General features: G+C 43.1%; 1 protein-coding gene across 1 annotated transcript; it reads right to left on the bottom strand.

Annotated features, from left to right (window-relative positions):
• Positions 1-46,715: 46,715 nt before the first annotated feature.
• Positions 46,716-117,985, bottom strand: ngfrb (nerve growth factor receptor b). Its single transcript, XM_046369310.1, has 6 exons — positions 117,580-117,985; positions 110,244-110,385; positions 98,216-98,578; positions 54,290-54,530; positions 49,919-50,085; positions 46,716-47,115 (listed from the first exon to the last, which is right to left on the bottom strand). The coding sequence occupies exons 1-6, from the start codon at positions 117,613-117,615 to the stop codon at positions 46,772-46,774; spliced, it is 1,293 nt and encodes a 430-aa protein (XP_046225266.1). The 5' UTR covers positions 117,616-117,985; the 3' UTR covers positions 46,716-46,771.
• Positions 117,986-144,179: the final 26,194 nt, after the last annotated feature.

The following is a 144,179-nucleotide window of genomic DNA, read 5'->3' as shown; positions in this document are numbered from 1 at the left end:
ACTGACAACAACAGACGACTGTCTACGAAACGACAGACCAACACAACTACTGACTACAACCACGTATCTACTAACCACAGCCTCTGACCAAAAGGGCTGACCACAAAAACGGACAACCCAGAGAACAATAATGAGTCGTTAGGACATCCCCGGGATGTCATGAAATGGTCGCCTAAAGTCATCAGGATATTGTGTATTGGTCCCCTGGAGGTTTGTCTCCTAAACGTCCCCTGAACGTTCTTGGGACGTTGTGTCATTGCCCCCTGTATCATGTAAACATCCTCCCAGCGTGAAATAGTTCCCAATCGTTCTGATTGTGTTGTGATTGTGACGTCATGTAAACTTCCTCACAGCGTGAAAATGTTCCCAGTTCAATAACCCTCGTCTCTTTGGGGATGGCTGAGCTCGTGCGGATGTGCATTGATAAATCTAACTGAACTGTTAAGGCATTACCCTTGGAATATGGGTAATATGGGTCCCTGCTATCAATCAATCAGCATCCAGGTTCCAAACAACTTGTTTTATAACTTTGCTATTATAAATGACATTGAAAGAGTGTTTGCGTTTGTTATATCTAACGTACTATGTTTTCACATTCTCTAAGGTTGAGTGCAGTGTGTCAACTATATTATAACATGAAAACGCGGGCCCCTGTGATGCATCCTATCGAAGTTAGACGGGCATGGTCTAGCCTGGGCATTGATCTCATAGGCCCTTTTGAAAAGAGAACCACGGCTGGAAACCAGTATGCCCTAACCTAACCACCTCTTCAGCAAATGGGTAATTGCTGAACCCTTGAAGGGCTAATCTTTTCAATGGTCACCAACATAATTCTTGATTTGGGACTTTTGGACAGCATCACTGACCTGGGGAGTGTGGTATATTAACCCTTTACACTCGTGGGAATTGACCTATACGGATAGGGATAAATTGAAATGTTTCTTACAGAAGAAATATGAAAATCCATAACCATGGTAGCAATTGAAAGGACAGTTTGTAGATTATGGGGAAATTATTAGACCAAACGTGAGGACACAACAATAGCAGAAGCAGAAATATTAAGGAAATCTGAAAATACTCTGAATACAATCCGTAACAAAAGAATGTTCCTGGAAAATATGGGGTAGGTGCGACATAATACAACAGAATTACAAGGGTTAGAGTGAGAGAACTAACTGCTTTCTCCGAGTGGCCACACCTCTACAAAGTGTGCACGGTTGCTAAGTCATTTCAATACACTTTCATGACTCAAAGAAGAGTCTTCAACTATAAGGTTGTTGTTGTTTTTTGCTCTCCTAGCTGTGCCGTTGAGGAACTAGAGCAATCACACTTGTAGTTGTTTTTGTTTGGAACACAACTCTGCGTCCTCGCCAATACACAATTACTGCTGTTGTTTACGCTGTTGAGAAACAGTCCATTGTAAAATCACAATCTGGGTCAGGTGGGCATCATTTGAAAGCTTGTTTTATTATCAACATGACTAGTGAAGTTATACAATATGATGTTCGTGTTAGGCTTTCACAATGCAATTCAGGGTAGCAGATCGTCATTTTGGTGCGCATAGACAGGAGTCTTCATGAGTGCATTCAGGTGTGTTCCACTGTGGATTTTCTTCCCAACAGACAAATAGGCTCATTATGTTCAGAATAATCCAGAGTATGGCGCCATGTCATCTTGTAACTGTACATACAACAGAGTGATCATACATGTTGACACTGTGTATGACATAAGTTTTATGATGTAGAAATGTGCACATTTGGACTCGTGGGTGTTTTTGTTTGCTTGCATGACATCAAAGTGGTATTTATTGTAATCCTCAACGTCTCACCTTTCGAAATACATCGTCCTCTTAAATTTACAGCATTTCCCTCTCGGACTACAAAACATTTTTCAAAAGTTGTCGGGTACGAATGTAAAAAGCGATATTACAAAATATATTTTTATTTATTGCAGCAATGGCTTCAGGAACGTTTGGGATTTGAGTGAATGGACCGTCGTGTACCCATCACAATGGCGCCAGGCTCAGACGGATTCTGACAACTGGAGTTTTTGTTTGCTCTGTAAGTCGTTGCCTCACTTAAATACGCAACATGTGTGTTCCAGGTCCTCAACCAAGGGTCTGAATGAAGATGCTCAACTCAATCATATTGTTGCTTACGTATTACAGATGGCAGAACTCGAGGTTCACGGCCTTGTGGCGGAGACACAGGAACTCGATGAGTTATAGCGTCGATGAGTGTGCCGCTTCTCCGGCAGAGTATGTGGTTCCGATGATGACATGTGAATTGGAGTCCAACTCATAGTTGAGGCATAATTTTGCAATTGGAATAGAACGTTTGATCAATAAAAAAACAACTTTATTTCTTGGAATTGCTCTCCACCAACACCTCGGAGTTCATGCCCTCACTGACAAGACAGAGGTCATTTTCTTGTCTGAAGAAATGATGATTGTCTTGATGTGTCTCTCAACTACAATTTGCTTACAATTCACAAGACTAACAGTACCCTTCCACTTAACTATACCCGAGAGCTTTCCGACGGATGTGCTTTGTGTTTAATTGTAATCGTCCTCAGTGTCGTTAGGTAGGCTCAACCTAAAATGTATTGTCACTGTATCATATCGAAGCCCCTGTATCTAGATATGTATCAAATCATCTTGAAAGGGAAAGATGCACATCCCTATTAACATGTATGCTTTTTATTTTGTATGTGTGCAGTGCCACCATCATATTGTAACACCAGCACACCGTTCTTACAGTATGTCTCGCTCAGCATGTCAAGTAAATCTCATCCATGTGTTATACAGTGGAAAGAAAAAGTATGTGAACCCTTTTGGAATGACCTAGATTTCTGCATAAATTGGTCATCAAATTTGATCTGATCGTCATCTAAGTCACAACAATAGACAAACAATAGTGTGCTTAAACTAATAACACACAAATTATTGTATTTTTCTTGTCTATATTTAAACATTCACAGTGTAGGTTGGAAAACGTAGGTGAACCCCTAGGCTAATGACTTCTCCAAAAGCTAATTGGAGTCAGGAGTCAGCTAACCTGGAATCCAATCAATGAGACGAAATTAGAGATGTTGGTTAGAGCTGCCTTGCCCTATAAAAAACACTTGCAAAATGAGAGTTTGCTATTTTCAAGAAGCATTGCCTGATGTGAACCGTGCCTCAAACAAAAGAGATCTCAGCTGGAAAGGGTTACAAAAGTATCTCTAAAAGCCTTGATGTCCATCAGTCCACAGTAAGACAAATTGTCTATAAATGGAGAAAGTTCAGCACTTTTGCTAAAAAAAAGGCATAGCACACCAACATCAACCTCATCCCAACTGTAAAGTATGATGGAGGGAGCATCATGGTTTGGGGCTGCTTTGCTGCCTCAGGGCCTGGACAGCTTGCTATTATCGACGGAAAAATGATGTCCCAAGTTTATCAAGACATTTTTGCAGAAGAATGTCCGCCAATTGAAGCTCAAAAGAAGTTGGGTGATGCAACAGGACAACGACCCAAAACACAAAGTGAATCAACAACAGAAGAAAATATGCCTTCTGGAGTGACCCAGTCAGAGTCCTGACCTCAACCTGATTGAGATGCTGTGGCATGACCTCAAGAGAGCAGTTCACACCGGACTTCCCAAGAATATTGCTGAACTGAAACAGTTTTGTAAAGAGGAATGGTCCAAAATTCCTCCTGACCATTGTGTAGGTCTGATCCGTAACTACAGAAAACGTTTGGTTGAGGTTATTGCTGCCAAGGAGGGTCAACCAGTTATTCAATCCAATGGTTCACACACTTTTCCCACCCTGTACTCTGAATCTTTACACTGTGTGTTCAATAAAGACATGAAAATGTACAATTGTTTGCATGTAATTAGTTTAAGAAGACTGTGTTTGTTTATTGTTGTGACCTAGATTAAGATCAGATCAAATTTTATGACCAATTTATGCAGAAATCCAGGTATTTCCAAAGGGTTCACATACTTTGTCTTGCCACTGTAGTTGCACACAGGATTTCTTAACTGTTTTATCTTAAATAGCCTATTTCTTATTGTCCTTTTAATGTTTATGGGTCTGCTTCTTGTTACTTTGTTAGCACTTACTCTTACCTCATAGTAGCCTATGACTTTGTTTACTTATATAATAAAGTCAGACACGCGCTGTATACGGGTGTCAAACTCATTCCATGCAGGGCTAAGTGTCTGCGTGTTTTAGGCCTAACCCCTTGCCGAGCATCTGAGTTTTCTTCCTTTTAATTAAGACCTAGACAACCAGGTGAGGGGGGTATTTACTAATTAGTGACCTTAATTCAACAATCAAGTACAAGGGCGGAGTGAAAACCCACAGACACTCGGCCCTCCGCGGAATGAGCTTGACACCCTTGATTTAATGAAAACAAACTACATTTGACCACCTTTTTCAGGGAGGGTTGAGGAACCCACATAGGCTGTGTTTACACAGGCAGCCCATTTCTGTCTCGCCCAATTGTTTATGCCAATAGTTCAGAATTGTGCTGCCTGTGTAAAGACAGCCATAGTTCATTCTATTACCCTAAATGGTTGGAAGTATACAGAAATGTATGACTTTGTTTTTGTTGGTCAGCATCTCAATTTGGTGGTGGGGGGGGGGGGGGGGGTCATATCTAATCATTTGATGTTTGGGGTTTTAGGCTGGGTTTCTATACAGCACTTTGAGATATCAGCTGATGTACGAAGGGCTATAGAAATACATTTGATTTGATTTGATCCAGAGTAACTAGTGGCGATGTGAAACAGTTTTTTATACTTTGGCTTAAACCTAGCTTTTATATTTGTTTATTTAGCTATACAAATAAGCTACAACTGCACACCCCTGAGAATGAAGCTATCTCGACCAACTGACAGCTAATCATTAGCTAGCTAGCTAAATCAAGGGCGAGGGAGGGTGTGCGAGACCCGTATGAACTCAGCCATCCACACAAAGAGACGCACGTGCAATGATTAAACTGGGAACATTTCCCCGCTGTGAACAATTTTACAACATGACGTCACAATCAAAACACAATCAGAATGATTGGGAACTATTTCATGTTGGGAAGATTCTTACATGACACTCTAGAGGTTTTCGTCTAGTTCCCGGTGACGTCACCTAATGGTGACAAAGAAACGTTCCCACCCATACAATTGAATTACTTTACGAATAATGGTTTGGGACACCTGGTAGCATCAAGAACATCCAGGGGACCAAGACTCAAGGTCCCAATTATGTTTAAGGGACCTTCTGGGGACTATGACACAATGTCCCAAGAATGTCTTAAGATCTTCCTCAGGGACGTCCCCGGGACAAACAGGGAACTAGACAAAACCTTCACGGTACCATGACACAACACCCAAAGAACATCCTAAAAATGTAATTGCGTACGTCCCCACGGTACAATATTTATATTAGTATTCATTCATATTTTGTTCGGATATTTTCAATGAATCATTTCCCACATTGCACCTGCCACTCAGAAGAAGAAGAAAGAAAAAAAGGCACATACACTACATGACCAAAAGTATGTGGACACCTGCTCATTCTCGTCTCATTCTACAATGATTGGCATTAATATGGAGTTCGTCCCCCCTTTGCTGCTATAATTAATATGGAGTTCGTCCCCCCCTTTGCTGCTATGTCCGTCGGACTGCCAAATGGTGAAGTGTGATTCATCAATCCAGGCGACGTGTTTCCACTGCTCCATAGTCAAATGGTGGCGAGCTTTGGTGGCCAGCCGACGCTTGGCATTGCACATGGTGATCTTAGGTTTATGTGAGGCTGCTCGGCCATGGAAACCCATTTCATGACGCTCCCGACGAACAGTTATTGTGCTGACGTTGCTTCCAGAGGCAGTTAGGAACTCTGTAGTGAGTGTTGCAACCGAGGACAGACAAATTATTTACGAGCTAATGCGGTCCCGTTATGTGAGCTTGTGTGGCCTACCACTTTGCGGCTGAGCCGTAGTTGCTCCTAGACGTTTCCACTTCATAATAACAACACTTACAGTTGACTGGGGCAGCTCTACCAGGGCAGACATTTTACGAACTGATTTGTTGGAAAGGTGGTATCCTATGACGGTGCCACATTGAAAGTCACTGAGCTCTTCAGTAAGGCCTTTCTGCTGCCAATGTGTGTCATTGGAGATTGCATGGCTATGTGCTCGATTTTATACACCTGTCAGCAACGGGTGTGGCTGAAATAGCCAAATCCACAAATTTGAAGGGGTGTCCACATACTTTTGTATAAATAGTGTAACTACAAAGCATTGATAATTTTGATCACATTATAAAGTTTGAGCAATAATAAATGAAATATATACAGAAAAAAAAAGATTAGTGGGCCTACAACCCCAACCTCCCAAACGGCCTTTTGCACACACTGTATATAGACTTTTTCTACTGTGTCATTGACTTGTTTATTGTGTTATTGGCTTTTGTATTGTTTACTCCACGTGTAACTCTGTGTTGTTGTCTGTGTCACACTGCTTTGCTTTATCTTGGCCAGGTCGCAGTTGCAAATGAGAACTTGTTCTCAACGAGCCTACCTGGTTAAATAAAGGTGAAAAAAAAAAATAGCTGACCTAATTTGTAAATATAGAACAAAATAGTTGCCTGGTATGTTCAAATCTTGGAATGTTCTCAAACCATTACTGTCCGTGATATCGGCAGGGGTATGAATTCCACATTTGGACCATTGGTGGGACCATTGGTGGGATGTAAAAGGCCGCTCTCCAGATCGCAAGGAGTATGTGCATGCCATTTTAATTCCTAGTTACATTGTTTTAACATTTTGCGCCAAATAGAATTTGTGTGAGCAATAATAGGACGAAAGCATAGTTTACATTGTTTAAAGGATATATCAGTGAAGACCACCTCTTCTAGGGCAATAGGAGACACCATATTTCTCTCAATATTCAGCAAGGTGGCAGAAGAATCATGTCTTAATCAATTTCCGACGGAGCGAAATGCTAGCGCCTGGAAATGCAATTTAAAGTTTGGTACAGAAAGTTCCTACGTCTTTCCCTCTTTGTAAATTAGTTCATTTAATCTGGGATCGCTTACCTTTCCATATACATTTTGAAACCGCACTATGAATTTGATCCCAATAGCCAGAAGGGGGTGCTATGGGAAACATTGAACTACAGAAATTCAGCCATGGTTGTATATTCATTTTGACAATAATATCTGAACTCAGGATAAGACCCAGATGCAGACAGCTAGAATTACAGATGTTTATTGACCAAACAGGGGACAGGCAAAAGGCAGGCCAAGGTATGTAATCCAGGGCAAAGTCATTTAGGTAGAGAATTGCAGGCAGGCTCGGTGTCAGGGCAGGCAGAATGGTCAAAACCAGGTAAACTAGGAAACAGAATCTTGAGATAACAGGAAGACAGGAAAGCACACTGGTAAGACCTGACAACAGAGAACATAGTTGCACAGGGATGATGGTAGACACCTGGAGGGGGGTGAAGATAAGCAGAAAGACAGGTGAACCCAATCAGGGTGTGACAAATAGATATTCTGCCAGTTTTTATTTATTTATCCATTATTTTTCCAGGTAAGTTGACTGAGAACACATTCTCATTTGCAGCAGCAACCTGGGGAATAGTTACAGGGGAGAGGAGGGGGATGAATGAGCCAATTGTAAACTGGGGATTATTAGGTGACCATGATGATTTGAGGGCCAGACTGGCAGTTTAGCCAGGGTTAACACACCTACTCTTACAGTAAGTGCCATGGGATCTCAGAGAGTCAGTACACCCATTTAACATCCCCCTACACAGGGCAGTGTCCCCAGTCATTGACCTGGGGCATTGGGGTATTTTATTTATTTTAGACCAGAGGAAAGGGTGCCTCCTACTGGCCCTCCAAAACCACTTCCAGCTGCATCTGGTCTCCCATCCAGGAACAAACCTGCTTAGCTTCAGAAGTAAGCCAGCAGTGGTATGCAGGGTGGTATGTTGCTGGTTAAAGCAACAGGGATGTTATTGCAACTAATGAGGTTGGATTGAATTGATTTGAGCATTCTGTTAAAGTTTCTAGCAATGGTTTGATCGAAGGAAGTATTTATAAATATTTAAAATGGGAGATCAGTAGATTTTAGGGAGATTGGTGTTATTTCCTTCGATTGACAAATTGCCTGGGCCAGGGGTTCCATGGATAATAAAAATAGCAAATATTGTCCAGAATTTCAAACTTTGCACACACACTGCTGCTATCTAGTGGCCAACATCAAAATTGCGCCTAAACTGCAATATTATATTATGGCTTTTTTTATATTTTTTTAGAAAAAGCATTTATTTTTGTTTTTATGATCTTTTACCAGATCTAATGTGTTATATTCTCAGGCATTAATTTCACATTACCATACACTAAATTTCACTACCATACACAAGTGTTTCCTTTCAAACGGTATCAAGAATATGCATATCCTTGGTATGTCATTTTAGGCATTTAAAAAAAATTGGTCCGATCCTGTTAATCATATTAATTGGAGCAAATTCCCATATGTTCTAAGACAGATCAGAGATATGTGACCCGTTTCAAGAAACTAGGTGTATGTTGCACCTCACTACTTCACAGGAGGCTTTAAGTTTTAAAAAATTAAATCAGTTTTTTTTGCAGAAATTCCTTCTCAAACATGTGAACTTTCATGTGCCTTAATAACAAACTTGTGTGCCATCTGTAAATACAAATACCCATTTTTTATTACGTGCCTAGTTGGTTTAGCCAAAAATAAAGGAACCTTCCCGCTAGCTATGTTTGGCTGAGATAATGGATGGGCTGGACATGCCGAGAGATGAGTTCAGATTGGTCTACCATGTAGCATGCTTCCGTCTATAACATAAGCTGCTCACTATGTGTGTATAATCATGTCTAGAGCGGCTTAACAAAAATACAACAATGTGATATCATAAAGAGCTGAAAAAGTGTTGCTACTGTTCTCAACATTACTGCCCTGTAGTTAATAGTGCTATCGACAAAGCTCAGTTGGAAAATGTTGTGAGGGACTACTTTCTGGAGGATGCTCATGCCATGCTGATTCGCTCTGAAAATTAATCAGACAGTGAGAAAATCCCTGATTTAGGGTTAAAACATTTTTAAAACCAGATTGTAGTCTTCTGGTGACAATGGTGGGGAAGAAACGGTGTCATTGTCACTGAATACGTTTTTTTGAAATCAGTGGAATGGCCAAGGAAAGCAGAGAGATGATTGACAAATGCGTAGAGTCCAAAAAGAGAACACAGAAAGAATGCTGTTGTATAAAGCAGCTGTCTCCGGATTACATCTTCAAATTAAGGTCAACCATGGCATTCATGAGAGAGGGAGAAGTGTTTATCCATGTACATGGTTAAAAGTATTTTCAGATATATGTTTCTCATTTTGTCAGAAATTAGTCAGAAATTGTCAGAAATTCATTGCAAGTTAATTAAAGCGTCCTGTTAGCTAGCTAACGTTAGCTGGCTGGCTTGCTAGCTTACATTACGTGTTTGATCTGTATAGTAATATTATGGCTCATTGTTTTGCTAGCTAGCTAGCTACATGCCTTAATAAAATACTCCACTATGCAAGTAAACATTTTACTGTACCGTTTACACCTTCTGTATCCTGTGCATGTGACAAATAAACCCCAATTTTATTTGATATAGTGTGTTTACCAGAGACAGTAATGTGAAGAACAACATAACCTGCACCAAAGTCAGATTAAGATATAGGCCAAGGACTAGATAAAGTTTATTTTTATTACTACTTTTGATACTACTTTCACCATTTTTAGTTTTGGAATCTTTGGTTGTGTACTACACTGAGAATCCTTAACCTTTTCCCCATGTCAGTTCCAAATATCTATAAATGTCCACCCCAGTGTGAATTGTTTCAACTTGTAAATGTCAAGGTGTGAGGTGTGATCCACCTCCTCATTAATTTCACATAGAAGTAGCCCATTTCACTATCGTGAACAATTTATGTTTGACGCTTTACTAACCCGGACAATTCATTGCAAGTTAAAACTTCTCTTTTCAAGGAGAGCACAAGTACTTTCCCAGTATTTCCACAGATCAAGAATGCAGAAATTTGCGCAGTCTTGCACAAACATTTTTCCCCTGGCCAATTCTCTGGCTTGCGCACACATTGCCTTCATTGTTGTTTTCCTTACAAATAATAACTTTGGACATATCAAAGTAAGTGTCTTATTTTCTGTATATCATCTTTCTACTGTAGCATACAGTAAGTATGTATGGCACATAATGTATTTACAGTTATATTCACATGTTTTCAAGTACTGGTGACAAATCATGCATTCCGATTATTGCATTATTGCATTTGTCATCTATGTGTAGTGCCATGTTTGTTGACAATATACTATTCTGGGTATTACGGCCGACAAAATGTCATGAGTACCACAGCCCTAACCAAAACAACCAGAAACAGGATGTTAGCAAACCTTGAATGCTTTGTTAAATGTTGGTCTCCACTGTATGTGGAGTGGTGAATACATGTGGACATTTAATATGCGTTTTTAATGAGGGGATCCCTTGTATGTTGCTTTAACAAAATGCATTTTCTGGTAGATGGACAGTTTGCTCAACCAATGAGAAGTCACAAGATACGCTGTAACAGCTTTCGGTCCCAAACCACTGCAGTGTAAGAACTGTAAAGTATTTGACCGATTCAAGTGTGTGCAATTGGCCCCAGTATAATGAAGAATGGTGTATATGCAACAGATTGCTTCCGTCCCTCTCCTCGCTGGGCTCGAACCAAGGACCCTCGTTACCATCGCTCCACAAAAGCTGCGGCCCTTGCAGAGCAAGGGGAACAACTACTTCAAGATCTCAGAGCGAGTGACGTCACCAATTGAAACGTTATTAGCACGCACCCCGATATCTAGCTAGCCATTTCACATCGGTTACACTCACCCCCTTTTGACCTCCTCATTTTCCGTAGCAACCAGTGATCCGGGTCACGGGGGTCTGGTTGAAGTTATTTATTGCAAAGCTGATCTGACTTATTTGGATCCTAACAGGACAGTCATGACACCCCTTAAGCCTGTGTAGGGATCAGATCTGATCAGATCAGTTTATTTTATAACAGTAGTTGTTTGATTTATTTAATTTTTGGTAGTTTAGTCGATTTTTTGGTAGTGTGTTACGTTTTTGGGGGAAATCGTGTTTTCATCCTGCACAGTAGGTGGTGGGATGCATATTAAATTGTGCAATCGCCAATATACCATAGAAGAAGAAGAAATTAGAAAAATGTATTACAATGTGAGTTACAGAGTCAAAAACACAATTTTGAACCTATGAAAGATAGAAAATAAAATGAAAAGAGATGCTTATGAGTGTTTTAATGCAGTTTATGCTGGTCAACTTCACCTTGCAAAAGTGGTAGTGTAGTCAGCTAGCCATCGGGATCAACAGGCTGCTCCAGTGCTATGCACATGAAGAGGGAATGAGACAGCTGAGCTGCATTTGCGTTAATGAGAAACTTTGCAGCCGGCCGCGACTGGAAGGTCAGTGGGGCGATGCACAATTGGCCCAGCGTCGTCCGGGTTAAGGGGGTTTGGCCGGTAGGGATATCCTTGTCCTATTGAGCACCAGCGACTCCTGTGGCAGGGCCAGGCGCAGTGCGCGCTAACCAAGGTCGCCAGGTGCATGGTGTTTCCTCCGACACATTGGTGCGGTCTGGCTCCTGGGTTGGATGCGCGCTGTGTTAAGAAGCAGTGCGGCTTGGTTGGGTTGTGTTTCGGAGGACGCAAGACTTTCGACCTTCGTCTCTCCCGAGCCCGTACAGGAGTTGTAGCGATGACATTACTACTAATAATTGGACACCACGAAATTGGGGAGAAAAAGGTGGTAAATTCAACAAACAAAAAACAAAAATACATAATATAAAATAAAAAAGAGAAACTTTGCCAGTCAAAAGGAGAGGAGGGATACGGGAAAATGAATAGGACTTCGCCAGTCAGGAGGAGAGGGGCTGCATTCTCCGCCTGTCAAAAGGGAATAGGAGAGAGAGAGAGAGACCAGTGGTGCAGTCGGAATGCGCTACCGATCTTCTGACCAGTTCTACTACAGCCATCGCCATCTTGGGGGAGGCCTATGCAGCATTGAGTATAGGTAAGTTTAGAACTGCCAACTAGTGACAATTCTCCAATGTTCCAGGTTGCTGACTAAGTAAAGAGACAAAGGAAATACAGTGTCATTTACATAGTTTATTAGTGATGGAACATTACTGAAATAAGTGGTTTGAGTTAAAAGAAAACACTGATGAATGTGACATTCTGGTGTAACTGTTATGTACATGTTGATCGCTAAGTTTAAAGGGTGATGTTAGGCTATTTGTGCTGAAAGGGAAGTCATTGATAATGTATTCAGGTGACCAGAAAGTCTATTTTTCGTATTGAGAGAAAAGTGAAAAGACTATTCAGAAACAAAACGAACATTGATGCTTATATTTATACCAAGCATTTTCTTTATTGTGGAAAACTTGATAATCGAAAGTAAATATAAACAGAGGGTTCATAAGTACCATTGAGTCGATGTACAATACTTGCCCTGGACTAGGGGAGTCTCAAATATTCTGTAAGGTCTAGTGAAGGAGGGGGCACTAATTAGGTTGGAGGGGTTACTAGGTAGGTTTCTCAATCTTGTTGGTATACACACTATCTCACTTTAGGTTGTCACCTTGATAGCTAGAAATCCTGAAGCCTTCCTCACTACATCTAGTCACGCTATACAAAATAGGCACGGAGGCGAGTTGTGTTGGGGGCAGGGACCAAGATCCCTTTGCTGTCTCAGCCGTCCAGGGCAACAGAGATTGAGAAGGACCCCTACAAGGTGAACTAGCTTACCGCCCGCTTACGAATAGTACATACAACTATAGTCCTGTTACACTGTAAGTCCAATAAAACCTATTTTGTGTGTGTTTCCACAAAGTCAGAGCTGTCGTTACCACTGAACTGGTAGTGACACAGCAAAAACTACAATCTGGCCCAATTAGTGTGCAGAGTCCATAGATCCAACCCACTGGCTCATTGTCTCCCACCTTGTTGACTACAAGATCCTCCTTCTGATATGCAAAGCTCGTCATCGCCTTGACTTAGTTGACTTATTCCTTTTCAGATCTACTGACACTTTCAAGTTTAATGTGGTGATTCTTTAGAGATTGTCCAAGTTAGTGGCATTAATGTCCTTGTCTTTCTCCCGCAGGGGGACATCTTTCTCCGTCCTGATTATGGCGCTGCCCTGTAAAGGCGAGAGAGGTTAGAGCAACAACTAAAATAATATTGTCTCGTCAAATCAACATGATCTCCAGTAACAATTGTCTTTTATGTTTGTCTTGTTACCTACTTTAATAATGATCAATAAATGACAAGTTTGTCATTAAATAAATTGTCATTATTTCTTTATCCCAGGGTACATTGTTGAACAGAATTGTCATATACTACAGCATATCCTCTTGGAAAACACATGAATATTCAAATCTGAACATGAAAATAGATATTGCAATTTACATTAAATTGATATTACTGCAATTTCGAGCTTAAGATTGAATTAAATGTATTATCAATATGTCACCATAGTTGACACATACTCACCAACCGTAACATCAATGTCCTCTCCACCACCAGCAGTGGTCCCTTGAAATGCGTCTAGAACCTTAATATCTTATATTCAGAGGACAGTGCAACCATGTTCTGTGTACGTTTGGTGGGACATTGATGGAATAACCCATAGAACCCATAGAAAACTCATAGAAAACTGGTCACAAATGTTGTTGTTAATGTTCTCATTTAACGTTACTGGAATATTAAAGACATAGCTAGCTAGCTAGAGACAGCTCGCTAAGTTATAGTAGCTAGCTAACTACTTCTAAATTGGCTTATTTCATCAGTGAAAAAGATTTTGGAGGACTATAGGGAACATCAGGTATTGAATTTAAAGTGTTATTTTGACAACATTTGCAGAATTAATCTTACAAAGGGAGTTGCCTGTTAATATAAAACTGGTTTCTGGGTTGCTAGTTAATTACGTTTAGTTTTGAAACACCATGTTAACTGATGGGAGTTTTTGGAGCCTGTAATCAAAAAAATCCGGACGCTCCAGATACTCAACTAGTCTAAAGAAGGCCAGTGTTATTGCTTCTTTAATCAGAACAACAGTTTTCAGCTGTGCTAACATACTTGCGAAAGGGTTTTCTAATGATCAATTAGCCTTTTAAAATGATAAACTTGGATTAGCTTACACAACGTGTCATTGGAACACAGGAGTGGTAGTTGCTGATAATGGGCCTCTGTACACCTATGTAGATATTTCATAAAATATCAGCTGTTTCCAGCTACAATAGTCATTTACAACATTAACAATGTCTACACTGTATTTCTGAACAATTTTATGTTATTTTAATGGACAAAAAATGTGCTTTTCTTTCAAAAACAAGGACATTTCTAAGTGACCCCAAACTTTTGAACGGTAGTGTATATCCATATAAATTATGCTTATTCATGATTTTGACTGGCTGAGGAAAGCTGCCTGCATGTCCGTCTCATCCCGACTCCCGACACGTTCTTTACTATGGGACAACTGGAGATGGAAGATGGAACAGAGTAAATGGGCATTTTAACATCATAGATTTAGCCGGTGGTAACTTGTGGAATAGACACCGGCTGGAATGGGGTTTTAACCAATCATCATTCAGGATTAGACCCACCGGTTGAATACATTCTGTTATAAACTGAGTGGTTCAAGCCCTGAATGCTGATTGGCTGACAGCCGTGGTATATTCTGTTAACATCTGACTACAAAGTGATCTGTTCTTGCAATTTGTTATCTATGACATTTCAGACTTATATATGATCATGTCTCACAAAGTTGTTTGGATGTAGAACTAATTTTTCAAAGTAACTTTAGTTAAGTAAACTATATATTTAGTTTTATTTAGTTTTCGTATAGGTTATCTTCTTCCAGTGTGAAGTAATTGGTAGCTTGGTAAACCATATTTTCAGAGTAGCTTCTGATAACTTGGGCCTGTTCAGGATGTAGTGTCACAGAACATTCAGATAGAAATGTATCTCGTAGAACAGAAATGGTTGCACGTCCGGTTAAAATATGGAATTGTGTCAGGTCTATTCATGACATGTTTATCTGCAACATTCCCGTCCCTGAATACACCCCTGGACTGTATGACATTGCTCTCTTGAACTACGCCCTACATCCTCTTTACTTTACTTTTCTCCCCCTTTCCTCTTACCTCTTTTCTTTGAGAATGTATGTCCTGCTGTGTTGCCTTACACAACCATCTTCAAAGTCAAAAGCTAAAACACTTTACCAACCTCGAAGGTGAAAGGTATGACATGCACTTACAAGGTATCTAAAACACACAAAGGAGGTTATTTGATGTGCGGGGGGGACGGACAGGTGTCTTGTGTCATGGGGCAGAGGGGGGGTAGGGGTACACACTGCACACTGTCTGAGTCAATTTGTTCCCTCTGTTGATTGTAAATCACGTCGCTGCTAAGGGAGCACTGCAATGATGTGAGAAAGACATTGATTTTAACCTCCGTGTCGCATAAGAGTAGGAGTTCACACACACATACACACAAATGTGCATACACATGCACACACACAGACACACACTAGACTACACGGGTCATTGACATTACACACATACTGACCTTTCCATTAGGCTTACTTTTCACCTCATTTCTCTCTGGTGTCCTCTCTATTACATATTTGTAGTACTAAGCATGATGACAGAATACCGAAACCCCCTGGTCAAGACTAGTAAGACAAACAACCTTCAACTCAATCTCTCACCCTTAGAGAATATTATTCCCAGAACTGATCATAACAGTCTAACTTCATGGGAAGAGAACCGAACACAAAAACGGATTTAATTGCTGAGGAAAACTATTGTCCATTTGCAGTTATCACTATAGTAAAGGCTAATATTTTTGCAGCACTAAAATGGGGAAATAAGTGAAAATGATGCCTTCTCCTAAATTTGTGTTTTCTTGTACAACAAAACCCTGCTGTCAAAACAATTACCAAAGAAAAACTGACCCATTTTGACCTTTGACGGGTAATAGTTTGAATGCAGATATGTTGTTCGTTGGCACCCTTTGCATTCTTTTTTAGCCACAGGCGTCGTCCCAAATGGCACCCTATTCCCTTCATAGTGCACTACTTTTGACAAGAGCACAATGGGGACTGGTCAAAAGTAGTGCACTAAATGCAGAATAGGGTGCCATTTGGGACAGTACCATATAGATGCCTCCCCAGTCATATAGACACGAGAAGTCTGTTTTCAAAGAAAACTTTATTAAGAGATGTATGTTTGATGTATGTATTACACCTTCACAAAAAAACATAAAGACATAAAGACTTCAGACTGTTATTGTAATTTTTTTTAAACAACCTGCCCAGGGACTGCGGTTGAATATAGCCAGCCGGCTAAAACCAGCACTTTTACTGAAACGTTGTATTAATGTGCACTGTCAGTGAAAAAATCTACTCAAACTCAAACAATGACGGTGCAATTACGTGGATGGCTCAGTGTGGATTAGGGAACTTCTTACATTTCTTGCTTCGCTAATAGAAAATCCTGGGAATGTTTTCAACCACTCTTATCCTTCCTTGTAAACAAAGCTTTAGATCTTGATAAGCATTTCTTGATAAATGGGCTAAATACTATACTCCTGAGAAGATATAGGCCTGGCAGTGAACTGTAGCCACGAATGGAAAGCCAATGAAGCCATGCAACAGTTGTGAAAGGACGTTTTTTAGATGTCTTTTCGTAAACCAGAAAATTATGTCTTTAACTGGTTGCAGTCTAGTTTTCGGACCAGATCACAACCAAAATGTGATGTGCACTGAATCGGGAATTGTCAAAAAACATTGTACTAACATCTAGGACAACTTCTTCATGACATAGACCAGTAATCAATAGAGGAATATTCTAGCACATTAAAACACTCACATGTACTCAGGTATTTCATGGACCCAGTGGACAGAACCGGTTGCATTGACATCATGATGACGACATCTGTGTCATTATGGTCAGGTTTTAAACTGATTGTAAAAAGGAGGCTTTTTAGCAACCAAAATATTACGACTTTAAACTGGTTGTAATGGTTTTAGTATGTGGCCAGATAACAACCAAAATACGACATATTTTCCTGATGTCTTCATTACATCATGGAAAAAAGCATTTGCTTGTTATCTGGATATCTGATGTATCTACAATCATAAAAAATCTTTATAACCAGTACAAGACCTGAAATGATGTCCCATACCAAATATCAACCAAAGCAACAAACACCGGGTTTATTTTTATTTATTTAAATCAAATAACAAATACAGATATCTGGTTCCATTCGAAATTGGATTGCAGTTTGATCATAAAATCTTTCTGTCCTAGACAGGGTGGATACTGAGGAATAATGGTGTCTCTTGCTTTTTCCATCAGGCCACTGTTTGAAATATTAGATCACAGGGCACCAGAGGGCTTTCTCTTTCTCCATCTGGTTTTAGCAGTTAACCCATGAAGGTACACAATACATCCAATATGTTATGGGATCCTTCACTGGCTGCTCTTCCTGACATGACCTCCTTTCCGCACTGCTTTGAATATAGGAAAAAGGCTGTGGACACAGCTATTCTCCACAGACTATGGAAGGGATTCAATCCAAAGTCAATTATAGAACAGCATACTATACCAGAGTTTTAAAGATTGTTGAAGCATGATTCCACGTGCACAGCATTTTGTCTTGAATGTGATTTCCCGGATCATATATATTATAAATTATATATATATTTTTTCTGATGCTTTATTTCTTATTTAAAGTCATCACCAATAATCCTAGGCTGTGGCACTAATGGTCTGAGTGTTTCCCAAATGGCACCCTATTCCCTATATAGTGCACTACTTTTGACCAGAGCCCCATATACCACTATAGGGAATACAGTGTCATTTAGGCACAACCAGGGTCTGAAATGAGATCTGTGTTGGTGAGGATTTGAGATCAATTTTGCAGCTGATTGGTCCTACCTCCATTATTGGCTCTCTTTTTTTTCTGAGTGGGATAGAATAGAGTGGTAGCGTCTTCCTGTAGCATGACGTAGCAGACTGATCACTGTGGAGTGAAGTGAAGACAAGAGTGGGGTGAAATCAGTGAATGTGGGTCAGGAATTGGTGAAGGCGGTGAGAATGGTGGGAGAAACATGGATTTGTGGCTGGTCAAAGTGTTTAAATGTACTGTAAATACGAAGCAATACATGTTGAGCAAGCATACTAAGCCCAACACCTGGTATAGTTTACTATTAAACTACTTTAGCTGCGCTTTTATGTTTCTGGCCACCTCTCTACTTTGGCCCAATGCATATAAAGACCACAAATCTGTGAGCGGCATTGAAAGCTGGGTTCAAATAGTATTCTTTCAAATACTTTTAGGGTTTGATTGAGTGCCAGGTGGGTGGAGTTTGAACTTATGGGAGTGTTCCGTTGGTCCCATTGCGGCAGGCAAATTCAATCAAGCACAGCTGAAGTACTTCATAGAAAACACTATCTGAACCCAGGTTTGTTGAGAGGGCTCCAACAAGTCTATTCTGGCACCCTTATCTGGCCCAACTCCTCACTTTACTCACTCTTCATTTCCCTAGACCATTGGTATGTCCCAAATGACACCATATCTCCTACATAGGGTACTTTTGACCAGAGCCCTATGGCCTGACTTCCCCTGTGGACCACAGCCTAACACCCACAGCAGCACTGGCTCCACTGGGCTGGCCCATGGCCCTGGTCCACGGGGTTGTCACTCTCATTACAACCCCCAGAGGGCATTCACAGGGCCGCTTTGTATGGAGATGAGCCAGGGTGTGGATCTCCCTTCTTTTCACCGTTCCCCTTTGATCCGAATCCAATCCCTGCTAGCTGATATTGTAGCAGAACCCAACACTGCATTCTGCCTCAGTATAATTACAGAATGGGAAGAAGGGAATGGGATAGGGCTGGGTGTTGGGAGTCGACCTTCCCTGTGTTGTTAGTGGACAATCTGCAGTTGCTACATTCCACAGCTTCAGAAGCTAGCCAGCAAAGCAGGATGGTCCTGGTCAGTCCCTGGACTGGAGATCAGATGCTGCTGGAAGTGGTGTTGGAGGCCAAGTAGGATGCACTCTTTCCTGTGGTCTAAAATAAAATATCCCAATAACCCAGTGCAGTGATTGGGGACATTTCCCTGTGTAGAGTGCCGTCTTTCATATGGGACGTTAATTAAAGATCCCGTGGCAATGTTTGTCCTGGCTCAATTCCCAATCTGGCCCTCATACCATCACAGTTACCTAATCATCCCCAGTTTACAAGATGGCCCCCACTCAAACATCCGAAGCATCAACTTCCACCACAAATTGACATGATGGATGAGGATGGGAGCTGTTGTGAACCGATGCTTCACGTCCACAAAGGCTTTGTCGACAGATGGAGACCATTTGAACGGTACCTTGGGAGAGGGGAGTGCCAAGAGGGGGTCCGACTGGGTGCTGTAATCCCGAATGAAACGACAGTAGAAGTTAGCAAAACCAAGAAACTGTTGCAACTGCATCTGGGACGTTGGTTGATCCACCACTGCTTTCACCTTTTCAGGATCCATCTGAACATTGCCCTCATCAATGACATATCCCAGAAAGGTGATTAAGCGGTGGAACTCACTTCTTGGCTGCCACAAACAATTGGTTCTCCAGGAGGTGATGAAGAACCTGTCTTGACATGAAGCACATGTTCTTGGGCAGATCTGAAGAAAAAAAAACAGGATGTCGTCAAAGTAAACGAAAACAAAACGGTTTAGCGTGTCTCCGGAGCACATCGTTGACCAAAGCCTGGAAAACAGCAGGGGCGTTGGTGAGTCCAAATGGCATGACCTGGTACTCATAATGTCCACTGGCTGTGTTGAAGGCTGTCTTCCACTCATCCCCCTCGTGTATCCGAACCAGGTGGTAGGCATTCCGAAGTTCCAACTTGAAAAACACGGTGGTTCACTGGATAGGTTCAAACACCAAGGAGAGGTAGGGGATATCCGGTGTCCTTTGTGAATTTAAGTATGCTCTCTCTAATTCTCTCTTTCTCTCTTCCTTCTTTCTGAGCCCTAGGACCATGCCTCAGGACTACCTGGCATGATGACTCCTTGCTGTCCCCAATCCACCTGGCCGTGCTGCTGCTCCAAGTTCAACTGTTGTGCCTGCGGCTCTGGAATCCTGACCTGTTCACCGGACGTGCTACCTGTCCCAGACCTGCTGTTTTCAACTCTCTAGAGACATCAGGAGTGGTAGAGATACTCTTAATGATCAGCTATGAAAAGCCAACTGACATTTACTCCTGAGGTGCTGACTTGCTGCACCCTAGACAACTACTGTGATTATTATTATTTGACCATGCTGGTCATTTATGAACATTTGAACATCTTGGCCATGTTCTGTTATAATCTCCACCCGGCACAGCCAGAAGAGGACTGGCCACCCCTCATAGCCTAGTTCCTCTCTAGGTTTCTTCCTAGGTTTTTGCCTTTCTAGGGAGTTTTTCCTAGCCACCGTGCATTGCTTGCTGTTTGGGGTTTTAGGCTGGGTTTCTGTACAGCACTTTGAGATATCAGCTGATGTATGAAGGGCTTTATAAATACATTTGATTTGATAACGATTTTTTACCGAAATGTCGTTAAGTCAATGCACGTATGCAATGTCTTATCCTTTTCCACAAAGAAAAACCCTGCGCCGGCAGGAGACGCAGACGGACAAACGGCCCCAGTGGCCAGAGACTCCTATGTACTCATCCATAGCTTTGGTCTCTGGTCCGGACAGAGAATAAATCCGACCCAGAAACAGGTTTCCCTCAAAAATCTCCCTGCATTTAACGCCATCCATCACTCCTTCAATTCTGACCAGTTTCCCAGTCCCTGCCGATGTCGGCCAGCGAGACATAATCTCAATTTAATCAATGTTAAATTCAGTCTGTAACAACAAAATGTGGAAAAAAGTGAAGGGGTGTGAATACTCTCTGAAAGCATTGTAAGTATGATTATGAAATATGAAGCGCTACAGAGTCATCTAACCACATCCGACAGTCAACTGGTGTGTGAGTGTTTATTGATGCTGGCAGCCTACAGTACAGTGATATGTAAATTCAAATCCTGATTCTCAAGCCAATCAAACCTACTTTTTGAGTTCTGACATGACATGGCAGGTTTTAATGATTCAATGTCAACTTGCTGACAAATATCAATAGAGCATAAATAGGAGGGGGGAGAAAAATAACCTGAATTGACTGTCTAACTGTAATGACAATATAGACACAAATACATTATCAATGTTTTAAGGGGTATTCCAGCATTGAAACATTCTTACAACATGCTGTGTTGTTATAATTACAAATATGGATTTGCACTCATTGAACAATTTCCCTGGATGGGCGGTTTTACAGTGCCTTGGGAAAGTATTCAGACCCCTTGACTTTTTCACATTTTGTTACGTTACAGCCTTATTCTAAAATATTTTTTTCAAATACTCAGCCTTCTACACACAATAACCCAAAATGACAATGCGAAAAACAGATTATTAGAATTTTTGCCAAATGTATGAAAAATAAAAAACAGAAATACCTTATTTACATTAGTATTCAGATCCTTTGCTGGGAGGCTCGAAATTGAGCTCAGGTGCATCCTATTTCCATTGATCACCCTTGAAATGTTCCTACAACTTGATTGGAGTCCACCTGTGGGAAATTCAATTGATTGGACATGATTTGGGGCGGCAGGTAGCCTAGTGCTTAGAGTGTTGGGCCAGAAACCGAAAGTTAGCTGGATCGAATCCCTGAGATGACAAGGTAAAAATCTGTCAGCTCAGAACAAGGCAGCTGACCCACTGTTCCACAGTAGGCCGTCATTGTAAATAAGAATGTGTTCTTAAATGACTTGCCTAGTTAAATAAAGGTAAAACATGTGGAAAGGCTCACACCTGTCTACATAAGGTCCCACAGTTGACAATGCATGTCAGAACAAAAACTAAGCCTTGAGGTTGAAGGAAATGTCCGTACAGCCCTGTGACAGGATTGTGTCGAGGCACAGATCTGGGGAAGGGTACCAAAATTGTCTGCAGCATTGAAGGTCCCCAAGAACAGAGTGGCCTCCATAATTTTTAAATGGAAGGTTGGAACCACCAAGACTCTTCCTAGAGCTGGCCGCCCGGCCAGAACCTTCCAGAAGGACAACCATCTCCAGCAATCAGGCCATTATGGTAGAGTGGCCAGAAGAAGCCACTCCTCAGTAAAAGGCACATGATAGCCCGCTTGGAGTTTGCCCAAAGGCACCTAAAGACTCAAGATTCTTGAGAAACAAGATTCTTTGGTTTGATGAAACCAAGATTGAACACTTTGGCCTAAATGCCAAGCGTCACATCTGGAGGACACCTGGCACCATCCCTACAGTGAAGTATGGTGGTGGCAGTATCATGCTGTGGGGATGTTTTTCTGTGGCAGGGACTGGGAGACTATTCAGGATCGAGGGAAGATGAACATGGCAAAGTATATAGAACGTTGGTGAAAACCTGCACCAGAGCTCTCAGAACCTCAGACTGGGGCAAAGGTTCACCTTCCAACAGAACAACGACCCTAAGCACAAGAAAAGACAGGAGTGTCTTCGGGACAAGTCTCTGAATGTCCTTGAGCCAGAGCCCAGAATTAAACCTGACTGAACATCAAATAAAAAATATGAATACAGTGAAATGCTTACTTACAATGCAGTTTTAAGAAGAGAAAAATAAGTATTAAAGTATTTACTTAAATAAATTGAAGTAAAAATACATAAATATAAATAAATAAATAAGAAAAATAACAAATAATTTAGGAGCAACAAAAAAATTGTGGTGCCTTGCGGTCAAAGGCTGAGCAGTTGCCATACATGATGCAACTTGAAGCTCTTGATGGTGCAGCTGTAGAACGTCTTGAGGATCTGGGGACCCATGACAAATCTTTTCAGTCTCCTGAGGGGGAAAAGGCATTATCGTACTCTCTTCACAAGTCTTGGTGTATTTGGACCATGATAGTTTGTGGTGATGTGGACACCAAGGAACTTGAAGCTTTCAACCTGCTCCAATAAAGCCCCATCGATGAGAATGATGGCGTGCTAGGTCCTCCTTTCCCTGTAGTCCACAATCATCTCCTTTATCTTGATCATGTTGAGGGAAAGGTTGTTATCCTGGCACCACACTGCCAGGTCTCTGAACTTCTCCCTATAGGCTTTCTCATCCTTGTCGGTGATCAGGCCTACCACTGTTGTGTAGTCAACAAACTTAATGATGGTGTTGGAGTCGTGCTTGGCCATGCAGTCATGGGTGAACGGCGAGTACCGTATGGGACTGAGAATGCACCCCTGAGGGGACCCTGTGTTGAGGATCAACGTGGCAGGTGTGTTGTTACCTACCCTTACCACCTGTGGAGCGGCCTGTCAGGAAGTCCAGGATCCAGTTGCAGCTGGAGGTGTTTAGTCCCAGGGTCCTTAGCTTAGTGATGAGTTTTGAGGGCACTATGTTGTTGAACGCTGAGCTGTAGTCAATGAGTCACATTCTCACATAGGTGATCATTTTGTCCAGGTGTGAAAGGGCAGTGTGGAGTGCAATAGAGATTGCATTATCTGTGGATCTGTTGGGGCGGGATGCAAATTGAAGTGGGTGTAGAGTTTCTGGGAAAATGGTGTTGATGTGATACATGACCAGCCTTTCGAAGCACTTCATGGCTAAAGATATGAGTGCTATGAGTCGGTAGTCATTTAGGCAGGTTACCTTGGTGTTCTTAGACACAGGTACTATGGTGGTCTGCTTGAAACATGTTGGTATTACAGACTCGGTCAGGGACAGGTTGAAAATGTCAGTGAAGACACTTGCCAGTTGGTTAGTACATGCTCAGAGTACAAGTCCTGGTAATTAGTCTGAATGTTGACCTGTTTAAAGGTCTTACTCACATCGGCTGCGGAGAGATTGATCACACAGTCGTCCGGAACAGCTGATGCTCTCATGCATGCTTCAGTTTTGCTTGCCTTGAAGCGAGCATATAAGTTATTTAGCTCGTCTCATAGGCTTGTGTCACTGGGCAGCTCGTGGCTTTGTTTCACTTGGTAGTCTGTAACAGTAAGCAATCAACGCCACATCCGACGAGCTTCGGAGCTGGTGGAGTACGATTCTATCTTAGTCCTGTATTGATGCTTTGCCTGTTTGATGGTTCGTAGGAGGGCATTGCGGGATTTCTTATAAGAATCCAGGTTAGAGTTGAGCTCCTTGAATGCCGTAGCTCTTCCCTTTAGCTCAGTGAGGATGTTGCCTGTAATCCATAGCTTCTGGTTGGGGTATGTACATACGGTTACTGTAGGGACGACATCATCGATGCACTTATTGATAATGCCACAGTGACTGATGTGGTGTAGTCCTCAATGCCATCGGAAGGATCCCAGAACATTTTCCAGTCTGTGCTAGCAAAACAGTCCTGTATCTGTTTTGCATCTGCGTCATATTGACCACTTCCTTATTGAGCGAGTCACTGGTACTCCTTGCTTTAATTTTTGCTTGTAAGCAGGAATCAGGAGGATGGAGTTATAGTCAGATTTGCCAAATGGAGGACGAAGGGAGAGCTTTGTACGTGTGGAGTAAAGGTGGTCTAGAGTTGTTTCCTCTGGTTGCACATTTAACATGCTGGTAAGAAATGAGGTAAAACGGATTTAAGTTTCCCTGCATGAAAGTCGCCGGCCACTAGGAGCGCCTTCTCTGGATGAGCATTTTCTTGTTTGCTTATGGCCTTATACAGCTCGTTGAGTGCGGCCTTAGAGCCAGCATTGGTTTGTGGTGGTAAATAGACAGCTACGAAAAATATAGATGAAAACTCTCTTGGTAAATAGTGTGGTCTACAGCTTATCATGAGATACTCTACCTCAGATGAGCAAAACCTTAACACTTCCTTAATATTAGATTTAGTGCACCAGCTGTTATTTACAAATAGACACAGACCGCCACCCCTTGTCTAACCGGAGGCAGGTATTCTATCTTGCCGATGGACTGAAAACCCAGCCAGCTGTATGTTATCCATGTCGTCGTGCATTCATGACTCGGTGAAACTTGAGATATTACAGTTTTTATTGTCCCATTGGTAGAATAGTCTTGATTGGAGCTCATCCATTTTGTTATCCAATGGTTACACATTGGCTAATAGGACTGATGGTAGAGAGGGATTCCTCACTCGCCGTTGGATCCTATATGGGGCACCCCAACCTACGTCTCCGATATCTTCGTCTCTTCTTCATGCGAATGACGGGGATTTGGGCCTTGACCGGTGTCTGAAGTAAATCCTCCGTGTCAGACTTGTTAAAGAAGAAATCTTCGTCCAGTATGAGGTGAGTAATCGCTGTCCTGATATCCAGAAGCTCTTTTCAGTCATAAATGACGGTGGCAGAAACATTATGTACAAAATAAGTTACAAATAAAATAAAAGAAACAAACACAATAACAACATTTGGTTAGGAGCCCATAAAATGTCAGCCATGTCCTCTGGCCATCTCCTATGGCGCCATTATGTCTAGAGATTTGAAAATAGCTCTGCAGCAACGCTCCCCATCCAACCTGACAGGAGCTTGAGAGGATCTGCAGAGAAGAATGAGAGAAAATCCCCAAATACAGGTGTGCCAAGCTTGTAACATCATCCCCAAGAAGACTCGATGCTGTAATGGCTGCCAAAGGTGCTTCAACAAAGTACTAAGTAAAGGGTCTGAATACTTTTGTAAATGTGACATTTCCCTTTTTATTTATTTTTAAAATTAACTAGCAAAAATGTCATTATGGGGTATTGTGTTTAGATTGATGAGGATTTTGTTTTGTGTGTAATCAATTTTAGAATAGTGACGTAACAAAATGTGAAGGAAGTCAAGGGGTCTGAATACTTTCCAAAGGCAATGTATGTAATACTCTTGTATAATAACTACACTTGAAGAGTAAACTGATATAATAGGCTACTGTAAACAATAGGCTGTCTGTCATTGGGTGGAAGGTTTTGGCCTATTATCTATTACATTCCCAACCCAACACCATTGGATTAATATCAGTATAGTATGTTTTGTTACAATACTTTAATCATGGACATGTGACTGTTACAGCTTCAACATATCACCATCAAAGTGAAATTGCAATGAAACACAATGCTCCTTGTTAGAAGATAGAGAGACTTTAACGAAGGCATATGCATGCCTAATGTGAAATGTGGCCAGTTAAATTATCCAAATAATGTTTTATTGGTGTTTCTTCCAAATAACAAATGGTTGTAAGAAAACAAATGCAAATTAACCACAACACGGGCAACCGGACATCCTCCTAGTTATTGCTTTCCAAGACAGGAAAACTTTTGCGACTTTGCTACATTTTCGCTTCAATGCACTATAAGATGAATGATCATGATTGAAAATTAAATCAATGTGGACGATAAAAGCATGCAGTGCTTCCCTGAAGCAGATCAACATCATTAACTTTTAATCACCTGCTTTCAGACCACAAATGGTTTATTACTGTTCAGTCAATGATGATGTGGCTTATATAATTAACATTACTAGAGTTGATTTGATATCAAAGGAAATAGAAAGTCAAATGGTTATCAAGTGCCCAGTAAAACATTGAGCGTTTGAGTGATGGGACCCACCACATTTGGGGTGGAAACCACTAAAGAGCCCTTAGATAAGTAGCCTAAGTCATTCACTACCTTTTTCTTAGCCTCCCTTTGCTATTTCATTTATCCTTTTCTCTATCGCTCTCTCAATCTCACTCTCTATCCCTCTCTCTCACTCTCACTCTCTATCCCTCTCTCTCACTCTCACTCTCTATCCCTCTCTCTCACTCTCACTTTCTATCCCTCTCTCTCACTCTCACTCTCTATCCCTCTCTCTCACTCTCACTCTCTATCCCTCTCTCTCACTCTTTCTCTCTCTCTCTCTCTCTCGCTCTCTCTCGCTCTCTTTCCGTAGCTTTTACTTTAATCAGACCATATGGCACAGGAGGACAGAGGAATGGAGGGAAGAGATGGGGGAGAGAAAGAAAGGAAGGGAATCAGAGAGACAGAAATATATGTTTTTTTTTTACTACGGATGTAAGTGAGAGAGAGAGAGGCAGACAGCCAGAGATAGCTTCTCCAAAAGGGAGGAAGAGAGGAGGGAGGGACAGATAGACAGACATGGAGGGAGGGAGGGAGGGAGTGGAGGAGAGAGGTGACAAATGGCCTTATTATCGGGCCTAATAGAATTTCCCCTGATCCCAGAGGGAAGTAGAATGGACTCTCCCCTCCTCCTCCTCCCTCCATCTGTTAGGGTTGGAGATATAATTTCATCACTCTGCAGATAATTGTGTGCATCACTCCCAGAGCCTCTGTCTGTCTGCCTGTCTGCCACAGAACAACAGCAGCAAAGCATGATGGGGGCGGCAGCAGGTGGCGGTATGGATGTAGAGCAGGAGTAGAGCTGTTCCTGACAACCACATAATTTCATTGACCTTAAGTGACAGCTTTCAAAAGCACATGAACTTTCCCGGCCCGAGGTCAAACATTATGGTCATTGTGTGTAAGAAGGAGTTCATGAAAATGGTTTGAATTAACAGTACTATTATCCTGCTAATTCAAATCTCACATTGAAGGTTACCATGAACAGGATAATTGATAAGCAAATACATCAACGTTAATTCATCAATATCCATTTAGTAGTTGTATATAATATATCACTAGAGATCCAATCAATCCAATGTATTTATTAAACCCTTTCGACATCAACAGTTGTCACAAACTGAAACCAGAGAAACAGAAACACAATAGTCTTGGTATCATAAACCTTCATTTCAACATGCAACCAGATTCCCACCAGTGGAGAGAGTAAAAGGTGAACAAACACTTTTCTCTGTGTGTGCGCTTGTGTGCGTGCCTGTGTGTGTGTGTGTGTGTGTGTGTGTGTGTGTGTGTGTGTGTGTGTGTGTGTGTGTGTGTGTGTGTGTGTGTGTGTGTGTGTGTGTGTGTGTGTGTGTGTGTGTGTGTGTGTGTGTGTGTGTGTGTGTGTGTGTGTGTGTGTGTGTGTGTGTGTGTGTGTGTGTGTGTGTGTGCGAGAGGAGGGCAGAAAGACCAGAGGAGCACATTTTAAATGATGGGGTTTACCAACATCTACTTTGATTTGACCAATACATAATCTAAGCTATGCTATCATAATGAGTATGATATCATCATTATTATATTAAAGCAATAGAAACGGTCATTTCTATAAAATACCTTCTCCTTTCCCCTTTCTTCCTTTCCCCCCCTCACACTAGTTACTCATTTCTTCTTCCCAAAGCTGCTGTTGCCGTTTGATCTGTTGTTACAGTCAACCATGACAAAGCAGAATACGTGTGGAATTATCTGGCAAGGTACCCACAGGGTGCATCCCAACTGGGGCTCCGGTCAAAAGTAACACATTATATAGAGAATAGGATGCCTTTTGGGATACAGGCACAATGTCATGAATCATCATTGGAGTCAGGTCTGTTCTGTTTCATAGAGTGGAAGTCACCTCGTTGCAGTGAATCTGGAACGACTTTTGACCTCTGACTCATTTGGAATCTATATTCTGTTGGATGGAGCACTCACTGTTGTAACATTTACAGTATGTGGAACAGTCAAAATGTATAGTACCAGTCAAAAGTTTGGACACACCTAAAGGGTTTTTCTTTATTTTTACTATTTTTGACGTTGTAGAATAATAATAATAATAATAATAATAAGTAATAATATACATCACAACTATGAGATAACACATATGGAATCATGTGGTAACCAAAAATAGTGTTAAACAAATCCAAATATATTTTATATTCTTCAAAGTAGCTACCCTTTGCCCTGATAACAGCTTTGCACACTCTTGGTATTCTCTAAACCAGCTTCATGGAAAGCATTTAAATTAACAGGTGTGCCTTGTCAAAAGTTCATTTGTGGAATTCGTTACTTCTTAAATGCATTTGAGCCAATCAGTTCTGTTGTGACAAGGCAGGGATGGTATACAGAAGATCGCCCTATTTGGTAAAAAAACAAGTCCATATTATGGCAAGAAAAGCTTGTGATAAAAAAAGTATGTATTTACCTGATCTATTTAATATTAATGGTTAACAATTAACATTGAACTAATAGTAAGACATGTCTGTCCTACCAGTGTCTGTGTTTTTATCACCTCCACTCTAGTTCCTTGCAGCTAATCTGAGTTTAAAAAATGCATTACATAGACAAGAATATGTTTTACTAGCTTAGAAGTAGAACAATCCCTCATTGTCTCAAAATCATCCTTGGAACTGGGAAACTCATTTTTAGTGTCAGCTATATGTAGTACTTTGCATTTGTGTAAAGGTTAGGTTATTCGGTCCAACACTCAAGGGTGTGGGGTCGACCAGCCTCATTATTGCAATAATGAATCGATATTAATAAATAAAGATTGTTTGAATAAATGACAAAGTCTCTCTCAGTTTCTTATTAAAAAGATGAACACTAACCATGCTGCGCTTTGGTCCTCTCATTCTTCCACCGATGACAACCTTTACATTCTGAGTTGGGGCTTGCCTTATACAGCCCAACCTTGTTACATTTCCTTAATCCACCACAACTGTCTCAATGTGTCAAACTAACTGATATCTACTGGATGAGGGGGCCAAATATTCTGAGTCCTCTGTGTTCACCTGCGAGTACTAAGAACTTAGTTCGGAACAGAGATACCTCGTTCTGCACGTGTAAGTTTCAGAGTACAGAGGGTGGGGGTAAGAACATGAGATGTGCACAGCCATTGCAGATTAGGTACAGAGTTAGGTGGAAACAGCAATTTACACAACCAGAGTAACAGGATTGTACATACCTATCATTTAAAACCTGTTTGGGAAAGGCATGCCGCTAGCGGGACACCTCGACAACATCGGTGAAATTGCAGGGCGCGAAATTCAAAATACAGGATAAATACTTAACATTCATAAAATAACAAGTGGTATACAACAAAATAAAGTTTATTTCTTGTTAATCCAGCCTCCGTGTCAAATTTCAAAAAGGCTTTACGGCGAAAGCATACCATGCGTTTATCTGAGGACAGCGCCCCACATAGAAAAGCATAATATACATTTTCCATCCAAGGACAGGAGTCACGAAAGTCAGAAATAGCAATAAAATAATCACTTACCTTTGAAGACCTTCTTTTGGTAATACAAAAGGTCCAATCTAATCTAATACGAAACATTTTGTAAACGGCTTGTGTCATGAATTCCGTCTCCTTCAACTTTCGACGAAACATTCAATGTCATTACTTATGTTTTTCCACTCATGGTTGGTTTCATTGCAATCCTCTGTTTGTTAGTAACACAACCAGACTTCATGGTTATTCTCGCAGGACGTATTGACCGAAAGAACTGATTTGAACACACCAAACAGTAACCTCATTGCGCACCAACGATATGACCAGTGCTTCGTTGATTGACTGTATTTCGGTCCTATTTCGGGCCTGATCATCTTGAAATCTAGCTTGGTAGATAGCCAATGAGCTGAGGTAAACGGCAATATGTAACGGTTATATTCGGAAAGACTAGCCCTTGCTTGAAACTCGAGCGGAAAGTCACTCATTTGCCATTCAAAATTTTACTTGAAGCAGCCACGCTGGTTACGCATAGCAGTATTGTTTCTAGAGCATTTTCCCCAGTTTTATCTGAAGAATTATGTCGACTAAATCTGGAAAATCAAAGGCAAACTCTAGGTATACAGATCTACATGATATTTTCGCTGAAATTGATAGGGAAAGTGAGACGGAGTTACTACAAGATGAGTCAAATAGTAAACAGTTTTGATTCGCAAACCGAGGAGATGTTTTTGTACGGAGAAGATGCGGTGTTGGACTGGTAAGTACGTCTCATGCCGTTTTTGAAACGAGAAGAAGAGGGTCGTTGGCACTCTGTGCTGGAGGAGGATGTCGAGCCACTTCCTCCAACATTCAGACAGAAAAGGCCACCAGGACCTCATCTGGACATGACCTCGAAGTACAGCCCCATTCAACTTTGTCAGCTGTTTTTCACCTTGTCAGTTGTTGATTCCCTGGTGTTGAACACTAATACGTATGGTGCTAAGAAGCAGGCAGGCAAGAAAGAGGCATGGAAGCCCATTTCCATGTCAGATCATTTTTGTTACCTGTCAATGGTCATTTACATGGGTCATGTGAAGCTAAAGACTACTGGAAAACTGTTCCCCTCTATCAACTGCCTTTCCCCCTCCACTGTCATGTCATGCAAAAGGTTTCTGACAATCTCATGGTCACTTCATATCAGTGACCCAGAAGTTGATGAGGACAACGAAAAGAAGCGAGGCACGGCAAGGTTTGATAGGCTCTGCAAAATAAAACCTCTCTACCAGTGTGGTTGAGGCCTGCAAGACCTATTTTCAGCCCGCCCAGAACTTTTCCATCGATGAGAGGATGGTGGCCTCATAGGCCAGAATTGGCCTAAAACAATACATGCGTAACAAACCAACTAAATGGGGTCACAAACTGTTTGTTGTGGTTGATTCTGCGTGTGCAATTTTTTTGTTTATCAGGGGACGAGCAGTTGTGCGACCGGTGAGGGACTTAGCTATGATTCCGTCATGGAGTTATTAGATTTTCAATGAATGGGGAAGGGAAACAAACTTTTTGTGGACAACTTCTACACAATCCCTACCCTGTTCACAGACCTGAGGAAGCAGGATGTGTGGGCTTGTGGCACCATTCGGACCATCAGTGAGCTTTCTGAAAACCAAGGTGAATGACATGCCTAAGCGGGCTGATTGGGGTACCATGAGATGGGATCTCCAAGATGGCCTGCTCTTTGTGAAGTGGATGGATACCAGAGAGGTGGTCATGTGCACAACTATCCACAAGTCCTTCAGTGGCGATCACGTTGTCAGGCGTGTGAAGGACGCTACTGGGGCATGGACCACCAAAAATGTCCCCATTTCTGCAGCTATAAAGGATTTACAACAAGGGCATGGGAGGTGTGGACCTGTCAGACGCGCTGATAGGTCACTACAATGTTCTCCACAAGACAATGTAATGGTACAAGACATTGTTTTATCCTTTCATCGACATTGCTGTGGTGAATGCCTTCATCCTCCAGAAGGAAATGGCTAAGAGCTGTGGACAGCCCCCCATCTCACAGCTAGCCTTCAGGGAGCTGCTCATCCAGGAGCTTGCTAGCTACAGCAAGTCTGCAGCACCTCTGTCCCCTATACCTCTGTACCTTCTGCTGCTTCAACCAGTGGTGCTCGCATGCCAAAGTTCATCTCTGCAGACATGAATGTGCCTCAGGGCAAAAAGGGCACAGTAGGGAGGCGTCGTTGTGCTCTCTGCCACATGAAATGCCCCGTCACCTGCACCACTTCTTCGGTGACCCTCTGTTTTACACCAGAAAGAGACTGCTATGGGCTATGGCATCAGCAGTCTTTACAATATTGTACATTATACATTGAATGTGTGTAAATTGTTACCCTTGTAATTTGTAATTCTTTTCAAATTTTCAATATTTTCTTTTTTTGGGGGGGGGGGGGTATTTTTATATAGTTATTTGCATCGAAATGTATCACTGTACCAATTTGGCCACTTGGGTACATTTGAGGCTGAAGCACTAGTCAGGGGCAAACTTGGTGTGGAATGTGACCAGGAAGTCCAAGGTCCAGACTGTGGTGGAGCTTGTGCATGGTCTGCCAGGCACAATACCAGAGTACAAACTTGTCCTTGTTTGGCCACTGCAGTTTTCAGAATTCAGGTACACACGTGTTTCCCCAACTCCGTAGTTGGTGAATAAATTATGCATGTCGTTGATGACTGTGCTGCTGCCTTTGCCGGATGACATGCCTTCATCAATCAAGTGATGACATGCCTTCATCAATCAAGTGATGACATGCCTTCATCAATCAAGTGATGACATGCTAATTGACTTGTGGTATTCCTTCACAGCAGACACCAAACAAGCCCCACTTGCGAGGAGTTAAAAAGTAGATGGGACCTGTCTGCATAGGGTCAGAATGATGCACCTGCAAACAACAAAATGTAAATTAATTACACAGCTCAGTGAAATGCTCTCTCTCTCACTCTCTGTTTCTCTCTCTCCTTAATCAGTATAAAGAAGGAAATGTTGCTTACTTGTTGAGAAAAAAATCTAAGCTGTAATGCATCCCGATGTCTTTGCTTGCTGGTTCAGTAGGGGCCCCCAGAGACAACTGCATGTCTTGACAGGTGGTCTTGCAGTCAGCAAATATCTTCCGGTAGACAGACCGCACACTCTGAACAAGCAGGAGATGCAGCTCTTAATTCTTCAGCTTGGCTGACTTAACGGCTTCTGGCAGATCTGAAGACCTGATAGTTGTTCCTCTGGCACTGCCAGCACAGGTCTGTCCTGGGCTTAGTGCTTGAGATGTGGGGCAGCAGTTTGGTCTACAGATTCCTGAAGGAAGACAGCCCTCTGGAAAATACAAAAATAATGTGAGAGCAATAAAGGTAGTGCCAATCATGTTGGTCAATTAAATCATCAAAACGTGTTGCTTATGCTTTACATACCGAGTGCTGTCATCGATTCCTTGTAGAGAGGCCACACTGCTGCTTTTGTCACATGGCATGGCAGCAGCTTTCCACCAAGGTGTTTGTGTCCTGGGTGGAGTCCTGGTAATACTATTGCATTATCCTCTGCGTCATTGTTAATGAAGTTCACCACTCGCTGCAAGTCCTTATGCTTCAGGTGTAACCTGTGCTTGCTTGGACCAGCTCTCTTTTTGATGTGGGGCGTTAGATTAGACCATTCTCCTTGTATGACTGGTAGAGGAGAGTTATGCTTGTTCTACTGATGCTGAAAGACAAATTCCAATAGATAGCCATAATCACCCTCAGACATGCCTGGGTAACTTGATGGGTCATCAGCTAGCTAGCTAACAGTAAGCTTTCACTTGGGTTCTTTAGTTTAGATTTGTAGCTAGCTAGCTAAACAATGAAGCATAATCCCAATCCATAGAGTACTAGCAATACAAAATGATTGTCATAGCTATCTAAAGTTAATCAAACAGGTTCAACGTTAGCTAGTTAGCTAGTTAACGTTAGGCTATACCTAGCAATGCGGAATGGCATTCTGGGATCTCACGTGCTGGTGAAATGTCTGTGTGTCAAGGAAGCGTGAGATAAGGGGAACTGGCAGTTTCTGCGTTAGGCGAAGGTGTTTCCTGTTTTTGCAGGAGCGCATGTAAGGATCAATGTCAGTGAAATAGTTTGGCACTCTAAGCTCGTTAGTGTTGCAGGATGTTCTTTGTGGTTTGCAGGGGAGTATATTTTGAGTGATGGCAGCCATGTGTCCTTCCCTTGAGCTGTTTTGTGCAAGGATAATTATGTTATTGCACGTAGGCTCTAAACTTGACTGAGGACACTGGGCCCAGAGTTATCTGAGGACATCCGGTCTAACCAGAGCGATGGCCAGCTAGTAATGCTTGATATATGAATATTTATATAACAGGAGTCAATTCCAAAATTCTGAATTGAGCCGAACCCTGGTTTGAGCAGGTCCCTGAACAGAGCAACATCAGGAGACCCAACCTCGGTCACCTCGAAAAATACCTTTTCACATGGTCCCAAAATAGTCCATAACATTGGGAAAGAGCAACATCAGTCATCTTTCCTCAGGTTCCAGAACAGTGAAATAGAAAAGGATTTCCGTAAATAATAATCAAATTAAAAACTTGAAAGTGAGAAAAAATTCACATGGTTTTCAAACACACATATGAGCACACGTTTGAAAACTTCATGTGAAAGAATAGAAGAAAAATGTCATACAAATTCCAAATTCCACGAGTCAGACGCGTGGTTTTCAGACATGTGATGTTTCACATGGATTTTCACATGTTGATTTTTCACACACCTCAATATCAATTTATTTTGACATCACATTTTGTTCGTATAGATTATGTATTTGGACTTTTTTCAGTGTATTTTGAACGCTTTCAGACAACTAAATAAAAAAGTTTAGCCTAAAATGACTTTCCAAATCTAACTGTCTGTAGCTCATGACATGAAGCAAGGATATGCATATTCTTGGTACCATTTGAAAGGAAACACTTTGACAATTGTGGAAATCTGAAAGGAATATAGAAGAATAAAACACATTTGATTTGGTAAAAGATAATACAAAGAAAAAACCAAACGTTTTTTTTGTATTTTTTTGTACCATCATTTTTTAAATGCAAGAGAAATGCCATAATGTATTATTCCAGCCCAGGTACAATTTAGATTTTGTCCACTAGATGACAGCAGTGTATGTGCACATTTTTAGACTGATCCAATGAACCATTGCATTTCTGTTCAAACTTTTGTGTCAAGACTTCCCAAATGTGCCTAAATGGTTTATTAATAACTTTTGAAGTTCAAAACTGTGCACTATCCTCAAACAATAGCATGGTATTATTTCAATCTAATAGCTACTGTAAATTGGACAGTGCAGTTAGATTACCAATAATATAAGCTTTCTGCCAATATCAAATATGTATATGTCCTGGGAAATGTTCTTGTTACTTTTTTTTTTTTTTTTTTTTTAACCTTTATTTAACCAGGCAAGTCAGTTAAGAACATATTCTTATTTTCAATGACGGCCTGGGAACAGTGGGTTAACTGCCTGTTCAGGGGCAGAACGACAGATTTGTACCTTGTCAGCTCGGGGGGTTTGAACTCGCAACCTTCCGGTTACTAGTCCAACGCTCTAACCACTAGGCTACGCTGCCGCCCCAGCGTAGCCTAGTGCTAATCACATTAGCCGACCGATCCCGTAGAAGTTATGTAGTGATTTCTTTGCAGCAATTCGACCATGAAGGCCTGATTCTCCTCTGAACAGTTGATGTTGAGATGTGTCTGTTAATTGATCTCTGTGAAGCATTTATTTGGGCTGAAATTTCTGAGGCTGGTAACTCTAATGAACTTATCCTTTGCAGCAGAGGTACCGACTGCACTTGAAGAAACTTTCAAAGTTCTTTAAAGTTTCTACATTTTCTTGTAGTAATATTAATGATTAACTGATTAACTGATTAATGATTGCTTATAGTAATGATTAACTGTCATTTCTCTTTGCTTATTTGAGCTGTTCTTGCCATATTATGGTCTAGGTCTTTTTCCAAATAGGGCTATCTTCTGCATACCACTCCTACCTTGTCACAACACAACTGACTGGCTCAAATGCATTAAGAAGGAAATAAATTATCTGAAATGCATTCCTGGTAACTACCTCATGGAGCTGTTTGAGAGAATGCCAAGAGTGTGTAAAGCTGTCATAAAGGCAAATGGTGGCCACTGAATAATATCATATATATCATTTATTTTAATTTGTTTAACACTTTTATGGTAACTACATGATTCCATATGAGTTATTTCATAGTTTGTATGTCTTCACTATTATTCTACAATGTAGAAAATAGTAAAAATAAAGAAAAACTCTTGAATGAGTAGGTGTGTCCAAACGTTTGACTGGTACTATATATACAGTGCGTACTCAGACCCCTTGACTTTTTCAACATTTTGTTCCATTACAGCCTTATTTCCCCCTGATAAATCAAAACAGAATACCACATAATGAAAATGCAAATACAGGTTTTTAGAAATTTTTGCTGGTTTAATTAAAAATAAAAATAAATGAAATATCTCATTTACATAAACCCTTTTACTCAGTACTTTGTTGAAGTACCTTTGGAAGTGATTACAGCCTTGATTCTTCTTGAGTATGACGCCACAAGCTTGGCTACCTGTATTTGGGGAGTATGTCCCATTCTTCTCTACAGATCCTCTCAAGCTCTGTCAAGTTGGATGGGAGTATCGCAGGACAGCTATTTTCAGGTATCTCCAGAGATGTTAGATCGGGTTCAAGTCCATGCTCTGCCTGGGCCACTCAAGGACTTTCAGAGACTTGTCCCAAAGCCACTCCTGTGTCGTCTTGGCTGTTTGCTTAGGGCCGTTGTCCTGTTGGAAGGTGAACCTTCACCCCAGTCTGAGGTCCTGTGTGCTCTGGAGCAGGTTTTCATCAAGGATCTCTGTGTATTTTGTTCCGTTCAACTTTCCCTCAATCCTAACTAGTCTCCCAGTCCCTGCCGCAGAAAAACATCCCCACAGCATGATACTGCCACCACCATGCTTCAATGTAGGGATGGTGCAAGGTTTCCTCCAGATGTGATGCTTGGCATTCAGGCAAATGAGTTCAATCCCTATTCTTTGAATCTTGTTTCTCATGGTCTGAGAGTCTTAGGTGCCCTTTAGCAAGCTCCAAGCGGGCTGTCATGTGCCTTCTACTGAAGAGTGGCTTCCATCTGGCCACTCTACCATATAGGCCTGAGTGGTGGAGTGCTGCAGAGATGGTTGTCCTTCTGGATGGTTCTCCAATCTCCACAAAGGAACTCTGGAGCTCTGTCAGAGTGACCATCGGGTTCTTGGTCACCTTAATGACCAAGGCCCTTCTACCTCGATTGCTCAGTCTGGCCGGGCGGCCAGCTCTAGGAATAGTCTTGGTGGTTCCAATCTTCCTCCATTTAAGAATGATGTAGGCCACTATTTTCTTGGGGACCTTCAATGGTGCAGAAAGTTTTTCGTACCCATCCCCAGATATGTGCCTTGACACAAACCTGTCTCGGAGCTCTACGGATAATTCCTTTGACCTCATGGCATGGTTTTTGTTCTAACATACACTCTCAACTGTGAGACCTTTTATAGAAAGGTGTGTGCCTTTCCATATCAAGTCTAATCAATTGAATTTACCAAAGGTGTCTCTCCCTCACAGGGAGTATGGCTACGCCAGGTAGGAGACCTACGCCAGGTAGGCACCGTGTTATGCTGTGGTGCGCACGGTGTCTCCAGTGCGGGTACATAGCCCGGTGCGGTACATACCAGCTCTGCGTATCGGCTGCGCTAGAGTAAGCATCGAGCCAAGTGTCATGAAGCCGGCTCTACGCATCTGGTCTACAGTGCGTCTCCTTGGGCCGGCGTACATGGCACCAGCCTTGCGCTCGGTGTCTCCGGTTCGCCTGCATAGCCCAGTGCGGGCTATTCCACCTCGCCGCACTGGCAGGGCGACCGGGAGTATTCAACCAGGTAAGGTTGGGCAGGCTCGGTGCTCAAGAGCTCCAGTGCGCCTGCACGGTCCGGTCTATCCAGTACCACCTCCACGCATCAGCCCACCAGCACCAGCACCACGCACCAGGCCTTCAGTGTGCTTCGCCTGTTCAGCGCAGCCAGCGCTTTTCTCCTCTCCTGCCTCTGCCGGAGTCTCCCGCCTGTTTAGTGCAGCCAGAGCCTTTCTCCTCTCCTGCGCTGCCGGAGTCTCCTGTCTGTCCAGCGCCGCCAGTGCCGCCAGTCTGCCCAGCGCCGCCAGTGCTCCCAGTCTGCCCAGTGCTCCCAGTCTGCCCAGCGCCGCCAGCTCCGCCAGTCTGCCCAGTGCTGCCAGTCTGCCCAGCGCCGCCAGTCTGCCCAGCACCGCCAGTCGGCCCAGCGCCGCCAGTCTGCCAGGATCCGCCAGAAGTGCCAGTCTGCCAAGATCCGCCAGAAGTGCCAGTCTGCCAAGATCTTCTAGATCGGCCAGACAACCTGAATCATCCAGTTCCACCAGCCAGCCAGGATTTACCGGAGCCTACTACCTGCCTGAGCTTCCTCTCAGTACTGGGCTTCCTCTCAGTACTGGGCTTTCTCTCAGTACCGGGCTTCCCCTCAGTACCGGGCTTCCCCTCAGTACCGGGCTTCCCCTCAGTACCGGGCTTCCCCTCAGTACCGGGCTGCTTCTGTCCCGAGCTGCCCCTCAGTCCCGGGCTGCCCCTCTGTCCCGGGCTGCACCTCTGTCCTGAGATGCCCCTCTGTCCTGAGATGCCCCTCTGTCCTGAGATGCCCCTCTGTCCCGAGCTGCCCCTCTGTCCAGAGATGCCCATCTGTCCCGAGCTGCCCCTCTGTCCTGAGATGCCCCTCTGTCCTGAGATGCCCCTCTGTCCTGAGATGCCCCTCTGTCCCGAGCTGCCCCTCTGTCCCGAGCTGACCCTCTGTCCCGAGCTGACCCTCTGTCATGAGCTGCTCCTCAGTTATGTGGGGATCTGGGTGAGGACTATTAGGCCATGGTCGGCGGAGGAGGTGGATTATCCCAGGACGCGAAGGGGAGGAAATAGGACATTTATGGAGTGGGGTCCACGTCCCGAGCCAGAACCGCCACCATGGACAGACGCCCACCCGGACCCTCCGTATGCTCTTGAGGTGCGTCCGGGAGTCCGCACCTTAGGGGGGGGGGGTTTCTGTCACGCCTTGGTCATTGTATTTTGTGTTTTTGTTATATGTTTGGGTAGGCCAGGGTGTGACATGGGTTTATATGTTGTGTTTCGTATTGGGGTTTGTAGTATTTGGGATCGCGGCTAATTAGGGGTGTTGTATAGGCTTGGCTGCCTGAGGCGATTCTCAATTGGAGTCAGGTGCTTCGCGTTGTCTCTGATTGGGAACCGTATTTAGGCAGCCTGACTTTCGCTTTGTATTTTGTGGGTGTTTGTTCCTGTCTCTGTGTTGTAGTCACCAGATAGGCTGTAATTAGTTTCACGTTCCGTTCTGTTGTTTTTGTATTTCAGTTATTTCATGCACCGCTATTCTGTTCATTAAAGTCATGAGTAACCTACACGCTGCATTTCGGTCTGACTTTCTTCATTCAACAGAGGAACGTCGTTACAATGTGACAGGGAATTGTCAGATAGTTCACGTTTAATTGAATTGTTATACATATGCTGACGTAATTTATTCCATTAACAATGCTTACATTATTAGTAACTGCTATGAGAACTATATAACACTTGGTATAATAGTTCCTGACCGAATGTCAACAGTCATGATATCTACTACATCTAATATTAAGTGGCACAACTGTTGCGAAAGTGAAACGGTGAAATGTTCAAGCACGTGTCATTTTCCGCTTCATTACCGAGCTATGTCACTCGCCAACTTGAGGTTAGTTGTTTTGACAAGCTATATGCCATTGTTATTATAGCATTATGTTACCCTCATGACAGCAACCCCCATGTCAAAGGCCAACAATAACTCATACAGCCATACAGCAGCCATACCACTCTGAAGCTATGCATGGCTTGGTCGACCTTTGGACAGGAGACCAGATGCTGCTGGAAGTGGTGTTTCAGGGCTAATAGGGGACACTCATCCCTCTGGTCTAAGGTGACCCTATGCCCCAGGGCAGTAGTGATTGGTGCCACTGCCCTATGTAGAGGTTGCTGTGGTTCAAATTGGACATTAAACGTTTGTGAACATATTTACGGTCATGTTATGGTCAATTGACACAGGCCTCAACATCATGTGGGTCTCACAGTAGCATGAGTTGCAATGCATGTTTTTTTTCACACAGCAAATGACCTACGGTTGACGCTTCCCCAGCATGTTGATGTGAATGCGTTCTCAACCAACTTAGCTGGTGTTAGGGATTTCAGTATTTTACAACTTGATGCTTCTTCACCCTAAAAGTTGTCAGAAACTGTAATCCATGGTTGAGTTTTCTTTAATAAACAGCCACCAAAAACCTCAGCTAACTAATCAACCATGCAATGTTTTTTTTAAAATGGTCAAATGATTTTTAACTAAGGTCAAACTAATTTCAGTTGATTTAGCCATAACATTTAGAAAATGACACAAAGTTTCCTTTACACTCATTGTAAAGCAGCCAATAAGGAGGGACAAGTAATACATAACTCTTCCTCACCTCCTTCCTCCTCCTCTATGTGTGTTCTTTATGTTTGAAGCCCCCCAGTAATCAATCTGTCTCATTTGCCTCGAGTTACATGTCAGGAGGATGTTGAAGTGGCTTTGCGGGAAAATGCCCAGAGTCCTGCAGCCTAAGGAGATAATGTGTGAATCCATGGAAGTTACACAAGCTAGCCACATTGTTAATGGGGGTAGTGTGTGTGTGTGTGTGTGTGTGTGTGTGTGTGTGTGTGTGTGTGTGTGTGTGTGTGTGTGTGTGTGTGTGTGTGTGTGTGTGTGTGTGTGTGTGTGTGTGTGTGTGTGTGTGTGTGTGTGTGTGTGTGTGTGTGTGTGTGTGTGTGTGTGTGTGTGTGTGTGTGTGTGAGAGCGATAGAGACACAATAATTACTTTTATGACCATATTTGAAAACATTGCTTTTTGACAAGACCATATTATGTTGATTGAAGGACTTTATTATTTTGTGGATTGTACTGTTTATATAGCAAATTCACATTTGTATAATACAGTGTACATATTAGTAAATACAAGGAACATTCAGTATTTCTCACTTCTGTACATCTTAGCGCATTAAGAATCCGTCTTATTTCACTATGGACCACATCATCAGGGCTTGGTGACACATCTCCATCAATTTATTTTCATATATTTTCAACAATCCCTTCACTGTCAAACTCCCACCTCTTCCTCTGACCAAACAGTATGCGGCCAAGTGCGAGGTTAAGTTGAATATAAGCCTTCATTGGTATTTTATTGTACTTACTAGGTGTGCTGCTTCACAACTACACAAAACGTATGGCCTGCAACTGTCCTCTAATAAAAATAAAGAAATTAAGTGAATACTGTTTGGGGGGAAACAATTCTGTCCTCAGTTCAGTTTTCATATCATATTTGCACATTCCTCGTCAGTGTCTGTAGGGGAAACCAACTTTGTTGTTACAGTCACGGCTATACACTGGGTGTACAAAACATTAGACGCCTGACTCAACCTTGTCTGACATATGTTCTCCCTACGCAAACTGGCCCGTCTCCTGAGAACCACTGCAGTGAGAGAAAGCGAGAGTAAAAATATGTCAGGAAATGTCATAGACAGAGTTTAATTGGAGTTGAATAGCTTTTACATCGTAGTGTTGCCTTCAAGGTAACAGTCCATTTAAAGACTGCTGCTGTATCAAAAGAGGCAACTATGGATAATAATTTAGTCAAATAAGTGATAACATGTGGGACTGAGCCGAGCTGTACCAATCCATGCCACTCGTCAGTCATTATGGCTCAGTATTGAATGGCCTGCTGTCATTTCATGCCCAACCCTCGTAGTGGAGAGCTATCATCCTATAGGTTTTCCTTTCATCCCTTACCTAACCTACTTGTAACACATTCAGTACATACACTGAGAATACAAAACATAAAAAATACCTGCTCTTTCCATGACATTGATGTCACTTGTTATAGCCACTTCAATCAGTGTAGATGAAGGGGAGGAGACAGGTTAAAGAATGATTTTTAAGCCTTGAGACAACTGAGACATGGATTGTGTATGTGTGCCACTCTAAGGGGGAATGGGCAAGACAAAAGATTTAAGTGTCTTTGAACGGGGTATGGTAGTAGGTGCCAGGCGGACCAGTTTGAGTGTGTCAAGAACTGCCACGCTGCTGGGTTTTTTACGTTCAACAGTTTCCCGTGTGTATCAAGAATGGTCCACCACCCAAAGGACATCCAGACAACTTGACAACTGTGGGAATCATTGCGAGTCAACATTGGCCAGCATCCCTGTGGAACGCTTTTGACACCTTGTAGAGTCCATACCCTCATGAATTGTGGCTGTTCTGAGCGCAAAAGGTGGTGCAACTCAATATTAGGCGGGTGTTCCTAATGTTCTGTTCCCTCAGTATGTATATATATATAAATACACACACACACACACACACACACACACACACACACACACACACACACACACACACACACACACACACACACACACACACACACACACACACACACACACACACACACACACACACACACACACACACACACACACACACACACACACACACACACACACACACACACACACCCACACACATACATACCCTATACAGGGATATACCACATTTAGTCCCAGCAGTGTTTACCATGCAATACCGTTGATCCAGACATCTGGGGTTGGTTTCCTAGACAAAAAATGAATTATAGTCCTGGACTAAAAAGCATCAACAGAGGATCTCCTTTGAAATAGCTTTTTAGTTCAGGACTATGCTTAATTTGTGTCCTACTGACTGTGGCTAAGGCATACCGAGAAACCATTTTGGCCAAATATTCTATTTCTTTAGAGTCAGGTCATTGAGGTAAAGTAGGATTGAGTCACTGTCAATAGACTCTAGAGACTGCATCTGAGTCAGAAGTCCTGTCGAACCATGATATTTTACGATAAGCCTCGAGGGCTCAAAAACACAAACTTCAAATGAACACTTATCAAAACCAAATAAAAATACATACAAAACAAACACAACATCATCATCAGGGACCTGAAACATTTCCCAGGTCACTTGTGATGTCGAATACATACGGGTGCTCTACAATCTAACATATAATACCGTTTATTACTGCTAGTAACACATGAAAACCCTTGAGAATACCTTTGTTCATAATTTAGCCACTGAACTAAGATCAGTAAACTATTGGTGAAACGTTCTGTACAGTACTTACAATAGGCACGTGTGCCTATAGACTCAGGCCAGACTCTTGCAGTAGCAAGCTAAACCAGGCGTGGATCAATTCTGTGACATAGACTGGTTCAAGGTCCAACAAAGCATGAATATTGTCTTCGCTCTCTTTGAACCTACCTATATGTCAGTAATGCCAGAATTGAACAAGACAGCCCTAACAGATCTCTTTGTATTAAATGATGGACAGAAAGCAAGCGACCACTGTTACTTCCTCCGAACTCCTGTCATTCAACCCCAGTCCCCCACCCCAAAATGTTTTTTTCCCAATGTGAAATTGAAAAAGAAAATATATATAAAAAAAAATCAAGTTGACAATGAGAATAAATGGGGATATGCTTCACTTTAGGCTGTATTATGCTGCAATTACATTTGTTATAAGCATGCATTGGCATTTTAACCCTCAAATAAACTAAGAAATATGACCCCCACAAAGCACAACAAAAATAAGGGAACATCCCCCTCAGTTCTTAATTCATAGCTGCCTGTAATGGTTATGCATGCCTACGACACATTTTGAAGCATTTACGAAGGCTTTATGAATGCACCGATGTGCTAACATTTTCACTTTGAGCTAACACGTATAGTGCTTTATTACTTGTCATAAGCATACAATGAGGCTTATGAGGCTTATAATATGTAGGTACCATGGCATGACAATAAGACATTATAAGTGGGTCATAAATGCCTATAACAATTTTTACAATGCATTATAACCACATCTTAATGCATTGTACCTGTCAGCTTTAAGTAACCTGTTACCAAAAGGTCTAATTGGCATGCTTCTTTTCATCTTTTCAACTCTCAGTGGTTGGAAGTCCTCCCGTATTGCTCGTCTCCAATCTCTAAGGACTAGCCTTTCATTCGAAGGTTGTTGTCGTGAACAATGGGGAAACTAGACACCCCTGTTTTTCCTCTGATCTGCGTCCATCCCTATTCTTTTGTCTGAAGGATTGTCAGTCACAATGGCCACCGGGTCGTCTCTTTGGCAGTCCCCTACTAGATATCATATGAATATGGTCCCTGCTACTTTAGACATTTAAACACTTTTCCAGGCAATGTGAGACCTGATCCTCCGAGCAGCGCGACTGCATAGAAAGACAACCTGGAACGCCACTGATATCATTGCCTGAGTAAGTTTTACAAAGGGTCTTTCCTGAAACACTAGCTAGTGTTGAATCCCACCACAAGGCCTCCCTCACCTTCCTCAACCTATACACAGCTAATCCAGAATGTCTGAGCGTTGATTAGGAAAAGGAAACAACATTAGACAAACATCCAGCTAATCACTAAAGCCACACAAAAGACCCTGAGAAACTAAACAGAAATAGATAACCCTGGACTTGTATATCTTAGCCTGAAATAATGGCTAGTTGTTCAGTCGTTAAGTTATTTTATGTACAGTACTTGTATGTGTATTTTGAATATGATGTGTATCGGTTATATGACTCGCTAGTGTGTACATGCGGTTCCTCTTGCTAACACAGCAGTGGATGACCTCACGGGACAGGATTACATGATTTATACAGATTCCAAGCAAGATGTTTTGAAAGACAGTTGTGGTGTGAATGACTGCAATATTTTGGACTGCAAAGTTGGCCTACGTCCATCATGTCCAATAAGGTGTCCTGCATGTGGCCCCTGAAAGGGTGTAGGTTCATGTCCAATGACCTTGGTCCTGTTGTCCCTTATCATTGACACAACACTTGATTGACACAGCACAGTCTTTTTTGTTTGTTTGTTCTCTTATACAGTATGTGTATGCATACATGTGTCTGGATACTGGCATGCATGCATCTGTGTGTTTGTGTACGTGTGCATGTAAGTGTGTGTAGATATACATTTGTGTGTGTGTGTGTGCGTGCGTGCGTGCGCGCGCGCGCGTGTGTGCGTGCGTGCGTGTGTGTGTGTGTGTGTGTGTGTGTGTGTGCGTGCATTCATGGATGTTTGTGTGTGTAGATAGGCCTATATGTGTGAGTGAGTTTTAAATTCCTAGTCCTTTTCTATCTAGGTCAGAGTATAGGCCTAGTGTGAGAGCCCCAGTGTTATGCAGATGGGCCTGGCCAGATAGAAGCTGGAGTCAGGTTGCCTGCTCCACAGACTACCATGTTAGCCAGCACAGGCCAGCCAGTCCACTACTCCGACTTTGTTCCAGTAGATATATAGATACTGGGAACTGTTCCTATGTCAGGTCTAAAGAAATAATAATAATGCATACGATAACTTAAGTTTGAAAGGGGATATTTCTCCTTCATATTTCATTTCACAAAATTCATTTCTCCATATCAATGTGTTGAAAATAATAGAGGCAACGATGCAGGTTGATATGTCATTAGCTTTTTTTCACGTAAGAATTGGTTTGGATTTAGTGCTAACCTTTTGTAGTCTAGCTCGTTATATCTTTCCAGTCCTTGATCTCTGCTGAAAATGAACCACCATTCAGCTGTGACCGAGAGTCATTGATTGACTAGCAAATGGTCACAAATAATGGAAGATTTTGCGAATAAATTACAAACAATTTCATGTTCAGATGTTATATTAGGTATAGGTATGGTTGATAAGCTAGGCTTTGGTAGTACAGAACAACAAAAATGAAATGAAAGAATTGCAAGTGAGGAATGGATGAAAATCATTTGTTCAGTCAAAAGAGAAGCACAGAAAATGACAATTAAGCACAATCCCCAGAGTCTTGTAGCCTTTTGCTACTTCCGGGTTAGTGAGAGAGCAGAGCAAAATGGTGCCTGACTGTTTTGGGCACACTGAAGACACAGTGGAACATCCAGTAGTGTGGTTACAAGGCCACAGTTGACCATAATGGGTTTGTGTATCTTGAAAAGTGCACCAGCCACAGAGTTTGACATAGGTTCACAAGTGGAATTGGAAGCGAAAGGTTTCACACGATGCGGCACGCTTAGGAAGGACCATCAAGGCGGTAAGGGATGCAGTGGCTGCCGAAGTCTCGCAGAAATGTTCGATTTAGGTCTGGGGCCGAGTCTTGGTGGATCGATAGCAGTAGTTTTGGCATCAGGTGTGGATGATCAGACTTTGGTTTGCCGATCTGAATGGTTCGCATTGGTGTAATTGCTCAGATGGTTGGTGTAGTCGGTTAAATAGTCACAGTATGGATGGACTGTGGCGGGGGGGCGGGGGGGGGGGGGGGGGTTGGGTGTGATGTTGCAGTGAGATTTTCGTAGCATTGGCGGTAATGGTTAAATGGTCACACTGCAGATGTGGCAGTGGGTTTGACGGTGTTGGGGCTGAGCACGAGGCTCTGTGCGATGTCTTCGCGGTTGATCTTGCACAGCGCCGTGCAGAGCGTGTCCAGGCTGGCGCAATCCTGGCTCGCCCAATCAGAGAGCAGTGCACGGACTGGATGTTCCTGCTGCCGGAATGTGGCGATGCGCTCTTCCTGGTATCCCAGCAGCCCTGCCAGGCTGCACCAATCTCTGTCCTCTGTGTGGTCGTAGCCCTCCCCTTCTCCGCCCCTGTAGAGGAGTTTCTCAACCTCCTCTCGCGTGTGGAGGGGAAGGAGCAGACAAGGCTCCTCATCCACAGTGACCACTGCAGGGAGAAAGACGTTACATGAGCGTTAGTCTGAGGTTACATTTGCGTTCATATCTGTTGAAGTAATGTTTAATCACACTGGTCAGTGAGCTCCAAATCCTTACTCAGGATCTGTGTGGACCTTTTGTCAATCATACATGAATGTCAATGGATCATCGTTACATCATAGCTTTGACTTTGAATTTGGCTTTGTTTCCAGAAGGAATCACTAAACAGAAATGCACATCAGCAAATAATATTGATTCACTACACTTATAGACAGTATATTGTAGGACTTTGTTCAGGCCAGCTGGAGTGCTCTTTCCTGACTGACTATTTCCTCTGCTCCAGTTGCTTATAGTTCTTTGGAACTAGTTCTAGTTCTCGGAAGGTTTTCTAAGGAACCTGTTAATCTCAAGAGAATCACGCGACTCCACAGAAAAACCAGCCATCTGGTCTAGTCTCAGCCAAGTGTGTGTTTTGAAAGGTCTACATTCTTCCAAACGGGTTCTTCAGGGCTTGACTCCAAACCGCCAGGAGCGCATGCCGCTGGTGAACTGACTGTGGCCCCTAACAGAGGTTTGTTTTTATTGTTGTTGATTTGCTACAGTAGGTTTGAGAGGTTGTGTTCAAAGGGAAATTCCTATCCTCTTGTCTTACTGAGTGAAGTCCCTCGGGGTGTTAACAAACATGTCATCTAGAAAAGCTATTCCATGCCAGCTTACTGTCCATCAAACCTATTTGTGGTAGTGTTCTGTTGAGTGGTATCACGGTTCAACCTAAATAGCTTAATTATGCACTTTGCTCCATTTCGAAAAACTGCCCTCAAAGTGCAAGCAGCCATCAAACGCATGGTACCTCTATGGAGTTGCTTTGTTGTGTGGCACATGGTATAATTGACCTGAATGCTGACTTAAATGTGAATTCATGAATGGATCTTTTCATTATATTTTTTTTGGGGGGCTTGTCTAGGTGTGCTATGTGGATGTGGTACATTAATCTATATTTTGTGTTACAGTACATTAGGTGTCGGGTGCACAGACATGTAGTAAAGTTCCCGTCTGTACCTGTCTGTCCCTGGGTTGACTTGTCTCTACATACAGGTGTGTGTGTGTGTTAAAGTATGTGTGTATGTGCATACTGTATGCCGTGCGTGAGCTTCAAGTAAAGGGAAGCTAAAAAAAATCTACAATTTTTTTGACCTTTATGATAAATTATTGCATGCATATATTATGGCATTTGCAGGCAAATGTAAGCTAGCCTACTATTCCTAATGTGAGGAGTAGATTGGATAGTCACAAGGCTAATAATATAACTGACTCACTGTTCGCAAAATAATTGTCTTTTATAAACACATTTTGTGCAATTCTAAGACACTTTACTCTCTATGACTGGAGACAAGAGCAGAATATTTAATACAACAAAAATGACAGGGTAGGCTACTCTGCTGACAAACTGAGCTAAATAAAAACAACCTTGTCTTGAATACAACCATCTAATTAAAGCCTATGAAAAGGGGAGACACATATTGTAGGCTATGACGTCCATATATCCTGGGGGAGGAAAATGTTATCCTAAAAAACCTTTCCGGGAGCACGGACTCACCCAATGATAAAGACAGTGATTGTGCGCACTCACCGGGGATATGGCCGATGCGCTCCGCTATAGTACCAATTAGCCCAAAGGCTGGCAGATGGCGATATTGAGTCGTTTCATCTTACCGTTGATAGGGAATGTATACAGCCGGCTATACAATCGTATCCCCCGTGGACCGGTTCGTAAATAAAACATTCCCTATTCAGGCTGCAAAATCATCAATTTCCACCCTAAATCTATTTAATCGCAAGAAGGCAGACAGAAAACTGGAAAAATATGCATACTTTCTCCATTTTCCACCGCCATGCTAGAGTAGCTAAAGCTAGTCCAGGATGTTGCGTATTGTGTTCAGCCAATCAGGTTGTGGCAGTCTTTTGTTTTGAATCAATTAGACCCTGGGTGAAAAAACAGACTGCAGCAACCTGATTGGCTGAACGTGATACACAACTTCTGGGACTAGCATGGTGGTGGAAAATGTTTTTTCATAAAGAAAGTATGTATATTTTCCATTTTTTTCTGCCTTCTCGAGATTATATAGAGTTAAGGAGGAAATTGGTGCCTTTGCAGCCTTCAATGGAGAATGTTTTGTCCACGACGGACACAAGTTTGTAGTGGCTAAGTAAGACAATAAGAGGAAATGACTCAATATCGGTATATGTCCACCTTTGGGCTAAGTGTTGTTTGCTCAATAGCCTATTGGGAGTTGAACATTTTGATATCTTAACTAAAGACAGGTTAGAGAATAGGCCTAGGCCTATTTTAGATGCTTTTCCCTGACTGCCGCAAATCAACAATCAGCTAATGGACATGCTGCGCGCTGCCCAAATTGCACGCTTCCCGACTGTAGGTTATGCCCTGGCCTTGTGATTGAAAACAATCCACGCTTTAAAAAAAGAGAAGCTCGTGTTTTGAAGGATTTCATTTATTTTTGTATAGGCAGTGGTAATTATATAATTTGGGCAAGTTTAATTCAATTTACTTCAGAGGAAGCTTAGCTTTGCTTATTGGACACGCCACCTGTGTGTGTGTGTGTGTGTGTGTGTGTGTGTGTGTGTGTGTGTGTGTGTGTGTGTGTGTGTGTGTGTGTGTGTGTGTGTGTGTGTGTGTGTGTGTGTGTGTGTGTGTGTGTGTGTGTGTGTGTGTGAGTGGTGTGTGTGTGGTGTGTGTGTGTGCGTGCTCATACATCTGTGCTCGCCTGTGTGTGAGTATCTCTGTGCAGGCCTACCTGTCTGTGCCTGAGTCTGCCCCTGGCCTTGCTGCTCCTGTAGGCTTTGGCTATCCACCGATATGCCACTGTCGCTGTGCAGCTTCTCCCCCTCCGGCGAAGGAGTCTGGTTCTGATTTGCTGTGCAGTTGTTGGCGCCCTGCTTGTTCTGCTTACAGCTGTTCCACCTGGACAGATATTTTTTTAAAGTACTCATTATATAAAAATGGATTAATAAGTGCCTTAATAAATGGACTTGGCGCTGATGAAGGTCAGGGCCCGTACTCGTAAAGCGTATCAGAGTATATATACCGTATCAGCACTCCTACTCTGAATACCGGCCATGATCCTTGCAGCTTCACAGAGCCAAAGGTCTAATGAAATGAAACGTTAGTTAAAGAAACATTTGTTAAATTCAAGAATACCAGTGTTCAGTTACCTTGTATGGTGTTGTAAAGTTCAGTTTATCCAGATACCCCATTGGTACATCAAGACTAATCATACAACTATGCAATAGTACTTTTTTTTTTACAAAAGTAATAGTGGGTTATTTTAAAACATGCAGAGGAAATTTGGAGAGCCAAGAGAGACTCCATTGGGTTAAATGACTAATTGATCATGATAATCCCACCCACCATTAGTGTCCGCCTGGAGACACGCTCACCCCATCCCCATCACTATCAATTAACAACATACATGATGAGCAGGTAGAATGTTGAATCCTTTGGCAGAGGATAGAACCCTACCCCCAATTTTCTCTTGCTGGCACTAACTCTCAATAGTCACCTCATATTCTACACAGTCCACTGCCATTCCCACATGCTCCCTTAGCTATGGAACGCCGTTTGGGTCTTGGCGTGTCAAAAAAAGATGTGCGTCAAATAATACAATTCTATTGTAGAATGTTGTGTGTGCAGAATGTGCATGTGCCATCCAAGTGCCACCACTACTATCAGTAAGCACTGTCAAAGCTGTACAAAAAAAAGTCGGCCATCAAGCATACACTGGCCACGAACTATGTGTTTATAATACCACGTTTGTAATAAGGCATCATTTGTTTGACCGGTACTTCTGGGGTAGCTAGCTAGCTTTAGCTCGGTACCTGAAAACAATGACCAGTATGAAATGAAGTCCTTTTCGTTATTCTTAGCAATGATTCAGCAATCCTCGTGAGTAATGTGACGGATGAATCAGAATTAGTTGGGTAATATAGATAATTAGGATGTCTTATCTGCATAATATGCTTTTGTGATATTCTTGTTATTAGAATGTATCCCTTCGGACTCTGGTGTTGACAGTTGCACTTCCTCCTTCAGCTGGGCCTCATGTCAACTGGGCCCAGAGAGGGGAGAAGTCAGGCTTGTCTTTCACATGTCTCTGGTGCTATGCAGAATATCAGAAAGAGAAGAGGACAGGAGGGAACATTGTCTTCATATGTCAATGTGTCTTTACCCATTCTAAACCATGTGAAGGGATGGCGTAATTAATGGGGAACCAATTGCAGGTTTCCACAATGTCTGTGTGCCAGTCACTCCCTCGTTTGGCCTTGAGGGATGTGTGTGGTAGTTGTCTGGAGTTGGCAATTGATTTATGCCATTGGTCGAGTTGGTGTTTTGTGCTAGGAGTAACAGGAACAAGATAGCAACCTCGTCTTAGGGGCCAAACAGAACGATAATTCATAGCGAATGCTGTCTGGCTACGGGATCTCATTTATAAAGTCTCACTTTGTGAACTGTACCTAATACCTGTGGTTTGTTATGTCGACTAGGGGGTGGATCTTTGCTTATAAAAGATCTCAATAGCCATTGTGTTATGACTCTCAACGGATCATTAGAAATGGTGAATCATTGACAAGTCATTGCTTTTGCAAAGCTCTCACTATTAAAGATTTAGTTTAAGTATAACTGACTTGTGTGATAAGTTTGTCTCTCCTCATTTGAAGGTTACAATTGGTGGAATCATGCCATATTTAAACTAGGTCATGTTAAACAAGGTCGGAATGTGAAGCAATGAAATGGGGTATCAGTCTACTCGGTGACACCCACAGAACACAACTGTGAAGAGTTTACGCAAATATTAGCATTGTAGCTCTTATCGCGGGACTGTGACTGTGTGAAATCACCTCCCCAGTCAGACTATTGTGTGTATTGACGTTCATATTACACTGTACAGCTTTACCTAAGGATTAGGGATCAATGAAATGGGGTATCAGCCTACTGAATACCCAATATATTTCTTCCCAATGTCCTCAGAGTTATCAGACTCCAAAACGTCCACGCAGTATTGTTTTTCCTCTGGGATAATGTTCAATACACATAGTAGGTTGAAAATAAATGTGGCTCAATTAGGTTGTTTCAGAGTCCCACAATAAGAGCTACAAAGCTAATGTTCTCTGGGTGTCACTGAGTAGACTGATACCCCATGTCATTGATCCACAATCCATAGGTAAGGCTGTACAGTGAAATAAGTATGCCCCCAATGCAATTCTAAAGTCTACTTACATCCAGTGTGATTTCAACCGATTTTTGTCAAATTAACAAATGATTGTCTTTTGTTGATTTTATATGACAATATTTCAACCTCGTTTATTATGATCAATTCAATTATGGCAAAATTCTACTATTTGTTTTCGTTTGCATCACTGTCAATGGCATACTTTTATTTTGAAGGCTAACCTCAAAGTCCAATATTGTGGCTAATCCTTATTGTGGCTAGCTTCACATAGATGGGTTTGACCACCATTAATCAACTAAGAACTGCCTTATAAATTAGGGTTATTTTAGATGATGATACCTAGCTATATAATTATCTAGCTAACTATAGCTCCTGAAACAGATTATGTCGTTTTGCTATGTTTTTGAGGAAGAACATTGTTTGCATCCATCAGCTAGCTAGCTTTTTTTTTAATATCCAGCACTGTAGGTGCGCAAGACAACTTCGCCAGCATCATAGCATACATATCGGTGAATCGCTGTGACATATGAAATACGAGTGATAGTGTAAGTGTACCAACAAAAAAAAACACAACAGCTGTAATGTTGGGCTCCTGAGTGGCGCAGTGGTCTAAAGCACTGCATCTCAGTGCTAGAGGCGGCACTACAGACCCTGGTTCGATTCCAGGCTGTATCACAACCGGCCGTCATTGGGAGTCCCATAGGGCGGCGCACAATTGGCCAAGCGTCGTCCTGGGTAGTGTTTGACCGGGGTAGACCGTCATTGTAAATAAGAATTTGTTCTTAACTGACTTGCCTTGTTAAATAAAGGTTCAATAAAACATTTAAAAATCAATAATGTAATGTGCAATTTGTTCATTCGACATCGTGGGGTAAACTATTTATTGTGCAACTGTTGATAAGATATCCATCCTGTCGAGGTATTTTGTGTGGTCCTCACTAAGACTTGAAAATGCATGCGCAGTTTATTAGGCTACAGATGAAATAAGTTATAATGAACTTCCCAGGGTGGTGAAAGTCCATGGGGATGAGCTGGATACTCCTTTCCTGTAAACATTGAGGGTCTTAATTTGTATAGTGACATGATGATCGGTGCTTAGCTGCCAATTACAAATAAAAATGCCCCTGTCCACTTTATCAGCGAACTGTTGTTTAGAGAGCATGTGTGAAAACCAGATCTGGCAAGTTATATAATATTCAAATGAAAATATGTTGTAAATTGGATGGAAACCTAGCTATTGAGACTAATTTAGATAAATAAAGGCTATACATTTTAAAAAACCATGAAAGAAATGTCAATTTCATAGATAAGTGACCTATTGTGTGCCTATAGTGTGCCCTGTCTATGTCCTCAGTCTGCTTTTCATGCTCATGGGGCGGAAGTGGGTCAAAGTGACACCATTTGATGGGGTATCTGAATATTTCATAGCCCCCCTTCTGTCCCCGGTGCTGACTGCCGCCAGCATCGATGCTAGCCCAACCGTATTCTGGTCTGTTTGTTTTGAAGCCCCTGTCTTGAACTGAAAGTGTGTCGGATCATCACACTAAAGCTAGCAGTGCCGTGTAGAGAGTGTAGAGTTGGGAAAATAAGCAATCAATATTATGCGGGGATCAGTGGGGAGTGGGTGTAAAATGTTTAAAAGGACAGCAACTCAAATGTAGCACAAAATAGGCCATTTTCTCTGAACAGACGTTGGGGATCCCCAGGCTGAATGTCAGGGGCTTGTGCCCTCACCCAGAAAAAGTGGCAGATTACTTCATGAAATATGAAATAGATTAACTATATTATCAGATCAGATTTCTTGACTCTTATGTATACCTCATGTCTTGAAAATCTCATCTATCGAACATTGGCGTTCCTGTAGATTGGTTCCCTTAAATATTAGAATACAACACCATTCCTCATTGAAGTCCCATCCCATCTGCCCTTCTTCCTTACCTCTTAAAGACGATGAAGGCTACGAGGCCCACCACAACGGCTGCCAAGATGGAGCAGTAAATGGGGATGAGGTTCTTGTTCAGCTCGTCACCTATGAACTTGATTGTACTGGTAGTGGTGGTGGTGGTGGCGGTCTCCGTGGGGCCGTAGGGGAAGAGGGCGTCATCGTCAGTGAACGAGGGCAGGGACGAGCCCCCAGAGGGAGGGGGTGAGGTGGAGGAGAAGAGCGGCGGGTTCAGATCTGCAGGAGAAGAGAAGAACAAGATGGTGGTGAGAATAAAAAGTGGGAGAGAAATGGAGTGAATATAATTGACCGTTGTGTATTCATGTATGAGTAAATATATGTGAACTCTGAACATATCTGATGTGAAACTAGATAGAGGCATACAAATCTGTTAAGGAATTTCATGAGAGATGGCGCCGGAGGAGATCAAATCAAATCTAAATGTATTTGCCACATGCGCCGAATACAACAGGTGTAATGCTTACTTATAAGCTCATAACCAACAATGCAGTTTTATGAAAATACCTAAAAAAGCAAGAGATTAAAATAACAAATAATTAAAGAGCAGCAGAAAGATAACAATATATACAGGCTATATACCGGGGGTACCGGTACAGAGTCAATGTGCGGGGGCACCGGTGTCGAGGTAATTGAGGTAACATGTACAAGTAGGTAGAGTTATTAAAGTGACTATGCAATAATAATAGAGAGTAGAAGGGGAGGGGGGCAATGCAAATAGTCTGGGGAGCCATTTGATTAGATGTTCAGGAGTCTTATTGCTTGGTGGTAGCAGCGGTTTAGAAGCCTCTTAGACCTAGACTTGGCGCTCCGTTACCGCTTGCCGTGCGGTAGCAGAGAGAACAGTCTATGACTAGGTTGGCTAGGGACTGACAATTTTAGGGCCTTCCACTGACACCGCCTGGTATAGAGGTCCTGGATGGCAGGAAGCTTGGCCCTGGAGATGTACTGGGCCATACGCACTACCCTCTACCATACCAGGCAGTGATGGTGCAGCTATAAAACCTTTTGAGGATCTGAGGACCCATGCCAAATCTTTTCAGTCTCTTTTCAGTCTCCTGGGGGGATCAGTCAGGTTTCAAGACTAGTCATTCAACTGAGACTGCTCTCCTCTGTATCACGGAGGCGCTCCGCACTGCTAAAGCTAACTCTCTCTCCTCTGCTCTCATCCTTCTAGATCTATCGGCTGCCTTCGATACTGTGAACCATCAGATCCTCCTCTCCACCCTCTCCGAGTTGGGCATTTCCGGCGCGGCCCACGATTGGATTGCGTCCTACCTGACAGGCCGCTCCTACCAGGTGGCGTGGCGAGAATCTGTCTCCTCACCACGCGCTCTCACCACTGGTGTCCCCCAGGGCTCTGTTCTTGGCCCTCTCCTATTCTCGCTATACACCAAGTCACTTGGCTCTGTCATAACCTCACATGGTCTCTCCTATCATTGCTATGCAGACGACACACAATTAATCTACTCCTTTCCCCCTTCTGACGACCAGGTGGCGAATCGCATCTCTGCATGTCTGGCAGACATATCAGTGTGGATGACGGATCACCACCTCAAGCTGAACCTCGGCAAGACGGAGCTGCTCTTCCTCCCGGGGAAGGACTGCCCGTTCCATGATCTCGCCATCACGGTTGACAACTCCATTGTGTCCTCCTCCCAGAGCGCCAAGAACCTTGGCGTGATCCTGGACAACACCCTGTCGTTCTCAACCAACATCAAGGCGGTGGCCCGTTCCTGTAGGTTCATGCTCTACAACATCCGCAGAGTACGACCCTGCCTCACACAGGAAGTGGCGCAGGTCCTAATCCAGGCACTTGTCATCTCCCGTCTGGATTACTGCAACTCGCTGTTGGCTGGGCTCCCTGCCTGTGCCATTAAACCCCTTCAACTCATCCAGAACGCCGCAGCCCGTCTGGTGTTCAACCTTCCCAAGTTCTCTCACGTCACCCCGCTCCTCCGTTCTCTCCACTGGCTTCCAGTTGAAGCTCGCATCCGCTACAAGACCATGGTGCTTGCCTACGGAGCTGTGAGGGGAACGGCACCTCAGTACCTCCAGGCTCTGATCAGGCCCTACACCCAAACAAGGGCACTGCGTTCATCCACCTCTGGCCTGCTCGCCTCCCTACCACTGAGGAAGTACAGCTCCCGCTCAGCCCACTCAAAACTGTTCGCTGCGCTGGCCCCCCCAATGGTGGAACAAACTCCCTCACGACGCCAGGACAGCGGAGTCAATCACCACCTTCCGGAGACACCTGAAACCCCACCTCTTTAAGGAATACCTAGGATAGGATAAGTAATCCCTCTCACCCCCCCCCCCCCCTTTAAGATTTAGATGCACTATTGTAAAGTGACTGTTCCACTGGATGTCATAAGGTGAATGCACCAATTTGTAAGTCGCTCTGGATAAGAGCGTCTGCTAAATGACTTAAATGTAAATGTAAATAGGTTCTGTCGTGCCCTCTTCATGATGTCTTGTTGTGCTTGGACCACGTACAGCCCAGTTGATGAGAATGGGGGTATGCTCGGGCCTCCTTTTCCTTTTCCCTGTGCCCAAGTGTTCTTGGGCACAGGGACTATGGTGGTCTGCTTGAAACATGTTGGTATTACAGACTCAGACAGGGAGAGGTTTGAAAATGTCAGTGAAGACACCTGCCAGTTGGTCAGCGCATGGTCGGAGTACAAGTCCTGGTAATCCGTCTGGCCCTGCGGCCTTGTGAATGTTGACCTGTTTAAAGGTCTTACTCACATTGGCTGCGGAGAGCGAGATCACACAGTCGTCAGGAACAGCTGATGCTCTCATCCATGTTTCAGTGTTACTTGCCTCGAAGAGAGCATGAAAGTTATTTAGCTCGTCTGGTAGGCTTGTGTCACTGGGCAGCTCTCGACTGTGCTTCCCTTTGTAGTCTGTAATAGTTTGCAAGCCCTTCCACATCTGACGAGTGTTGGAGCCGGTGTCGTACAATTTGATCTTAGTCCCGTATTGACGCTAGGGAATTTTTCTTGAAATTTCCCATGAGAAATTAAGCCCTGGAATTTGGGGAATTTAGCTTAAATTCCTCCAAAAAGTTAGCTCATAACAGTGAACCTTTTTTTGTGGTATACACATAAGGCAATTCTAGGTCTTGTAGTATATTTCGGTTAAACTATACCCAATTCAATGGAATTGCAAGCATCTGCATGCACAGTGCATTCTTCCATCACATGTGCAGTGCACTCTTCCATCACATGTACAGCTGATTCTCAAGATCTTGAGCACTAATGAGATGCTATTGAGCCCACCCTACTACACTGTCTGAGCCAAGGACTACATGCTTTCTGGTAATCTTTGATTACAATATTGGGTGGGGGGTGAATATATTTTATATGACATACATGATTTATTGTTAATTAGTAAATAGTAGCATTCAGTAAAGTGTGTTTAAATCATTTCTAACTCGTTCACAATTTCTGCTAGTTAGTATTTACTACCATGTGGGTTTCCATACATGTTTAATTTTAAAACATGTATCTTACAAAGGACTTGTTTCATCTAACTGCTTAACTATTGATCTGTGCATGGAATTGTATTTGTTGTTTTTTTACTCATTTTTTTCTCATCGTTACAGGAAAATGCCACGGGCACTCTGATGTGTGGAGACATTTCACTGCAGCTAATGTAGAAGGAAAAGCGATGTACATTTGCAAACGCCGTTTCGAATCATATGTGAAGAATGCAACAAAGATGCAGAATCATCAGGCAAAGTGCATTCATTTCCCTCAGCGCTCACAACTAGCAACATCTGACAAAAGTCCGTCTACTTCTATTCGAGGTGAAAATGATGAATAAGACACCTTATCGATAGCAACCGTTCACCCCTCCTCCTGGAATCAGAAGATCTTTTGACTCGATGGAGGAATGTAGTCAGAGAAATGCTGATGCTCAAGCTGTGCATGCAACTGGTTCACCTCTGATGCTCACAAGCAATGTGTATTGGAAGAGATTTCTGAATGTTCTTCGCCCAGAATACACCCCTCCAACCAGACATGCTTTATTATATTCATTTGCTGGATTCAGAGTTCAACAGAGTTCAAGTGAAGGTCAAGCAAATCATAGAGAAAGCAGACTATTGCAATCATCTCTGATAGGTGGTTGAATGTCTGTGGGCAAGGAATAATAAACTACATCCTCTCCACCCTTCAACCAGTATTCTACAAGAGAACAGACACAAGGGACAACAGACACACCGGTCTCTACATTGCAGATGAGCTGAAGGCAGTCTGTAAACATGAAGGCTGCTTGGTCTAAAGTGGAGAAGTCCTACCCTCACATCACACCCATTGACTGTGCTGCTCGTGCATTGAATCCGCTCCTCAAGGACATTATGGCACTGAAAACAATGGATACACTACAAGAGAGGCAAGCAAATGGTTAGGTATGTGAAGGGTCAGTAATTTATTGCAGCAATCTACCTAACCAAGCAAAGTGAGAAGAATTAGAGCACCACATTGAAGCTGTCATCATGTTTGACAGTCTCCCGATATGGACAGCCCCATCAAGAGGATCCACCTGGATGATGTATTTTGGGAGAGAGTGGCATGCAGCCTGAAACTCCTGAAACCTATAGCAGTGGCCATTGCACAGATTGAGGGAGACAATGCCATCCTGTCTGATGTTCAGACGCTGCTTGCAGATGTAAGATAAGAAATCCGTACTGCCCTGCCCACTGTTGCTCCAAGCAGTTCTAAATACATCAACGAGCTTGAAGACTTCTGCCTGAAGCCCATACATGCCACAGCATACATGTTGGACCCCAAGTATGCTGGCAAGAGCATCCTGTCTGGTGCAGAGATCAACAAGGCCTATGGTGCCATCACTACCTTGTCTTGCCACCTTGGCCTGGATGAGGACAAGGTACATAGGCTGTCTGGCGAAGTACACTTCCAAGCAAGGGCTTTGGGATGAAGATGCAATATGGCAGTCGTACCAACATATCTCATCAGCCACCTGGTGGAAGGGACTTTGTTGATCTGAAGCTCTTTCTCCTGTTGCCTCCATCATCCTCCAAATCCCACCAACATCAGCCACCTCAGAGCGCAACTTGTCCTTGTTTGGGAACGCACACACCAAAGCATGTAACATGCTGACCAATACAAGGGTTGAAAAATCGGTGGCCATCTGGGAAAATTTGAGGCTTTTTGAGCCTGACAATCCTCAACAAGGTTGGAAAGTGGCAGGGAAGAGGAGGCCCCAGAGTCTGATGGTCAAGAGGTGGACATTGAGGAGGTCCAGGGAGAAGATATGGAAGCCTGAGAGGAAGACAACCAAAGTTTTAGTTTCTAGACTATCATTTTACAGATGTATGTTGAAAATGTTTTTGGGAGACGCGATGGATCCTTGGGGATCATTCAATATTCCCTTTCTTTTGTTGTTCAGTGAAATCATCCCATGTGAAGAGTCAACTCATTTAATTTAAGTTCAATTCGTAACTAAATAGTTTTTAAAATTTCTATTGGAAGGATTTCATAATTTGCAATTATGTCTACTTATGATAAGGTAAAAGGTTTATGTTTCTGTCTCCATATGACATGGTAAATATATCCAATGCAAAAACACATCTACATTTAAATGGCATTAATATGTCTTTGCATATATTTCCTTTAATCCAAATATATTCACATTAATTCCCATATATTCCTGTTAATTCCCACGAAAAGTTTCCACCTTTGAATATTCCCCAAAAGGTGCAACCCTAATTGCCTGTTTGATGGTTTGTCGGAGGGAATAGCGGGATTTTGGGGTTAGAGTTCTGTTCCGTGAAAGCGGCAGGTCCACCCTTTAGCTCAGTGTGAATGTTGCCTGTAATCTATGGCTTCTGGTTGGGGTATGTACGTACAGTCACTGTGGGGACGACGTCATCGATGCACTTATTGATGAAGCCAGTGACTGATTTGGTGTACTCCTCAATGCCATCGGAAGAATCCTGGAGCATATTTCAGTCTGTGCAAGCAAAATAGTCCTGTAGTTTAGCATCTGCTTCATCAGACCACTTTTTTATAGACTGAGTCACTTGTGCTTCCTGCTTTAATTTTCCTTGTAAGCAGGAATCAGGAGGATAGAATTATGGTCAGCTTTGACAAATGGAGGGCGAGGGAGAGCTTTGTATGCGTCTCTGTGTGTGGAGTAAAGGTGGTCTAGAGTTTTTATTTACATTTAACATGCTGATAGAAATGAGATAAAACTGATTTGTTTCCCTGCATTAAAGTCCCGGCCACTAGGAGAGCCGACCTGTAGATGAGAGTTTTCCTGTTTGCTTATGGCGGTATACAGCTCATTGAGTGTGGTTGTAGTGCCAGCATCAGTCTGTGGTGGTATGTAGACAGCTACGTAAAATACAGATGAAAACTCTCTAGCTAGATAGTGTGGTCTACAGCTTATCATGAGATACTCTACCTCAGGTGAGCAAAACTTCAATACCCCCTTTGACACCATGTGTGCACCAGCAGTTGTTTACAAATATACATAGGCCACCGCCCCGTGTCTTACCAAAGGCTGCTGTTCTATCCTACCGATAGAGAATATAGCCTGCCAGCTGTTATTAATGTCATCGTTCAGGCACGACTCGGTGAAACATAATATATAACAGTTTTGAATGTCCTGTTGGTAGGATATACGTGCTTGCAGTTCGTCCCATTTATTTTCCAGAGATTGAATGTTGGCTAACAGTACGAATGGCAAACGCAGATTAGCCACTCGTCCCTGATCCTCACAAGGCACCCCGATCTCTTTCCACGAAACCTCTGTTTCTTTCTCCTGCGAATGACGGAGATGAGGGCCTGTTCGGGTGTTTGGAGTATATCCTTCCCGTCCGACTCATTAAAGAAAAATTATTTGTTCAATTCGAGGTGAGTAATCACTGTCCAGAAGCTCTTTTCGGTCATAAAAGACGGTAGCAGCAGCATTATGTACAAAATAAGTTACAAACAATGCGGGGGAAAAAGTAGCACGGTTGTTTAAGAGCTAATAAAATGGCAGCCATCCTCTCCGGCGCCATCATGTCATCATGGCTGCCCTTTTACGGGCTCCTAACCAATAGTGTTATTGTGTGTGTTTTTTCGCGTTATTTGTAACTCATTTTGTACATAATGTTTCTGCCACCATCTCTTATAACTGAAAAAAGCTTCTGGATATCAGAACAGCGTTTTCTCTCCTCGTACTGGACAAAGATATTTTCTCTAACGATTCGGACGTGAAGGATTTCACTTCGGACACCCGACAAGGCCCAAATCCCTGTCCTTTGCACGAAGAAGAGACAGAGATATCTGGGACTTAGGTCAGGGTGCCTTCAGGACTCCTGAACAGCTAATCAAATGACTACCCGGACTATTTGCATTGGCCCCAATTTTTATGCTTCTGCTACTCTTATCTAAGTATAGTCACTTTACCTCTATCTACATGTACATATTACCTCAATTACCTCGACTAACCTGTGCCCCCGCACATTGACTCTGTACCAGTACCCCCTGTATATAGCCTCGCTACTGTTATTTTATCGTTGCTCTTGAAAAACATTTGACTTCAGTTTATTTTAGTAAATACTTTCTTCACACTTACTTTTCTTAAAGCGGCATTGTTGGTTAAAGGGGTTATTAGTAAGCATTTCACTGTAAGGTCTACACCTGCGCATGTGACAAATAACACTTGATTTGATTTGATATTGTATCAGTTAACATGTATTGTACGACGACTTACTGCTAAACTCCCTCCTTTGTACAATATCAAATATTAAGTCCTTTCCCTCACTATCTTAACCCACCATACAATCAACATCTACTTCAGTTTTCTCCGAATCCTGTCATGAAATACACATTTGCCACTTGAACCCCACCTCTTTAAGGAATACCTAGGATAGGATAAGTAATCCCTCTCACCCCCCTAAGTTTTAGATGCACTATTGTTAAGTGACTGTCCCACTGGATGTCATAAGGTGAATGCACCAATTTGTAAGTCGCTCTGGATAAGAGCGTCTGCTAAATGACTTAAATGTAAATGTAAATGTAACTTTCAGGCAGATAATGTATTGAGAACAGGATTTAGCCCTCTGTATCTATCTCCATATTTGAAGTATTGTTATCAGTTTGAGTTTCATACAAACACCCGTAGAGACTCAGGGAGAGGCCTGATAAGGGGGACACCCCCCCCTCCACCTCTACAACCCCAGCCTGGAGCCTCAATATGGAGACTGTTCCCTCTGTCACAGGTGGTGGCAGATGGAGAAACATATTGTGAGTCCTGATACCCTGCCCATATGGAGGTTTTAGGGACCTAAGATGTGGGGTGGGTATAGACCCCAAGGATGGAAACAGGAGTGAGCCTACAGGAGTTGAATACGGCACAAGTAGCCCTGGGCCTGACAGTGTAGACAATCCCCCCTTAAGCTCAACCTCATGCACACACCCACGCACCCACACACGCACCCACACACACACCCACACACACACCATGCTCTCTCTTGTCCTGTAACTGTCAGTAATTGACTCCATTTTGAGGAGTAGCTCGAAAACCCAGGAGAAGGTGGGTATACTTAACAGAGAACATCTCCCTACACACACACACGCACACACACGCACACGCACACACGCACGCACGCACACACACACACACACACACACACACACACACACACACACACACACACACACACACACACACACACACACACACACACACACACACACACACACACACACACACACACACACACACACACACACACACACACACACACACACACACACACACTTGACTTCCTCCTCCTATCCATCCCACATCACTTGGCCATTTCCCATACCCCCAAGGAGTCATTACCAGAGTAAGAGCCCGTGCTTCCATCCATCCGGCCCACTTTCCCTCTCTCTCTCACCATTAACACCTAGCGGGCATGTTCACTCTTCAGCGCTGGCTGCTAATGTGGAAAACTATCCACGTCTGTAGTTTTACTTACAGTTACTCACATCAACAGGAACTCATCCGACGGCACTAAATGACTCAGGAGAGTTGCTTTGCATTTGGGGAAGGAGATGGTAGTCGTTTTTTTTTTTTTAACGCTAATGTGGTGAAATAATTAGTGAGACCTTGTTGTGATTGCGACTCAAGGGGAGCAGGTCAGGGGAGGGGTCAGTAGTGTGGAAGGAGAGGATACATTTTTCGTTTGCTGTCTTAGTGTGACCAATGTCAATGACCGGAAGTGTTCAATTAGTTTGACATGTAACTGGGTTTTTGCTTCATGAGCCCGCTGCGTTTGAACTGTACAGAATTCTACAATTAGAAATACATTGAACGTCACATTTGTGCATACATTTTATTTACATCTTTGACTGCTTTCCCATATGTCATATATCTCATGTTATTAAGGGTCCTCGTCATAACTTCATAGCAGCTCTGGCCATGAATACAAAAACAAAACAAAACAGATCCTCTCTTTTATTTTGTTGTGCAATTTACAGGCTTGTGTGACTGCGTGACCGACTCGCCAGCCTACTGATTTACTTGAGGCCGAGTTTGTTCAAACTTATTTATCTTGTCTGACTGCAGATCAGTTCTAGTGGTGCATGTTCGATTGCAGGTGTTGTTAATAACAGACAGTTAGTCTGATTGTTTTGTCTGGCCGCTAGTTTACTGGTAGATTGCAGGTGTGTTAAAGTTTCTTTTTCTGGCTGATGCTTGTTTCTCTGACTGCTAGGTGGTCTGACTATGGCCTCCCGTGACTGCCAGGTCAGTGAATGGTCCACCTGCTGTGTTCAATGAGCCTTGTGCTCCAGTCAAGTGGCCTCTCCGTGGGTTCAGCCTACTCAGCAGAACACAGCTTAGACGCAGGTGGCTGACGCCAGCTCTTTTTTTCTCTCTCTTTCTGGTTACCCTTTCTTTACCCCTTTCTACTGATGTGCATTACTCTAACCTGGCTTCTGTAGCTTCACCCTGTAGCATTTGAGGATGTTCATTGTTTTTTTTAAATAATTCATGCGTTCAAAATCAATTGCTAGCAACCGACCACCACTACACAGAAACAAATGAACATTTCGAGAACATTTCGAGAACAATGATAGGTTAACGATAGGTTTCTAAACAAATAGACTATCATTAAAGGGAACTAAGCTGATTGACTGCCTAATTGACAACTTTTTTCCACTTCTTTTGACAATTGCTATTTCCCCCCAACCCTTACACAAGGACACATCAACAGATTTGTTACCAAGTCAGCTTGGGGATTTGCAACAGAGACCTTTCTGTTACTGGCCCAACACTCTTAACCACTAGGCTACCTGCTGCCTGTCTCTACTACTAGTTCATGACATTTCCTCCTCTCTCATCATCATGACTTCTCCCTCTTTTACTACCCCCTCCCCCACCACGCCCACCACTCCCTTCATTACACCCCTCCACCCACCCAACAAGAAAGGACACCAGACACCCTACACTGACAGAGACCCCCTTTGTCGGGCACAAATGTGCCCTCTCTTTCTCTCCCTCACTCCCTCTTTCTCTTTCTATCAGAATATGCCATCTCTCTTACTTGCCCCCTTGTCCATTCCTTATCTCCCTCTCTATCAAGCCATATGCACTTTCCTTTGTCTCCATCCCCAACTCACTTGGACCTCACAGTCTCTCTCTCTTCCTCTTTCACTCTCTCTCTCTCTCTCTCTCTCTCTCTCTCTCTCTCTCTCTCTCTCTCTCTCTCTCTCTCTCTCTCTCTCTTTCTCTCTCTCTCTCTCTCTCTTCTCTCTCTCTCTTCCTCTTTCTCTCTCTCTCTCTCTCTCTCTCTCTCTCTCTCTCTCTCTCTCTCTCTCTCTCTCTCTTTCATCTTTCTCTCTCTCTCGCTCTCTCTCTCGCTCTCTCTCTCTCTTTCATCTTTCACTCTCTCTCGCTCTTTCTCTCTCTCTCTCTCTCTCTCTCTCTCTCTCTCTCTCTCTCTCTCTCTCTCTCTCTCTCTCTCTCTCTCTCTCTCTCTCTCTCTCTCTCTCTCTCTCACACACACACACACAAACACCCTCTTTGGCTCTCTCTCTCTTATACTGTATTTCTGTCTCTCGCTGTCTGTCTGTTTCTGCATCTCTCTCTCTCTTTATCTCTGTATGATGGAGAGAGGAAGCCGTACACTCTAAAGTGCCCTTTACTAGCGTGACTGAGTGCTGCTCACAGTGCAATGAATGGCCACACTGGGAGTGACCTTATCCTCCTCCTCTTCCACAGCATTCTGCTGAGCTCAGCTCATACAGTATCCCTAGAGCAGGAGAAGTGGCCCTTGGTTTGTACTTATAAGAGCTTGTGTGTGTAACCTCAAGTTAGGATTGAGCCCTATTATTGTACAGGCAGGAGAAGCTCCGACCCCCTTTCATTTTCAACAAGGGCATGAAGAGAAATGTGAATGGATTGTGTGAAGGTGAGCGAAGAGAACCCTGCTTGCGGCGCGGCAGGAAAAAGTTGAGCGCTTCACTACTTTATTCAAATTTCACACGGCCACCGCTGCTGTTAACCAATCAGGTGAGGAGCAGATGTTTGCTTGAAAATCTTCCGTTCATAAAACATATAGTAGTTCCGCCAGTCATTTGTTCCGAGCAAGCGACATTTTAAAAAGGATGGAAGAAAGCTAATCATCGGTTCTGTTTTTCAACTATATATGATGTTGGCTTTGCTAGAATACAGAGACTAAATCAAAAGGTCAATGTCATGAAGGAGGATTTTAGAGATCGATGGTGTTGATGGTGAATGAAGAGAAGTTTGCACAACATTGTTTGCTTGTGCTGCTAGCTAGTTATGAACCTCAATCGACCTAGACCTAAACTTCAAAATGGTGATCAAAGCCACCATTTGTGAATGTGTTAACTAAATTAAATTCTTAAATTTGCCCACCAAATGATAGAAATTTACAGTAACACAAATTATAACACTGTAAATAAAGCTCAAAGCATGAATTTCCCATGCAATACCAATTGGATTATGGTATCTTAACATTATGATTCTTATAAGTTATAGCTCATGGCTCTTATACCTGTGTAATGACATAGATGATTACAGCTCACTTCCTATAAATTACAGTCCATGGGACTGCATGTAAAAATACACATGAATGGGTACTTTGGGTAAAGTAAATTGTGAGAATTCACCCACCATCAACACCAACAATCTCTGCAAACCTCCTCCGTGCAATTGACCTTCTGATTTTGTTTCAGTATTATAAAAACATTCTCAGCAAATAAACCAGGTAGAATTACAAGACTCCCCACGTCCCACAACTATTTTCCTTAAAAGAAACGCGTATAATTAGCCTACACATTTCAGATCCTTATTTTCACATGCAGCGCTGTACCCAGAATACAAGGGTTGGATTTGCGCTCAACAATTCGATTATGTCAGAAGAATCACACCGAAGAATCAGTCTTTTTGTTAGCCTCATATCTACTGGTATCATTCTAAATTGAAAATATTTATCGCTAGATCAACAAAGAAAGTGCGAGTTTTTAGTCATTCTTTGCTTCAGATGTACAATGACGAGGGACGCATTGCAACATTGCCCATAAGGCCAGTAACGCCATCGTACTGAAGGCATTTGGCTGCATTGGTGATGCATGCCATTATGATACGTTCACATTTAATTTAATTTGACCTTTATTTAACTAGGCAAGTCAGTTAAGAAAAAATTCTTATTTTCAATGACGGCCTGGGAACAGTGGGTTAACTGCCTGTTCAGGGGCAGAACGCCAGATTTGTACCTTGTCAGCTCGGGGGGTTTGAACTCGCAACCTTCCGGTTACTAGTCCAACGCTCTAACCACTAGGCTACGCTGAGTAAAAAATTGAGAGGAAAAAAACAGATTGGAGAGCACATAACAGGACCCCCAAAAAAAGTTGTGTTCGTCGGAGAAATCAACATAGAAACACAGACAAATTGGAGACAGATCCTCTTCACCCCTTTTTATTGCAGAATTCTGATCTGTGAACGTTGACACTAGTTCATCTTGAATAATAGTTTTAAGTTAACAATTCAGATAAGTTTAAACTCTTCACATCAATGAGTCCACATTGAATGAATCAACATATCATTTCAAAATGTACAAATAAGCGAACTTGTTTGTAAATTATAGACATTTTTAGTAAGTAGGCTATTATTACTAAAGCATCATTTCGAAGGTGACCAACCCTGCTCCCCTCCCTGATCTACTGGGTGAGCAGACATCTATTCCAACCCAGCAATAACACCACATTATTATCAACTCATTAGGTTTGATAAGTTGAATCAGGTGTGTTAGTGCTGTGCTGGAATAGAAGCCCGTACACCCAGCATAGCTCTAGGAGCAGGATTGGCCTGTTCCACTTGCAATAAGTTTATAGCCTACATTGTGTGTGATTTGTAACTGTATTGTTTCATATAACATTTGCTAACATGAGTACACATACAACCCATGGCATATAAGTATTTGCCAGCAGTCTCTTACGCCAATCATTTGGACCTCTTCATCTGCAGACATGCTTTCACAGCCCTCCATATCTGAGGACAGACAACATCACAAAGAGACAGGCTTCATTATATTACAATTAAACAGTCCCTAATATGTTGCTATAGTTTTCCATTTCCTCCCACAAACATACACTGCATTTTTTTTCACATTTTGTTACGTTACAGCCTTATTCTAAAAGTGATTCATTAAAAAAATTCCTCATCAATCTGCACACAATACCCCATGACAAAGCAAAAACAGTTTTTTTCAAATTTGTGTATTAAATGTATAAAAACTATTTGCATGAGTATTCAGAACCTTTGCTATGAAACTCGAAAATGAGCTTAGGGGCATCCTATTTCCGTTGATCATCCTTGAGATGTTTCTACAACTTGATTGGAGTCCACCTGTGGTAAATTCAATTGATTGGACATGAAAGGCACACACCTGTGTATATAAGGTCCCACAGTTGACAGTGCATGTCAGAGCAAAAACCAAGCCACGAGGACAAAGGAATTTTCCGTAGAGCTCGAGACAGTATTGTGACGAGGCACAGATCTGGGGATGGGTACCAAACAATGTCTGCAGCATTGAAGTCCCCAAGAACACAGTGGCCTCCATCATTGTTAAATGGAAAACGTCTGGAACCACCAAAACTCTTCCTAGAGCTGGCCGCCCGGCCAAACTGAGCAATCGGGGGAGAAGGGCCTCGGTAAGGGAGGTGACCAAGAATCATATGGTCACTCTGAGAGAGTTACAGAGTTCATCTGTGGAGATGGGAGAACCTTCCAGAAGGAAAACTATCTCTGCAGCGCTCCACCAATCAGACCTTTATGGTAGTGGCCAGACAGAAGTCACTCCTCAGTAAAAGGCACATGACAGCCCGCTTGGAGTTTGCCAAAAGGCAACTAAAGGACTCTCAGACCATGAGAAAAAAGATTCTTTGATCTGATGAAACCAAAATTGAACGCATTGGCCTGAATGCCAAGCATCACATCTGGAGTAAATCTGACACCATCCCTACGGTGAAGCATGGTGGTGGCAGCATTATGCTGTGGGGATGTTTATCAGAGGCAGGGACTGGGAGCCTAGTCAGGATCGAGGGAAAGATGAATGGAGCAAAGTACAGAGAGTTCTTTGATGAAAACCTGCTCCAGAGCACTCAGGACTGGGGTGAAGGTTCAGCTTCCAATAGGACAATGACCCTAAGCAGACAGCCAAGAGAACACACGAGTGGCTTCAGAACAAGTCTCTGAATGTCAAGGAGTGGCCCAGTCAGAGCCCGAACTTGAACCTGATCGAACATCCCTGGGGAGACCAGAAAATAGCTGTGCAGCGACGCTCCCCATCCAACCTGACAGAGCTTGAGAGGACCTGCAGAGAAGAATGGGCAAAACTCCCCAAATACAGGTGTGGCAAGCTTGTAGCGTCATACCCAAGAAGACTCGAGGCTGTAATCGCTGCCAAAGGTGCTTCAACAGTAGACTGTTTTTGCTTTGTCATTATGGGGCATTGTGTGTAGTGTGATGAGGGGAAAAAAACAATTTAATCAATTTTGGAACAAGGCTGTAACATATCAAAATATGGGAAAAGTCAAGGGGTCTGAATAAGTTCCAAATGCACTGTACCTGCACTATCTAACGAGTAACCTACTTTCTCCCTTTGACCAGTTTTCATTGCTGTTATCTACAAATATATTTAGAGCATGTGTTTTTAATTTACAATGATAAATAGGCCTACATCACGATAACAAGCTAATATGAAGTTAGCTCGTTGATGATATTTCACTTAACGTATGTACTGTAACTTCTGAAGTTGGCTAGCCAGCTCATTAGCCTACACACAGTGGCCGGCTGTAGTCAGCTAGCTAAACAACTAGCTAATAATACATCGTTTTTTATACTTTTCAAAATGTATTTACTTACTTGAATAGGTTCACGCCTACGCCCACGAAGCGGCCAATCCTTTTGATCCGTTGTCAAGCGGAGGCAATGTTTCTGGTTTAGTGTAAGTGGTCACTTTAAAGCTCAAACTGTTTTTTAAACTGTTCACACCCAAGGGCACATGTCACTTTCTCTCAAGCACTTAAAGGGATATAAAACATCTAAGACACATAAAAATCTCTTCTTTACTCAAGAGTTGTTGATTATCTTGTAGGCAGTGGAGAAGGTGAATAGCTTCAAGTTCCTTGGCGTAATCATCACGAGCAATCTGAAATCTTTGTCTACATACTCATCTCATATGTATATACTGTACTCGATACCATCTACTGTATGCTGCTCTGTACCATCACTCATTCATATATCCTTATGTACATATTCCTTATCCACTTACACTGTGTATAAGACAGTAGTTTTGGAATTGTTAGTTAGATTACTTGTTGGTTATCACTGCATTGTCAGAACTAGAAGCACAAGCATTTCGCTACACTCACATTAACATCTGCTAACCATGTGTATGTGACAAATAAAATTTGATTTGATTTGATTTGAAATGGTCCACTCACATAGACAGTACGGGGAAGAAGGCACAACAGTGCCTCTTCAACCTCAGGAGGCTGAAAACATTTGGCTTGGCCCCTATGACCCTCACAAACATTTACATTTACAGATGTACCATTGAGAGCATCCTGTCGGGCCGTATCAGCGCCTGATACGGCAACTGCACCGTCCACAACCGCAGGGCTCTCCAGAGGGTAGTGCGGTCTGCCCAACACATCCCCGGGGGCACTCTGCCTACCCTCCAGGAGATCTACAGCACCTGGTGTCACAGGAAGGCCAAGAAGATCATCAAGGACCTCAGCCATCTCCGCCACCAGAGGTACAGCCTGTTCACCCTGCTATCATCCAGAAGGCGAGGTCAGTACAGGTGCATCAAAAACTGCTTCCATCTCAAGGCCATGAGACTGTTAAATAGCCATCACAAGCCAGCCTCCACCCAGGACCCTACCCTGAACTTAGTCACTGTCACTAGCCGGCTGCCACCCGGCTCCTCAACCCTGCACCTTAGAGGCCGCTGGCCTATGTACATAGACATGGAACACAGGTCATTTTAATAATGTTTACCTACTGTTTTACCCATTTCATGTGTATGTACTGTGTTCCAGTCAAGGCCATCCTATTCAACTATTGCTGCACATATACTATTCAATCCAACATATTCTTGAGATATACTACATATTCTATCCACATACTGTCTATCTATTTCTATTCCCGGACTCCAAAATTGCTCGTCCTAAAATGTACATGTTTCTTAATTCCATTATTTTATTTTTAGATGTTAGATGTTGTGTGTATCGTTGTGTATTGTTATATACTACTGCACTGTTGGAACACAAGCATTTCGCTACACCCGCAATAACATCTGCTAAATATGTGTGTACGACCAATACAATTTGATTTGATTTGAGTTATTCTATTACGTTTTAACCCCAAGGACAGATGTGAACATGTTCATGTTGTAACTCAGAGCCTGTCTTGATAAAGCTCAAGTTATAAGGTACATACATGCACACAAAAACACACCCTGGCCTGAACACACCAAAACCCCAGCAAAAACACACGACATACCCAAAACACATCCAAGCCCCTCTGAAAACCACCCAAAAACATACTCAAAACACACCCCAAAACACACAGAACATACCCAAAACACACAGAAAAATGCACAAAATCACAGATATTCCATTACAAATACAGACAGTCAAGTCACAGGTCATGGGTGCTAAGTAGTTTTTACAGTGCAAGTACTATACCAACAGTATAGCCTCTGTACCCAAAGTTGATTACACAGTGAATGTCAACATCATACATTTAAATGTGTTGCCAGTTGTTATTGGAATGATTTTAAAAAAATCCTGTCTGGTTTTGTCTGTTTGTGAAAGACTTTAAGAGCGCCATAACTCAAAAGCAGCTACTGTAATTACACTTGTGAAGAGCCAAGTGTTCTTTCTGAAGTGTGTCCAAAAAGATATGGGCAAAGTTTATAATGTATGACCGCCAATATTTACCACGTTCTTGCCTGCATACTCCTTGTATACCTCCCGTGCACATACCGGCATAAGTGGTAGTAGTGGTGTGCAGTTGTGGGTGGGTGTCTATTTGAATAAATCCATTGAATATACACCATGAAAATCCATTATTAATATGTTTATGCAGATCCTAAGAAACATTATAATACTAATACAATAGAATGGGTTATTTTGAGTTGAATTATGTTATATCCAAATGAATGAAATCAATAGTTCATTATTTTGTTCATGAAAACAGACGAGACACACCCCGATCACAGTCAACACACATATACTGTATTTTTTAGTAAGAATATAATTAAATATAACAGAATAAAATAGAAATAATATTATTCCCATACAACGTGCCTCACGGCAACATGTGGAAGCACAATCCTAAACAAAAAGTAATCATTTGAAACAGAGCCATAGGCAAGCCCATGCTTTTTTGATCAACGTTTAATCTCTTTCCTACCCACACTCTGCTTTGTGAGGGAGTAGGCGCAGGGTTTTACATTTAGAGTATCTTCATCGTGATAGCGATAGAAAATACTAGCAATCTGTATGAATATATCGATTTCATAGCAGTCACTAATGAATTTTATTACCTCATATCTTAGTCTCATTATGAACGCGCCATAATATCCTATAAATCTGCACGAACCCTAGCATAAATGATGAATCAGCGATATACAAATTGGCTTAATTATTTATTTACTAAATAACTGAATAATCACACAGAATTACATAAACACACAAACAGGATAGCTTACACATTGATTACTACACAATGCAATGAAAAGTCCCTAGTGGACTAAACCGATATGACGGCTTGTAACACAAAATGGTGGATTCAAAAGAGAGGGAAAGCGAGAGGCAAAGGAGTTCCACTATCGTACATAAAGCTGATTACTATGCTCATGGAAATGTGAATACTTTGCACATGAATGGCCGCTCATTAGAAAACAATTGCAATGTACATATTTACGTGTGAATGTCTTTGCTGTCTCTCTGTTGAAAACACTCGATCCATCCAACACTCGATCCATCTACGGGGAGTAATTCGACACTTGTTCAGAGTAGCTAGGCAACAACAGCTAACAGAATCACTTTGTTTCCTTTTACTTTTTTTCAAATGACATTTCTTTGTATCTATCCATAACATTGATGCCAGCTGATTCATGATTTTCGACTGGCTGAGTAACGCTGCCTGTCTGTCTTGTCTTGTTCATTACTATGCTGGAGATCAAATTTGAATATTGAAACAATGTTGCAAATATCGGAGAGACGGACAGCAAGGTTCATTCAAATCTCCTCTATTGAAAACTAAATTCAGTCTAAAAGAAATGTGAGATAATGTCTAGATGCTTTTTATAGTGGAGATCAAGTTTATAAATTGCATGGCTGGTCTGATGACCAGATTTAGATTTAGCCGGTAGTAACTTGTGGAATAGACACCGGCTGGATCGCAAATTTTAACCAATCTGTATTCAGGATTAGACCCACCCGTTGTATAATTAAGCAAAATCCCGAGGTGTGGCATATGTCCAATATACCACAACTAAGGGCTGTTCTTGCACGACGCAATGCGGAGTGCCTGGACACCGCCTTTAGCCGTGGTATATTGGCCATATATCACAAACCCCTGAGGTGCATTATTGCTATTATAAACTGGTTACCAACATAATTAGAGCAGTAAAAATAAATGTTTTGTCATACTCATGGTATACGGTCTGATATACCACGGCTGTCAGCCAATCAGAATTCAGGGCTCGGACCACCCAGTTTATAATTCCCAATAGGTCATTATGAATAAAACATCAATAAGTTTCAAAGCCTTCAATTTGCCTGCTAGGGGGCAAGGAGACCCCCCATCTCCGCTAAAACCTTTGATAACTGCATGCCATTTTCAAGGGATTGTTAAACAAATGTTAACTATTAGTTGTAATATCATCAACACTTGTAGAGCGTAGTCAGAACTTACACATTTCTGATTATTCTATGCAAACAAACAACAACAAACATTGATTGATGGACCACGTCAAATTGGCTAGCTAACTAATAACAGATCACGTAAATATGGCTAGATAACCAGCTAACTTTCAGGGGATGAACTATATGGCAATATATGACTGACCTGCTCGATTCGGTCCTACGTAGCTAAATTTGAAATTGTGTTTTTTTTCCTTGGATAAAAGTAGAGATTTAGAGCTAGAAAATTATATATCATACACTGCAGTTGCGGAACAATGGGAAATTCTGATTTGAAAGTTGATAAACTTGTGACCCCACTTTTAAGAAAATGTATCTTGAATATTCTGGTACACCAACTGGGGAGCTTTTCTTTGTCTACACACCCATTCAGAATCGTTCATACACTCTTAAGCCTTAGCCCCGCCCATCTCTTTTAGAATTCACATGTGAGTCCATGTGCTAAACAGAGTAAGGTGGTGTATTAAACAACCAAAGATTTTAAGACTAAAGTGGCTAAAGTAGTAGCAAAAATACACATGATCTGGTCCATTAGATTACCGTAATCACCTCCAGACACACCTGGCTAACTTGATGGGTCATACAATCATCTAGCAAAGTGGAGTATTTTGTTCAGACATGAAGCAAGCTAGCTAAACAATGGACCTAATGATGCTTTCAAGGCAACTGGGAACTTGGAAAAATACGAAGTCAAATCTTGACGTCAGCGATCAGGTCGGAAAGTCGGGGCTCTAGAAAGAGGCCTGAGTTCCCGAGTTGGAATTCTCAAGTTGGATGACAGTTCAAAATAATTTTTCCCAGTGGGAACTTATTTTTTTCAGAGTTCACAGTTGTCTTGAATGCACTGAAGTCTGAGGTTTCTGAGTTGCTCGTTCCGAGTTCCCAGTTGTTTTGAATGCAGCAATAATCCCAACCCATTTACTACTAGCAATACAAACTGATTTTCATAACTAGCCACCATGCATGAATCTGCAGGAAGCTAAAGCTAACAAACTAGGTTCAATGTTAGCTAGATAACATTAGGCTATAACTGGAAATACAATTGGCTTTCTGAAATACGATTAATATTACTACAAAGATCATACATGTAACGTTAGCTAGAAAGCCTGCCAGTTAATGTTAGCTAGCTAGCTAACAGTACGCTTTTTAACTTGCAATGAAAATGACTTTCAGACAAAATTAGAAACTTATAATATCTGAAAATGTAATTAGCTAGACTCTTCTTACCCATGTACATGGATTAACGCTTCTCCCTCTCTGTCATGGATCCCATGGATGTCCTTATTTTTAAGATGTAATCCGCAGACAGGTGTTTTATACAACTTCTCTTTTCGACTCCCTCCGCATATTTGCAATCAAATGCCAGAATTTTCTCCATCCCCTTAGCTATCATACTCTGGTTCCCCCAAGCATTCCACCGATTTAAAAAATTCAGTCTACTTCTTCCTTGACCCCCAGCAGCCAATTCTAACTGCCTTTTATCTTGATATCATATCATTTTATTCTGACAGTGATGGCACAGCACTATCATGGCACAGCATTCCCGGGGGGAAATTATGGATGAACTTGCTCTGAAATACCGACACCCAGACACTAGTAAGAACTAGCTAGCTAAGTAGATCTGAGAACATAATTAATTAGCTAGCTAGCGAACATAGACTATCAATGCTGCCGGCTCCCACAAGAGGAGATCTGCAATTGATACTAACTGCCATAATCAACATCCATGTCTGCAGCGCATGGGGAACAGTTGGTTAACTGCCTTACTCAGGGGCAGAACGACAGATTTTTATCTTGTCAGTTTTCGGTTACTGGCTCAAAACTCTAACCACTTAAAAATGAAATGAAAATGAAAATGATTGACATGGTATGGCCCGATAGTATTGGACAACATTTGAAAAAACAGACCCCTCTGTGTAGCGCATCTCTCGCAGTTAAATGTTTTTTTACGTCATCACTCCAAGCCATCACTCTCAAAAGCCGCAACAGCCGCCCAAATTCGACATAAACCTTCAAATAGGTGTGTAATGACACATTATATAAACTCTTTATAGTGTTTTATTTACATATTAGAGGTGATACGTTGGACAGATCGGATGACCACATGGCTTAGCTCCCCCTTTTCCCTATCACAAAGTAGGTTTCGCTTCCCCCCCACCCGTCATTTTTTGAAAGACCCGACGGAGCTCATTGCCTTCGTCAATCATTCAGAGATGGGCAGCATGAAGGTCTCGTCATTGATTTTGCTGGAAAGGGGAGAAATTGTGCTTTACAATGGTATTCATATTACAGTTGACCTGGAAGTATTTCGTTATTGGGGTGCTAAAATAAGGTAAATTGTATGTTACAGCGTGATGTACAGAAGTGCGTTAGCTTACCTTAGCTAACTAGTAAACTTGCTAGTTACTTCAGTGGATGTTAAAAACATTTCCACTAGCAAATTAACATTTATTTTTTAGCCGTGGTATATTTAATACTTATTCTGTTCCTAACAAACTACCCAGTCTCTGCCTGTGACAAGCATACCCCATAACATGACACTGCCACCACAATACTTGAAAACCAAGGTGCTTCCACCTTCCACCAAGTAATAAAGAGATGTTCTGGAACTTCGGCAACTGGGTATGTATTTTTTTACCTTCCTGCTTTGGGCTGGATGTGTCTACGTGTAGTTCACACATGCATAATCCATTAGCAGAATTACTGTCTTACCTCAATTAGTCATGAAATCCCTGGTTTGAAAGCAACGGTTTTCTGGAAGCTGTGTAGCACCATTTTGAGTACCAAGCCTCCTAGCAATTAGAGTTCCAACCAATGAGCTTCAGCACCTCGTCATTTGATTGACAGCTAGCAAGACACACATTGATGATTTCCACAGTGGGGAGAAGCTGTACGGATAAGCCTGGTGCCCAAATGTATGACGTATGTCACAGAGTACAGGGTCGAGGGTGGAGACGGATGGATTCAGTTCAGTCAGTCATCCTGATAAACCCTTCTCAGCCTGTTTATCCTGGCTCGATGGCAACAACAGCAACATGGTGCGAGTTACAACTTGTAAAAGAAAGCAGAGAGTTTCTTTCCAAAACGCTATATACCCATTTTAAGACAAATAATAATGTTTTTTTTAGTTAAATGCTATACACTGAGTGTACAAAACATTAAGAACACCTGCTCTTTCCATGACATAGACTGACCAGGTGAATCCAGGTGAAAGCTATGATCCCTTATTGATGTCACTTGATAAATCCACTTCAATCAGTGTAGATGAAGGGGAAGAGACCGGTTAAAGAAGGATGTTTGAGACTATTGAGACATGGATTGTGTATGTGTACCATTCAGAGGGTGAATTGGCAGGACAAAATATTTAAGTGTCTTCGAACGGGGTATGGTAGTAGGTGCCAGGCACATTGGTTTGTGTCAAGAATGGTAACTCCGTTGGGTTGATCACACGCAACAGTTTCCTGTGTGTGTCAAGAATGGTCCACCACGCAAAGGGCATCCAGCCAACTTGATACAACTGTGGGAAGCATTGGTGTCATGGGCCATCATCCCTGTGGAATGCTTTCAACACCTTGTTGATAGTAATATGAGATAGGTAGGTAAAACATTTACATTTGACATTTTAGTCATTTAGCAGATGCTCTTATCCAGAGCGAATTACAGTCAATGCATTCATATTAAGATAGCTAGGTGAGACAAACACATATCACCATCAAATATGCAGTATACCAACATTCCATTACAGCTAAACAATCAATATATAGTGGTTTGTAAAAAATAAATAAAATTTTTAATACACAACTAAAATCTATTAATAAAACATCTGAGAACAATAATATTTTACAGACACAATCATCTCGGTTGAAAAAACATACACGCGAAAAATTGGTGGATGTAGAGTTTTTGGAAATAAAAACTTCAAATTGGTCACAATTTGTACCATCCCACTTGATTTTTTTTCCCTCGTAGGATAGTAGCATACACGAGAAATAACTTGTAATATTGGAGGTAACCATCTGGATGTCACAGTGATACAGTCTACACTGCTCAATGGGGATAGTTTGTGCTGCAGGCCGACAGCACAACAACACAGTGTCCTTTGCTCCCGCTTGCCTCAGTAAAGAAATATAGTATGTACAAAAGTATGTGGACACCACATCCGTTGCTGAAAGGTATATAAAATAGAGCACACAGCCATGTAATCTCCATAGACAAACACTGGCAGTAGAATGGCCTTACTAAAGAGCTCAGTTACTTTCCACGTGGCATTTACATAGGATGCCACCTTTCCAACAAGTCAGTTCGTAAAATGTCTGCCCTGATAGCGCTGCCCCTGTCATCTATAAGTGCTGTTATTGTGAAGTGGAAATGTCTAGGAGCAACAATTTGGTAAGCCTCGAAGTGGTAGGCCACACAAGCTCGAAGAACGGGACCGCCGAGTGACGTAACGCTTAGCGTGTAAAAATTGTCTGTCCTCGGTTGCAACACTCACTACCAAGTTCCAAACTTCCTCTGGAAGCAACGTCAGCACAAGAACTGTTCGTCGGGGCCTAGCATTTGCACACAAGCCTAAGATCACCAAGCGCAATGCCAAGCGTCGGCTGGAGTGGTGTAAAGCTCGCCGCCATTGGACTCTGGAGCATTGGAAACGCGTTCTCTGGGGTGATGAATCACGCTTCACCCTCTGGCAGGCCGACGGACGAATCTGGGTCTGACGGAAGCCAGGAGAATGCTACCTGCCCCAATGCATAGTGCCAACCGTAAGGTTTGGTGGAGGATGAATAACGGTCTAGGGCTGTTTTTCATGGTTCAGGCTAGGCCCCTTAGTTCCAGTGAAGGGAAATCTTAATGCTACAGCATACAATTACATTCTAGACGATTCAGTGCTTGCAAATATGTGGCAACAGTTTGGGGAAGGCACTTTCCTGTTTCAGCATGCACAAAGTGAGGTCCATACGGAAATGGTTTGTCGAGAATGGTGTGGAAGAACTTGACTGGCCTGCACAGAGCCCTGACCTTAACCCCATCGAACACCTTTGGGAGGAATTGGAAAACCGACTGCGAGCCAGGTCTAATCGCCCAACATCAGTTCCCAACCTCGTTAATGGTCTTGTAGCTGAATGGAAGCAAGTTCCTGCAGCAATGTTCCAACATCTAGTGGAAAGCCGTCCCAGAAGAGTATAAGCTGTTAAAGCAGCAAAGGGGGAACCAACTCCATATTAATGCCCATGATTTTGGAATGTAGTGCAGCTAGATACTGTAGCCAATATCCGGCCAGGGTAACAGCTAAAGCACATTTATTGTAGTGATTTCACCGAAAATGTACAATTACAGCATTAATGTCTAATGTTACATTTTTGTTTTAAAAAATATATACAGGTCAAAAGTTTTAGAACACCTACAAGCGTTTTTCCCTACAAGGGTTTTTCTTTATTTTTACTATTTTCTACATTGTAGAATAATAGTGAAGACATCAAAACTCTGAAATAACACATATGGAATCAGGTAGTCTGGCCCAGGAGTGTGAAGGTGAACGGAAAGGCTCTGGAGCAATGAACCGCCCTTGCTGTCTCTGCCTGGCCGGTTCCCCTCTTTCCACTGGGATTCTCTGCCTCTAACCCTATTACAGGGGCTGAGTCACTGGCTTACTAGGGCTCTTTCATACCATCCCTAGGAGGGGTGCGTCACTTGAGTGGGTTGAGTCACTGATGTGATCTTCCTGTCTGGGTTGGCGCCCCCCCTTGGGTTGTGCCGTGGCGGAGATCTTTGTGGGCGATACTCGGCCTTGTCTCAGGATGGTAAGTTGGTGGTTGAAGATATCCCTCTAGTGGTGTGGGGGCTGTACTTTGGCAAAGTGGGTGTGGTTATATCCTTCCTGTTTGGCCATGTCCGGGGGTGTCCTCAGATGGGGCCACAGTGTCTCCTGACCCCTCCTGTCTCAGCCTCCACAATTTATGCTGCAGTAGTTTATGTGTCGGGGGGCTAGGGTCAGTTTGTTATATCTGGAGTACTTCTCCTGTCCTATCTGGTGTCCTGTGTGCATTTAAGTATGCTCTCTCTAATTCTCTCTTTCTCTCTTTCATTCTCTCTCTCGGAGGACCTGAGCCCAAGGACCATGCCTCAGGACTACCTGACATGATGACTCCTTGCTGTCCCCAGTCCAGCTGGCCGTGCTGCTGCTCCAGTTTCAACTGTTCTGCCTGTGATTATTATTATTTGACCATGCTGGTCATTTATGAACATTTGAACATCTTGGCCATGTTCTGTTATAATCTCCACCCGGCACAGCCAGAAGAGGACTGGCCAACCCACATAGCCTGGTTCCTCTCTAGGTTTCTTCCTAGGTTTTGGCCTTTCTATGGAGTTTTTCCTAGCCACCGTGCTTCTACACCTGCATTGCTTGCTGTTTGGGGTTTTAGGCTGGGTTTCTGTACAGCACTTTGAGAAATCAGCTGATGTACGAAGTGCTATATAAATCAATTTGATTTGATTTGATTTAGTAACCAAAAAAGTGTTAAACAAATGAAAATATATTTTATATTTGAGATTCTTCAAATAGCCACCCTTTGCCTTGATGACAGCTTTGCATACTTTTGGCATTCTCTCAACCAGCTTCATAAAGTCACCTGGAATGTATTTCAATCAAAAGGTATGCCTTCTTAAGAGTTAATTTGTGGAATTTATTTTCTTCTTAATAAGTTTGAGTGAATCAGTTGTGTTGGGACAAGGTAGGGCTGGTATATAGAAGATAGCCCTATTTGGTAAAAGACTAAGTCCATATTATGGCAAGAACAGCTCAAATAAGCAAAGAGAACAGTCCATCATTACTTGAAGACATGAAGGTCAGTCAATCTGGAAAATGTCAAGAACTTTGAAGGTTTCTTCAAGTGCAGTCGCAAAAACAATCAAGCGCTATGATGAAACTGGCTCTCATGAAGACCGTGTCGTGGAAATGCTAATTCATTAATGAGGAGAGACACGGGCAGCAATCAAGTTATTTCTTTTTTCAAAACCTATTAATAAGGGAGCAGGTCACACCACACACACACACACACAAGTGAAAAGAGTGAGAACTCAGCGAATCGGAGTTGGGGTTTGCCTATATAGCCCAACCTTGTTACATTTCCTTAATCCACCACAACTGTCTCAATGTGTCAAAGTAACTGATATCTACTGGATTAGGTGGCCAAATATTCTGAGTCCTCTGTGCTCTCCTGCGAGTACTAAGAACTGTTTGTTGTTAGAATAGAGGAGAGACTTCGTTCGGAACAGAGATACCTCGTTCTGAACGTGCAAGTTTCAGAGTACAGAGGGTGGGGGTAAGAACACGAGATGTGCACAGCCGTTGCAGATTAGGTACAGAGTTACGTGGAAACAGCAATTTACACAACCAGAGTAACAGGATTGTACATACCTATCATTTAAAACCTGTTTGGGAAAGGCATGCCGCTAGCGGGACATCTCGACAACATTGGTGAAATTGCAGGGCGCGAAATTCAAAATACAGGAAGATAAATACTTAACATTCATAAAATAACAAGTGTTATACAACAAAATAAAGCTTAATTTCTTGTTAATCCAGCCACCATGTCAGATTTCAAAAAGGCTTTACGGCGAAAGCATACCATGTGATTATCTGAGGACAGCGCCCCACGTAGAAATGCATAATATACATTTTCCATCCAAGGACAGGAGTCACGAAAGTCAGAAAGAGCAATAAAATAATCACTTACCTTTCAAGATCATCTTTTGGTAATACAAAAGGTCCAATCTAATCTAATACGAAACATTTTGTAAACAGCTTGTGTCATGAATTCCATCTCCAACTTTCGACGAAACATTCGATGTAATTACTCACACTAAATTTATGTTTTTCCACTCATGGTTGGTTTCATTGCAATCCTCTGTTTGTTAGTAACACAACCAGACTTCATGGTTATTTTTGCGAGACGTAGTGACTGAAAGGAACTGATTTGAACACACCAAACAATGACCTCATTGCGCACCAATGATATGACCAGTGCTTCGTTGATTGACTGTATTTCGGCCCAATGACCACTGATCGTCATGGTAGATAGCCAATGACCTGAGGTAAACGGCAATGTGTAATGGTTATATTCAGAAAGACTAGCCCTTGCTTGAAACTCGAGCGTAAAGACACTAATTTGCCATTGAAAATTTTACCTGAACCAGCCACGCTGGTTACGCATAGCAGTATTGTTTCGAGAGCATTTTCCCCAGTTTTATCTGCATAATTATGGCAACTAAATCTGGAAAATCAAAGGCAAACTCTAGGTATACAGATCTACATGCAATTATCGACGAAATTGATAGGGAAAGTGAGACGGAGTTACTACAAGATGAGTCAGATGGTGAACAGTTTTGACACGCAAACCGAGGAGATGTTTTTGTACGGAGAAGATGCAGTGTTGGACTGGTAAGTACTTCTCGTGACGTTTTTGAAATGAGAGGAAGAGGGTCGTTGGCACTCTGTGCTGGAGGAGGATGTCGAGCCACTTCCTCCAACATTCAGACAGAAGAGGCCACCAGGATCTCAGCTGGACATGACCTCGAAGTACAGCCCTATTCAACATTTTCAGTTGTTTCACCTTGTCAGTTGTTGATGGTGTTGAACACTAATAATTATGGTGCTAAGAAGCAGGCAGGCAAGAAAGAGAGGCATGGTAGCCCATTTCCACGCCAGATCTTTTTTGTTACCTGTCAATGGTCATTTACATGGGTCATGTGAAGCTAAAGACTACTGGAAAACTGCTCCCCTCTATCAACTGCCTTTCCCCCTCCACTGTCATGTCATGCAAAAGGTGTCTGACAATCTCACGGGCGCTTCATATCAATGACCCAGACGTTGATGAGGACAACGAGAAGAAGCGAGGCACAGCGAGGTGTGATAGGCTCGGCAAAATAAAACCTCTCTACCATTGTGGTTGAGGCCTGCAAGACCTATTTTCAGCCCGCCCAGAACTTTTCCATCAATGAGAGGATGGTGGCCTCATAGGCCAGAATTGGCCTAAAACAATACATGCGTAACAAACCAACTAAATGGGGTTACAAACTGTTTGTTGTGGTTGATTCTGCGTGTGCATACAAGTGCAATTTTTTTGTTTATGAGGGGAAGAGCAGTTGTGCGACCGGTTAGGGACATAGCTATGATTCTGTTATGGAGTTATTAGATTTTCAACTGCTGGGGAAGGGCAACAAACCTTTTGTGGACAACTGCAACACAATCCCTACCCTGTTCACAGACCTGAGGAAGCTGGATGTGTGGGCTTGTGGCACCATTCGGACCAACAGTGGGCTTTCCGAAAACCAAGGTGAATGACATGCCTAAGCGGGCTGATTGGGGTACCATGAGATGGATTCGACAAGAAGGCCTGCTCTTTGTGAAGTGGTGGATACAAGAGAGGTGGTCATGTGCGCCACTATCCAAGAACAATCAAGCGCTATGATGAAACTGTCTCTCATGAGGACCGCCACAGGAATGGAAGACCCAGAGTTACCTCTGCTGCAGAGGATAAGTTCATTAGAGTTACCAGCCTCAGAAATTGCAGACCAAATACATTCTTCACAGAGTTCAAGTAACAGACACATCTCAACATCAACTGTTCAAATGAGACTGTGCCAATCCGGCCTTCATGGTCAAATTGCTGCAAAGAAACCACTACTAAAGGACACCAATAAGAAGCAGAGACTTGCTTGGACCATGAACATGAGCAATGGACATTAGACCGGTGGAAATTTGTCCTTTGGTCTGGAGTCCAAATTTGAGATTTTGGGTTCCAACCGCCATGTCTTTGTGAGATGCGGTGTGGGTGAACAGATGATCTCCGCATGTGTATTTATCACTGTGGAGGATGGAGGAGGAGGTGTCATGGTGTGGGGGTGCTGTGCTGGTGACACTGTCTGTGATTTATTTAGACAATGACACAACAGACCTCCAGGCTGTGTAAGGGCTATTTTACCATGAAGGTGAGTGATGGAGTGCTGTATCAGATGACCTGGCCTCCACAATCCCCCGACCTCAACCAAATTGAGATGGTTTGGGATGAGTTGGACCGCAGAGTGAAGAAAAAGCAGCCAACAAGTGCTCAGCATATGTGGGAACTCCTTCAAGACTGTTGAAAAAGCATTCCAGGTGAATCTGGTTGAGAGAATGCAAAGAGTGTGCAAAGCTGTCATCAAGGCAAAGGGTGGCTATTTGAAGAATCTCAAATATATTTTGATTTGTTTTCCACTTTTTTGGTTACTACATGATTCCACATGTGTTATTTCATAGTTTCCATGTCTTCACTATTATTCTTCAATGTAAAAAATAGTAAAAATAAAGAAAAGACAGTTGGATGAGTAGGTGTTCTAAAACTTTTGATTGGTAGTGTATAATAAAACATTACTCAGATAAAAACAGAATGATTCTGAACACTCCCAAAGTCCCAACTTCGGCAGACAAATTATTGCTGATGTTTTCTAGCCACAAGCATAAACTAGCTAGATGGGAAGGGCTCTTCAGGATGACTGACTGAACTGAACCGACTGAACCAAATCTGTTCGTCTCCACGTGACTCTCGATGCGCGATAAACATTATCAATTTGGGAATCAGGTATGTCCTGATAATCTCTCCCCGCACAGTGAAAGAAGAATGCTGGCTTTGAAAAAAAAGAAATACAAAAATCCAGTTGAATCAATTTTAAGATAACATTTTAAGGCAGCAACATGTCAAGACTGCAAGGGGTGGGTAGACTTTCACTAGGCACTCATAAATGTGTGTGTGTGTGTGTGTATATATTTCAGTAGCTGGCCACACCTGAAAAAGCAATGACCATTCTGCATTCCAACCTCTTGAATACTGTAGTCAACTGTGTTCCTAGTCTTTTACAGACTCCACAGTGGAGGTTTATGGTTTCAGGGCTGGAGAAAGAGGGGTTTCCGACACAACCCTGTTTTTATTACATGTCACTACGCTTGAGTGGTGCCAAAACTGTAACCTTGCCAACCACAAGCCCAGTCCTGTCCTAGAATCCAGTTAAGTAACTTAACAGTTGCTTTAAAAAGTATTTCAGAAATTGTGATGTTCATTCATTGCTCAGACTCGGTGACAAAAATGTACTCCCGCATGTGATGACGTCATTTCTGCCAATACAAATACTACATGGCTTGCTTGTGAAGGACTTCATAACAAACCGGTGCCGTTGCTTCCTCTCTCCTCTCCTCACCTGATCTTTCTTTCTCTCTGGCTATATGTCTAGCTCTTACTTGGGTGCCTCTCTTTTTCTTTCTCTCTCTCTCTCTCTCTCTCTCTCTCTCCCTCTCCCTCTCTCTCTCTCTCTCTCTCTCTCTCTCTCTCTCTCTCTCTCTCTCTCTCTCTCTCTCTCTCTCTCTCTCTCTCTCTCTCTCTCTCTCTCTCTCTCTCTCTACTCACTCACTCCCCTGGACCTTTCTCATTTATCTGTGCACATACCCCTGTGTTTATTCATGTGCGGATGGACTTGTGCACAGGTGTGTGTGTGTGTGTGTGTGTGTGTGTGTGTGTGTGTGTGTGTGTGTGTGTGTGTGTGTGTGTGTGTGTGTGTGTGTGTGTGTGTGTGTGTGTGTGTGTGTGTGTGTGTGTGTGTGTGTGTGTGTGTGTGTGTGTGCGTGCGTGCGTTCTTGCACGTGTACATATTTGCGCGCGTGTGTGAGTGTCTGCTCTGCGGCAGAATGTGATAGGCACTGCTAGAGGTCACCCGCCGAAACCTGAGAGTGCAGAGGAGTAACTCCATCGCTTTTATCGACCGGGACACTCTTCTCAGCATCTGTTCCCCTTTCTCCTATCCTCTCTTCCGTCTCTCCCCTTTTAGCCTCTCTCCTTCACTCTGCTTCTGCACCACCCCCTCTTGTCTCTCTTCCTCTCTCTTCGCCATCCCTCCCTCCTCTACCTGTCTTTCTCTTGTTGTGTTCATCTGCAACCTCTGCTCCTCCTTTCACCCAAATGTTCCAATTGAGGAATAAGGACTAAAAAAAGTCAGGCGGTGCTATTAAACAAAGGTATTGATATACATCACTCATAAAATGTGTTTGTTAATAACCTGCTGGGGAAAAACTGAAGAAAACTAAGAGCCTTTTCTCCCCATTAGATTTGGACTGCTGGACAAGATTCAGAGGACCAAGGACCAACATTCATTTCTGATAAATAACTACAAATAAAGACAAGAGTTAATTTAACTTGAATATATAGCTTTGACAGAGGAGATGTGTCATGCTGCATGAGGCAAATGGTGGTCACAGAAGATACTGCCTGGTTTTCTGATCCATGCCCCTTTCTTTTTTGTAAGGTATCTGCATTCCCAGCCATGTGAAATCCATAGATTAGGACCTAATGAATTTATTTCAATTGACTGATTTCCTTATATTTAACTGGAAAATCATTTAAATTGTTGCATGTTGCGTTTATGCCATGCTCAATGCAGATATCTGATAACTATAGCATATAGCTGATAAGAATTACCGTTGGGAAGGGTTGGCCATGCTACAAGCAAGCCTACATACAAGCTTCCAACACATCATCCATCTATCACAGGGACTTGGGCTGCCAACTGGAAAATTGGCCATGAATGGAAGCGGCACGAGCCCCGCCACAAGTGTTGTGGTCATCCCTGGACCGGAACACAACGCTGCAATTAAAAAAGCAACTCCCAAGAATTCTTCTTGGAATGTCGAAGGGCTGAATGACACAACATTCCAGAAAATGCCCACACTGCTCCACTCGTTATTTGTTATGAGTCCTTAACACAAGGAGACAATTCTTTGCATCTACATGCGTGGAATTTGGAGACTTAAAACTCCCTTCGTCGGCACAAGGCTTGTATTGTGTTGAACCGAGAGCAACGGGGTTCAGAAGATAAGGTCAACTGTGGCCATATAGCCCAAGTCAATAGAACTGATGCAAGGCCATAGAAGCCAAAAGTGGACTCAAAGAGGGTAGCCCGCGCTATGGCCTTACGAAGACAGACGGATGGACGGACGGACAGACAGATGTCGGGGCAGACAGACAAAATAGTCTCAAGTTATTAGGCCCGGGTGAGGGTCTCACCAGTCGCCTCAGCTAATGATGTGGTAATTCTATGGAACATAAAATCTCTCTCTCGTTCTCTTTCTTTCTTTCTCTCTCTCTCATTGGAATAAATCTGGCTTTTCACAAAATAATACGTTGGTCAAAACACATAGGCTATCCTACATAAGTAGCATCTTAATCTGAGCCCGTTTGTTTCAAGCAATTTGAATTATTATATGGATTATAATTCATTGGCATTTTTTTAGGGATTGATATGTTTTTTTGTTAAGGCAATTCAAGTCTGACATTTTTACGTCGAAATTACAAACTTCACAAGCCTTTTAAAACCTCCAATACACTACAAGTTTGCATTTCCTGCAGGAAAATTCTGAGCAACAAAATAATAATTGAGATCCAAATATAACCACAGCATAAAATAAACGAAACGTGAGCCTTTTGGCTCCGCAAAGTTTGTGTTGATGCTGAAGAAGATGGATAGTATGACGAAACAGACACCCCAGTATGAGCTGAGAGGGGAGCTGCGGAGCACATTGGAGAAAGTGAGGAAGATTGTGTGTGGCACAATGCTGTTTGCAATGGCATGGTAGGAGAATCCGTCGCTCGCAGCCATTTCTGCTAGAATTTCATTCAGTGCTTGCGTCAGCTTGAGGTAAGACTGCATCACTCTCGGACGTTTGGTTACTACAGCGCCCTCTGCACTTGCTGAAGTCACCTCTGCACTTGCTGAAGCCCCCTCTGCACTTGCCTCACAAGTGTTGGGGGTGTAGGCCTGCATGTCGGATCAATCCACTTGTCGAACTGCCTGTAGGCTACATTTTATTCTGCGCTTGCATATTTGCATTCTGCCTCAGTGGCATTACTTTACCGTAGGCCTACTAACTGTACTTCAAGGTTGTGTATACAGTTTCAGCATAAACAATATGCATAACCAATATAGTAAATGCGATAGGCCATTACAACAGCATACACTGAGCCATGATTATCGATCATTATTGATCAGATAGCAGAGCAAAGAAGGCTATAGAGAAGCCAGAATTAGACATTGAATATAATTTAACAGTTCAATTTCACGTCATGCTGTTCATATAAATAATGGATTATAATTGACCAGTTTCTCGCACTTATTTATCCTGGAAAACGGGAGTGGGTTTGGGCAGGGAGTCTCGGTAAATCTCTGTAACCCGGTTTGCACTAAAAAACCCTAGTTGGTATATGGTGCTGGTTAGTTGTTCACTCCTTTTCCCGATTTGTTGAGGGCAGTCTGTCAATCGTTAATGTCAACCAAACACAGGAAGGAAACAGCCTTAGCCCACCCCCCTACTCCCCCACCTACCCAACTAATAACAGAATGCTCTTGGCCCAATGCTTCCTCCATCCCCTCTCCTCTGATCCCCACCTGACCTTGTGTACAATGCTCTGTCATGTCCAATAAGTCAGCCCAAGAACCTCAACGTCTGTGTGTGTGTGTGTGTGTGTGTGTGTGTGTGTGTGTGTGTGTGTGTGTGTGTGTGTGTGTGTGTGTGTGTGTGTGTGTGTGTGTGTGTGTGTGTGTGTGTGTGTGTGTGTGTGTGTGTGTGTGTGTGTGTGTGTGTGTGTGTGTGTGTGTGTGTAGTTGTAGTAAAAAATATATGTGGGTAAAAAATATCCGCTGTTCACAGTAAGTAAAGTATTGTATCACTCCCTAAACATTTTTGTGCAAAAGGTATGTGCGTTTAGCCTCCACTACACCACTGTTTGTGAACCTATGTTAATATACGTGTGCGTGTGTTTGTCGTCAGCCTCTCCACTACCCTTGGCCCTGAGGCCATACATCCAGGGGCCCCAGCCTTGGGTTAGGGGCCAGCCCAGAACATGTGCAGCGTGTCTGGGGTATAATCCTAAGGAGGGAGGGAGGCCATGGATGGTGTCCTCCTCTTCCCCCACTATCCTTGAGGTACTCAGCCAGTGCTTCAAATTGATAAGAACTGGACATGAGGACCTTTAGGACTGCCTACCCAGTCATGGTCCAAGAGAAAGCTGTTACAATAAGGCTAGCTTTACCAACCTGTTTTAGTTATTGTATAGAACACACACACATATTCGCACATGTACAGTATGTGAGCACACGTGTATGCATGTAACAGTAACCCCCAGGGCTTAACAGACCAACACATCTGTCACCCTGTAAACCGATCCTGTTATTAGCCATATTACACAGCACTTCCATGGCCCCATCTTCCTTTGTACACGGTGTACAGTGAAGTTGCCGCTGATCTGTTTTGCACTTTCCCCAATAATGGTTAAGATTAAGATTGGGGGAGGAGAATCTGATTCTAGATCTGTACCTAGGGGAAACTTCACCCCGGAGCATTGTACAGCACCAGCATTCCATTGAGGATTAATCACATACACTCCACAGTAACATCACTTTGTCCAAGTTGATTTACGATCACACCGAAGATGTCGCTCTGACTGAGGCTTGGTTATGGTTAACTGGACTGTTTTCACTCATCAACTTCAACGTTGGAGCAATTTGAACCCAGCAGGAATTTGGGGGGGGATTAACCCTTTGTTGTTTTCTCCATCTCAGTCATGTCCCTTGGGGAAGTTCTGAACCACTCTAACCTCCCAAACAGACCCCTGTTACACGATATGATAGCCTCCCATGGTCCACGAATCTTGACCTCTACACGGTGGCCTCACTGGCATGGATCAGAGTCGAAGGCATGTTGCACTTTCCTTTAGATAACCATCATCATTTCACTTGAGACGCTACTGGCCGTCAACTCCACTTACAAGGGACTAGCATCAAGGAGGGTGCGTCTCAAACGGGAGACACTCCAGAACAAACTTACTTTTGGATGCCTCCTTCCACCCCCCCCCCCACACCCCCACCCCTCGAAGAAAGCATGCCTCCCACCTCTACAGAAATTCAGCTGTGGCAATATATTCCTTTTGATAATAGATATTCTGCTGGTTAAAAGTAACTAGGGTATTATTCCATCTACCGAGGTTGGATTTAATTGATATGAGCGTTCCGTTAAAGTTTCTGGCAAGGGTTTTACCTAGGGAAGGAGACATATCTACTCCCAAATATTTAAAAAGGGAAACTATTGGGATTCCATAAGTAGCGATGGAGTCCTCCATCGGGGTCTTGAGCAGCAGTACTGTAGGGCTTTAGGTTAAGCTAAATGTATCTATGAATCTTCAATGCGTTTGGGAGCGATAGAGATACAATGTCTAGATGTAAAGTAGTAAACTATTGTCTGCATATAATGAGATGAAGTGATCAGTAGATGTTATGGAAATGTATGTTATTTCCTTTCGATTGACAATACGCCTGGGCCAGGGGTTCCGTGGATAATAAGAATAGCAATAGCGAAATTGGATTGCCTTGTCTGCTGCTTCTAGTCATTTACAATGGAGCAGAGCAGATATTGCCTGTTATAACTATGGACGAGGGATTGGAATATAGTATTTTAACCATATTAATGAAAATGGAGGCAATTCCCATCTGTTCCAAGACAGGCCATAGATATAACCATTCTAGTCTAAAAAAAAAATGTTTTCTGCATTGAGTGACAATACAGCCCAAGGAGCTGTTGTTTCTGATGAAGCATCTAAGATATGTAAAAGTCGACAGAGGGGTACGTATGTCTCGAGACGGGATGACAGCATTTTAGAAAACAGTTTAATATCTGTGTTAATCCAAAGGTAGGGGACGATAGTGAGAACACTGGGTGGCATGGGGGGGGGGAATAGTGCTGTATTCACATCTCTCCCAAATGAACGGCTGTATTAATTGTTTAAAGCAATAGTGAACCTAATTGATTCCAACATTTTAAATATACATCGGGAGGAAAGCCATTCCATCCAGGTGAATTGCCTTTATTCATGATATCCAATGCTCTATTGAGTTCATTGCGAGAGATTTGGGCTCCCAGCGAGGTGATATCTTCTCTAATAGGGATTTATTCAACCCAGATGCAAATGCAGTTGTAATCTTTTTTTGTAAAAACTTTGGTGGCATCCCATAGAATCCAGGGGTCCGACTGAATTTGTATTGATCATTATAAATGAATTTAGTTGAATTTCGAACTGATCGCAGAAATCCATCTTGTGGATCGTTTAGCAGATTCGGAAATTTGAAGTTTGGCGGTATTAAGCATGGTGGTTGGTCGACAAGCTCTTCTGTCTAATTTCTATATTCTTAATTAAAGACAATAGAGGAGTAGATAATAGTATGAAATCGATTTGTGAGAATGATTTCTGCTCTGCTTGAATAACTGTACTCTTTTGCTTCAGGATTATGTGCTCATCCAGGCATCAATGAGGTTGTGACCAGAGAGTATATGCTGGATAGCCTTGGTTGTGTGTGGATTGTAGTTAGTCTTACTATGTCCAAAATGGCATTCACGACTGTCCCAAGAACCAGATGGAATTCAGTTAATCCTAACAAGATGCTGTTCAGAGACTACAACAAAAACATAGAACCATATGAATTTGTAGTATGCACATTAATAAAGGCAATTTTTCTTTCCATTTAAAGAAAGTGACTTTGCCTTCTTGGTCTTCATCTTTACCCAGCAGGTGCATTTTGAGTTTATTTATGTATCGTTATGATCACCCCTTTTAGTTTTGTCTGTGGTTGATGAAAAAATCAGCCCGTTTGTACAAATGTTTTTTTTTCTATGTGAATCCTTTTGGAAGCAGGTGTGTTTCTTGGAGCATTGCTATATCAACATGGTTACTTGCTAGGATACCAACACAGCTGGAACGTTTGATAGGACAGTTTAGGCCTCTCAAATTCCAAGATAGAATAGCTAGTGTTGCCATTGTAAAAAAAGAGAATATATTACTAATAATGTCATTGTCATCTTTAGTGTTTAATAACCCCATGGATGTGAAACAAAAAGCAGGACCCACAGGAAAAGCCACCCATTGTGCCCTGGCCAAAATAAGTGCACGGTACAATATCATCATTGTGTTCTAAGCAGAGGACTGGTGAGAGTATTCTTTCTCAAATCTCCAATATAACACTAACAGTAATCACTTTGTAATGAGAGGATAAATTGGATTTTCACAGCAGCTATTGGCGGCACTAAGGTAAACACAACCATTTCTCTAACATCGCAGATCTTTTTTCAACTCCCTCCACTTTCATGAGCTGCTAGAATGCTGAATCATCCCAATGGCCGACAAAAATATACTTCGCAAGACATACAGAATAATGAATTGGATACAGTGTAAATGTCAATGGACGGACACAACGGCTTTCCTGACGCCTTCCATTCTTAAATGCACTGATCTCTCTCACCGCTAGAGTTACAACAAGAAGCAGTGTCTCCCCTTCCTACTCTCTCTCTCTATCTCTCTCTCTCTCCCTCTGGCTCTCTCTCTCTTCTCTCTCTCTTTTTCGCTCTCTCGGGTCTCTCTTTCTCTCACTCACTCTACGTCTCTCTCTCTCTCTCTCTCCACCCTGCTAACTAGGTTCTGGCAGTATATAGCCTTAAGGCTTGCATCAACTCTACAGCCTTAAGGCTGCATCAACTCACTCCACGTCCTTAATGGATGAGGACATCTGGCAGGGATACAGATTGAGAAGTAATGATGAATCATGTGCTCCTTAAAACGATTAGATCAGATAGTAAGAGTACATGATTAGGTTAGATTCAAGAGTAATATATGATGATGAGGACGAAACACAAAACAGTGGTCTGTGAAACTTCATGCCTGGAATGAAAATCTAGATTAAGATGTTACTGGTAAGTGCACTACTGTATAAGCCGTCTGCAGACTGCAAAATTACATCAGACTCTGAATCATGTTCATATAGGAAGTGGGTTCACAGAGTATTTATTTTCTTTCAAATATTGAGTGTTTGTTTGAGCCCACCTCGCCACTCGCCTCCATCCTTTGGCCGTCCTGAGGCAGAGCCTGAACCAATGGAGATATGGTTTCCACCAAACCGTTCCTGGTTTCCATTTCACTGGGTGGCTGTTACTCATGTCTTGTTTTTACCTCTATAGGGGATTCTGGTGCTGCGTGCGGGGAATTTCATCGACCAGGCCCTCGTCTCCTCCATGAACATCTCCTCATACCTGCTCGCCTCTTCCAGTCCATTCCCTGGATAATCGACCTGTGGGATCAGGCATCATCACACACGTCACAGCACCACTCACCTTCACCGTGGGATCCAAACACCAGGAGAGCCTTCCCTTCCTCATCACCGCACCAGTGCACAGCGACATCCTCGACCTCCCGCGGCTCCAACGTCATGACCACACCTTCTCCTGGTTAAGGATGGACATTGCAGATTGGGCACCCGGATGTCGGAGGACCTGCTTTCCCTTGCCCTGATGTTTCACGTCGGTTGAGAGTCCTGTGGTTGCCCTCGAGCCCGACAACCCGGAGGTTTACCAGGATCTCTGGGAGGTGTTCTCCAAGACCCAAGCCACCTGTCTCCCTCCTTATTGCCTCTGGGACTGTACCATCGACCTGCTAGAATGTTCTGCACCACCTCTGTTGGTGGCTGAGATCGAGGCCATGGAGGAGTACATCCAGGAGGCTCTCCAACAGGGTTTTGACCACTCATCCACGTTTCCTGCGTCGGCAGGCTTCTTCTTCGTGACCAAGAATGATGGGGGTCAATTCCATCACCACTAAGTACCGCTACCCTCTCCCGTTGGTACCGGCTGCCATCGAATAGTTTTTTTATGAAGCTGGACCTGCGGAGTGCCTACAATCTGATCCACATCCGGGAGGGGGGTGAGTGGAACACGACCTTCAGCACGACGTCTGGGCACTACGTGTACTTGGTGATGCCTTATGCCAATGCTCTGTCAGTGTTTCAGGCATTCGCGAACGAGGTGGTCCGGGACATGATCGGGCCCCAGGTGGTCGTGTATATCGACGACATCCTGGTCTACTCGGCCACCTTGGAGGATCACGTTGCCCACGTCTGAGTAGTCCTGAGACGCCTCCTGGATAACCGCCTTTATGATGAAGCGGAGAAGTGTTTCACCTCCGCCCCGTTGCCCAAAAACCCCAGATCTCATGATGCCCTTCGTGATGGAAGTGGATGCCTCAGAAGTCGGCATGGGAGCCATCCTGTCCCAACGCCAAGGTAACCCACAGAAATTGTAACCATGTACATACTTCTTAAAGAAGAGAGGAACTATGACGTCGGCTACCAGGAGCTCCTTGGAGGGCGACAAGGAGCCATTCCTCAATCTCACCGACCACCTGGAGTACATATGGATGGCAAGGTGGCTGAACCCACACCAAGCAAGGTGGGCCCTTTTCTTCACTAGATTCAACTTCACCCTGTCATATCGCCCAGGTTCTAAGAACATCAAAGCCGATGCCCTGTTCCGTCTCCATGACTCGGGAGAGGTACCGATCCTGAGTGCGCCCATCATTCCACCCTCTTGAATCTTTGCTCACGTGCTTTGAAACGTAGACGTGGACATCTGCCAGGCTCTGCAGAGGGAACATGCGCCTGCAACCTGCCCTCCGGAGCGCACCTACATCCCTACGGGGGTAAGGAATTGGCTGTTGTCCTGGGAACACACAACCCTCGCCTCAGGACATCCAGATATTACCTGTATCATTCAATCTCTCTTCACTAAGTACTGGTGGCCCACCTTGACGTGGGAGGTCGCCCGCTACGCCCGCTACTCCTGCTCCGTATGTGCTCAAACCAAATCTCCCGGCACGCTCCAGCAGGTAAACTCCTTCCCCTTCCCGTGCCTCAGCGGCCTTGGGCCCATCTGTCCATAGACTTCGTCACTGATCTGATGCTTTTACTACTATTATGGTTGTTGCTGACAGATTCTCTAAATTCTGCCATTTACTGTCACGCCTACTCCTGCTCAACGTCGCCGTTCTACTAACCACCGGCCCTGGTAACCATCATTACGCACACCTGCTCCCCATCATTACGCACACCTGCTCCCCATCATTACGCACACCTGCTCCCCATCATTACGCACACCTGCTCCCCATCATTACGCACACCTGCTCCCCATCATTACGCACACCTGCTCCCCATGATTACGCACACCTGCTCCCCATTATTACGCACACTTGGACATCATTATTTCCTTTATTTCTCTCCCTTTATTTAGCCCTCAGTAGAAATCAGTCACTAGGTAGTATTGCTTTCATTCCCATTCTGTACGCTTCTCATGTTTTCTTCATTTGTAATTATCATTATTAAACTTATATTCTGCACCTGCTTCCTGACTCCCGAGGTTAATGTAACATTATTCAACTGTACATGCTGATATAGCTTCCTCTTACGCAAACTCAAGCATACCTATATATCAATTTCAAAGGAATACAATTTTTAAAAAATAGCAGATTTAGGCATTGATAAGCACCTACATTGGAACGGCGTGGCTGTGCAGTGTCATGCTATAAATTACGTCAGAGCTCAGACCATGCGTTTCACAGCGCTGTATGGGTTTTGAATGACAGCCATTCTGAAGTTAAGCACCACACAGTACAAGAAGTTGCCCCCATCTCTCCGGCGAATCGGGAAGCTTTTGCAAATGTCCTGCTGTCTGAGTGAGGGAACTGCTGTAAATCAGAACTCTGTGTATTTTGAAAGGTGAGATGTTGAGGATTATAATAAACACAGCTTTGATGTCCTACAAGAAAGGCAAACACCCGAGAGTCTAAATGAGCACTTCACATTTTCATATAATAAAACGCATGTCGTATACACTGCCAACGTTTATGATCACTATGTTTGAGGTATATAGTTACAAGATGACATGGCTCCATTCCCTGGTTTGTTCTGAACAGAATGAGCCTGTGGTTGTCTATTGTGAAAATTCAATCTGTTTCTCTGAATTGGCCTGTGAAAGCCTAACACTAAGATCATATTTTATAATTCAGCTATTCTTGTTGGCAATAGAACACGCTTTCAAATGATGCCCACCTGACCCGGATTTCGATTTGTAATGGGACGTTTTTGGATAAACAACAAAAGTAATTGTGTGATTGCGGGGATGCAGGGCTGTGTTCCAAACAAAACAAGTGTGCTTGCCCTAGTTCCTCAACGACACGGCTAGGAGAGCTCAAAAAAGCACCTTGTAGTTAGAGCCATAAAAGTGCATTGCAATGGCTTAAGAAGTGCGCACACTTTGGTGTGGCCACTTGGAGACAGCAGTTAGTCCTCTCGCTTAAACCCTTTGTTGCACTTACCCCACATTTTCCAGGAATATTCTTATCATGTTACTGAATTTATCTAGAGTATTTTCAGATTACAAATGTGGCGAAAAGTACAGTCAATATAAAATGCACATATAATCAAATGTCTAATGTTTGGATTCAGTCTTGTGTCAGATGAACTGTTGTGTCCTCACCTTTAGTCTAATAATTTTCCCATAATCCCCTTTCAATTGCTACCATGCTTATGCATATGCTTTCGTATTTCTTCTGTAAGACACATTTTAATCTAGCACTATACATACAGGCCAATTCCTACAAGTGTAAAGGGTTCACTCATCTTCTGTAGGTCCCTCAAATAGCCCAGCATGCCTCTTGGGCCATCAAAGAGCCTGTCGCACCAAAAGGGATCATGGGAGAGCACAAAAGACTCCCTTTAGTCCTGGTCTCCTTCCGTCTGCAGTACGCTACCGAAATAACGCCATCACATCCACCAGCCTCCCTAAAGGCCTTTCCATGACTGTTCAATAGACTCCCTTTATAATAAGCTCACATAAAGCATCGATTTAATCCAGGGAGGAAGCATGAAGACATTGAAATCTGCGGTGATGCTGATCATGGGGAATTCCAGGTTCGGAGGACTGCGATGGCCACAGGGCAAAATTATATAAAAGTAATTCAGAGCCAATAGTGATCATGACCTTTCAAGTGGCCCCAGGAGACACAGAGGGTGGTCTTTGTGGTCTTTGTTTGGGATGAGTCTATCTGGACATTGAGACGAGTATGGAGTGGTAGTTACATCTCTAGCCCAACAATGTCCATATTGTGGTGAGGGAGGAGATATTATCTGATAGAGTCATATAGGGCTGATATAGTGCAGGGTTAGGGTTGGCACTGGTGGTGGTTCTTTATACAATATGTATCATTGATTGACAACACAATACAATGGTTCCAACTCATCTCTGAATGTCAAGAAAAGTATGTGCTGGATAGGAACCGATGTACGGTCTGTGTGTGTGTGTGTGTGTGTGTGTGTGTGTGTGTGTGTGTGTGTGTGTGTGTGTGTGTGTGCGTGTGCGTGTGCGTGTGCGTGTGTGTGTGTGTGTGTGTGTGTGTGTGCGTGTGTGTGTGTGTGTGTGTGTGTGTGTGTGTGTGTGTGCGTGTGTGTGTGTGTGTGTGTGTATGTGTGTGTGTGTGTGCCTGCGCCTGCCTGCGTGTGGCCTCTGTTTTGGTCTCTCGCTCAGTGTGTGAGCTAACTCTAATTGCTTCCCGATCTCCCCATATTACAATACATCCCGGTAACATTAGGTAGCTGACGTACAGTAGTGTTAGCTCTCCGTCTCTCCTACCTTGACATTGCAAGCTACTCGATGAGTGAGCTAGTCATATGTGGGCCATGGCTTTGTGTGTTTAGTTTTCTCCCTTTTCCTGATTTGTGCTTTATTTATTTAGTCCACATGTGTGGTTTGTTTTACAGTTATCACTATTTAAAGAGGCCTAAACTATTTATTCATATATCACATATTTGGTTTGAAATTGATGAGCCTTTTTGTTCTCCGCAAACGTCTCACCTTGTTTGTCTGGTTAAGTGAATGAGGGAATGAGCGAGTCAAGTAGTTGCCCAACACACATGATGAGCATAGCATTAACAAGCTGCCACTGGCATAAAGGTAGCTCTTCAGTCAGTGCTGGGGATTCGACACTGCAGCAAACCAGCTACAGAGCAGATGACAGGGCTCAATCAAACCATCAACACTACCTGGGGAGAGGGGAGCTGCTACTGAAGCGAATGAGACCCTGCTTGGAAAGAGCCAAGCGATTGAACGACGTCAACCGCAGCTCTTGTGTGACTGAAGTACTGCTACCTTTTCATTGCGACTATGCTACTGATTTCAGCTCTCCCCTCTCTCCAGCGGAACCAAGATGCAACGACTGAGACAACCTCGACTGCCGAACGGACCCAAAGCGGGCTACTAAGAATAAATTAAAATGTTTTCATTTATTGTAATCCCCTTCAAAACGAAAAGAGAAAATTCATATTAAAGAACTGTAACTCTGACTGTCTGCCTCCTGCCTGTGTTCGAGGTTTATGGATCCTAAATAACCTTGTTTTTTTTTACACTAGCTCTATTTGCTTCCAGAGTTCCGCATGCTATATTAACATTGGCTTTCAGTCTCTCTGTAACATTAGCTCTGTCTCTCCTACCTTGGCAAACGGTGTCACTGATGGAGTTGCAGGCCTGGATCTCCAGCTCGTCGTCCTCGTCGCAGATGGTGCAGGGCAGGCAGGGCTCCCGCGAACTCTCTTGGTCAGAGTACGTATCTCTGGTGCACTCCTCGCACACGGTGTCGCGGTCGTGTTCACAGCTGTACAGCATGCCCTGGCCCTCAGGGCACTTGGTGCAGCTCTGACACTGGCTGGAGAGCTCGTTGAGGTAGTAGCCGTAGTCGCAAACACAGATGGCATCGTTGGAGTCGGTGCAGGGCGTCTGCATGCGGAGGAGGCCCACGCAGCGGGTGCACGGCTGGCACGTCTCGGTGTGGCTTAAGTTCTCCGCAAACGTCTCACCTTGGAGAAAATGGAGAAAATAATATGATTAAATAGGGTTGCAATAGTCTGGCAAATTTCCCAGGTTTTCCAGAAATCCTTGTCGGTGGATTCCAGTTTTCTTACTTATTCCGGGAATCTTCCAACTGGGATTTCTGGAAAACCTGGGAATGTTGGGAAAGCTAGTGATGCTCCAGAGTTTTTGTATAGTAATTTCAGCCAGTAGTTTTGAAAGTAGTGCTCATGAGCCAAAACCGGTCCCTGAAAATTGCACAATTGTGTACTACGTCATCCATTTGATATGTCAAGGCCTACTACCACCCCCCTCATTTTGTCATGTGAATACAATCAATAAGAAAAACACATTTCAACCCCAAGACCTTCTTTAAACATGAATAAACCCGAGATGTCTTGTAGTCTGACAGAGGTGACTATTATGCATGTTCTTAGAAATCCATCTTACTGGTGACCCAAAGGTCAATAGTTCAATTCCCAGGTGCTATGCCCTTGAGGCAATTCCTCCTATGTTACTCAAGTGGGTAGATAATCAGCTGCATGAATGGGAATAAGTGTTAGCAAAGGCCATGTAAGCCACTTGGGGAAAGGATCTTCTCAACAAAAATGTCTGAATAAAAAATTTAAATAAACATTTTCACCTGTGATATTAAGAATGTTTTATTTTTGACATGTGTGAGGTCTATTCAGAAAGTTGTATGAATCCATATTATTTCAAAGGTATCCATCAATATTGCGTGTTTAGCTGTAGTTGGACTAGAGAGAAAACTCGGAAACACACTAAATAATGCAACGGACCTATTTGTCAGAGCCGCCGTGATGTTCTTGTCCTTCTTGAGTGTGTGTCTGTCTGCGTTCGGCTAAATGGCAAGTTTTGAGCATGTCGAAAATGAATGAGGATGTACAGCACAGTTGTGTGTTGTGGTGTAGTGTAGTGCAAGGACAGTTGTGCTGTGGTCTGTATGCTCCATGTCCCATGGCATATCAAGTGTTTTCTTTCTGCGCCATTGGCACACCAACCAGGACATACTGTGTACTGCAGAAGCCCAAAGGAAAAGAGTCGGGAGGTGACACTGGACATACTAACTTTGTTATTTTGCATAAACATAAAAAATACATCATTTTTGGGAGAAAGAGAACCTATCACGATAAAGCGTTGCGGTCATAAAGTGTCTGCCAGCTACAGTATCCAAGGAAGTGTTGTTGAAATGCCACCCTGTCTCTTCATTGCTCTGCAAGTTACAATGCTGGTGACCATCATCCATAGACCATTGCTTTGTGGTTCAGTAGACAGTGCCTTGCAAAAGTATTCAGACCCTTTGGATTTCTTCACACTTGATTGTGTTACAAAGTGGGATTAAAATTGATTCAATGTTCATTTTCTTGTCATAATCTACCCCAAATAGTTTAATGTCGAAGTGGAAGAAATGTGTACTTTTATTATTTTTTATTTTTTTATATAAAAAAAAACAAAAGTACACATTTCTTCCACCCGGAGTCTATACATGTTAGAAACACCTTTGGCAGCAATTACAGTTTAATGTCGAAGTGGAAGAAATGTGTACTTTTATTTTTTTATATATAAATAGTTGTTATATAAATAGTTGTTGCATAAGTATTCGGCTCCCCGAGTCTATACATGTTAGAAACACCTTTGGCAGCAATTACAGCTGTGAGTATTCTTGGGTAAATCTCTAAAAGTTTTGCACACCTGGATTGTGTAATATTTGCCGATTACTATTTCCTAAATTCTTCAAGCTCTGTTAGGATGTTGGTGAGCAAGTCTTGCCATAGTATTTCAAGCAGATTTAAGTCAAAATTGTAACTTGGCCACATAAGAACATTCACCATCTTCTTGGTAAGCAACTCTGGTGTAGATGTGGCCCTGTGTTGTAGATTATTGTCCTGCCGAAAGGTGAAGTCATCTCCTAGTGTCTGGTGTAAAGAAGTCTGAAACAGGTTTTGCTCTAGGATTTTGCCTTAGCTTATCCCTAGCCCGTGTATTTGTATCCTTAAAAATACCCATGCCATGATACAGCCACCACCATGCTTGAAAATAAAGGAGGCAGTTACTCAGTGATGTCTCGTGTTCGATTTGCCCCAAACATAGACCAAAACGGTGTATTCCTTTGCCTTTTTACTCTGTAATTGAAGTCATTCATGTGGAGTCACTACAATGTTGGTGATCCACTCTCAGTTCTCTCCCATCACAGCCACTGAACTCAGTAGCTGCTTTAAAATCACCAATGACCTTATGGTAACATCCCTGAGCAGTTTCATTCCTGTGCTGCATGTCAATTCAGAAAGGCAACTGTGTCTTTGAGGTGTCTGGGTGGTATAATACAGAATGCAAAGCATAATTATTAACTAAACCATGCCTAAAGAGATATTTAATGTCTGATTTGCTATTGTCACCCATCTACTAATCAGTCCTCTTTTTTTACGAGGCTCTCGAAAAGCTCCCTAGTCTTCGTAGTCGAATTTGGGGACAGAGTGAAGATTAGTCAATTAAACATAATGTCAGGCCCTATTATTTCACACAGAGTCCATGTAACTGTTTATGTGATTTGTGAAGCCAAGGTTTACTCCTGAACTAATTTAGGCTTGCCTAAACAAATGGGCTGAATACTTCTACTGTATTTTAGTTCTAGAATTGTTTGAATCAATCTTTTAAAAAATCCACATTGACAAAACAAGATAATTCAATCCATTTGAATCCCACTTTTCAACACAGGAAAAGAAGAAATCCAAGGGGTCGGAATACGTTTGCACGGCACTGTACCTAATGGACTGTTAAGATAATGCTTGGGTATATGGGAATGGAGGCCAAATTTGGCATCTATTTGGATTGTGTTGGTGCATGCCAGTGTGTGTGTATATGTGTGCCTGCCTGTGTGTCAGATATGTGTCCACTCAGCCCCTCTGCCACCCCCCCTGCCCCATCAGTGCTCTCAAATGCATTATCATAATGCCACACATCAATAATTCAAGTAGTCAATACATTAATAAAGCTAGCCTGCAGCTGAGGTGGAGTGGAGGGAGTATAGGCTGTCTTTGCCTGGCTCAGCATTATGATAATATAAAAGCGGTACATTAGCCTGAAGCTAGCATTCAATGCATTATTTTGTTTTGAACTCCCATAAAAGGACTCCGACTTTGGCCAGCCGGCAATAGATGAGCATGTGTGTTAGGATGGAGTGTTTTTCACTGGATGAGATCTGTATTTTTCTCATACAGCTGACGTGTGTGTGTGTGTGTGTGTGTGTGTGTGTGTGTGTGTGTGTGTGTGTGTGTGTGTGTGTGTGTGTGTGTGTGTGTGTGTGTGTGTGTGTGTGTGTGTGTGTGTGTGTGTGTGTGTGTGTGTGTGTGTGTGTGTGTGTGTGTGTGTGTGTGTGTGTGTGTGTGTGTGTGTGTGTGTGTGTGCCTGTGTATCTGCGTGCATACTTGTGTGAGTCTGACAGGTTTTTTGCTTGGCGAGATGTCTCTTCTTGAAGTTCTCACACAGCTGGGTTAGCTTTGTTTTATCTTGTGTTGTCTATCTATCCACTCCCAAGAACTCATGTTTCAGTTGGCCCGGATCAGCCCTGATCAGTTCCACGTTCCAAGACAAAATGGTGTGTGGCTGTTGTTAAGTTTTTCTTCTCAAGTAACCACTGAGTCTGTCTTGCACTGTAAACTGACACAGCAGTCTGGTGGCCTAAAGCAGGGGAGAACGACTGCCCCCTTGCATTGAGGAGTTCAAGTTGAAAGCCGATCGTGGTACTGCAGGCATTGCTTTCAGAAAACAGGATCCCCCATTATAGTGAATATGAAAATGGTGATCTTCGTTGTCAATATTTGTTGATATAAAAAAGAAATTGTAACCCAATTATGGTATCAATTATTACTTATATTTCACCAGATGTATGTCCTGGAACCGATGACTTTAAAATCACACACAGACGAATTTTAAGGATAATTTAGTTGCTAATGGAAGCCTGCAGTAGCTTGGTCAGCCTTCAACTTGAGATACTCCATGAGAGGGGGCAGCACTGAGCTAGCCTGCAACATCACTTCCTAGAGTAGCTCAAACTGCGCATGCAATGTTTCCAAAAACTCCTCCATGTAGCAAGATGGCGACACGTTGAAATGACACTTCCTGATTATCAAATGCGCCACTGAGCATTCTCATAAGGAACAATGGAGTGACGTCATGGATAGCTTCGTCCATATTTTTTTGTCTATGGCCGAAAGAGCACAACATTGTCATGCGTATATGCGATCGTTAACATGGATGAGACAGGCCTTTTAAACCTCTTAAGGATCGTACCCTTTTTTTTCTTCAATTTTCACCTAAAATGACAAACCCAAATCCTGAAATAAGGATATGCAGATTCTCGATACCATTTGAAAATAAACACTTTGAAGTTTGTGGAAATGTGAAATGAATGTAGGAGAATATAACACATTAGATCTGGTAAAAGATAATACAAAGAAAAAAACATGATTTTTAAAAATAATTTTTGAAATGCAAGAGAAAAGCCACAATGTATTCATCCATTTTAGGCACAATTTAGATTTTGGCCGCTAGATGGCAGAAGTGTATGTGCAAAGTTTTATGCTGATCCAATGAACCATTGTATTTCTGTTCAAAATGTTGCATCAAGTCTGCCCAAACGTGCCTAAATGGCTTATTAATACATTTTCAAGTTCATAACTGTGCACTCTCCTCAAACAATAGCGTGTTATTATTTCACTGTAATAGCTACTGTAAATTGGACAGTGCAGTTAGATTAACAAGAATTTAAGCTTCATGCCCATATCAGATATGTCTATGTCCTGGGAAATGTTCTTGTTACTTACAACCTCATGCTAATCACATTAGTGCATGTTAGCTCTACCGATCCTGTAGAGGTTAAATAACCAACCTGCATAGGAGTACTGTTTAAAGGTTAAGGTGATGGTGGTAAGAAAGACAAAGAGGGCAAGAGCAAGGCAGGGGTCAAGAAAGGGGAGGAAAACTACTTACAGGGTGTGGTATATTGGGCCTGTCAGTTTGATTGGAAGCTGGAAGCTGTTAATCAGGTTAGCTGTTCAGCATCTCTGGACCAGAGGAATGGTGAGGTCAGGTTTTTTTTTTTTCAAGGAAAGCACACCTGTTCTGGGGCCAGTTTGCTTTCTCTGGGCTGATTATGGTGAAGGTTAAGCTTGGGGGGTCAGGAAAACAGATCCTAGATCAGTACATGCCTTTGGGGGTGAGTTCCTCCCTAGAGATGGGGCAAGAAAATGTGTTCCAGGAAATGGAATGCTTTGAGTTGGCTGTGATTGACAAGTGGAGGAACAAATGGCTTTAGAGTGATGAATGAAGTGCTGCTTCAGAGCCCACAATCAGTAGTATTTCCCGATCATGGTCCCGAGGACCTAAAGTGGTGCACATTTTGGTTGAAGCCCAGCAATATATCTTATTCAACTTGATAATTAAGTTGATTAAGTTGGATGAGGTGTGTTAGGGCTTAGATAGAACAATGTGCTCCATTCCCCTTGCATAAAGTTTTGGCCATATGAAATAGTAGTTTAATACTCATATGTATCTATACATACATTACTGTATGTCTACCGGTACCGGTACTCCTTGTATATAGTCTATATAAATATATATTATTTGTGTTACTTTTACCTTTTAAATTTTTAACACATTTTTCTTACTTTTTAACTCTGCATTGTTTGGAAAAGGCTCGTAAGTAAGCATTTCACGGTAAAGTCTGAAACCTGTTGTAATTATGTCTGATTCAAGTTCAATATTATGTGAATATAAACAAATATGATTTGAATTGAGTTTTAAATTGAAGCAAAATGTACTAATGTGATAAGCTTCAATCAGTCATGTGATTTAATCATTCATCTGACAGGCATCACATTATTTATCTTCTTTTTACGTTTTCTGTATGAGTCACTAAACTTGTGTAGTCCCGTGATGAATATGGGTCTTTGCGACTCAATGCCTTTCAAGTCCAGGCAAGACAGGCACAACACACTTAAACAAAATAAATGTTTTACTTCGTATGCAACCAGACCAGAAAGCAACAAACCACCCAAAATTAAGATATTTTCCTTAACGAAATACCTTGTTCTTGGAATCAAAAACAAATGTGTGGAAAGCCCTGAAATCCTTTAAAGTCTATAGCATGTGTTTATATGACCAAAAAAGGAATTTGAAAAGTAGAATCAGAGAATCACTCACTTCTGCATCCCAAATGACACCCTATTCCCTATATAGAGAACTACTTTTGACCAGGGCCCATTTGGGACGCAACCCTGATATTATTTCTCTGAGAAGCAACATGACCACTTAAAGTAACCTAACTCATGTCATGAGTTGCATTATGGTCTTACAGAAATAGATGTACATAATTTCCCAGAAACTACCCATGAATAAATTACAAAGTTCAGACCAATCCTGTCCTCCTCATCCTTAAAACCTAAAAACACTCTTATGACCCTGTCTGTGTGTCTGTCTGCCCTGTGGATTCTACAGTATATCTCTCTGGCTCACCCACAGACAGAGATACAGACAGAGACACAGACAGAGACACGCACACACTCACACACACTGGAAAGAGTAGTGCTGACTTGACAGGGTGGCCCAGACCAGCCATGGGATTCACACACAAATACGGCCAGAGAGGACTCTGGGAACCCGACAGGAACTGGCCCATAACCAGGGCATTTGTAACGCAGCCCCAAACTCAACTAGGACCTCCTGACCTCGAACAAGTCTGACACGCAATAAGTCAGGGGAAGAAGTTAAATATGAGCTCATCCTACATGGGAGATGGGTCTGTCGTTTTAGTAGATGTAGAACATTCTCATTTTGGAGCTTCTGATCCAAGAAACTAGTCTGGTCCCAGTTCTGCTGGCATGTTTGGCAAGACAATGAGTGATAAGCATGATAGCACAAACAGATCTGGGACCAGGCTCAAACTAAGTAACAGTCTCAAACTCTTTTTTTCTTTTATTGGTCTATTATTTTCCTATCATGCCAACCTGGTCTCAGGGCAATTCGTAGGATTTGGTATTTAAATTGACACCCTCCATTACATTACGTTATGAATTGAATAGTGATCGTACATTATCATATGAATTAGATAACTTAAAGTATCATACATCTTACCTGTTCGTACAATAGCATACGAATTGGATGAAGTAATCTATCATACATTTTGGAGGACATATACTATTATATGTATTACTCAGTGATGGGTTAGAAGCGGAGTGTTGGCCTCCCGAGTGGCAGACCCGGGTTCCACTCTGCCAGATGATTACATGGCCCATCAACTTGTTAAGCATAAACAGCACGTCTTATTATCTAAACTTAAGAGGTACATTGATGTCATGCAAGGTTATAAGGTCTTGTCTATTTTTTGCCTGTTTTCATGTTTTACAGCCTCAAAGCCCTGGAGCTTGGTGTTGTCGTTGCCAATGAGCGTTCTGACTCAGCCGGGAGCAGGTTTCAGCTGCGGCGCAATGCTTGACACCCTTCCTCATGTAACAGTATAATTTTAAACCGTCCCCTCGCCCATACCCGGGCGCGAACCAGGGACCTTCTGCACACATCAACAACAGTCGCCCACGAAGCATCGTTACCCATCGCTCCACAAAAGCCGCGGCCCTTGCAGAGCAAGGGGAAACACTACTTCAAGGTCTCAGAGCAAGTGACATAACCGATTGAAACGCTATTTAGCGCACACCGCTAACTAAGCTAGCCGTTTCACATCCGTTACACTCACAGTGATGGTCTGCCTGTACAAGCACCCACCAAAACGTATATATTTTATTTGAAGATCTGAGAGTTTTGCGATGAAGAGGCCATGGATATCATATGCCCTGTGCCAAAGTCAAGGGCAAGAAACAGGCTTTCCCGAATATATAGATTCCCTGGTTCATGCGGGGTGTAGACGACGCAGTTCTTCAACCCGGACTATCTGCACTGCCTCTATGCGCATTCACATGACTCACACACACCACTGCTATCGTTAATGACATTGTTCTTTGACATACTGTACATGATTTTGTTCTGTCTCTACTGGCGTTGACACTTTTTGTTCTTGTTATTTTTTATTGACACGGTTGGATTCTAGCTTGAAATGTACCTAATCATGTTGCCATGCTAAAACGTATCGATATATTTACATGTATAAGGAATGTACAGTTGTAGTTGGAAGTTTTACACTTAGGTTGGAGTCATTAAAACTCATTTTTCAAACACTCCACAAATGTCTTGTTAACAAACTATAGTTTTGGCAAGACGGTTAGGACATCTACTTTGTGCATGACACACAAAAAAAATGCAACAATTGTTTACAGACAGATTATTTCATTTATAATTCACTGTATCACAATTCCAGTGGGTCAGAAGTGTACATACACTAACTTGACTGTGCCTTTAAACAGCTTGGAAAATTCCAGAAAATTGGCTTTAGAAGCTTCTGATAGGCTAATTGACATCATTTGAGTCAATTGGAGGTGTACCTGTGGATGTATTTCAAGGACTATCTACGAACTCAGTGCCTCTTTGCTTGACATCAAGGGAAAATCAAAAGAAATCCGCCAAGACATCCACAAGTCTGGTTCATCCAGCAATTTCAAAATGACTGAAGGTACCACGTTCATCTGTACAAACAATAGTATGCAAGAATAAACTCCATGGGACCACACAGCCATCATACCGCTCAGGAAGGAGACGAGTTCTGTCTCCTAGAGATGAAAGTACTTTGGTGCAAAAAGTGCAAATCAATCCCAGAACAACATCAAAGGATCGTGTGAAGATGCTGAAGGAAACAGGTACAAAAGTATCTATATCCACAGTAAAACGAGTCCTATATCGACATAACCTGAAAGGCTGCTCAGCAATGAAGAATCCACTGCTCCATAACTGCTACAAAAAAAGCCAGACTAGGGTTTGCAACCGCACATGGAGACAAGGATCGTACTTTTTGGAGAAATATCCTCTGGTCTAATGATACAAAAATAGAACTGTTTGGCCATAATGACCATCGTTATGTTTGGAGGAAAAAGGGAGAGGCTTGCAAGCCAAAGAGCACCATCCCATCCGTGAAGAACGGGGGTGGCAGCATCATGTTGTGGGGATGCTTTGCTGCAGAAGGGACTGGTGCACTTCACAAAATAGATGGCATCATGAGGAGGAAATTATGTGGATATATTGAAGCAGCATCTCAAGACATCAGTCTGGAAGTTAAAGCTTGGTCGCAAATGGGACTTCCAAATGAACAATGACCCCAAGCAAACTTCCAAAGTTGTGGCAAAATGGCTTAAGGACAGCAAAGTCAAAGTATTGGAGTGGCCATCACAAAGCCCTGACTTCAATCCCATAAAAAATATGAGGGCAGAACTGAAAAAGCGTGTGCGAGCAAGGAGGCCTACAAACCTGACTCAGTTACACCAGCTCTGTCAGGACGAATGGGTCAACATTCACCCAATTTATTGTGTGAAGCTTGTGAAAGGCTACCCGAAATGTTTGACCCAAGGTAAACAATTTAAAGGCAATGCTACCAAATACTAATTGAATGTATGTAATCTTCTGGCCCACTAGGAATGTGATGAAAGAAATGAAAGCTGAAAGAAATCATTCGCTCTTATTCTGACATTTCACATTCTTAAAATAAAGTGGTGATCCTAACTGACCTAAGACAGGGACTTTTTTTACAAGGATTAAATGTCAGGAATTGTGGAAAGGCATTTGGCTATGGTGTATGTAGACCTCCGACTTCAACTGTATATGTTTGGGGTCAATAAATGGTGTGTAGGAACTCTGGGTATTGAAAGTTACTGAGAGGAAGTGCAGAAAGTTCATGTTCTGTTGAAATATATTAATGATCCTAAGGAGAGAGGCAAAGGGCAACAGTCTAGTTACAATTCCTGATAAGGAAGGCCAGTTTCTGAGGAACTCGGACCATGAGAGATGTGGACCTCAACTCGGGATAAGATCAGCAATTGAAGATAGAAGACACTGCGGGGAGGTGGGCCATAGGGGCTCACCCTGATGACCATCTGATTATAGTCCTATCTCACACACACACATTTCCACACCCATGAGAGTCCTGGGACTTCGGTAGGGCCATGATAATACCAGTAAGAGGAACCTACTGTGTCTCTGCCTAACACCAGAGAAGGATTAGTTATCTTAGACATGCAAGGAGATGACTCCGCCTAGTTGTAGGCTATAAATATGTGAGTGACTTGTATGTTGTGTTTGCACCTCAAGCACCCATTGAGTTGAATCAACTTGGTTTGAGCTTTTCCCAGATGTCCATTCGAGTTTGTTCAGAACCTAACACTTTTATATTGACACTTTCTATTTTTGATTTTGCTACTATGAACTATGATTTTACTATGCAAGTAACTATTTCACTGTACCGTTTACACTTTCGGGATCCTGTGCATCTGACAAATATACTTTGATTTGATATAGTGTGTGTTTCCCAGAGGCAGCAATGTGAAGAACAACATGACCTACACCAAATGTCAGATTAGGATATAGGCCAATAACTAGATAAAGTGTACTTTTACCTTGAGTTTTTCTTACGGAAGGCTACTACTTTCACGACTTTCCGCCTTGAAATCTTTGGTTGTTTATTACACTACCTTACTCACTTTGTTTAGCACATGGCCTCGGGCCTTAAAGAGATGGGTGGGGCTATGCATAAGAGGGTGTGAACGATGCTGAATGAGTAGGAACAAAGAGGTATAAAAACCAAACCACAACTTTTCAAGGGCCATTTCTCAAATGTGGGGTTACAAGTTGATCAACTTTCAAAGTGACTTAGCTTTTTTTTACTGCAGTGTACGATATACCATTTTGAAGCTCTGACTCTGTACTTTTATCCAACGTCAAAAAAACACCATTTAAAATGTTGGAACATAAGACCGGAAAAGGGGTCTTATTTGTTAAGGGGAGGACACATTTGTTATTGTTTTTGTTTTGAGAAAATTAGCATCTAGCATCCAGGTAAAGAAAATGTAGTACATACTCTTCTGTCATGGCTGTGGGAAGTAGGGGTGCAGAGCGTGTTGCAGCACCCCCTGAATTAAAAAATTCCTGTATTAGCGGACCAACATAGCCACCTGTAGCACGGGCAAAGGCGCGTGGAAAGGGCACTTGCTTTGGCACTCATAAGTACAGTATGTATTCACTCAAAAGTATGTCTTGACTAGAAAAGTGTTTACTCGGTCTAGTGTACAGCATAATTACAGTTGGGAAGTTGGGAAACCGTGATAACAGAACTCACTGTTCATCTGGGCCCATATTCATAAAACGTCTCAGAGGAGTGCTGAACTAGGATCAGGTCCACCCTGTCCATATAATTGTATTCATTATGATCTAAAAGGCAAAACTGATCCTAGATCAGCACTACTTAGCTTCTTCTCTTCGCTTTATGAATAACGGCCAAGACTTACTTCATGTCCAATACAGCAGTACTGTGTGTACTGAACTGAACTGTACTGTACTGTACTGTACTATGGACAATAAGTACAGTGGGGTATTGCTATGAGGAGGTCATAACCCTTAGGTGACCATATCACAATGTAAATGAATGTCCAGACTTTTATGGCTGAAGGGGGTGTAATCTGTAAATCACTATCAAGGCATGTGTGCGTGTTTGTGTGTACTCACTGTCGAGGCATGGGGCACAGACAGTCTGTGTTGCTCCACATGGCTTGATGACTCCCTCCCCGGGCTGGCACTGCTTGCAGCACTCCCCAGTGGTGGTGAATTTACCTGAGCTACAGGCCTCCTTATTGGCTAGAGCTCCGACCTGTCAATCAACAGAAAGACACAGATGAGGACGTTTGGTCAAAAAAAAATGGTACGAACAACAACAACAACAACAGACACATGGAAAGGCCAAACACACGCACACACACACAAATGGAGGGAGAACACATGAGAGCTCACTGTAGACTCTAGAGCCATGAATGTGTACTTATAACACTTATAGAACACACACAAAGGCAAGGGAATGCACTGGTGGTTAATGTGTGTGTGTGTGTGTGTGTGTGTGTGTGTGTGTGTGTGTGTGTGTGTGTGTGTGTGTGTGTGTGTGTGTGTGTGTGTGTGTGTGTGTGTGTGTGTGTGTGTGTGTGTGTGTGTGTGTGTGTGTGTGTGTGTGTGTGTGTGTGTGTGTGTGTGTGTGTGTGTGTGTGTGTGCTTGGGTGTGTGTGTCTGTGTGTCTGTGTGGGGGAGTTGTTTGTGTGTGTGTTAGTTAGGTTGAATACTCTGGGCACTTCTTACACTTCTTAAACTAAACCCAATGTTCCTAATGTTGGTCCCTTAAATGCTACACACTCCATACGACCCTTAATCTCCAAAGTAAATCTTCAAAAAGAGAAGCAAAATGCGTTTTGACAGTGATGCTAATGAGAGCTGACAAGAGAGCTCTCTCTTTAGCCCTTATGAAGGTATCATGTTATGGTTCCGTACTTCCTCTTTCGATACAAGGAATTAGCCGAAATGCTAACTTTTTGAAGAAATCTTTTTAGCTTGCTTCACTGTCCGTGCACCTTGGTTTGAAAGCAAGGTAGCATGTAGCAATAGCATTTTTTTCATTTGCATGGTTCCTAGGAATTAGCTTTTCCCTCAAAGAAATTGGTTTCAAACCACAGACCACAATTGGAGGGAGAGTACTGTCTCCATTTGTTTGAGCTGATTCTATGAATGCTGTATACTGGTGTCAGAAGTGGGATCCTGTATGGTAAGTATTATAGGCTATTTAAAATTATTATTATTGCTAAAATAGAATGAACAATCTCATGTGTGAGCAACTTTATGCAATGTTAAAACAGGAGTAGAGAGGATTCTGGGTCCTCTGGAGTGAAGTTTCCCTTTCTCCTCCCCCAATACGAACTTTCAGCATTAGTGGGACAATGTAAAACTGACGCAGGATCAGTGTATATGGGAAACTTCACCCTAAACTATACTGGGGTATGGAGAGTTCGCAGAGTACGCAGAGTTATGTTGTCGATGGAAATCCAACGTACTCAGGTGTGGAATGTCACTGACAAGAGAGCTGCTCTAAAAAGACAGCAAATGTCCCCTCAGGGTTTTTGAGTTACGTACATTGATAACTGGTTTCATTTTTTTCATGATATGCTATTTGAACCAATGTGTGGACACACACACACACACACACACACACACACACACACACACACACACACACACACACACACACACACACACACACACACACACACACACACACACACACACACACACACACACACACACACACACACACACACACACACACACACCACGACTGAGGGGACATTTGCTGTCTTTTTAGAGAAGTGACATTATGTGTGTGTATCCACACCAATTTACATACCCAATGCATTCTCCCTTCAGGAAAAAGGTTGTCCGTTTCACACTCTTCCCCTCTCCCTTGCTCCTCCTCCTCTCCTCCTACCCCCCTCCTTCAGTCCCTTGACCGTTCCATTCTGTGCCCCATCCACCTCTAAGTCCCTGCTAGTCCCATTTAAACCCTCAGAGCTCAAGTCCACTGTGATGTGGTAACACTTGAGTTGACGGACAGATTACTTTGGAACAATTGACAGTTTCTTGAGTTTTGCTCAACATTCTATAGCGGGGTATTGAAAAATACATTACTTACATTGATAACAGGTTTTATTTTTGCGTGATATGCTATTTGAGCAAGTTTTGCAATGCAAATGTTTTAGTTTACTTGTTAACCTGTATTTGAAGGTAGTCATATTACCGGTATGTATAAAAACCACAATTGGACTTGCCAAAAATGTTCACAATTCACGTTTATTGTCACCGAGCAATTTCCTCTTAGATAGGCCAGCTGCAAGGCCAGAATTGGCTATATTGTAAACATTTATGAAATCAAAAATGTGCTTCATGGTCTAAATTTAAGGTTAGGGTAAGGCATTATTGTCAGCAGTGTGGTTAAGGTTCAGGTTAGGGTTTGGGTTAGGTTTAAAATCTGATTTTGTGGCTGTGCCAGCTAGTGACCACTCTGTAAAACTGCCTCAAGAACAAGATTTAAGATGAAAAATGTTAACCTGCTCAATCTACTTGGCTGTGTCTCATATGGCACGTGCTACTTTTGACCACTATAGGGTATAGGGTGTCATTTGGGAAGCAGCCGTTGCTTCTTCTGATTCAAGATTTCTTCTAGCCTCAGGAATGGGTGTAGTACAACATGTTTCAATGGCCAAAAAGTACACAAAGTCACACAAAGTAATTGTGCGCTCAGTTGGATTGGTGGGAAATTAGCTATTAGCAATTAGAAAATGCCAAAGGATACCTGGTTCATGACACAAGTGAGTCATTGCTTGACTTGGCATATAGTTCCATTAGTTTATCGTTTATTGTTGTGTTTTTTTTTTATCAAGTCAGTTATCCCTGGAGAGTCAAGAGCACAGGTTGATCACAAGGCTTGGAACGGAAAGTGTGGAACTCGAGGCTGTTCTCTATCCCTCTCTCTCTCACACACACGCACAAACGAACACACGCATACAGTATGCACACACACGTACACTGATGCCCACACAAGTCTGCACAAACACACACAAACACACACACACATCAAATAAATTTTTAGGGAACAAAACTTGAACGTTCCACCAAGCTACTATTTGAGTACATTTTCACTTGGATGCACTTAACCTTTCAACCTCAGCCTGTCAACAGCTGTTAAGCCATTAGACATTGACTACATCTACTACTAGGACAACAGTAGCTATTCTGGTAAAGGTAGCTACTCTCTCAGCCTTTATCAAATAACGACAACAAAGACAAGTGCTTTTAAATGTCAGGTAAATAGTTTCTTCGTTTTGGGAGCGGTTTGGGCATGTCAGTGTCGGTAATATGACAAATGTATGGGCTGTGTCCCAAATGGCCCCCTATTCCCTATATGGTGCACTACATTTGGCCAGAGACTTAGGGGGTTCTGATCAAAAGTATTGCACAATGTAAGGAATAGCGTGCCATTTGGGATAACCGATGTTGAATCATCCTCTCTAAATGAGAAAGCGAACAAAAGAGAGAGGAAAAGAGGAGTGAAGGGGACTTAAACTCATATCAGTATTGCATGCGCCGAGGCAGCAGTGGAGGCAGCCTGGTCTCAAAGACTAAACGTAACATCCAGGACACTCAAATGGGTATGATGTTAATTTTAGTATGGTTATTAAGGCACAAACTAAAGGAGGGTGGTTGGTCAGGCAAACAATCCAACTGTTGTATTTGAATCTCATCACGGACTACTTTAGCATTTTAGCTATTTAGCAACTTTGCAACTACTTACTACATTAAGCTAATTTGAAACTACTTGGAATGTTAGCTAACACTTCCCTAACCCTAACTTTAACCCCTAACTCCTAAACCCAACCTTAACCCTAACCCCTAACCTAGCTCACGTTAGCCAGCTAGCTAATGTTAGCCATAACAAATTTGAATTATTTGTAACATATAATACGTATTGCAAATTCGTAACATATTGTACGAATTGCAATTTGTAACATATCATACGAATTGTATACTGAACAAAAATATAAACGCAACATGCAACAATTTCAAACACTTTACTGAGTTACAGTTCATATAAGGAAATCAGTCAATTGAAATAAATAAATTAGGCCCTAATCTATGGATTTCACATGACTGGGCAGGGGTGCAGCTATGGGTGGGCCTGGGAGGGCATAGGCCGACTCACTTGGCAGCCAGGCTCACCCTATTGGGAGCCAGGCCCAGCCAATCAGAATTAGTTATTTTCCCCACAAAAGGGCTATATTACAGACAGAAAACTGCACATTTTAAAGTGGCCTTTTAATTGTCCCCAGCCCAAGGTGCACATATATAATGATCATGCTGTTCAATCAGCTTCTTGATATGCCATACCTGTCAGGTGGATGGAATATCTTGACAAAGCAGAAATGCTCACTAACAGAAATGTAAACAAATTTGTGCACCAAATTTGCTAGAAATATTTGGGTGTACGGAAATTCTGGGATTTTTTTTCAGTTCATGAAACATGGGACCTACACTTAACATGTTGCATTTATATTTTTGTTCAGTGTAATTCATAACATATCATACGAATTGGATGATGGACAGCCATGAATGAATACAAACAATACGAAACATAACGTATCATACTAAATGAAGGGAGACAGCTTTACATATTACTATGTTACGTTTACCCCTGAGTTCAGGTTGATGGAGGAGACACATGCACTGGCCTGCACGCACACACAATGCACAAACTGTGTGTACCAGTCGAAACTGGACAGAAATTAGTGATGGAGTGCCTGTTCCAGGTTTAGTTTGGTCAAATAACATTTATTCACAAAATAACTGTAGCCGAAAGAGTAGAGAGTAAAACCTGGTCTTAGAGCATTTAGTATTATCCGAGACACTCCTTTCAGAATTATATGTTACATTTCGTATGGTATGTATCAGTTTGTGGATGTCCATCATCCATTTCGTATGATATGTTACAAATTACAATTAGTATTAAATGTTATGAATTTGAAAAACGTACAATATGTTATGACTTTTCAATTGTAAAATATGCTACGAATTTGCGAAACGTATGATATGTTGCAAATTCTAGCTAGATTGGCTGGGTGCCAAAAAATTGTCTTTCAAATATAATTTGTAAAAATCCAAATAACTTCACAGATCTTCATTGTAAAGAGTTTAAACATTTTTCCCCATGCTTGTTCAATGAACCATAAACAATTAATGAACATGCACCTATGGAACGGTTGTTAATACACTAACAGCTTACAGACGGTAGGCAATTAAGGTCACAGTTATGAAAACTTAGGACACTAAAGAGGCCTTTCTACTGACTCTGAAAAACCACAAAATAAAGATGCCCAGGGTCCCTGCTCATCTGCATGCACGTGCCTTATGCATGCTGCAAGGAGGCATGTGGACTGCAGATCTGGCCAGGGCAAAAAATTACAATGTCCGTACTTTGAGACGCCTAAGACAGCGCTACAGGGAGACAGGATGGACAGCTGAACGTCCTCGCAGTGGCAGACCACATATAATAACACCTGCATAGGATTGGTACATCCGAACATCACACCTGTGGGATAGGTACAGGATGGCAACAACAACTGCCTGAGTTACACCAGGAACGCACAATCCCTTCATCAGTGCTCAGACTGTCCGCAATAGGCTGAGAGAGGCTGTACTGATAGCTTGTAGACCTGTTGTAAGGCAGGTCCTCACCAGATATCACCGGCAACAACGTCGCCTGGCCTAGACAGGACTAGCAAAAAGTGCTTTTCACTGACGAGTCGCAGCTTTGTCTCACCAGGGGTGATGGTCGGATTCGCGTTTATCATCGAAGGAATGAGTGTTACACCGAGGCCTGTACTCTGGAGCGGGATCGATTTGGAGGTGGAGGGTCCGTCATGGTCTGAGGAGGTGTGTCACAGCATCATCGATCTGAGCTTGTTGTCATTGCAGTCAATCTCAATGCCGTACGTTACAGGGAAGACATCCTCCTCCCTCATGTCATTACATTACATTTAAGTCGTACCTTTCCTGCAGGCTCATCCTGACATGACACTCCAGCATGACAATGCCACCAGCCATACTGTTGTTCTGTGTGTGATTTCCTACAAGACAGGAATGTCAGTGTTCTGCCATGACCAGCGAAGAGCCTGGATCTCAATCCCATTGAGAACGTCTGAGACCTGTTGGATCGGAGGGTGAGGGCTAGGGCCATTCCCCCCAGAAATTTCTGGGAACTTCCAGGTGCCTTGGTGGAAGAGTTCGGTAACATATCACAGCAATAACTGGCGAATCTGGTGCAGTCCATGAGGAGATGCACTGCAGTACTTAATGCAGCTGGTGGCCACACCAGATACCGACTGTTACTTTGGATTTTGACCCCCCCCCCTTTGTTCAGGGAGACATTATTCAATTTATGTTAGTCACAAGTCTGTGGAACTTGTTCAGTTTATGTCTCAGTTGTTGAATCTTGTTATGTTCATACAAATATTTACACATGTTAAGTTTCCCGAAAATAAATGTAGTTGACAGTGAGGACGTTTCTTTTATTGCTGAGTTTAGTTGCAAAGTAAACAAAAACAAAAAAAAGTAGTAAGTAGATGAAAAGTTGCTAATTAGATAAAATGCTGAAGTTGTCCGTGAAGAGATTCAAACTCACAACCTTCGGGTTGCTAGACGTGTTGCGTTACATGTCCATCCGTCCACCCCACCATTAAGTAACCATCTGTCGTACGCAACCATACCAAATGTAACCTAACATACTTATTTTAGTGTCTATAATGTAATCGAGACGGATGTTGTTTCCAAGGTTCGCAGCTATACGTTGTGCATAAATGGAACGGGGAAATAAACATGCAGGATGAAACTGTGTATAAGCTATAATATATGCCATTTAGCAGACGCTTTAATCCAAAGCGAAAGTGATGCGTGCATACATTTTACGTATGGTCAATTGATAGTCCCTGCTCAGTATGGTCAATTGATAGACCCTGATCCGAATACACTTCATAATTACGTTGATAGCATGTTAAATGGTTACTTTACGTGCGTGGTGGATCTGCGAAGAGGGTTGTCTCCAAATAGGCGAACAATAGGACGATGGGGTGGGTTTGACAGAGTGAATGAGGTTATTTCCAGAGTATTGGATGAAAGAGTCTATGAATGAGATAGACTCACGTAGTGCATGTTAACGTGTATGAATGAACAGAAACTTTAACATGTACTACAAGATGAAATTACTTCACCAAAGAAGCCTGTAGAAATCACGACTCGTAGCCTGGCACTCTAGCCTGGCACTCTAGCCTAGGCTACACCGTCATACCTGGATGCGCAAGTGACAGTGTTGTCGCACGTACAGCGGCGTGAATATGCACGAGGTAGTTCAAACAACTGAATAAAAAATGGACCATGCAAAAACACAAGGTGAATGTTATAGGAGTATATTGACACCTACCGCTCCGAGTAGAACTGTTAAGAACAGAGTACGCATTCTGAATCCCCGTCACTTCTTCGAAATGTATGTGTTTTTCCAATAGGTCAACGGACTGACGAGAAAAGCACTAAAAAATAAGAACATCATTTATTTCGCGGGTAAAGTACACATAATGCCCATGCATAAAAATATACGTCTCTATTTTATCCTCATACGTCTCGTCCGGCTCCAATTCTCTTATGTTTCCGAAGTCTCCAAAATAACTGAGTCAGTCCATGTATTGGAGTCACTGTATAACAATTATCCTCAGCAAGCAACCTGCAGAGATTTACTCATGCATTCGCCTATGTTGAGGGGCAGTCCGGGCGCACTTGCGAGAGAACAGCCCACAGCGCGGAACAGAGAGATGTACAACTGATAGGAAGTATATTCTCGCTCCAGTGCAGCTTCTCATATGACAGCTGTGCTTGTTTTATGGACTAAGGGCACGCCCACCACTCCAACATACATGTTCTGTTTTTTTTTTGCTTTTACAAAACAACAAACCTGGGACTTTTCACCGCCTTTTCCCTTCCAGCGGCCCCGTGGCATATCTGCAAATGCGACTATTTACATTTTTATTGTCTGATTAGATTACCGCCCATAAGTAAATAATTACAGGCTTGTGACTCAATTTTCCCAAATAGTCTATGCCAAATCACTATTGCCAATTGCGTAACAAATTAAAGTTTAGGTCATTCAGTGCAGAGACAACTTCATCACAGGGGAATTGACATACTATGGTTATAGACTACTGTGGTGTAGGCATACCAATCGTGACATTATTTATCGCCTTTATTCACGCCTTTGACAGGCTGTACCTTTGTTTATTGATGTTATAACAGGCACTTGTGTCTTGCCTAATGAAAGGAGACCTAATAAACGTAGTCTAGCCTTCTTCTTTTCTTTGACAGGTATAGTCTCCATTTAGCCTCCTGTAAATTACTGTCTGATAAAGACATCCACTAGAGGGCAACATAGGTTAAATACTCACGTGCCATGGTGCACAGGTCAATTATTGAAGTGATTTAAAACATGTTCCAAGGTATTAAATACACAAGTTCTTCGTGAGTAAGGCATTGCCAACATCATCGTAGGCTTACCTACAAGAAGACAGGTGCATACAGAACAGGTAAGAAGTATTTCAGCTCATGTGCTGGTCAGAGCATCAATAATGTCTTCTGTGCATTATTTTACCACGTGACCTTACCATAGCCATGCCTTTGAGCACAGAAACCAGATGTGCCAGGTACAACGTAAGACATTCTATTACACATCTGTATATTTACCAACAATTGTTTCATTCAACATCATCCCAGCTCAGAATATTTGCCAGTGCGGTTTGTGTTAGCTAATGTGTATTACCTGCGTGCTACTGCGAATTAACCACAAATTGGCCGATGGTCATTATACAAAAATAGGCGATACTCAATCTTTAAAAATAAGGGCATTTTCGTCTGAGAAGTCAAGTAGCATAAGTTATCATCCCTTTATACCCTACAAAAAGTATCTGCGTGCGATGTTGTTGTTGAAGAGGCTCATTGAGGTTGGAGCTGAGTGAAGAATATAGATGCAGCTGTGCAGCTTCACAGAAAACCCTTGAAGGACAAGGAAGTATTTTGATGCTGAAGGAAGAGGTTCAGGTTTCTTCCATGGACCAATGGATGCCCGAACAGACTCAGTATCGATCCTGTAGCCTTTCAGGCAGTGTATCATCAACATCCTATGTCCAGCAGTATGTTGGATATCCTCCATAACACACTGATTAATAAGGTAAAAGAGAACGTGTGCGTCCAAAACAACACCCTATTCTCTATGTACTCCACAACTTTTGACCATGTTTCGCACTTGGTTTTGGTCAAAAGTAGTGCACTACATAGGGAATAGGGTGCCATTTCAGACACATCCAATGATTGATTTGGAGTTCAGCCCGGAAAGATAGTGTTTCCAATTCGTTTATCTTTTTTTAGCGGGGTGCAAAGACCCTCGGAATAATAGGCTACATGCAGCCTACACCAAATCTTTCAATTGGAATTTGAATAGGTCCAAAATTATTTTAGATGGGGGACCACAAAGCTTGGCAAGGGAGTCGGTGCAGCTATGAAGACTACAGGCTAGTGATGGGTGCCTATTAGTGCCAAATTACTGATGCTTTATTGATTCAAATAATTATACACCTATTGACGATTGTCAGTACAGTACATCACTGATGCTCATGTGTTGATGACGCGTATAACTCAGGGGAGAATGACTGCCCCCTCTGATTGAAGCCAACAAGTTCAAGGCCGACCGTGGTACTGTAGGCATTGTTTGCAGAAAACAAGATACCCCATTATAGTGAAGGGGAAAATGTCAATCTTCGTAGTCAATCTTTGTGAAAATAAAATTGAAATTCAAAGACAATCATGGTACCAATAATTGCTTTTATTACACAAGATGTATGTACTTGAACAGATTTTAAAATCGCACACAGATAAGAATGATTTAGTAGCTGGGTGATTCTTCAACTAGGGGCACTTCTATGTCCTCGGGTCAAATTTGGGGATTTTATTCAAAATAAAACAAATACTTGTATGTTAGGTTCACACTGGAATCACCCCATACTTTTTAAACACCTCTCTTTCAAGTATTTTAGCTACTTTTCAGGTGCATTTTATACCTTAATTTCACTATTTTGCCTTTGTCCCTGACCCAGACTTTTAAGCTTCTACTATGTTTTTCTATGAGAAAACATGAATAATTACACATTATATAATGTTATGTACCACAGAAAGAGTCAATTAAATAACATCTATATCAATATTTATTGTGAGTATGCCCTTTATATTGTTTTTTTACACAAAATATACCTGTCCTTTGGGAGTGGTGTCATTTCCACCACTGAGGACAAATTCCTCATTAATAAAGTTTTCAAGAGAATGTTAATTTAGTTACCATGGAAACATATTGTGACACTGACCCACATGGCTGCAGTGGACAGTTGTTCCAGATGTGATGTCCAGAAGTTTAAGAAAAATCGAGGTAAATGTTGCTTTGTGTAGAGAATATTGGAATTGTCAGTCATTTCCAAACAGGCCTTTAATTTCTTTAATTTGTGGTAGAACTTTTGAAATGTTTTTATATTTTATGTATTTAGTGTAAACAATATGCTAGCTGTAATACTAACCAAAGCGTGCTTAGCAATCTGTCAATTTTCTCCAGACGCTGTAGAAGTGTCATTTCCATCAGTCATTTCCATCACAAATTTAAGTGTGGTGGAAATGACAGAAAGTGGTGGAAATTACACAAATCCATTATCTTACTCGTTTTTACTTTTTTTCTCTCTTTTTGAAAACTTTAGGATTATTTAATCATGTTTTAAATTAATTTAATCTAGAAAATGCTCCAAGGTTTCACAAGTTGAAAACTAAGTAGTATTTGTATTTATTCTTAGAATATGCCACATAAAACAGCACAGGGGTCACAGACATATAGAAACAAAATAGAAAATGATCCTATACGATACCAGGAACATCTGCAAAATGACAGGGAGAGATACTGGAAGAAGAAAAGAGAAGGGAGAAGTGAAATCTATCTCTGAGCTTACAAAGAGAGAACAAAGAAAAAAGAGAAGGCAATGGAAATGGAACCAACGGAATAGAAGACAGACTTTAAAGAGAACGGTTGCAATGGAGACCTACCTATCAGACAACACACCACCTCAGTCACCAGATGACTTGCAGCCAGAACATGAGGCTAACATACCTGCCCCTAACTTACCTGCCCCTGATGCACACCCTGATACCCTTTCCTCATCGTCTGCAACAGGAATGAGAAGTCGAATACTTGCTGGAAGGAAAAAGGTTGGAAGAGGTCGCTCAAAAGCATACAGAGGTCTTAGTATGACAAACGTCAAACTTGATAATGCTTTACAGAAAGCTGAGAAATACAAAAAAAAGGTATGATCGACTGATGAACAAAATGGAGAGACAAGATTCCCCAAAGACAAAGACAAAACAGCAAATGAAGGGAACTCCGAAGAACTTGACAAGGATTTTATTGTTTCAAAATGCCATCATTGCAGAGTTAAAACAGAAGTATTAAAAAATGTGTAGTGCCAAGGACAAACAAGTGGCTTCAAAAATGCTCAGAGGCAACATCCTGAGAAAGTATGGCCTGGTCAAAGCCACAAACAAAGAATTTGGATTTTCAGCAAAAGCAATGAGGTCAAATGAAAACAGGCCATCAAGTCTTCAATACTCAAGGATAAATCAGTGTAACAGAATTAGCACAGCCACAGAAGATAATCTCTAGATTCTATGAATGTGATGACAACAGTAGAGCAACAACAGGGGAAAAGGACACAGTAACGAGGAACAAGAAGAAAAAGCAGAGGTGCTTCTTGAACGGCACAATTCAGAACCTTTATCAGAAGTTTAAGTTCAGAAAATCATATTTCCTACTGTGAATTCTGCAAAAGATGTCCTTTTTGGGTCGTCAAGCCAACAGTCCAGGATAGGGACACATGCCTCTGCAAAACCCGCGCCCAACCTTCAGTTCATGGCGGACAAACTACAGCATCACAAAGTGATCAGCTGCAGCAACATTGAGAAACCCCATTGAGTCTTTGTGCTGTGAGAACCTGGAGAAAGAGTGCATGTATGGAGAGTGCTGCCTTTGCCAAGCAAAAGTGCTTAAAATCAAATCAAATCAAATCAAATTTATTTATATAGCCCTTCGTACATCAGCTGATATCTCAAAGTGCTGTACAGAAACCCAGCCTAAAACCCCAAACAGCAAACAATGCAGGTGTAAAAGCACGGTGGCTAGGAAAAACTCCCTAGAAAGGCCAAAACCTAGGAAGAAACCTAGAGAGGAACCGGGCTATGTGGGGTGGCCAGTCCTCTTCTGGCTGTGCCGGGTAGAGATTGTAACAGAACATGACCAAGATGTTCAAATGTTCATAAATGACCAGCATGGTCAAATAATAATAATAAGGCAGAACAGTTGAAACTGGAGCAGTAGCACAGTCAGGTGGACTGGGGACAGCAAGGAGCCATCATGTCAGGTAGTCCTGGGGCACGGTCCTAGGGCTCAGGTCCTCCGAGAGAGAGAAAGAAAGAAAGAGAGAATTAGAGAGAGCATATGTGGGGTGGCCAGTCCTCTTCTGGCTGTGCCGGGTGGAGATTATAACAGAACGTGGCCAAGATGTTCAAATGTTCATAAATGACCAGCATGGTTGAATAATAGTAAGGCAGAACAGTTGAAACTGGAGCAGGAGCATGGCCAGGTGGACTGGGGACAGCAAGGAGTCCTCATGTCAGGTAGTCCTGGGACATGGTCCTAGGGCCCAGGCCAGTTGAAACTGGAGCAGCAGCATGGCCAGGTGGACTGGGGACAGCAAGGAGTCATCATGTCAGGTAGTCCTGGGGCATGGTCCTAGGGCTCAGGTCCTCCGAGAGAGAGAAAGAAAGAGAGAAGGAGAGAATTAGAGAACGCACACTTAGATTCACACAGGACACCTGAATAGGACAGGAGAAGTACTCCAGATAAACAAACTGACCCTAGCCCCCCGACACATAAACTACTGCAGCATAAATACTGGAGGCTGAGACAGGAGGGGTCAGGAGACACTGTGGCCCCATCCGAGGACACCCCCGGACAGGGCCAAACATTAAAACATCTGACGTTGATGCTGGTGAGCAGAAATGGTGGTTTGAGTGGGAAAATAAAGCTGAAGAGAGAGAGAGAGGAGAAAAACAAAGAGGGAAACATGGAGAAGTTCACCGTACATTTGACAGTAAAAGAAAAGGTATGTGGCACACTGCAGATTCGATTGGAGGACATCTCCAAAGGATTGAAAGAGAAGTTGGGGAAAACACTTGTACAACATTCGATGTCTATACTCCAAACGGAGAGAATTAAAAGAGAATCTGGGGAAAGACGAGATCATTGCGCATATTGACTTTGCAGAGAACTACGTGTGTAAATGGCCAATGAGAGACGACATCATATGGTACAGACCACAGCATGTGCTTGGACTTGTCCCTGAGCCCCATCCAGTGACCAAAAAGCACATGGAGCTGGATGCCTTGGTCTGGGAGGAACTTAGCTCTCTTTCTAAGCCTTAGATACATTTGGAAACTCACTATAGAGTACATACAAAGCAGGGCATAAAATCATACATTAAATAAAACATGTGTAGCTGTAACGGCTTTCTTCCTGGGAAGGAGAGGCGGACCAAAACGCAGCGTGGTTAGAGTTCATGTTATTTTAATAAGGTAACACAACATGAACAGAATGCAAAACAATAAACGTGAAAACCGAAACAGTCATAACTGTTGCAGAAAACACAAAGACAGGAAACAACCACCCACAAAACCCAACACAAAACAGGCTACCTAAATATGGTTCCCAATCAGAGACAATGACTAACACCTGCCTCTGATTGAGAACCATATCAGGCCAAACATAGAAATAGACAAACTAGACACACAACATAGAATGCCCACCCAGCTCACGTCCTGACCAACACTAAAACAAGGAAAACACAAAAGAACGTGACAGTACCCCCCCCCCCCAAGTTGCGGACTCAGACCGCACAACCTAAACCTATAGGTTTACAGTGGCGGCTCTGGCGCTGGACGTGGACCCCACTCCATAATTCTCTTAGTCCACCTCCTTAGCGTCCTTTGAGTGGCGACCCTCGCCGCCGACCTTGGCCTTGGAACCCTAACAAAGGGCCCCACTGGACTGAGGGGCAGCTCGGGACTGAGGGACAGCTCGAGACTGAGGGGCAGCTCGGGACTGAGGGGGTAGCTCGGGACTGAGGGGTAGCTCAGGCTGGTTGACGGCTCTGGCAGCTTCTCGCTGACTGGCAGCTCTGGCGGATCCTGGCAGACTGGCGGATCCTGGCAGACTGGCGGCTCTGGCGGATCCTGGCAGACTGGCGGATCCTGGCAGACTGGCGGCTCTGGCGGATTCTGGCAGACTGGCGGCTCTGGAGGATCCTGGCAGACTGGCGGCTCTGGAGGATCAAATCAAATCTAATTTTATTTGTCACATACACATGGTTAGCAGATGTTAATGCGAGTGTAGCGAAATGCTTGTGCTTCTAGTTCCGACAATGCAGTGATAACCAACAAGTAATCTAACTAACAATTCCAAAACTACTGTCTTATACACAGTGTAAGGGGATAAGGAACATGTACATAAGGATATATGAATGAGTGATGGTACAGAGCAGCATACAGTAGATGGTATCGAGTACAGTATATACATATGAGATGTGTGTAGACAAAGTAAACAAAGTGGCATAGTTAAAGTGGCTAGTGATACATGTATTACATAAGGATGCAGTCGATGATGTAGAGTACAGTATATACATATGCATATGAGATGAATAATGTAGGGTAAGTAACATTATATAAGGTAGCATTGTTTAAAGTGGCTAGTGATATATTTACATCATTTCCCATCAATTCCCATTATTAAAGTGGCTGGAGTTGGGTCAGTGTCAATGACAGTGTGTTGGCAGCAGCCACTCAATGTTAGTCTCTCGGTCCCAGCTTTGATGCACCTGTACTGACCTCGCCTTCTGGATGATAGCGGGGTGAACAGGCAGTGGTTCGGGTGGTTGAGGATCCTGGCAGACTGGCGGCTCTGGAGCATCCTGGCAGACGGGAGACTCTAGCAGCGCTGGACAGACGGGAGACTCTAGCAGCGCTGGACAGACGGGAGACTCTAGCAGCGCTGGACAGACGGGAGACTCTAGCAGCGCTGGAGAGGAAGGCTCTGGCAGCGCTGGACAGACGAGGCGCACTGTAGGCCTGGTGCGTGGTCCTGGCCCTGGTGGTACTGGGCCGAGGACACGCACCTCAGGGCGAGTGCGGGGAGCTGCCACCGGAGGGCTTATGCATGGAGGTGGTACTGGATAGAGCGGACCGTGCATGTGCACTGGAGCTCTTGAGCACCGAGCCTGCCCAACTAGAATTTCTATTTGCAGCATCTCAGTGTAGTCAAGGACAAGACATTGTTCTCATGTTGAAAAGGTGCTAGTTCCAGTTTTTTGGAATCTTACTTTGTCTTATAGTAATGAAATGTTTAACAATGGTTGTGGTTCAAAATGTTTGTAAATAAAATATTATTTTAATGTGTTTGTTTTTTACATAGATGTCATTTCCACCACACCTTGGGATTTCCATCACAACCCATATTTTTTTAGTTAAATGAATACATTATGTATAATTTACATACATTTATTTGTTTTAGACATGGAAATCATATGGTTGTTATCATAATCTCACAAAAAGGTTGTAACGGTTTTCTTCTGGTGAAAGAGAGGCAGTGTGGTTAGTTTTGTACATCTTTAATAAAGATGAAAGTACAACAATCTACAAAACAAGAAACGTGAAAAAAAAAACGAAACAGTCCTATCTTGTGCCACAAACACAAAGACAGGAACAATCACCCACAAGAGACCTAAAGAATATGGCTGCCTAAATATGGTTCCCAATCAGAGACAACGATAAACACCTGCCTCTGATTGAGAACCACTCTAGGCAACCATAGACTTACCTAGAGTACTACTCTAACCACAATCCCATTACTACACACAATCCCAGACAAAACAAACCACATAAATCCCCATGTCACACCCTGGCCTCACCAAAATACTAACGAAAATACAGAATTCTAAGGCCAGGGCGTGACAAAGGTTGGGTGGAAATATCTTATTTTTCATTATAAATAAATGTTTTCAGCTGTCATCAAGGCAAGTTTATTCATTCAGGCATCGTGTTGAATTATTAATATTAGGAAAACCTTAAAAATCACTTAAAATAATATTCAATACAAGTTCATCTACAAATGTATTAGAAATCCGTTATAAATCAATTGTATGATATTTCATTTTCAACTAAAATGAATGTTTAATGACATGATGGAAATGACATTTGTCTATGGCTGTCTTGGGAAAATGACAAAAATATATACATTCCTGAATAGTACGATCACAGCAATAATCAGATATAGTTTCTAGACAAATCAAAGACAAGTACAATACTGGTAAAATGGTGTTTGAATCCGTTTTAATTTCTGAAAGTTTGCACAGCCAAAGTGCCCGAATTTGCAGAATCACCCAGCTAATGTCGGCCTTTGAAATACTCAATGAGAGGGGGCCAGCACTGAGCTAGCCTGCAACATCACTTCCTGGAGTAGCTCAAACTGCTCATGTTACTTCTACATAAATCTCCTACATGAGACACCATCTTAACTGGCTTCCTCGGCTTCAAATGCACTATTGAGTCTTCACAAGCGTTTCGCTGCACCACAAGCATTTCGCTACACCCGCAATAATATCCGCTAAACATGTGTATGTGAGCAATACAATTTGATTTGATTTGATTTGACATATTCAATGAATGGTGTCAATTGATCAATGGCTTTGTCCATTCATATATAGTCGTCCATGACCTATCTTCCTTATATTTTAGACTGCTTCCAGCGTATGGAGAGAACACTCAGGAAGAAACGGCAGTTGGATGGACAGCATGACGAACAGACATGTTCAATACTGCACAGATGTGGGGGTCCCTAGGATGGGAAGGGATTCGTTCCATCTCAAATCAGATTAAAGATTATTGGTGGAGTACACAATTTAGCAGATGTTCTAGCAGGTGCAGCAAAATGCCTATGTTACTAGCTCCTAACAAGGCAGTAAAATGTGAAACACAAATAATAATTTTAAAAAATCTTGAAATGTTAGATCTAATCCAACTAACAACCCAAATAGCACTGTAACAGTAATCCAAATGCAATCTATACATATATACACCAGATGAATTTACACAAAATATACTAGCAATGATATATATATATATATAGGTAGATATAAGATAAAGCTATCTCAAAAATCCAGTATATAAATAGATATGTGGTGTGTATAGACAGTGTAACTAAAATGCAATGTACAGTAGTAGAAATAATTGTGGTACAAAATCTCATGGCAAAATGTATAGGATTGCAGAAATGTAGCTTCCGGACCCGAGTTATCTGGCCACTGACCTCCTGAATGCCTGTTCCCTCCCCAATAAACACAAAATGGCTGCCCTGTTTCACCCAGGTGGGAGCTACACATTGGTGAAAATGGCTAGGTACCTCAAATGGCCTTCTTAATTACCATACAAATGCTATTCATTATCATTCAAAAGTATTACAAGAACAACCACTAGCTGTCACGCCTTGGTCATTGTATCTTGTGTTTTTGTTATATGTTTGGGTAGGCCAGGGTGTGACATGGGTTTATATGTTGTATTTCGTATTAGGGTTTGTATTAATTGGGAGTGTGTATTATTAGGGGTGTGTCTAGTTAGGCTTGGCTGCCTGAGGCGATTCCTAATTGGAGTCAGCTGATTCTAGTTGTCTCGGATTGGGAACCGTATTTAGGTAGCCTGAGTGCGCGTTGTATTTCGTGGGTGATTGTACCTGTCTTAGTGTTAGTCACCAGATAGGCTGTATTAGTTTCATTCGTTTGTTGTTTTCTTCTTCCGTTATTTCATGTACCGTATTAGCTTCATTAAAAGTCATGAGTAACCTACACGCTGCATTTCGGTCTGACTTTCTACAAACAACAGATGAAGTTCATTACAGAATCATCCACCACGATTCACAGACCGAGCAGCGTGTGAACTGGCAGGATCTGAAGGAGGACGATATGGATTATACTACGTGGGAAGAAATCGACAGGTGGGCGGCCGACCCAGGGCGTGTGCAGGAGCCCGCCTGGGATTCCCTACAGCAATGCGAAGAGGGCTACAGGCGAATCGAATCAACGAAAAAGACACGCCGGGAAAACGGAGAGGCGCTGGTTTAAACAGGCAGCGACAGTTGGAGCAGCAAAGGGAGGATGAATTATTTGGAGAATGGACATGGGAAGACGTATTGGATGGTAAAGGTTGTTACACTTGGGAGGAGACATTGGTCGGAAGAGATCGCCTCCCATGGGAACAGGTGGAGGCACTAAGGAGAGCAGAGGCAGCGGGAGATAGGAGCCGACGATACGAGGGAACACGGTTGGCAAGGAAACCGGAAAAACAGCCCAAAAAAATTATTGGGGGGGAGCTAGAAGGGAGAATAGTTATGCCAGGTAGGAGACCTGCGCATACTCCCTGTGCTCACCGTTGGGCTAGAGAGACCGGGCAGGCACCGTGTTATGCTATGGAGCGCACGGTGTTTTCAGTGCGGGAGCATAGCCCGGTGAGGCACATACCAGCTCTTCCTATTGGCCGGGCTAGAGTGGGCATCGAGCCAGGGAAGCTTGGGCAGGCTCGGTGCTCTAGAGCTCCAGTGCGCCTGCACAGTCCGGTCTATCCAGAGCCACCTCTACACACCAGTCCTCCGGTAGCAGCTCCCCGCACCAGGCTTCCTGTGCGTGTCCTCGCGCCAGTACCACCAGTTCCAGCACCACGCACCAGGCCTCCAGTGCGCCTCGCCTGTTTAGCGCAGCCAGAGCTTTTCTCCTCTCCTGCGCTGCCGGAGTCTCCTGTCTGTCCAGCGCCACCAGTGCTCCCAGTCGGCCCAGCGCGTCCAGTGCGCATCGCCTGTTCAGCACAGCCAGTGCTTTTCTCCCCTCCTGTGCTATCGGAGTCTCCAGCCTGTTTAGTGCAGCCAGAGCCTTTCTCCTCTCCGGCGCTGCCGGAGTCTCCTGTCTGTCCAGCGCCACCAGTGCTACCAGTCGGCCCAGCGCGTCCAGTGCGCCTCGCCTGTTCAGCACAGCCAGAGCTTTTCTCCTCTCCTGCACTGTTGGAGTCTCCCGCCTGTTCAGCTCAGCCAGAGCCTTTCTCCTCTCCTGTGCTGCCGGAGTCTCCTGTCGGCCCAGCGTCACCAGTCTGCCAGGATCCACCAGAAGTGCCAGTCTGCCAGGATCCGCCAGAAGTGCCAGTCTGCCAAGATCTTCTAGATCGGCCAGACAACCTTAATCATCCAGGTCCACCAGCCAGCCAGGATTTACCGGAGCCTACTACCTGCCTGAGCTTCCTCTCAGTACTGAGCTTCCTCTCAGTACTGGGCTCCCTCTCTGTACTGGGCTCCCTTTCAGTACCGAGCTTCCTCTCAGTACCGAGCTTCCCCTCAGTACCGGGCTTCCCCTCAGTACCAGGCTTCCCCTCAGTACCGGGCTTCCCCTCAGTACCGGGCTGCTTCGGTCCCGGGCTGCCCCTCTGTCCCGGGCTGCCCCTCTGTCCCGGGCTGCCCCGCTGTCCCGAGTTGCCCCTCTATCCCGAGTTGCCCCTCTATCCCGAGTTGCCCCTCTATCCCGAGTTGCCCCTCTGTCCCGAGCTGCCCCTCTGTCCCGAGCTGCCCCTCTGTCCCGAGCTGCCCCTCTGTCCCGAGCTGCCCCTCTGTCCCGAGCTGCCCCTCAGTTATGTGGGGATCAGGGTGAGGACTATTAGGCCATGGTCGGCGGAGAGGGTGGATTATCCTAGGACGCGTAAGGGAGGAACTAGGACATTTATGGAGTGGGGTCCACATCCCGAGCCAGAACCGCCACCATGGACAGACGCCCACCCGGACCCTCCCTATGCTCTTGAGGTGCGTCCCGGAGTCCGCACCTTAGGGGGGGGGGGTTCTGTCACGCCTTGGTCATTGTATCTTGTGTTTTTGTTATATGTTTGGGTAGGCCAGGGTGTGACATGGGTTTATATGTTGTATTTCGTATTAGGGTTTGTATTAATTGGGAGTGTGTATTATTAGGGGTGTGTCTAGTTAGGCTTGGCTGCCTGAGGCGATTCCTAATTGGAGTCAGCTGATTCTAGTTGTCTCGGATTGGGAACCGTATTTAGGTAGCCTGAGTGCGCGTTGTATTTCGTGGGTGATTGTACCTGTCTTAGTGTTAGTCACCAGATAGGCTGTATTAGTTTCATTCGTTTGTTGTTTTCTTCTTCCGTTATTTCATGTACCGTATTAGCTTCATTAAAAGTCATGAGTAACCTACACGCTGCATTTCGGTCTGACTTTCTACAAACAACAGATGAAGTTCATTACACTAGCCACAGAAAGCCATAGTCACCAAACTCACAGTGTCCATACTATATTTTATCAACCAGACCTGTCTGAAATACATAGAGTATAATCTTATTTAGAGTGTATATACTTGTTATGTTTTCTCCCATATTGCAAAATAAGATAGGAATATAAAGAGACTTTATCTGAAATATTGGCTGTATATACTGTGAGGTATAAGATGTAAGCAAATAATCAAATCAAATGAAACTTTATTTGGCACATGCTCCAAATACAACAAGTGTAGACCTTAACGTGAAATGCTTACTTACAAGCCCAAGAGTTGAGAAAATATTCACCAAATAAAAATATTAATTACATTTTTTAAATAATTAAAAGTAACACAATAACATAACAATAACTAGGCTATATACATGTCATGTATTGTCAAATATTGTCATGTCTTGTCCCTGTGCTTTCTCTTCTATTCGTTTCCCCCTGCTGGTCTTATTAGGTTTCTTTCCCTCTCTCTATCCCTCTCTCTCTCTCTATCGTTCCGTTCCTGCTCCTAATAAGCGTAGGACTAAGAGTCCTAGGTATTGTCGCGGTCAGAGAGTATGGCTCTCCACTCGTAACCTTCCCTTTACGACAGCTTCTCGCAAATTGACCCCACGGTTCATTGGTCCGTTCCGTATTTCTCAGGTCGTTAATCCTGTCGCAGTGCGACTTCTTCTTCCGCGACATCTTCGTCGCGTCCACCCAGTCTTCCATGTCTCCTGTGTCAAGCCTTTTCTTCGCTCCCCCGTTCGTCTTCCCCCCCCCCCCGTCCTTGTCGAGGGCGCACCTATCTACAGGGTCCGGAAGATTATGGACATGCGTTCTCGGGGACGTGGTCACCAGTACTTAGTGGATTGGGAGGGGTACAGCTGTTCCTCATTCTCCTAACGACCTCGTTTACTCTCTCACACCTGTCCCCTATTTTGCCCTCTGATTAGGTCTCTATTTCTCTCTCGGTTTCTGCCTCTGTCCTTGTCGGATTCTTGTGTGCTGTTTGCTGTGTCCTTGTTCTGTCCTGTCGTGTTTTGCCTTATCATCAGATGCTGCGTGTGAGCAGGTGTCTCTGTCCGCTACGGCCGCGCCTACCCGAAGGGACCTGCAGTCTGTTGCTGCTTATCCTGCAATTCCCCTCAACAACTAGAGGATTTATGTTTTCCCCGTTTGGACATTTCCTGTAAAGGATTGAGGATTATGTTATCTCTGTTTGGACTTTAATAAACTCAGTTTCTGTTAAGTCGCTTTTGGGTCCTCACTCACCTGCATAACAGAAGAATCCGACCAAGGATGGACCCAGCGACTACGGATCCTCGCTACTCAGCTGTCGAGATCCAGGGAGCGATGCTCGGCAGACACGAGCAGGAATTGTCTGCTGCTCGGCATGCCGTTGAGACCCTGGCCGCTCAGGTCTCCGACCTCTCAAGACAGTTTCACAATCTCCGTCTCGATCCACCAGCTACTTCCTGGGCTTCCGAGTCTCCGGAACCCAGAATTAATAACCCACCGTGTTACTCTGGGCAGCCCACTGAATGCCGCTCGTTTCTCACCCAGTGTGATATTGTGTTCTCTCTCCAGCCCAACACATACTCAAGGGGTAGAGCTCGTATCGCCTACGTCATATCTCTCCTTACTGGACGGGCTCGTGAGTGGGGCACGGCAATCTGGGAGGCAAGGGCTGAGTGTACTAACGAGTATCAGAACTTTAAAGAGGAGATGATACGGGTTTTTGATCGTTCAGTTTTTGGGAAAGAGGCTTCCAGGGCCCTGGCTTCCCTATGTCAAGGTGATCGATCCATAACGGATTACTCTATAGAGTTTCGCACTCTTGCTGCCTCCAGTGACTTGAACGAGCCGGCGTTGCTCGCTCGTTTTCTGGAGGGTCTCCACGCTGAGGTTAAGGATGAGATTCTCTCCCGGGAGGTTCCTTCCAGCGTGGATTCTTTGATTGAACTCGCCATCCGCATAGAACGACGGGTAGATCTTCGTCACCGAGCTCGTGGAAGAGAGCTCGCGTTAACAGTGTCCCCCTCTCCGCATCACTACCATCTCCCCCACTGGCTCAGGTGTTGAGCCCATGCAGCTGGGGGTATTCGCATCTCGACTAAGGAGAGGGAACGGAGAATCACCAACCGCCTCTGTCTCTATTGCGGTTCCGCTGGACATTTTGTCATTTCATGTCCAGTAAAAGCCAGAGCTCATCAGTAAGCGGAGGGCTACTGGTGAGCGCTACTACTCAGGTCTCTCCGTCAAGATCCTGTACTACCTTGTCGGTCCATCTACGCTGGACCGGTTCGGCAGCTTCCTGCAGTGCCTTGATAGACTCTGGGGCTGAGGGCTGTTTTATGGACGAAGCCTGGGCTCGGGAACATGACATTCCTCTCAGACAGTTAGGGAGCCCACGGCCATGTTCGCCTTGGATGGTAGTCCTCTCCCCAGTATATTATGTGAAACGCTACCTTTAACCCTCACTGTTTCTGGTAATCATAGTGAAACCATTTCTTTTTTGATTTTTCGTTCACCTTTTACACCTGTTGTTTTGGGTCATCCCTGGCTAGTGTGTCATAATCCTTCTATTAATTGGTCTAGTAATTCTATCCTATCCTGGAACGTTTCTTGTCATGTGAAATGTTTAATGTCTGCTATCCCTCCTGTTTCTTCTGCCCCCTCTTCACAGGAGGAGCCTGGTGATTTGACAGGGGTGCCGGAGGAATATCATGATCTGCGCACGGTCTTCAGTCGGTCCAGTGCCACCTCCCTTCCTCCTCACCGGTCGTATGATTGTAGTATTGATCTCCTTCCGGGGACCACTCCCCCCCGGGGTAGACTATACTCTCTGTCGGCTCCCGAACGTAAGGCTCTCGAAGATTATCTGTCTGTTGCTCTCGACGCCGTTACCGTAGTGCCTTCTTCCTCTCCCGCCGGAGCGGGGGTTTTTTTTGTTAAGAAAAAGGACGGTACCCTGCGCCCCTCCGTGGATTATCGAGGGCTGAATGACATAACGGTTAAGAATCGTTATCCGCTTCCTCTTATGTCGTCAGCCTTCGAGATTCTGCAGGGAGCCAGGTTCTTTACTAAGTTGGACCTTCGTAACGCTTACCATCTCGTGCGCATCAGGGAGGGGGACGAGTGGAAAACGGCGTTTAACACTCCGTTAGGGCATTTTGAATACCGGGTTCTGCCGTTCGGTCTCGCTAATGCTCCAGCTGTCTTTCAGGCATTAGTGAATGATGTACTGAGAGACATGCTGAACATCTTTGTTTTCGTTTACCTTGACGATATCCTGATTTTTTCACCGTCACTCCAGATTCATGTTCAGCACGTTCGACGTGTTCTCCAGCGCCTTTTAGAGAATTGTCTTTATGTGAAGGCTGAGAAGTGCGCTTTTCATGTCTCCTCCGTCACATTTCTCGGTTCTGTTATTTCCGCTGAAGGCATTCAGATGGATCCCGCTAAGGTCCATGCTGTCAGCGATTGGCCCGTCCCTAAGTCACGCGTCGAGCTGCAGCGCTTTCTCGGTTTCGCGAATTTCTATCGGCGTTTCCTTCGTAATTTCGGTCAAGTGGCAGCCCCTCTCACAGCCCTTACTTCTGTCAAGACGTGCTTTAAGTGGTCCGTTTCCACCCAGGGAGCTTTTGATCTTCTCAAGAAGCGTTTTACACCCGCTCCTGTCCTTGTTACTCCTGACGTCACTAAACAATTCATTGTCGAGGTTGACGCGTCAGAGGTGGGCGTGGGAGCCATTCTGTCCCAGCGCTCCCATTCTGACGATAAGATCCACCCTTGCGCGTATTTTTCTCATCGCCTGTCGCCGTCGGAACGTAACTATGATGTGGGAAACCGCGAACTGCTCGCCATCCGCTTAGCCCTAGGCGAATGGCGACAGTGGTTGGAGGGGGCGACCGTTCCTTTTGTCGTTTGGACTGACCATAAGAACCTTGAGTACATCCGTTCTGCCAAACGACTCAATGCGCGTCAGGCTCGTTGGGCGTTGTTTTTCGCTCGTTTCGAGTTCGTTATTTCTTATCGTCCGGGCACTAAGAACACCAAGCCTGATGCTTTATCCCGTCTCTTCAGTTCTTCTGTAGCCTCTACCGACCCCGAGGGGATTCTCCCTGAGGGGCGTGTTGTCGGGTTGACTGTCTGGGGAATTGAGAGACAGGTAAAGCAAGCACTCACACTCCGTCGCCGCGCGCTTGTCCTAGGAACCTTCTTTTCGTTCCCGTTTCTACTCGTCTGGCCGTTCTTCAGTGGGCTCACTCTGCCAAGTTAGCTGGCCACCCCGGCGTTCGGGGTACGCTTGCTTCTATTCGCCAGCGTTTTTGGTGGCCTACTCAGGAGCGTGACACACGCCGTTTCGTGGCTGCTTGTTCGGACTGCGCGCAGACTAAGTCAGGTAACTCTCCTCCTGCCGGTCGTCTCAGACCGCTTTCCATTCCCTCTCGACCATGGTCTCACATCGCCTTAGACTTTATTACCGGCGGCTCATTTTATTCCCCTCGCTAAGCTTCCTTCCGCTAAAGAGACGGCACAAATCATCATTGAGAATGTGTTCAGAATTCATGGCCTTCCGTCAGACGCCGTTTCGGACAGGGGTCCGCAATTCACGTCTCAGTTTTGGAGGGAGTTTTGTCGTTTGATTGGGGCTTCCGTCAGTCTCTCTTCCGGTTTTCATCCCCAGTCTAACGGTCAAGCAGAACGGGCCAATCAGACTATTGGTCGCATCTTACGCAGTCTTTCCTTTCGAAACCCTGCGTCTTGGGCAGAACAGCTACCCTGGGCAGAGTACGCTCACAACTCGCTTCCTTCGTCTGCGACCGGGCTATCTCCTTTTCAGAGTAGCCTTGGGTACCAGCACCCTCTGTTCTCGTCCCAGCTCACCGAGTCCAGCGTTCCCTCCGCTCAGGCTTTTGTCCAACGTTGTGAGCGCACCTGGAAGAGGGTCAGGTCTGCACTTTGCCGTTATAGGGCGCAGACTGTGAGAGCCGCTAATAAGCGTAGGACTAAGAGTCCTAGGTATTGTCGCGGTCAGAGAGTATGGCTCTCCACTCGTAACTTTCCCCTTACGACAGCTTCTCGCAAATTGACCCCGCGGTTCATTGGTCCGTTCCGTATTTCTCAGGTCGTTAATCCTGTCGCAGTGCGACTTCTTCTTCCGCGACATCTTCGTCGCGTCCACCCAGTCTTCCATGTCTCCTGTGTCAAGCCTTTTCTTCGCTCCCCCGTTCGTCTTCCCCCCCCGTCCTTGTCGAGGGCGCACCTATCTACAGGGTCCGGAAGATTATGGACATGCGTTCTCGGGGACGTGGTCACCAGTACTTAGTGGATTGGGAGGGGTACGGTCCTGAGGAGAGGAGTTGGGTTCCATCTCGGGAAGTGCTGGACCGTTCGCTGATCGATGATTTCCTCCGTTGCCGCCAGGTTGCCTCCTCGAGTGCGCCAGGAGGCGCTCGGTGAGTGGGGGGGTACTGTCATGTATTGTCATATATTGTCATGTCTTGTCCCTGTGCTTTCTCTTCTATTCGTTTCCCCCTGCTGGTCTTATTAGGTTTCTTTCCCTCTCTCTATCCCTCTCTCTCTCTATCGTTCCGTTCCTGCTCCCAGCTGTTCCTCATTCTCCTAACGACCTCGTTTACTCTCTCACACCTGTCCCCTATTTTGCCCTCTGATTAGGTCTCTATTTCTCTCTCGGTTTCTGCCTCTGTCCTTGTCGGATTCTTGTTTGCTGTTTGCTGTGTCCTTGTTCTGTCCTGTCGTGTTTTGCCTTATCATCAGATGCTGCGTGTGAGCAGGTGTCTCTGTCCGCTACGGCCGCGCCTACCCGAAGGGACCTGCAGTCTGTTGCCGCTTATCCTGCAATTCCCCTCAACAACTAGAGGATTTATGTTTTCCCCGTTTGGACATTTCCTGTAAAGGATTGAGGATTATGTTATCTCTGTTTGGACTTTAATAAATTCGGTTTCTGGTAAGTCGCTTTTGGGTCCTCACTCACCTGCATAACAATACAGGGGGTACCGGTACCAAGTCAGTGTGCGAGAGTACAGGTTAGTTGAGGTAATTTGTACATGTAGGTAGGGGTGAAGTGACTATGCATAGATAATTAACAGTGAATAGCAGTAGTGTACTAAACAAATGTAGGGGGGTCAATGTAATAGTCTGGTGGCCATTTTTCACATTTTATTTCAACTTCATTTAACTAGGCAAGTCAGTTAAGAACAAATTCTTATTTACAATGACAGCCTACCAGACAACAGTGGGTTAACTGCCTTGTTCTTGGGCAGCACGGCAGAGCTTTACCTTGTCAGCTCAGGGATTTGATCCAGCAATCTTTCGGTTACTTGCCCAACGTGCTAACCACTAGGCTACCTGCATTTGACATTTTCCATCTGATTAACTGTTCAGCAGTCTTATGGCTTGGGGTTAGAATCTGTTAAGGAGCCTTTTGGTCCTAGACGTGGCTCTCCGGTACTGCTTGCTGTGCGGTAGCAGAGAAAACAGTCTATGACTTGGGTGACTGGAGACTCTGACAATTGTATGGGCTTTCCTCTGACACCATCTATTATATAGGTCCTGGATGGCAGGACCTATATACGCACTACCCTGTGTAGCGCTTTACGGTAAGATGCCGAGCAGTTGCCATTCCAGGCGGTGATGCAACCGGTCAGGATGCTCTCAATGGTGCAGCTGTAGAACTTTAAGGATCTGGGGACCCATGCCAAATCTGAGAGCAGAAACAGAGCTCTTTCTTTTTGGAAGTCATAAAACAAAGAGCACCATGCACCAGTGGCTCCTACTCCTGTGCAATGATGTAACCTAAAATACTTCCTGTTCAATTCAACAGCCAACTGAACAGTAGCCTGGTTACCAGTCTGTTTAGATATCATTCCACTCCTTGTCATGCAAAACATGTTTGGCATGACACGGACTACAAGGAATGGAATGTTATGTCCGGGCCACTACTGCTGTGCTAGTAAGCACTTACGAAGACATGGGGGATGAAAACAAATGCAACATTCTTGAACCATGTTCTACACTGTCAGTGCACTGAAGGTCATTAGCATGTGTTGGGTGTGTGCCTATATGAATTGTGTGTGTTTGTGTGTGTGTGTGTGAGTGAATGCGCGTGCATGTGTGGCTGTGTGCATGGCTGTGTGCTTTTGTTTGTGTGTGTCATACATGTTTGAGCATGCACGCACGTGCGTGTTGTACATGGTTACGAATGCGGTCATGAGCATATGTGTGTGTGCGTGTGTGTACTCTTGTGCACTCATATAATTGTGTGCCAGTGTGTGTGACTCTGCATGTGTATAAAGGGCTGCATTGACTCTCCCAGTCCGAGCCAGCCTTCTTCAGTGCCTGAGGGGTCAGTGTTGGGCAACGTGTTAAACTGCACTGTGTCTGATGATGATATCTGATCAATGCCTGTGGCTGTTCCCCCAAAATGCTACTCATTGACAAAGCTACAAGTCAGGAGCCCCACTAGCCTCTGATTATGCAGATTTTGCGTCCCAAATGGCACCCTATCCCCTATTATCGTGCACTACCTTTAATGCACTATGTAGGGAGTAGGGTGTCATTTGGGACACCACAGGCCCAAAACAACACATTCCCTATTGTTTTCAACTGGGGAGAAAGAAAGAGGTCTCCTCTTGTCTAGTAAGTATACTTGGTCTATCTTCCTCCCCTGTCATCTCACCCCCTACGAGTATGACATAGTCACTATGGAAATAAAGTGAAGCGGGACACTGAGACAGTTATGAGGTTCAGACGAGGTCAGCGCCTAAGAGGGTGTTTCATGAGTGGTCAAATTGAAAGGGCAAATTCATTCACCTCTTGAAAATTTGGGGACTTTTGTGGGAAGATACTGGCTGAAAATGCTTTATTGCACTCACTACCCTGCTGTACCCCACTGAACTTTACAAGATTAATATGTTCCATTTGCCATTCCAATGTGTTCACAACATCATTTCAATTTACACTCTTAGAAAATACATTTCAAAACAGCTTTGTGTTTGCAGTACAAAAAATGTGTTTAAATGACATGAATACAATATGTTTTGTATTAGTACATTATTAATACGATATGCGTTTTCAATATGTGTGATGTGTACTGTACATTTCCATTTCAGCTTGTAACGCCAGCGTAGTGGATTCAATTCCTTAAACCACCCATATGTAAAATGTATCCACGCATGACTAAGTTGCTTTGGATAAAAATGTCTGCTATGTGGCTTATAGAGTTCATTTGGAAAGCATTCAGACCTCTTCCCCTTTTTCACATTTTATTACGTTACAGCCTTATTCTAAAATGGATTGAAAACATTTTCTTTCTTCATCAATATACACACAATATTTTGGAAATGTATTAATTAAAAACATAAATGCATAAGTATTAAGACCCTTTGCTATGACACTCAAAATGGAACTCAGGTGCATCCTGTTTCCATTGATCATTTGTTTCCACAAATTGATTGGAGTCCACCTGTGGTAAAGTCAATTGATTGGGCATGATTTGGAAAGGCACACAACTGTCTATACAAGGTCCCACAGTTGACTGTGCATGTCAGAGCAGAAACCAAGCCATGAGGTCGAAGGAATTGTCTGGAGAGCTCCGAGACAGGATTGTGTCGAGGCACCGGTCTGGGGAAGGGTACAAAAAAATGTATGCAGCATTGAGGGTCCGTCAAGAACACAGTGGCTTCAATCATTCTAAAATGGAAGAAGTTTGGAACCACCAAGACTCTTCCTAGAGCTGGCCACCTGGCAAAACTGAGCAATCGGGGGAGAAGGACCTTGGTACGGGAGGTGACCAAGAAACCAATGGTCACTCTGACAGAGCTCTAGAGTTCCTCTGTGGAGATAGGAGAACTTTCCAGAAGGACATCCATCTCTGCAGTACATAAATCAGGCCTTTATGGTAGAGTGGCCAGACAGAGGCCATTCCTCAGTAAAAAGCACATGACAGTCCACTTGGTGTTTGCCAAAAGGCACCTAAAGAACTCTCAGACCATGAGAAACAAGATTCTCTGGTCTGATGAAACCAAGATTGAACACTTTCCCCTGAATGCTAAGCGTCACATCTGGAGGAAACCTTGCACCATCCCTATGGTGAAGCATGGTGGTGGCAGCATCATGCTTTGGGGATGTATTTCAGAGGCAGAGACTGGGAGATTAGTCAGAATCGAGGGAAATATGAACAGAGCAAAGTACAGAGAGATCCTTGATGAAAACCTGCTCCTGAGCGCTCAGGACCTCAGCCTGGGGCGAAGGTTTGCCTTCCAACAGGACAACAACCCTAAGCACACAGCCAAGACAACACAGGGGTGGCTTTGGGACAAGTCTCTGAATATCCTCCAGTGGCCCAGCCAGAGTTTCAGACTTTAACCCGATCAAACATCTCCGGGGAGACCTGAAAATAGCTGTGCGGCGACTCTCCCCATCCAACCTGACAGAGCAAGAGAGGTTCTGCAGAGAATGGGCAAACTCCTCAAATACAGGTGTGCCGAGCTTGTAGCGTCATACCCAAGAAGACTCGAGGCTGTAATCACTGCCAAAGGGGCTTCAACAAAGTACTGAGGAAAGGGTCTGAATACTTATGCAAATGTGATTTTAGTTTTTTTCTTTTATGAATTTGCAAAAAAATCTTTAAATGCTTTGCTTTGTCATTATGGGGTAGTGCACATAACCCCGTTATGGTGGCATAGGCCAGCATCAGCTAGGGGACCAGGAACCTGAGAAGGGAAACATGAACAGAGGGTGAGATACGGTAGTCACTGGGAAGCTGTAACCTATACATCACCTCGTTGATCCTCCGGAAAACCTTGAACGGCCACACAAACGAGGGGCTCAGCTTTTTTCCCCTTCTTTTTTAAACTTTGGAGTGGCTTCCATCTGGCCACTCTACCATAAAGGCCTAATTGGTGGAGTGCTGCAGAGATGGTTGTCCTTCTGAAAGGATCTCCCATCTCCTCAGAAGAACTCTAGAGCTCTGTCAGAGTGACCATCGGGTTCTTGGTGTAACGTGGGCGCTGGGAGTCGGGAAGCAAGTTCAGGGAGTGTATAATTTAGTGAACGAAACAAGAAACACGAACAACGCACATACAGGAAACTGGAACAGAAACAATAACGCCTGAGGAAGGAACCAAAGGGTGACATATAGGGAAGGTTATCAGGGAGGTGATGGAGTCCAGGTGAATCTGATGACGTGCAGGTGTGCATAACAATGGTGACAGTTGTGCGCCATAATGAGCAGCCTGGTGACCATGAGGCCGGAGAGGGAGCACACGTGACACTTGGTAATCTCCCTGACCAAGGCCATTCTCCCCCGATTGCTCAGTTTGGTTGAATTTACCACAGGTGGACTCCAATCAAGTTGTAGAAATATCTCAAGGATGATCAATGGAAACAGGATGCACCTGACCTCAATTTCATGTCTCATAACAAAGGGTCTGAATACTTATGTAAATAACGCATTTCTGTTTTTTATTTTATTTTTATAAATGTGCAGAAATGTCGAAAAACCTGTTTTCGCTTTGTCATTATGGGGTATTGTGTGTAGATTGCTGAGGAATTGTTTAAATTCGAGGCTGTAAAGTAACGAAATGTGTAAAACGTCAAGGGGTCTGAATACTCTCCGAATGCAGCGTACTGTATACAGGTAGTTGCCAAAATAAAGGAATCACGAGTAAATGAGGGATACAAAGTATATTGAAAGCAGGAGCTTCAACACGGGTGTGAAATTAACCTCCCATCATGCTTAGGGTCATGTAAAAAATGCTAGGCAGGCCCAGTTACCCATTATTTTGGCTATCGTGGCTCGAAGAAGAGTCACTCAACTTTGAAAGAGGGGTGATTTTTGGGGCATGTTTGGCAGGAGCTTCAGTGACAGAAACTGCTCAACTTGCTTATGTTTCACAATATGCCATGGCCATCTCAGTCACTAAATCTCAACCCAATTGAACCCATATATGAGATTCTGGAGCGATGCCAGAGACAGCGTTTTCCACCACCATCAACAAAACACCAAATGATGGAATTTCTTGTGGAAGAATGGTGTCGCATCCCTCCAACAGCATTGAAGCTGTTTTGGCGGTCAATACCCTATTATTGAGACACTATGTTGGTGTTTCCTTTATTTTGGCAATTACCTGTATGTATACACACTGTTGTAGATTACATATAAAGAAAGTACAGTATATATTATACTCTTCATTGTTATATTTCACTGTATTTTTTGCCTTTCTCTTTGACCATGAGGTGATTGTTTCACAGTAGACAGATGCGCCAAAGATTAACTTCCCGTCCCCTCCCTTTTATTCTTCACCATTTTGACACGATACTTTACAAGAAGCACCTTTCCGCTTCAAGGCAGTGTTTCAACCCTCAGAATCAATACATGGAACAGTAGATTGAATCCTGGCTGCAGCTATAAAAAAAATGTATCAGCATTGATTACAGCTTCCTCTTCCTGTTCTGTTCCTCTGTTCATCTTGTACCTGGAGATCCCCCAACACACATTATTGTTCTCTCATTTTTCATCCCTTCTTCTCTTTTCATCCACCCTTCTTTCATTAGACAAGATTATTATTTTTATTTTCCTATTTCAAAGCCCTATTCCAGTGATTGAATTTGTGTACTCATCCGAATTGGGCACACACTGGTTGAATCAATGATGTTTCCACATCATTTCAACTAAATTACATTGAACCAACGTGGAATAGATGTTGAGTTTACGTCTGTGCCCAGTGGGATGCATATGTTGTTGTATGTACGACATGGCTAGGGACAATTTCAAGAGACACTGTGTGCGGTAAGAAGAGTGTGGAAAGAGAGTTGGAGTGGGAGATGGATAAAGAGATAGAGGGACAAAAGGATGAGACAAATGTCAAATGATGATGTGACGCTCATGCCATCCCCACGTTGACCCATCAGCCAGTGGCCTTTGGTATGGCCCACAATGCGTCATTGATTCCATCCTCTTACTGAGGTTGGGGTTCAAGGTTCAAAGTTAATCAGGGTTGCATTAGCGCATTGTGATCCAGGAGGATATCAGAGTTCACTATGACCTTGTGGCCGAACCGCAATCTTTGTGTGTTCCAGGAAATGGGGTGGTTGGAGAGAGACAGGGGTAAGAGAGAGCGAGAGCGAGAGCGAGAGAGAGAGAGAGAGAGAGAGAGAGAGAGAGAGAGAGAGAGAGAGAGAGAGAGAGAGAGAGAGAGAGAGAAAAGAGGGGAGGAGAGAGAGATGCTGAACACCACATTCCCCTGTGTCAGATGAGTACATGCTGAAATCGTACAGACTCACAAATAATGTGTTTTTATTCCAAAAATATTACAAAGTAGTGACACTTCAATTCATATCATATCTGCAAAGCCTAATAATATTTAGGACAAAAGCTGCAACACTGAGCATTTATTTATATCGGTTTTCCATCCATTTTCACTGTCTTGAATGTATTTTGTCATCATTGTCAAGGAAACTGTGTCTGTTTTGTTTCAACAATCCAAAAAACGACCCCGAACAGCTAAATTGGGGCCCAGATAAAATTATTTTAACATGAATCCTTCTTGCCTTCCTTCCTTCAAATAACTCTCCTGAGTTTTGATTGATGAAAGGTACACAATGGAAATATTGCTCTATATAATTATAAATCAGTCAGAATGTTTGGAAATCCCATCTTCTAATCTCGTAGCAACAAACTGTGTGTATTCACTTGCTTGAATTCTAGCTACGTCGGAGTGGTTGACGTACCTACGCAAACTAGCGGAGTCAACCATTAACGAAAGTACAGCTAATGTGCTCTTGAACAAATTATTATGTCCAATAATCAATAATAGATAGTAGATCGCTTTTTTATAAATAATCTTTTGTTGTTGTATTTAACTGCTGAAAATGCTGTCGTCAAAGTAATTTCCTTAGTAGTTGAAGTCAGAGTTCAGCATGTCGGAGAAGTAATTATGAGTTGGTGGGCCGTTCAAATGGATTATTCCCACTCGGAAGCTCGTATTTCCAGGTTTCCAACATGTTATGAACGCACCACTCTAACTGCGGTTTGTGTATCCCTCCAGTTGCTCGTGACAATGTCATGTATTGGTATTAGTAATACGGTACTGCCCTCTGCTGTTTGGTCCCCTCTTTTTTAATGGATGGAATCCATTACCCACTGGTAATCATGTATGTTTAAAGGGAAACGGGGATGCCTAGTCAGTTGTGCAACTCAATTCCTTCAACTGAAATGTATCTTCCGCAATTAACCCAACCCCTTTGAATCAGAGAGGTGCGGGGGGGGGGGCTGCCTTAATCGACATCCACGTCTACTGTGCCCGGGGAAAAGTTTACCTCCTATAGTCATGAAAGGAATCAGCAAATCACGTACTAGCATATCAAACTCAGTCAATATTTTACATTTGTATATAGATTAGAAAAATATTGTTGTTCTGTAGTTCTGTAGTTTTAGAAATTATAAGTTACATTACACATCGCTGGGGACTTTTTGATGGGGTCTTTTTGATTACAGTACACCCATGCTGTAATTATATCTGAACAATACATTA

This window comes from Oncorhynchus gorbuscha, linkage group LG11 (assembly GCF_021184085.1).
Source record: "Oncorhynchus gorbuscha isolate QuinsamMale2020 ecotype Even-year linkage group LG11, OgorEven_v1.0, whole genome shotgun sequence".
In the NCBI taxonomy this organism is placed as follows: Eukaryota; Metazoa; Chordata; class Actinopteri; order Salmoniformes; family Salmonidae; genus Oncorhynchus; species Oncorhynchus gorbuscha.
The sequence above is the reverse complement of the archived record's forward strand: the minus strand, read 5'-3'. Positions and strand labels throughout refer to the sequence as shown.

Coding starts and splice junctions, on each gene's coding strand:
- ngfrb (XM_046369310.1), bottom strand. CDS start 117,615: ATGCGTACTCTGTTCTTAACAGTTCTACTCGGAGCG. Junction 110,386..117,579: donor TAACAGTTCTACTCGGAGCG/GTAGGTGTCAAT, acceptor GTTGATTGACAG/GTCGGAGCTCTAGCCAATAA. Junction 54,531..98,215: donor CAGTGACACCGTTTGCCAAG/GTAGGAGAGACA, acceptor CTTCTCCTGCAG/ATCTGAACCCGCCGCTCTTC.